We start from the raw sequence: 122,702 nt of genomic DNA, 5'->3' as shown, positions 1-122,702 counted from the left end.
TCGATATAATAAGATAAAATCGATATAGGATTAAACATTTAATTACAGACATCATGAATAATCTACAGAATTCGATATTTCACAAAGAACAACCATGGAACTAAGGAAAACGCGCGTGATGTTCCCCGTTGTAATGGGTAGCAACGTCCGGGTATATGGGTTAGCAACACCCAGGGGCTATGGGTTTTGTAACGACGTGCGTTAACCAATCAAAATTCTAGAAATATACTAAGCCGGGGATAATAGTGTTTGCATTACGCCGGCTTAGCACGAACAATGCTATATCGCGGCGATCAGTTTTTAGAAGATTTTATCCCACAGCATTATTACAAGTCATGAAGACACCAACGAACTTGAAATTATATGCATATCTTTATTAAAATCAAGGATGGAAGAAATCTGATTAATGTTTTTGATTTAGTTCCTTCGTGTTTTCCCTAAGTCAGAACCTATATGGTAGTTATATTGTGTTACATATTAAAACAATTTGCATTATATCATTCAAGAAAAAGAACAAAACTTGATGAAAAAAGTTTTGATTATTCATTTTCTTTACTTATATCATAACCCATTATCTCACCCTTCACTGTGTACAGTATTCTATAACCTGAACACTTTTCTTTCCGATTGCTGAGCACGGCAATTATTACCGTATCACCATGGTGATACGGTCTGATTAGTCAGAGGCTGGACGTCTGGAATGTGGTTAATCTGTTAACGGTATCTCATTGGTTATAAATAACATTAAATGGCTGCATCTCAGCTGCTTCCGGGCTGCTTCTGAGGGAAGTGAAGGATATCTTAACGTCTGATTGGCTATTATTGAGTTGTGTGCATTATATGTCAACGCGTCCGTAAGTGGGGTCGGATAAAAATCATGATAGTAGGTCATCGGTATAAACTATAATGAAGTGTTCAATTGCTATCATAATTTAAGCCAAATTTAGTTCACGAAGCCCTGTCAATTTGAGCAAATAATATCATTCTGTGCTGATGAAATTTATGTTATCTTGAAATTTTGTTGCAATTTTGGTACAGAGGTGTGTAATTATGGATTATTAATGTTCTTTCAAAAACAAAACAACAATACATCTAATCTTCACTTTATAGTGCGTATTGAAACATATCTTGCTATATTTCTTCATAAACTATTATTTTAGATAGTAAATACACAAAACGTGTGCTCTATGATTAAAAATGTTATCCTCATATTTTTTATTGCTTGAACATATTGATAAGAAAATATTCAAATCAGGGAATTTACCGTATTGATACAAAGATGTCCTTTCGTTTCCCCGCGTATTCGCCGCTTCATTGATTTCTGATGTAAACAAAACAGACAATTGCCGATAAACAGCTGATTAGAAGAATAGAAAACAAACAAGGTGAGTAATATGGTTGCGTGTGTGCAAGGAAGCAAACACCAAGTATCCCGGTTTAGTTATGGGCAAGGGTTTCAGTGCACTATAGTTTGTAAAATGACCCCTCTAGCTGGACGTCTACGACTATAGATAGATGAAATTAAAAAAGGCAGCAATGTCCAATGAGCAATTTGAATTAATATGCCTGGAAACCCAAGATACTTGCAACACAGCGAGGTCCAAAATGATGTTCGCATGTGGGGTAGACAGTTTAATGTACTCGTACATGATGATTTATTCTTTGGAGTCGTTGTACACCCCAGGCGGATCCAAAGGGGGGATGGGACCGCCCCTCCCCTTGGTTGATTATATAGCCCCCCCCCCCCCCCCCCCTTTTATGAAAAGTTCTGGATCTGCCACTGTACACAGTGGCGCTCAGCAGTCATTGTTTATTGATATATCAACAGCACTGAGAACTGCATTTGACAAATGTTTGATATAGATAAATCCAATTCTAATTTGTTCACATTACAATGTACAATGTATCAGGTCTTACAATAAGTATATTTCGTTGTGATGATAATTACTATTTGCTTTGATTCACATGCTCGAAATAATCAAGGTTTCCCATTTTCAGATGGTGCTGCTATTTTGCTAACCTTTTCAAATCTGAATCAGCTGATACTATATGTATAATCATCAATATACAATGGTGCTGAGTTTAATCTATCGGCTGTATTTGTATAAGTATTTGTAATATGTGATATTGGCAGATCGAACTGACTATGTATAAAGGCTCTAGTTTATGATTGGATGCGTTAACAATGATGGTAGTTGATAAGGAAATCCAGATCCAGGATGTTAATTCAAAACCGAACAGGTATTTTACGTATATATATTAGAATTCATCCTCCTGAACATAGTACCCATATATAATAACCATACACCTAATCACTTTATGGAATTCTGTCCCAGCTGACCTGAGAATCTGTCCCCCTTCAACCATTGACATTATACTACAATCACTTTTCCATTGTAGTGTCAGATATTTTGTATTATGACGTCAAAATTTTACGTGAACCTTTGTGATGGCCAGTAATTGCAGACAAATAGCAATAAGTTGGATTCAAAGCAATTTTTAATAAATCAACTCTAATGAAATATTCTTATATATATAGATGATCACATGACATCATGAACATAGACGTCGCTTTACTAGTGCTGAAAAATACATTTTTCAAATGCATCTATTGAAAATAAATTATTGCATGCCTTTCATAAGTTCTGCTTTGGACATAACTGAATAACAATGCCGAATATAATGGAAGCATATATTAAGGTAAATTTCTTTATTTTTCACATAGCATCTTACAGCATTGAATGATACGATATGAATCAGCAGATTTACCGTTGTTTTAGAAGTTCAACGAGAAGTTATATATTTTACTTAGTTGGGTGGGTAACATAACATTTATCTTGTCATTATAATATAAAAAAAGAAGATGTGGTATGATTGCCAATGAGACAACTCTCCAAAAAAGACCAAAATGACACAGAAATAAACAACTATAGGTCACCTTATGGCCTTCAACAATGAGCAAAGCCCATACTGCATAGTCAGCTATAAAAGGCCCTGAAATAACAATGTAAAACAATTCAAACGAGAAAACCAACGTCATAATCTATGTTTGCTCATCATTCATCATGAAAACGATCACATTACAAATCATTTTAGGAAAGCATTGTGTAAGCAGATATTTCAGGAAGCAACAAGTCTGTAGGCTGACTGTATATTATCTGAACAAGTTCATTTCTTGTCAACTTCATAATTATTTCAAACATTTTAATAGATGTCATCCAAATTTGGTCTATTTCTTTTAGCTTAATATTCTTGCTTTTTCAAAGTCACGTTCATTTATTTTTCAACTGCGCCCAGAAATATGCGGCTACCTTTAATTTCAGAAAAGGATTTAGGGAAAGGCGATCTGGGTCCCCCTTTTAAAACCTACATTTAATGTTAATGCAGACATATTACTTGTTCCAAACCAAACCTTGTCAAGTTTCGTGCCCCCGGGTACCCCTTCTTTCTATAATTCATCCTACATCTACTTTTGAATTTGTTGCTTGTTTGTTATTTGGTCTATGAATATCTGTCTATATATTGACAAAAAAGTCAATGAAACCACATCTTGATGGTTCCACAAAAATGTTGATAATGTGTACACTTCATTTTTTTTTCTAGCTCCTCTCATATGATAGCAGTACCTTTTTGGTCACTATTCTGTGTTGCGTCTAAATATTAATTGTAACACTTTAAAGTGACTGAACAGGTAAAACAAATACTTCTCAAGAAACAGAAAAATAAGATACTTGGAACAGCACCAGACTATGTATGAATAAAAACTAAGATCGGAATAGCATGGATGATATATTTATACATTTTGTACATCATTGTGAATAAGCAAGGAAAGCTATTAATAATGGTGCATTTTTTTAAAGTTTATTGGGTTTTTTATTCATATTCTGTTCGAATTTTCACACAATCTGTCAAGAGGCAAAACTAACTTTACTGAAACTTTCAAACAATATGAGAAGTGTTTCAATCACCAAAACACTCTTGCGATTCTGCAAAAAAAAATCATGCATGATTTTGTGAATGAAAGGAGAAAGAAGATCCTGACACAGCGCACCTGAGCATGTCAATTGCGAACTGACCCAATAATTTATATATCACGACCAGTCAACTGATACTGACATTATCAGAGAGTACACGTCAAAGGAAAAATGCACAAATTACCGATAAATTGTTGAATATGATATCATAGAATTAAATATGTTTTATTACAAAAAAATGTGTTCTCAATCTTGTCGATAGATATAACAGAATGTCATATCAGTACCAAAGACAACTCTCTATTCAAGTCACAATTTGTAAAAGTAAACCATTATAGGTTGAAGTACGGTCTTCAACATGAAGCCTTTGTTCACACCAAACAGCAAGTTATATAGTCCATATCAATCATGACAATAAACATAAACAAACAAAACAACTATCGCTTACTAATAATCCTGACTATATGTATTACATGAACTTGTTGCCTTCAGAAATGAAAATATAAATATTCCAACTAACAAAAGCATATGCTTGCACATGCAACCAAATATAAAGCACTAAATGATAATACCAATATGAAGCTCTCATCTATAGAACTTACAATAAAAATGTCAAGATTACAAACCGCAACAAAATAATAAAAAATATAAGAAGCCAGCTTACAACATGTTCTAGAAAATTATTTGCATTTAATATTTCATTCCAAATCCATTACCACAAAACATCTTCTTACAGTTATACTACATCTGGAAATTAGTAATAACAACACTTAACCTGTACCTTCAAAACTAATTGCTTCTTCTAAGACAAAAGCCAGATGAGATATTCATCACTTGAAGTGCTCCAGCTAGAAATAGAAAGGGGCAGGGTGCCAGTGAAGGGCAGGGCACTTTTTTATGATAGGAAAATGCACTTCTCATTTCTTTTGTCTACGTTTCTGTGTGTATCACGAGTTCACTTTTTTTTTTACTGTATATGTTGTTAATAAAGATGCAAAAATTGTTGTTTTGATTATTTACTCTATAAAATTTGCATTAGAAAAGTCATTCATACTACATGTTCATAAAACATGGTAATACACATTCATACATCAGATCACTATTAACCAAAAGAAGCGAAATAAACTTACTATTCTTCCCCCCTTGGAAAAAGGCGTCAGAGAGGGGCACAATTGAAGGCACCCAGGGCATGGCTAAGGGCACCCAGGGTATAGCGCCCTTCTAATTTGGGCTAAAGAGACCACTGTCTTCTTTACATATAAGATGTAATATTCTCAAATTCGAACGGCCAACTATAGTAGTCAGAGGCGGATTTAGAGAGTTTTTCAGGGGACCCCCCCCCCCCCCCCCCCCTTTCGTGGGAAAACTTTGGTTGATCATATACATGTAGTGAATCACTGAATCATGACTTGAGCTGGCCCCCTCTAATGAAAATTACTAGATCTGCCACTGGTAGTCCATTTTGTCTAGCAGTAATCCTCAAAGGTAAATAATACGTTTTTCTTATCAACTTGATTATAACCTTGCTAACTATTACATAACTGTCAAGACACAGTATGCATGTTAAAACTACTTGCATTGTCATAAAGAGTAAACAATCATATTCCACAAAACAAACAAAAAAGTGTTTGTATCGTTACTTTAGCTATTACAAACCATATATATATATATTATCATATGTGACTATCAAGCCTCCTTCAATGATAACCCTGATTCACCAATACTACAACTAAAATAAAATACCAGGAGAAAAAAGACACTATATATTCTAATGCTAGGAGTGCAAGATTCCAATAAAAAACCCTATACCCACAAACCACCGATCTCAATACATGTATAAGCAGCTAAAATACGGCAAGCTTTTTAGAAAAGCTATTACTTGTCAGTATAATATTCATGATAGGATATGTGTCCTTGGTGTCTTAATTCCTAGATTTTCCTCCGATTTTTTTCCATTCGATACATTATTATAAAAATGAGAAGATGTGATATGATTTCCACCGAGTCATCTTTCAGCTAACAATATGTGTCACTATAAGGCCTTCAACAATGAGATAACCCATACCTGTATCGCATAGCAAGTTGTAAAAAGTCATGATATAACAAGTAAAAAGCAAGTAAAACCAGAAATTAACGGCAAGATGTATGTACTCGTCCTGAATGTTGGCCAATTCACGTTAAACATCCAACAATCAATCAATCCGATTGATGTACAAAACATTAAACGGAAAACAAATAAGATGCGTAGCCACAAACCCCAACCGCTAAATTACAGGCTCCTTAATAAAGTGTATTTTGAAAGGTTAAAATAAATGTTCCTACTTCTTTCTTTGCAACAAAATACATAGGATGTTTATGCATGGTGTCAACAAACAAATCGTGAATATAAGTCCGTTAAGATCTAGTAAAAAAAACGAAATAGATTTTACATCGATTTAACTTTCAGCACTGTTGTGGAAGATTATTGCCACTTCAGTCATGTTTCATTTACTTTGAATATTTTGCATAGTCTTCTGGACAAAGTATTGTCATTTTAATTTCAACAATTAGAATTACATATACACATGATAGATTATACATATATTTGTGTCAACACTTTATTATTCTAGACTGACACTAGCCAGCTATATTTTCAGCGTAAGTTGGTAGTCAGTAAGTACTGTGCAATATTGATAGACAATCACAAAATTGATCGACACCAAGGGAATATTGAACATCATGTCTACTTCTTTATAACCGTATAATTGGTTTATTATGTACGTACACCATCTTTGACAAAAAAGTGAAATTTGCATATTATACTATCGAACGTGTCATGAATAATTGTCAATGGTTCTACTTTTTTGGATGAATTGTGTCATACTATATATATATCATATTTTTTTTAACGTATCGCGTTTCTTTTAAGAAAATATCGTATTGGAAAAGTTTTCATAATAAAAGCATATCGCTATTCTATAAGAAAAAATGTCGCACTCTTATGAGAAAATATAGCACTTTTATCCTATTAAACGTGATTATGGAGTAGAATGCGATTCATTAAGTTAAATGACCATGCCATTTGCATTTTGTACACCATAGTCAAAATTACAAATAAATAGCTTTTATTTAATGCAAATGCATATTTACTTGTATAAACATAATACAACATATTATGTTCAAATACATAGCAAGTTGTATAAACGTTTGTCATGTCGAATACCTCCATGGTTTAAAAAAGATGAATTTCATTTATTTCCCTATAAATGTCAAGATTCGTCTGATATTTTCCCATAATGCATCTTGTTTACAAAAGAAAATATCGCTACTCTACATAAGAAACTTTTTTTCTCGATTTGCGCTCTCCATAGATCGTAAATGTGTTTGATTAAATCTATGTATTCTAAATGAAACCTAAAATATGTTAAATTGAATGGTCAGTTGACTATCGACTTTTGAATTAGTGCAACGGAAACATGTTTCTTGTTATACATTTTAATAATTGATGTAGTATTGTAATAAATAGGTAGAAAAACGATGTTTGTTATACTGTATTTATAAAAGTACATGTAACATGGTCTGTCTTTGAGTTTTTCTCTCAAACTCTCAGCTACATGTAAACCTCTCCATTTCGGTTGCAATTCCTGTACAGTATAAGTCGTTTCTTGGGCATTTACTGCAAATGTAGAGATAGGCCAGATCGACTGACACCTATTAGAGAGACTGAGGTTAACATTTTTTTAATAAAGAAAAAGAAGTAACAATACAAGATAATATATATACATTTTGATCGTGAAAACAAACTGAAGAACAATAATAAATTTAAATATACATTTTCAATTCATTTCTAAATATTAAAACAGCAAATACGTTTATAATCTTAGTTTTATTTAACTTTCCGAAGTTTTTGATATCATGAACTTACCAATTAAGGAGAAGTTCGCATTTTGGCGAGCTAGCTTCAATTCGGGCATATATAGCAGTACCCGTTGATGCTATGGCAACGTATATTTTTTTTGGGGTGATTATGGTTAAACATCGAATTGTCCGACAGCATGACTAGAAGAACAGATGTTTATATTATGTCGAAAGTTGTGTAATAAATGTTCACCTGCTTGTGGTGTTATTTTGATTCATATATCATTAGAGATTTGTTCTATCCAGAAATAGTTAAAAATGCATGTGTATTGATATTGTAATTATAGAGAAAGTGTTTTAGCAGATAGCTTAAATCAATAGTGACAATACCCAACTATACGTTATAGTATATTGGTCCCCTCTAACCTAGTTTTATATAAATCTGTACCAAATATTTTGTGATGATACATTGTAGTAGAATAAAAAATAAATTTAGAAAAATTCAAAAATACATGGGATTTTTAGTATAAAAATACTTTTATATTGTTCGACATACAATTGTTATCTAAAATAAATATGTAAATGCAGCTTCAGAAATGTGTTTTTTTAGAAAATTTTTTAAAAATATAAAAGAATCGTTAAGCACCGTTAGCCGGACTCTGTCAGTCTATTTCATAAGACGGATGACACATTTAAACTTATTTCAAAAAAGCAGATCTTATTGAGCCAGTACACAAACGTACTTTTACGTAATGTCTGAGTTAGAATGTTATCTTAGCATGTTTTGTCTGTAATAGAAGCTGAATTATATAATTCACATATATATAATGAATTGTTCGTCCAATTAGAAATAAAAACTTGTTTCTAAGTTAATGGCTCCAGGTGTTAGCGGCGTTTTGCATTTGCGCCGGCTAATACAACTCCTTTGAATGGTGTCCAGCTTGGTAAACCCTAAGCAGTACACCCAATGTCGATTAATTTGTTTACCAATCCGACTTTAGTCAACAACATTATAAAAATGAGCAGACATACGACCGCTTTTTTTAACTTCCTAAAGACTGCTTATCAACCAAATCAACTCTTACTAGCACAACACATATTATTCACTGACCTAGAGACAGCAACCCGTTATTTCGTCCAACAAGTATCCTCCAACATTATCTAGAAAAGCTGCCTTTTTCACAACACTCAGTAAGGGTTTCTCAGATACTATCTAAGCGATGGACTAACTTTATTTGGTGTATGGTAGAATTGTACAATGTACAGGGTCCATCTAGTAACCATATTACAGACTTTTAACATAATTCAATCATGATATAAAGTAAAGCAGGAAAGACGTTTTAGTGTGTGGCATTTTTTTTAAATAAAACTTTGTATTCATAATTTAAAGATTTCATTTATTTTTGTGTAATACTAGTGATGCACCGACAACTTAAAGCATTCTTCCTGCGCATAATTTCTAGATAATTTTGGTGTATTTGCCCAGCAATGCTTATAAAGTTGACAATTGTATACGATTTAAAAACGTTTCGTTGTTAACCACTGTTTTGTATACAAGGGATCTTTCATGTAGAAATTAATATTTTTTCGAATTTTTCCAACAATCATTCAAAAGTTATATAGAGCGGGTTTTATTGTAACTCCATTTAGTAAATTATCATTTACAGGTAAATTTCATAAACCTGTAAATTATTTACAATGTGCCTGTAAACAAAGTATCAAAAGTTGAAGAAACGTGAACACACCTGTATTATAATTAATTATTGAACAAACAAACATAAAAAGAAGTAGAGATTTAAATTCGTATATTGTTTAATTTCAATTGATATATAGGTCATTACTGAGGTTTTTGTTTAGGATTTATAGTAAAAAAGATAAAAATATTGAAAGGTCTATTTTACATAGAGCGCCGTTTCATTGGAACTTTGTTGATTTTATTGTAACTGCCAGTAATTTAGACGATCTTTGCTACATGTAACTAAGGTAAGTCCACTTTATTCCGCTTCCAATCATATCAATATGCTAGCTTTAACTGTTAAAAAAAAACACATAATTATACAAAATGAAAAGGAAACAAAATGCAGCTTAGATTTAAATTTCACATAACTCAAAATTGAGGCTTTTAAAAAAATTTTAGAACCTAAATTGCAAATCATATTATTCTCAACTATTTGGTCCGGTTCAATCATATATTTTTTCTTCTTATGACTTACGTGCCATAAATGTTTCACAGGTTCTGGAGATTTAAGCTGTTGACATGGGTTGTAGTTCATCATCGACATCTGGTACGGGACACTCAATCGAAGAAGTTAAAACCCAAGAGAGGGTTTCAAACCAGAAAAATGGAGTAAACTACAACTCTACAGAAGCTGTCAACAGACCGCAAACTGGACAGTCATCACCTGTGAAGACGACGAACAATGACCAAACAACATCACATAAAACAACAACGTACAATGATACAGAAAAACCGTCAGCAAATTCTGATGATTTGAAACTTGACTATGACGAATTCAAAGATATAGATGAATATGCAAGACAGGTATTTATAACCATTTTGTAACGTATGTAACACCTGGTGGGATTTACTTTTGTCCCCAAAAAATAATGTTTTTTTGCTACCTTAGTCGAAGTTGACCTTCGATGGTTAAAACCATTCATCAAAGAAACTTTATCTTATCCAGGCGATTATTCGGTGATTTTTATTTCATTAGCTTTCAATATGCGGATGAATCCAAAGAGGTGCATCAAACGTAGCACAGCGGGAAGTTATAATTAATTTTGATCAATATATAGAAATGTTTCTGTTGTTGAAGCATCTTCTAAAATTTTGCCATACCAAAAGATCTACTACATAAACAAAGAGACATCTCCGGGTCGGGTGGGGTGGGGACGGGGTTGTTGTTTGGTTGCTTTATCCCCTTAGCGACACAGAAACGCTTTTATTCAAATGCTTAGATTTAAAAAAAACTAGCTGCTTTTTAATTGTTAAAAGTTAAGCTGCGTATATCGGTATTTTTGTGTGTTTTTAATTGTCGCTTTGTTCGCGGTAGCTAATTATATAAAGAACGCGAAAATTTTACCCCGCGTAAATTATCCTGCATGTTCCAAGATGTATTTTTCTTTGAACGTTTCATACATTATACTGAGTCTTTTGGGTTTTTTTGACAGATGACAAGAATGTGCAAACTGAATAAAAATCTGTTTTATCAATAATTAATTTGAATTGGATAATCTTAGCCGTTATACATGTCACACCTTTTGACAACAAAGCAATCAATGACAGTCATGTTAAAACATGTTGATTAATTATCGACGATCTACATGATCCATTGATTGGTGTCATAACCTGAACATTTTGTATTTAATGTAAAATCTAAATAGATAAATCACTTTTACACGGACATTTGTGTGTTTTGTTGTTTTTATGGTAATGACAAATCTTGGAATCGTCTTAAACGATCTGTCTGGTGACCAATTATTGATACTCAGAAAAAGACAATAGTTTTGGAAGATCTTAGCGGTCTTGCTAACAAACACGGGTTTTGTAATTTGCATTCTTTTTAGACGGATGCTTTCTCTTGTGCTTTAAATTAAAATTTCAAGTTCTTTACCCCAAATCTTAAGATTACGATATGATATGCTTGTTTTCCGACAGAAAGTTCAGCAGCTCCAAGAACGGACTTTTCCATTGACCACAAATGCAAACACATTTCCACAGTAGACTTTGTCATAACAGTTGTTATTTGGTGTATTAAAATTTTCTTTCAAAATCAATTTACATTATGCAACTTTCACGTTTGTTTACCCTTTCTTTTATCGCACTTGTGCTACATGTATGCTGTACTCGAAGTTACGAGATGTATCGTGGTTAAGGTCACGGCATACGTAAAAAAATATCTGCTAATGATAAAAAGAGAAGACAATATTTTAATAGCAGTACATTTCTCAAGAATTTGATAAGATAAAGGATTTTCTTTTAACACATAGTCCACGTACACGTGTTTAATGGTAAAACGTAGTCATTCACGTATATAAAACAGATTCAGCTTTCTTTTATAAAAAAATAAAATTGAGAATGGAAATGGGGAATGTGTCAAAGAGACAACAACTCAACCAAAGAGCAGATAACAGCCGAAGGCCACCAATGGGTCTTCAATGCAGCGAGAAAATCCCGCACCCGGAGGCGTGCTTCAGCTGACCCCCTTAACAAAAATGTATACTAGTTCAGTGGTAATGAACGTCATACTAAACTCCGAAATATATAAAAGAAACTAAAATTAAAAATCATACAAGACTAACAAAGGCCAGAGGCTCCTGACTTGGGACAGGCGCAAAAATGCAGCGGGGTTATAACTGGAATAGAAGGAGCATATGACTATTAATGCGCCAATGATGTATATTTGAACTGATTAAAATACGTAAGAAAATTAACCCTTCAGACAAACATCATCGCCAAAGTTTCAATCTTTAAAGGGGCATTAGCTGTTAAATCCCCGTTTTTACACACATTCCTATATTTTGTTTACAACATACTAATATGTATACCCAAGTTATAAATGTCCAAAAGAAGCAATCAACTAATATAAAAATAGGAAGATGTGGCATGATTGCCAATGAAACAACTATCCACCCAAGTTGAAATTAAGTTGATGTATAAGCAATTAAAGGCAACCGTACGACCTTCAACAATGAGAAAAACATATACCGTAAAGTCTGATATAAAAGGTCCCGACAAGAAAAATATCAAACAATTCAATTAGGAAAACTAACAGCCTAATTTATTACAAAACAAATATGACAGCGACAAGTACTGAAAAACAGGCTCGTGACTTGGGACGGACACTTAAATGTCAACTTGAATGTGTGCTTAACTCAACAGATCTATACAAAGCATAAAAACTTCTAACAAAAACACAGACCTTACCAAGTCAGGAGCCTGTAATTCAGTGGTTGTCGTTTGTTTATGTGTTACATATTTGTTTTTCGTTCATTTTTGTACATAAATCAGGCCGTTAGTGTTCTCGTTTGAATTGTTTTACATTGTCATTTCGGGGCCTTTTATAGCTGACTATGCGGTATGGGCTTTGCTCATTGTCGAAGGCCGTACGGTGACATATAGTTGTTAATGACTGTGTCATTTGGTCTCTTGTGGAGAGTTGTCTCATTGGCAATCATACCACATCTTCTTTTTTATTCTTACATATGGACTCGTTTTAATGTTAATGTAATTTAGACAAGCACTTTCAATAGTATACATGTAACAATAAACCATTAGATTTTATGGGTGCAGCCATTTTATGAACATAACATGGTATTCAGAATTCAGAATATGGCTAATCCTGATTGGTCGATATGTGCGCCCTTTATTTTTTATTGTTAGTGACTTCGTGCACTCTGCATTATACCAAAGGCAAACTAAATTATTTTCCTAAGCCCTAAGGAACTGAGATGTCTTTTCAACGCTAGGATAAGACACGTGTTTTAAGTGCAAAATTAATAGGCATGGGAGATAAGTACAAATTACGTTAAAAAAAGCCACGCGAACCTATAGTTTTTGGGCCAAAAAATACTGTCCCAATATTTTTTCTTTAATTATAGCAAGGTTTCGTTAAAAAAAAATCAACTTCCTAAAGTCTTTATGTCGAAAAAGGCTGTCATTATATCTTATTGGAAAATTAATTGTTTATTACAATCTACAAACGATTTTTCTAGTTATATTTGATTTTGTGTTGGAGATGAGAAATATATGTAAATTATCGTATTTCTTCTACGAGTCTAGAGTAATGAATGAACACACGCGCTTAAATTCAAAGTTGAGGTTGTATGAATACGGTTTCATATGAGGTTGAATTATTACTCATTAGCATATTAGATTACACCTTACATTTTTGCATATTTAATGCACACATAGCTGCGCTTTTTGTGCAATAAATAAGTAAATTCGTAAATGGCGTGCACCAAATGAAGCATCTGATATACTATATAACATAACACATATTTATTTTTTATTCTATATTTTTGGCATTATTTTTGCCGAACAATAAATAGTTTTTTGTATGATTTTTAGAAAAAAAGATTACTGAACGTTTTCTTTGTTGAAAGCTAATTTAAACTAATTATAATAAATTAATTGTTTAGAATGATCACAATCCAAATGCGTTTTCAATAATTGTATATCATACAACATTATATTAATTTCTTTATTTGAGCGTTTGTAAATTACTTTACTTACAGGCACCAAGTTCTGTCGAAGAGTCAATAGAAACATTAGCACACTATCTTGCCAAACCAGCAAAGAATGATATAGAAGTTGTAAGAGCACTTTATGTTTGGATATGTGAAAACATAAGGTACATGTATTCTTCAAGTTTAATTCCAAGAAAGGCACAAGAAGAGGCAACATAATCTTTGCTACAGTATTGGACCTATCAGAAATTGCATTTGTAATGAACTATAAGTCATTATAATTATACTTTTAATTTCTTTAACTTTCAGTCAAGATTTATTCTTGTAAAGTGAAACTCCGATTTTTCAGCTTTGTGATAAATGTATTTGTAGTGATGAAAAGAATCAAGCATATTAAATGGTTGACAAACTTATAAAGAAACATATAATAAATGTAACTTTAAAAACGCAAAACATAGACTATAAAGTTAATTCCATAGTTTAACGTATTCTCTATGAAAGTGTCGCAAAAGTTCTACAATTTCAATAATGTATATTACGTCTGTTTATTCTTTATTGTTAATCAACAGTGTCTAAACCTCAGATAAACTATATGTTACATATCAATATATCACGAAAATAAATGAATGCACAGGACGCAAACCAAGAGAGAAAAACAAATTATCGAATCACATAACGCCAAACAGAACGAGACCAGCTAACTCCATAAAGCGTTAAAAATCGTTCGGGTCATACTTCCCTTTCTCTACATAAAGAAACGTAGCATGATGTCACCACTGTACGTTTCGGAGTTTGCGAGATTAGGTGTAACGCCAGGGATCCCATAGTTGCTGAATGGATTGTAAAATGTTGTGAAAAAGCCATTGAGATATCTAAAAATAACAGTTAATTATTTCATAAAAAAAACTTGATTATTGTGACTTGTTTTGTATGAAAAAATTAAATACGTAATTATTATATTTCTACTTTACAGTTATGACACCAATGCTTACTTTGGCGGGAACCTGTCATCTCTAGCCACTAAGGGTGGTGATGTTTTAAAGAGTAAAAGCAGTGTTTGTTCAGGATATGCAAACGTGTTTGAATCATTGTGCCAGTAAGTAGCTTTAGTGAGAGGTTGTATATACGAATTGAGCATATACCTTTTTATCAATTTTATAGATAGTATTGCATAGGAAAATACATACCACAACGACTAAAATTGATAATAAATTGTACTGAAATGTTCATGACCTACGAGTATTTGCAGGTTATTGAGATCTACTGTTGATTGTTCATTGCAAACATAAAATCAAAACATGAAACTTCTTTCAAGAGATGTAGTATACAATATTTTTCTGCCAATATATATAATCGACAGAACAATACCAAACAACTTTTCCTTTTTTAGACGATCCATGAATATAAAAATAAAAGCATTATGTTCCGGGTAATTTTAGTTTACCAAGCGACAGTTATTTCTGAGATTACTATATTATATAACTACCCACAGTAGTAAACCATAAATAAATAAGAAGATGTGGCATGAGTGCCAATGAGAAAACTCTTCATCCAAGTCACAATTTGTAAAAGTAAACCATTATAGGTCAAAGTACGGTCTTCAACACGGAACCTTGGCTCACACCGAACACGTGCTATAAAGAGCCCTAAAATGACTAGTGTAAACACTATTCTAACGGTAAAACCAACGGTTTAATCTATATAAAAAAAAACGAGAAACGAGTAACACTTATGAACCACATAAACAAATGACAACTACTGAACATCAGATTCCTGACTTAGGACAGGTGCAAACAAATGCAGCGGGTTTAGACGTTTTAATAGGGACCACCCTTCACCCTTATCTGAAACAATATTATCATGTTATGTTCTTTGTATTTCAGAGCACTAGGCATAACTTGTAAAAATATCAGCGGGTATGCGAAAGGATATAGCCATAAACCTGGCGTAACTATAACATATAACCAGAAAACCAATCATGCATGGAACATAGTTCAGCTGAATGGAGTGTGGCGATTCATAGAAACTACATGGGGTGCAGGTCACATAGACAAAGAAAAGAACTTTGTCAAGAATTTCAGTAACTTTTTCTTTCTAACTCCACCTGAAAGTTTTATTTATGATCATTTTCCGTACTTGAACAACAATATTGAAGAAAGTAAGGAGTGGCAGCTTCTTGAAAATCCAATCTCAATAGAAGAATATACTAGGAGACTTAAACCTTCTAAAAAAGCCAGACAATATGGCGTCAAATTTACATCTCATCCATATGAAACGATCATAATCAACAATTCTCCATGTACAATAATAGTTGAGACAACAGGTAATCCATTCCAGAATTGCTGGTATAATTTAAACGATGACAAAGGTACAGCAATCAATGCCGGGGCTATTATGGTGTGTGAAAATAACAAATCATGTAAGAACACTTTACGCCCTCCGCATAAAGGAAAATATACGCTCGCATTACATGCAACAATAAACGATACAAATATTTCAATAGCCAATTATATAATTGATTGTGTTGCTGTTGAACCAAACTGGAAACCTTTTCCAAACAACACTGGTTACTATGGCCCGAAGCCTGATTTCACTGATAGAGGATTCGAAAGGTCTTGCATCAACCCGTTTTATGAATGTAAAAATGGTAAATTGGATCTACTATTAAAGACAATATCAACTCCTGATGTACTAGTTCAATTACACGATGCCAAAAATGTCGACCACAAAGATTACCTGATTGTAGAGAAAAATGACTCCTCCATCAATATAAAATCAAGGTTATTAAATAAGGGGTACTATAAACTCCAACTGTTTAGCAAAGTCGACCAGACCTACACTTTGGCATATACTGTTCTCATACTAAACATTGCAGAATCGAACGTGAAATCAAAGTTCCCAATTACCTACTCAAGTACCATAAAATATAAGTGTCGGCTATTTCAACCATTAGATAGAAAACTGCCGGCAAATTCTGAAATTTGCTTTGAGTTTACCTCTCCAGCTTTTGAAAGTATTCTAGTTAACAAGAAAAAAATCCTCCGAGATAACGAAGACACATGGAAAGTTACAGTTAAGACAGGCGAATCTGGAGAATTACGATTGTCAGGAAAACCTACGGATGAAAGCTCATACAAGACAATTTATACATTTGTGATAGAACCATAATATTCTTTGTAATATCTTAAGGATTTAATCATGTTTATAGTAGCAATACTTTTAACATTGATTTTAACGAAGACTTCATGCGGACCATATTCTGCTTTATATAAAGAAACAGCTGTGGTTTTCTTCCAATTTATGTATTTTGAAGAGAAAAAACGGATGTATAAATTACCTTTCAACAACTATAAATTGATTTTTTAGTCTAAAACACATGGTCTATTGTTAAGTTGAAATTGATTTTGAACTAGCTAGCATTCAGTAACTGCGAGTGATCTTAGATGAGTACTTTTGTCTGTTTGTTGTTTTTTTTCTATGTGCCTAATGCCTATTTAGTGTCGATCTGATGAGTCCTTTCCCATTGAGTTGTATTGTTTGTTCTTTTGTTTAAATATTACACCAAGGCCCAGGTTACGGTTAGATTAAAAGTCACTAATATATTCCATCTCGCCACATTCTACATATACATGTCCAAAGTCAGGGACGTATAATTTAGTGATTTTCGTTGGTTCCTGTCTGCCATTTTTGTATTTTTATTGGTTTTAGCATAAATCAAGCCGTTGGTTTTTTCTTTTGAATTTATTTACATTTTATTGACATGAGTTATAACATATAAAATTGTCTTTTGATTTTAAACATTTGCATCGTTGATAAGTTAAACTTCGTGATCAAGCTATTAAATATGGCACCGCTAATTGTTAGTAGATCAGTAAAAGTAGAACTACTAATAGTTAGTCAATGTTACATGGTATGCAGTTGTATAAGCACTTGTACACTGCAATTTCCTACAATTTGGCCCTGCCCCTTAGTTTTAGTTAGTTGAAACTGCAGTTTCCATGTTTTAAGTTTGAGATAAAGTCAGTTAAAGGGGGACCACTAATGATAAGTATGTAATTATATTAGCATTAACATTATAATTTTAATGCAGAATGTATTGTCACAGCCATTACTCATGGTTCATTGACTTTGAAACTTTTGCATAACTTACATACCAATGTTTATGATTAAGTTAGGTAATCAAGGTTACTTGACGTAAATCAAATAACAATCAGTCAATCAATATTTGGTATTCAGCTGTATAAGCAATGGCACATTTCATTTTATTGATATTATTCGTCCCCTTAGTCATGATCCGTTGATTTTAGAAAGTTTTGCGTAGAGCTTGCATTTCATATCACGATTTCCTTGATAAAGGGTTGCTGCTCACAAGAAACCTATTAAACCAAGGGTTCCAAGTGGTGAAGGTGAAATCATCCCTTCGAAAAAGTTTCGGACGCCATCACGAGTTGGTTGATCTTATGAAGTATCTGCTTCACAGATGACGACAGATATGTTAAAATTGTCGTAAACACAATCCCGTCCTCTTTTTACCGAATTAAACTTATAACCGAGTTTGTACTTACATGAGCAACACAACGGGTGCGACATGTGAAAGATCTGCTTACCCTTCCGGACCACCTGAGACCATCCTCGGTTTTTGATGGGGTTCCTGTTGCTCAGTCTTTAGTTTTCCATGTTGTGTTTTGTATACTGTTGTTTTTGTCTTTTGGTTATTAATTTTTTTAATGCCATGGGGCTGTCAGTTTATTTTCGACTTATGAGTTTGAATGACCCTTTGGTATCTTTCGCCTCACTTTTACATGTGCAGTTGTATTATTTGGGGGTAAAACTAATATCAAGGAAGGCAATGACCATATTGTCCCTAAAAGTTATAAAGCGTTTTGATTAATATGTGAATGATGCCCTTCATATTGACTGGACGGTCTTCAATAGTCAGCGCTAAAGTGTTGTCAACATATATCACATTTAATTGTAATTTGTTAACCAAATACATTGAATTTATGATTTTTTATTTGAAGAGGAAGAACATACTAAACCATTTGTCCATTACAAAAAGACAGCACCATGACCAAAACGAAAAGATTAACTACATTCAATAAAACACTACACAGAAAAATAAAGATTGAGCAACACAAACCCCACCGAAAACCTGTGATGAACTGACATGATCCTAAAGGGGCCAGCTGTATACTACACGATGATACCCGGCATGGTATCCCTGTTATACGTTGATAGGTGCATTATACAATATATGTCTCTGTTTAACCATAAAACATTACCAACGGTGAAAAAAACGGACGGTACAACTAAATAAAGGCAACAGTAGTATGTTAAGAGAAAACAAATCCGGGTTACAAACTAAAACCGAGGGAAACACATCAACTATAAGAGGAAAACAACGAAACAACAGAAACACTGGACTGCAACAAAAACAAACGCCAACATACATAGAAACGGACTATTTGCTATCAACTGCCATATACCTGACTTGTACAGGACATTTTAAGAAAATGGTTTTATGGCTAGCCAAACCTCCCGCTTATATGGCAATGTTAAAAAGTATCGCTAAAATGACAACACTACGTGACAGGGATACAGTACAAACAAACGCAAGAACACTCAGCACAGATAAATGCATAAATAAATAATATAATAGTACATTACAATATGTAAACCGCAGAATAACAACGGACATCTCCCATTAACGACAGCACAGGACACCACAAACTGCGCGTCACATGAATGGATCAACGCCACAAAAAGTGACGTATTTTTGTGACGTATATATAATCTTGAAATTGATACAATTATATGGAACGAGATCCAAAAATTCACAATTATTTTTCTCAATACTAGTCCAAATAATTATCATGATTTTGACGGTCTTGAAAGGCTATTTTAAATTAATGCTGTGACGACGTCATACTTATTTGGACTAACACAATACTTTATCCATGGAAAATGGAAATTAACTCGACTATACTGACAAATAAGACATATTTGAATTTACCGAAAATACAGAATTCAAACCACAAACGATAAGACATAACACAATATCCAACCGTACTTACAAAAGAACATAACTAAATACATGAATGTTGGATGTATAAATACCAAGACACGTCGTATAGCAATGCGAATTCACGCTCGACAAAACAGTCATATTCGGGCATAGGTCACGTTCGGTACTTAGCAGACAGACGACGTAGATGGTAAACCACAATCTAAGACGTGGTAAAAATGTCGTTAGTTAGTTTAGACAGACACATCGTATAGATCAACCAATTCGTGATGGTGTCCATAAAATTTACGGAGTGTCATTTTTAATCTTTTCTCCTCATAACTCTGTTTGAGCAGTTTCTGCGTAAGGAGCACGCTCCTGTATATGAAGTCCGTATAGTGTGAACATGCACGTGCACAACGTATCAATTGAGATATGTAAACACCATACGACGAAGCAGAGGGTATGTTACTTCTGAGAAATGGAAATTGATAATTGGGAAGTTGAAATCATGCCGTTTGTCATAGATTTTAGTGTGAAGTCGTCCATCTGTGTCAATATTGAGGAAAAGATCAATGTATGAAGCAATCCTTCTAGTATCAGTAGTATCCTTAATTTCAAGTTCACTGGGATATATGAGATGCAAGTACTGACTGAAATATGGGTTATTCAGTGATAGGACATCATCAATATATCTGAAAGTAAAATTAAAGAATTTCCCAAGGTGCTTTTTATTTTTGTCTTTTAAAAGGTTCTGAATGAATTCTACTTCATACGAGTACAAAATCAAATCGGCCAGAAGGGGTGCACAATTAGTACCCATTGGAATACCGACTGTCTGTTGAAATATAAATCCTCCAAACTAAACAAATATATTGTCGATTTAAAAGTCCAGCATTTTTATAATATCATCTTCAGTGTATTTTCTGATAGAATCAGTGTGGTTCTTCACAAAATAAGAATTATTATAACCCAAAACAAGAAATTTATATCTACGATTCCCATTTTTATAGAAAAAGCTCTGTTTAATGAGATGGTGAAGTCGATCTTTCAATTAACCATGGGGAATAGTAGTGTAAAGCGTAGAAAAATCAAAGGTCTTAAAGTTGCTGCAAAATTGCAGAGATTGCGATCTAAGATTAGGCAGTAGATCTTTAGAATATTTGAGAATCCACATCTGATTGACACCACTGGTTGAATATATCTCATCACAATATTTTTGAAGGCCATCTTTTACTGTAGAAAGAATAGTAGTCAGCACTTTAGAAAGATGTTTAGTCGGACATCTTGATGATCCAGCTATGTATCGTTCTTTATAAGGAGTTTTGTGAAGGTTTTGGTATCTAGTATAACGACGGTTGATTTTCCTCGTTTTCTTTGATGTTAACACCAAAAAAAAGAAGGACAGATTTGTGATTTTGTAAAATTTCATCCTTTGTAAATGATGTTAAAGAATATGTAGGATTATCAGTTGTGCTGTTTATTCCTAGCTCTTTTGTGAGACATTGCAAATAATGGTTTTTACATATGAAGACAATATTATTGGAGGCTTTATCTGCTGGAACAACGACATATTTCTCATACAAAGAGGATAAAGCATCCACAACCTCCGGAGTCTTGAATGGGTTAGAAACCCTTGTGCTCATAGTACATTGTAGTTTCTGAATGCGCTTCTGAATGCATGATCGAATAGCTTTGATCCATTCAGACAAAGTGTCCAGTTCTGGTTCGTCTGGTTCGCGCTTTACCCATTTTCTAGCATAGTCCTCAACTGCATCCATCAGTAACCTGAAGTTCTTTTTCCAGTTGATGGGCTGGGGAATGCTTTATTTTGGTCCCTTGGCTAACAACTCTTTCTCTTAGTTGTTCATTAGTTACGATGCCAAGGTCGCCAGTAATAATATGACTAGCTGGACTATAATTGTATTTTGACGATGCACATGAGCAATCCGGAGGTTTGGATTTCATATTTTTGAGGTTAAAGGCCTCTAAAACCCTCGTGTGGTTGAAAATTTTGGATGCAATAGACATGGTGTAAGTATATGAAATTACAGGTGTAGCTTTATTTTTGAAGTAATCAGGTATAGTTTTTTGTACAGATTTCTGGTGGAAAATATTGCTTATATTGATAGCATCTAAACATTTATTGGCGAATTCTACTTTAAAAAAATTACGTTTTTCCTCATCTTTGGAAGTAGTTGATACGGTTTTGAATAGTCCATGGTTAGCGATGTCCATGGTAATTGCAACTTATCTATACAAAACAGAATTAGAATCAATAACGGAAGTATTTAGGGCCTCTTGAAATAGTAAATAAAGTTTAGATAATGGAATGGAGTATAATTTAGTTCTGATATAGTGAATTCCTAAAGGTTTTTGAACAGACGATAACAGACTATCAATTGTCACGGTGTGAACAGCAGGTGGTGTATAATTTCTGTGACCATGACTTCTATTTCGTCGAGCAGAATTGTTAAATAATTGTAATTTATTGACAGTACTACACCTGGGTCTAGACAAAATACCTACACCATCAATTTGATCATTGCATCCATAGGGAATGGCTGTACCAAACTCTCTTATCCAAAAGTCTTCTCTTTGTAGACGATATGGTGTGCTCATTATGGGGTCATTTGTTGAATGATATATTTTCTCTATAATCCGGACTTTCAATGAAACAATAGAATGGTCAGGCTGATTAAAATGTCTATAGAGAAATTTGTTGCTATTAGGATCATTAACATTAGACCGATGGTCATTCATTCTTCAATTGAGTCTTTGTCGAGTTTCCCCGACATAGATCTGCCCACAAAGAGCACATTCAATACCGTACACAATATTGGAAGCAGTACAATTTAAATCCTCATGACTGTGTGAGTTGTAACTTTTGGTGGTCAAGTTACTTTGAAAGTAGGTATCAGATATTAGTATATCACAGGTTTTACAATTTTTACGGTTACATTTGAAAATAAAGCAATATTGCAAGTTGTCATTGAAATCTAAAATATCTGAAAGTTGAACAGTACAGGGCCGAATATAAACAAACTTGTCTGAATTTTTACAGTACAACGAGGAATCAGAAGACTGCACATGTGTCGTTTTCATTACATCCTTTAAGATGATCCTTGGGACACCTGATAAAATCGGTGTTGTTGTTGTTGTTGACAACATCCGATCGACACCTTTTTATCCTGGGCGATGTGTCATCCAGTAAAATAGTATAATATCCAGTATAAAAAACATAACCGAATGTAAAATTTTGAAATGAAAATTGGTTTTTAAAAAATAGGGAAAAGACAAGACTGTTTCTGTCAGAGACAAAACAGAAATTAAACTGAAAAAAAAAACAACACAAAAACCAAACCAAAATAACACGGCACCAAAATATATGGATGAACTCAGATACTTTAGTTGGATATGCAATTCCTGCTCCTCTTGTGAAAATTTGTTGATGAATAGCTTTTGTTTGCGTAACAGTTGAGGGAACAAGGACGGTAATGATATAGTTTAAACATATTTTATTTGCTAAAATACTAGTATGCAAAAGGGATGAGACACAAGTTACTCAAACTTATAAAGTCTTCTCCCTCGGTATTGTTGTTGAGACAAATGGAATATATTCATGCTACTTTCAAAATTGGCACATATATTCCTTAATTCCTTAATGTTCAACGAAATCATGGATGACTTCAACTTAATTATTGGTTCAATAACTTCATTTTTAACAGCAACCCTCTATCAATGAAATATTGATAGAAAATGCAAGCATTGGAATAGCGTTTCAAATGAGAAATGTCTACTCCAGATGCAAACGCTGCTGGAATATTTCTTTGTCACAATTTACGACAAAATTTTCGTTCCCTATTGTTTTTTTTCCTGTTAAGGACGGGAATGTTCCTTTGGTCACATTTTAAATCATTGAGCAGTTGAATAAACTTATCAATGTGGGGAGTTTTGAGCGCCCACAAACATGTTTAAACTCGCCACATTCTCCATGTGCCTGCCCCAACTCAAGAGTGTTATTCCATCGTTGTCGTTGGTTGCTGTTCGTCATAAGTCAGGCGGTTGGTTTTCTCGTCTGCATTGTTTCACAATTTAAAAAGTAGTGACCTTCTACAGTTGACTATTTGGTTTGGATTTTATTCATTGCTGAATGCTGTATGGTGACCTATAGTTGCTTACATCCACATCATTTTTTACTTTGGTTCAAATGGTTTGATAACCTGGTTTCTGATTACATGCCTCTATAACTAACATTTAATTTATTGTCAGAATCAAGATGGAAATCAATTGAAAATTACAATGTACGAATTTTAGTAAATGAGATTAAATTTAAAAAACCAAAACAAAATATATAAATATTTAACCTGTTCCAACTCACAGAAAAAAAAGATTTAAGTAAGCGATACTTTCTTTGTAAACATTGAGTAGTCAAGGATGTCAAACTTAAAAGTCAAATGTATATTTAAATCTGAGGAAATAGATCGGCTTTCATTGGAACTTCGTTGTCTTTAATATTAATATTGTCATTTAGATTGTCATTTGCTATTTCAAGTAAGATGAGTGTATTCTGCATAATAATCTAACCTAACTATTACAATTTAGGCAATAAATTTGTTTGAAAACAGCAATATAGAAAAAAACAAAACATTGCAAAAATAATTGTGAATGTTTACAAATATAACTCGTTGTGTTTCGTCTACCATTGTACCCTTTGTACCATCGATGATTCACAGGCTATAAAACAATTTACTGTTGCCATGGGATGTTGTTCGTCTGCCATATCTGATACGGAACAATTGAGAGAAGATAAAACTCGGCTGCTTGTTTCAAACCAGCAGGTTCGAGTAAACTACGACTCTTCAACAGATATCAATGGATCTCAAAATGCACAGTCATCACCAGTGAAGATAGGGAAGTATGGCGATTTTAAAGATATTGATGAACATGCAAGACAGGTATTAATTTATATCCAATATGTAATGTAGCTAACATCCAGTGACACAAACAGTTTGCATCTACCTCGATCGAAGTTGACCTGCCATAATTGATGCTGTTTTGGTATCTTTTCCCTATTCAACTTCCTGGACCAAAGTTTTTGCCATGGAGATAAAAAGAGGTGTATTAAAAGCGGCGGTGACTTTTCTTTTGCCATTGTCAATATATATTTGTTCAACTGTAAAAGCATCAACGGGAATGTTAGCAAATTTAGTGGTCTACTACTACATATACTTTTGTCGATTGAATAAGGTTCTGTTTGTTTTACGGATGCTTGCACATTGATGTTACAAAAAAACTTCTTTTTTAATAGTTTTATTTAAAAAATACTGGTTATGATTAAAACAAATCTGCGGCGTCAAAGCGAGAAATTTGTTTGTGTATTCTGCTGTTTTTACACATATATAGAGTAGAGATCCAGAATCTAAAGATCTGCCGAATAAATTAAAGATAACTGTTCAGAAAGGTAAGCAAATTGAATAACATCGATTTACCGGTTTCTTTACTGAAAATAATATATTCATGCTACTTTCAAAATTGGCACATATATTGTAATGCCGGCCTTCCCCCCTTTTTATAGTTAACCTTTGTCTTGATAGTTTCTTGAAATTATGGAGAATAAGGGGTAGATGTTAATGAGAGGTTCAATGTTGGAACTAATATAAGAACTACAATTGGTTATTTTGGCTGTTGTTTCAAGGTGTGATTACTAAAACACAGTAGATTTGTGTGTCAAGAAGTTTTGTTTCACGTACGGCCTCCATATTTTCTCTGTATCCTTTCGGCAAAAGCTCGTCATACTCATTTATGACATAATAAACAGAATATCCACGTTAGTTCGCTAGATTGGTGTCGGCTATAAAATATAATTAAAACTGCACGAAAGACTCGTGGAGAGATTGGTGTGTTAAAATAAAGATTGACAATTGTTCCGTGAGATTTAATTCTCATTTGCGCACTTAAAATATTAGCACCAAAAGGAAATATTTGCATTTGTTAGTTACCTGGTTTGAAATTAAACCCAGACTAATCTCTTCTAATGATCTACTAATAAATTTAAAGTTGAAAACCATCTTTATTGATGAAGATTACTCCATGTTTACAAATAGTATCAACATTGCGGGAATTTCCCTTGTATGATCCATGGTTGCCGATTGGTAAACAATATGTAACAAGCTCTGCCATTGGTCAGTCGGAAGTATAAAAGAAAAAGCAACACCAGAACCGACAGATTGTTGGGTTGGAAAAGTTAGAGAGCGGCAAATTCAAATAGAGATGTCTGATAATTATAATCAAGCGTTGAAAGTTAGTAAATACGGTATATAATAATATTTAATTTTGTTTTTATTTAAGGTTGTCGATGCCGGTGCTAAATCAGGTTGCCGGTGACGGTGCTAAGGTTGTCGGTGCCGGTGCTAAATCAGGTTGCCGGTGACGGTGCTAAGGTTGTCGGTGACGGTGCTAAGGTTGTGGGTGACGGTGCTAAATAACTAAGGTTGTCGGTGACGGTGCTAAATAATTAAGGTTGTCGGTGACGGTGGTCGGTGCTAAGGTTGCCGGTGACGGCGCTAAGGTTGTGGGTGACGGGAGTAAAATTGTTGCTTTCTGTATTTAATATTTGTTTTAGATGTTTTATGATGATCAGTCGATGTTGAATACTGTGAAATTGTGATAATATCCTTAAATTGGGATTATTGAAAGAGTCCAAATAAGGGACCACCGGGTTACTTAACTGTTGAATTATATATTATTAGCTGATTATTATCAAAAGTTTGTTTGTATACTGTAAGACCAACCATTACCGGGGACCCGAACAGACCAGTGACAGAGCCTGTAAGACCCATTCTCTCCGTCGTGGATTATTTTCGATATTAATAAAATATGAAACTTTATTTTATTCAGATATTTTATTTAACAACTGAGTATATATATATATATAACCACAAGTATACGATTTCCCTTTCTGTAACGTGTTTTGGTTCGGCGGTAAACAGTTGACGTCGAACCTTACACTTTATAGATCCTTTTACTCTCTTTTTCTTTGTGACCCTGTGTTCTCTGGTGGCCGACTCTAGCACCAGGGAGGCAGCGTTTCAATTTGGTGGCAGCGGTGGGATTTTAAAGTAGAGTCGTGTTGAAAGTTTGAATTGACACAGTTTGGTTGTATTAGGCCTTTATTTTGTAAAGTATGGACGATTCGGATGTTATTTCGTTCAAGCCCCATTTAGACAAAAGGGAGGACGATGAAGAAACGCTACCTGAAAATAATTTTGAAAGTTCTCCTGTTAGAATGCCTAGAAGTGAAGGAGCAACGGAGAGAATGGTTGCAGAGACTAGACTGGAAATGAGAAGGGTAATGGACCAATGTATGTCCGATTTCACCAATGGAATGCAAGAAATGTTTTCAAATTTTGAAACGAGACTTGTCTCCACAATCTCAAGTAGACCTTCTGAAAATAGTAGTAGGGACGTAATAAGTTCACCAAAAATTACTAAAGGAAGGGCAGACATCAGTAATAACAGTAATTTAGTTGATAACGATAGGTCAAATGGCAAATATGAATTGAGTTGTAAAATAAAACCCCAAATGTATGACGGTAATGATGATTTAGAAGAGTATTTAACTCAATTTAATTTGTTAGCAGAATTGCATAATTGGAGCTCAAAAACAAAAGCTTTGTTATTAGCTAGTAGTTTGTCTGGCGGAGCACGGGCAATTCTTAATGAGATCACGGAAGAGGAACGTCACAATTTTGACAGCTTGGTCACATTTCTTAAGAATAGGTTTGGTTCAGTCAATAGAGCTGAAGTATTTAGAGCAGAGTTGCAAACACGAGTACGTTTAAGAAATGAAACTCTGCCTGAATTAGCTCAGGCTATCAAAAACTAACACGTCGGGCTAATCCTGGCACTTCTCCATTGGTTAGGGACACGTTAGCTTTAGATTATTTTATTGATGCAATACCTGAGACGGAAGTACGACTCAGGTTGAGGGAGGTTGGACCAAAATCAATCAATGAGGCCGAGAATATTGCCGTTAGACTTGAGGCCTTACGAGTTGCTGATAGACAGAAAGGTCGTAACGTTCGTACGGTCGATACTGAAACCGTTCAAGATCATAGTCTGAAACGGGAAATTAATGAAATTAAACAAGGCATTAAATCTTTGACAAGCGAAGTAGTTAATATCAAAAATCTAAATGGCCAGCAATTCAGAGGAGAAAATAATCATAGAAGAAATCAAAATAATTTCAATAGAAATTTTAACAATAACAGAGGGGGATTCCGTAGGTCGGAAAACGAGCAAATGTCGGGAACGAGGGTCAATTCCCGGCAGCAGTAAAAAGACCCAACACTATCATTTCAAACGTTACTTGGGGTCAGGAGAACGGTTGTTTTGTTTTGGCTACTATTAATTCATTAAAGGTCCCTACACTAGTTGATTCTGGTGCAAGTGTGTCAATATTAAAGAAAGATATTTTTTATAGTATTCCACCAGAACTACGACCCCAAGTTACGCCCGTTAGAATGAATTTACTGACCGCAACGGGAGATGCTTCAGAATTTTTAGGGAAGGTGAATTTAGAAATAATGTTAGATAATCAGTTGTTCAAGCATGAATTTTTATTGGCGGAAATAAAAGATGCCGCAATTCTCGGAACAGATTTTATGATCAAATATCATGTGGATATCCTTTTTACTAAGGGTTGTCTACGAATTAAGGATGAGTTTATTCCTTGTTTCACAAACAGAGGTGAGGCCTCGTGTTGTAAAATCTCCGTAGCGGAAACTGTTGAAGTTCCGCCGCGGAGTGAAATGATAATTAAAGGCAAAGCATGTGGTCGAGTTAAATACAATTCGGTTGGAATTGTTGAAACTGATGAGAATTTTTTAGGAAAAACTGGACTATTGATAGCCAGGGCTGTTGTACAGCAAAGAAGTAACCTTATACCATTAAGAATTGCTAATTTTAGCGAAACACCTGTACAAATTCATAAAAATACGGTAGCAGGCATTTTTGAACCAGTAGAAATAGAGACGGTTATCTCATGTAATAAACAACAGAATTCGGTGAACTGTGTTAGGGGAACATCTGATAGTGAACTACCTGAACACTTGGTTGAAGTGTTTAATAAGGGTTCCGTAGGTTTAAAAGAAGAAAATAGGGATCAACTGAAAGAATTTTTGTGTTCTTATCAGGATATTTTCTCAAAATCTTCTTCAGACATAGGTTATACTGAATTAATTAAACACAAGATAAATACAGGGGATGCAAAACCTATAAAGCAAAGGCCTTATCGACTGCCCTTGGCGAAGCGCGAAGCTGCACAAAAAGAAATTGAGACAATGTCGGCACGGGGTATCATTGAACCCTCTAATAGTGCTTGGTGTTCACCTGTTGTCATGGTAACCAAAACAGATCAAAGCATTCGCTTTTGTTGTGATTTTCGTAAATTAAATTCTCTTACTTTAAATGATTGCCAACCTATTCCGAGAATAGACGATACGCTCGACGCACTGAGCGGGAACAGCTGGTTTTCCACTTTAGACATGAGGTCTGGTTATTGGCAGTGCGGCCTTGAAGAAAGCGACAGGGAGAAAACTGCCTTTGCAATTCCTGGAAGTGGGTTATGGCAATTCAAAGTATTATGTTTTGGACTAAATGGAGCACCAGCCACTTTCGAACGGTTGGTGGAACGAATATTTTCAGGGCTTACTTGGAAAATTTGCTTAGTTTATCTGGACGATATTATCGTCTTTTCAAAGGACTTTGACGAGCACATAAGGAATTTAAGTGAAGTATGTGACCGTCTAAGGGAATCAAATCTCAAGTTACACCCTGGTAAATGTGTTATAACACAAAAGGAGGTCACTTTCTTAGGTCACCATATTACGCAAGAGGGGATAAGTACTGATGATTCAAAAATCAAAGCAGTACGCGACTGGCCGGTTCCTAAAAATGTGCGGGAAGTAAGATCATTTATTGGGCTCTGTTCGTACTATAGGCGATTTGTAAAAAATTTCGCCACTATAGCTAAACCTTTGCATCAATTAACGGAAAAGGGTAAGAGATTTAGTTGGTCTGACGGTTGTCAAGAGGCCTTTGAAAAACTAAAAGATTTGTTAATAACTGCCCCGGTTCTGGGCTATCCATTAAACAATGGAGAATTTATTCTGGATTGTGACGCTAGCGCTGTTGGTATGGGGGCAGTATTATCACAAATGCAAGACGGTTTTGAACGACCCATCGCTTACCATAGCAAAACTTTTTCTAAATGTGAGAGAAATTATTGTGTTACACGAAAAGAACGTCTGGCCATTGTTCGGGCGGTCCAAAATTTTCATCATTACTTGTATGGTCGTAAATTTACGGTTCGTACTGACCATGGGTCACTTCGCTGGCTAGTAAATTTTAAAAACCCAGAAGGTCAGTTGGCTCGTTGGTTGGAAATACTAGGAAGTTATAATTTTTCAATCGTGCATAGACCAGGACGGGTTCATTCCAATGCTGACGCATTAAGTCGAAGACCCTGTAGGGACGATTGTTCTCACTGCTCACGCAAAGAGACCACAGAACGCATATCGGTTGTCGGGGTAATAGCCCAAGACAATGATTCAGTAACTGTCGGTGAACCAGTGTCAAACAGTCCCTTAGATTTGAAAGAAATTAATTATGAGCAATCATGTAGCAAACTGCCAATCGAGGTTGTACACAAAGAGGCATTTACTGATGAGAGATGCGTGTACGGCGGCAAAATTGATCGCTCAAATGAAAACATACAAGACAAGGCACTGTCGGTTGATAAATTTTCGGGTGCAAAATCAAAGAAAATAAATTCAGATAAAAATATTAGGTTACTACAGAAAACACCTAAGTTATCACCAGTAAATGAGGGTGGAAAGGGTACTACAGTACGTGTTGTAACAAGAAGTATGAAAAGTACAGATGGTCAGTTGAATAACAACGAGATTATAAACACAGAGATTAATAATCCATTAGGTCAGAACTTGGATATACAAAATGAACAAAAACAAGACGCAATTTTAGCACTTGTACGTCAGTGGAAAGACAATACCAACAAACCCGAGTGGTCTGTTGTCTCGAAATTTAGTCCAGAAGTTAAACACTACTGGAACAGACTCGATTCTTTTGTAATTAAAGATGGGGTCCTATATAGAAAGTGGGAGAATGAAAATGGGGAAGAGATTACCTGGCAGATAGTTATCCCAGAAAATTTAAAGAAATTTGTTCTAGCACAATTACATGATAGTCCAACGGGTGGTCATCTGGGGATTAAAAAGACTCTGAGTAAAGTGCGACAACGATACTTTTGGTTTGGACTTCGTAAATATGTAGAAAATTGGTGTCGCAAATGTGACATATGCGCTAGCAGAAAAGCGCCTATACGAAAGCCAAAGGCACCAATAAGCCAGTACAACGTTGGAGCCCCCCTTGAAAGGGTCGCACTTGATATAATGGGCCCTCTTCCAACTTCTGATAAGGGTAATAAGTATTTACTCGTTATTGGAGACTACTTTACAAAGTTTATTCAGGCAATTCCTATTCGGAATCAAGAGGCAGAGACGGTGGCTAGAAGCTTTGTTGACAACTTCATTACAATATTTGGTGTACCCATGCAAGTACATACGGACCAGGGAGCAAATTTTGAATCTCGATTATTTAGAGAACTATGTAGAATTTTAGATATTGATAAAACTCGGACCACAGTAATGCGGCCCCAGTCTGATGGTATGGTGGAGCGTTTCATGAGAACGATAGAAAATATGTTGTCTTCTTTTGTGTCTGTACACCAAAAGAATCAAGAGGCAGAGACGGTGGCTAGAAGCAACGGGTGTTACTCCTTGTCAAATGATGTTTGGACGTGATATTAATCTTCCGGTCGACCTTGTTCTCGGAAGGCCTTTAAATAAATTCGATGATTTAAATCATCAATCGTCGGAGGATTACTTACACGAGTTGGAACAGGCCCTAGCGCTTGTTCATGGGCTAGCCCGTAGAAATATGAATATATCTTGTAATTCGATAAAGAAGGTGTATGATCATAAAATGCATCAAAATCAATACAAGGTGGGTGACCCGGTATGGTACTACCAATATCGGCGCAAAGTTGGGAGAAATCCAAAACTTCAGAGACCTTGGCATGGTCCTTATGTGATTGTTTCCAAGCTTAATGACGTACTGTATAGAATAAAACAAAGTCCAAAAAGTCAGGCCAAAGTTGTCCATCACGACAAATTAAAACTTTATGACGGTGACAATAAGCCTACTTGGTTTCAGTAGACTGTATGACGTAGAATTTGATTATTTTGATAAGGTTGTATTGGTTGGTTGTTGTTAGTTTTTTTTTTATGTGGAATTAAACAGATTGTTGTAAATATGACTTTAATATTGTTAGTATATACCTATTTTTCGAGTGTGATGTTATTTGATGACTAAAGGTTTAATAGTTTAATATAATATGGTGACGAAGGAATGGTTACTATTGGAGCTTCGTGATTAATAAATATGTTCGTTTTCTTTTCGTCTATATTTCTAATCTTCCTTAGATAGGAATAAAAAGTGTTTAGTTTTATATGTTAATGCAAAGGGTAGTTTTGGTAGATATGAAGTTTATATTTTCTCATATTAAGATGAAGAAAATACAGTAGATACTGTAAATAAAATGTATGGCTCTAACAAGAATTTTGCATGCACACGTATAAAAAAATTGCGGTTTTTATCCTACGCAATCAAAGGTTTGAGCGTTGGTTTCAATTCAGACTTGTATATATATGTACGTATATATATGTACGTATATACATTTATACGCTTACATAAACTTAAATGTTGACATCAAATTGTTGAAACAAACAGAAAAGTAACTAAATATTCATATTTATTTCAAGATTGCTTCTTCTATGAATCAGTATAAATCAAACATTGGATTTATTATTGTGCATTTTATGTATTTTCAGAACAAATGGATATGTGCCGTATGTAATGATATGAGCTTTGAAAAACGTTGGCTGGTAGAAAGGCATGTATTAGAGAGGCATAGCGATTATGGTTGGAAATGCTCAGAATGCAAGAAGATCTTCCAGAGGAGAAGTTCTTCCCATGGATGTAAGATCTCGGATAAGGAAATGTTATGTTTTAATAACAAAACCGGGTCTAGAGGAAAAGAAGCAGAAGAAGAGATGGAATTATATAAGGTTGAAGAGTTAATCAAGAAAATAAAACTGGTAGATACAGATGGGAAAGAAATTCCAATATTAAATTATAGAAGGAGAAATAGTATGGAGGGATCAGTCAGAAGCATGAGAACCAACAGATCAGAGAAAACGTACAACCGAGTGGAAACAAAGAAAGACGAGACAGAAGGAAGAAAAAGAGACAGAACTGCTGTTAATGATAAAGAAAATGAGATACAGGGGCCAAGTCAGGCTAAAATACCACTGCTACTTGATACCAAAGAACGAAAATTGGCTAAAATAAGATCGGTATTGCAAGATTTATCCAGTGAAATTGGGGATAATATCACAATCTGTATGGATTCTGAGGATGAGGGTAAACGAAGTAGAGCTGAGAAAAAAATTGTTAATTTGGATCTAGACATTCATGTATCAGATACTGAAAGATCCAGTCTGGATAAGGAGAGAAAAGAAAAGACCTCATCAAGAAGGAGATCCTCTTCGTCATCTTCATCAGGCTCATCCAGTACCTCTTCCTCATCCTCCTCGTCAGATAAGTCGGACAGAAACAAATCCGGGGAAGTTGATAAGAAAGAGGTAGACAACATAGAGATTGGTAGAGAAAGGACAGTGGAACAAATTAGTGTTGTAGAAGAAGCTCCCAAATTAGATAGAACTGTAGTTATGAGTACCTCCGCGGCGCAAGTAGAAACATTTTTGCAAACGTTACAAGACACACAAGAAAATATCATTACTTTAAATATTGGTGGGTTGAGATTTGAAACCAGCAAAACTACACTAAGAGCTGACCCGTCATGTGTTTTTGCTTTAATGCTTCAACCTTTAAGTCCGTTTAGGCCATCCAAGAACGTGTATTTCTTTGATCGAGATCCAGCCCACTTCAAAATCATTTTGAATTACCTTCGCAACAACTGTAATGTAGAGAAACGTTACCTTCCAAGGGAGTCAAACTATTTACATGAACTGATGCTAGAGGCTAAATACTATCAGCTGTCGGGACTTATTGTGGCTGTTGAAGATAGACTTAATGACATGTGTGTGTGAAAGATGAATGGATATTGATGTATTGAAGGAGGACTGTTAATTTATTAATTGTTTATTGTTGATTATTGTGGTGATTTGTGTCTTTGGAAGATACAATAATGAAAAAAAAAAAAAAATCAAAGTACTAAAGTCCTGTTTGTTTAGGATGATATACCGGAAAAATAAGTATTGGTGAAAATTTAGTTGTATGTTCTTCAAAACGAATAAATTGGTTGTGGTCAAATTAAGCCTTACAGACGAATGTATTTGGGGACCAAATCCTTAAAGGTGGGGGCAATGTAATGCCGGCCTTCCCCCCTTTTTATAGTAAACCTTTGTCTTGATAGTTTCTTGAAATTATGGAGAATAAGGGGTAGATGTTAATGAGAGGTTCAATGTTGGAACTAATATAAGAACTACAATTGGTTATTTTGGCTGTTGTTTCAAGGTGTGGTTACTAAAACACAGTAGATTTGTGTGTCAAGAAGTTTTGTTTCACGTACGGCCTCCATATTTTCTCTGTATCCTTTCGGCAAAAGCTCGTCATACTCGTTTATGACATAATAAACAGAATATCCACGTTAGTTCGCTAGATTGGTGTCGGCTATAAAATATAATTAAAACTGCACGAAAGACTCGTGGAGAGATTGGTGTGTTAAAATAAAGATTGACAATTGTTCCGTGAGATTTAATTCTCATTTGCGCACTTAAAATATTAGCACCAAAAGGAAATATTTGCATTTGTTAGTTACCTGGTTTGAAATTAAACCCAGACTAATCTCTTCTAATGATCTACTAATAAATTTAAAGTTGAAAACCATCTTTATTGATGAAGATTACTCCATGTTTACAAATAGTATCAACATTGCGGGAATTTCCCTTGTATGATCCATGGTTGCCGATTGGTAAACAATATGTAACAAGCTCTGCCATTGGTCAGTCGGAAGTATAAAAGAAAAAGCAACACCAGAACCGACAGATTGTTGGGTTGGAAAAGTTAGAGAGCGGCAAATTCAAATAGAGATGTCTGATAATTATAATCAAGCGTTGAAAGTTAGTAAATACGGTATATAATAATATTTAATTTTGTTTTTATTTAAGGTTGTCGATGCCGGTGCTAAATCAGGTTGCCGGTGACGGTGCTAAGGGTGTCGGTGCCGGTGCTAAATCAGGTTGCCGGTGACGGTGCTAAGGTTGTCGGTGACGGTGCTAAGGTTGTGGGTGACGGTGCTAAATAACTAAGGTTGTCGGTGACGGTGCTAAATAATTAAGGTTGTCGGTGACGGTGGTCGGTGCTAAGGTTGCCGGTGACGGTGCTAAGGTTGTGGGTGACGGGAGTAAAATTGTTGCTTTCTGTATTTAATATTTGTTTTAGATGTTTTATGATGATCAGTCGATGTTGAATACTGTGAAATTGTGATAATATCCTTAAATTGGGATTATTGAAAGAGTCCAAATAAGGGACCACCGGGTTACTTAACTGTTGAATTATATATTATTAGCTGATTATTATCAAAAGTTTGTTTGTATACTGTAAGACCAACCATTACCGGGGACCCGAACAGAGCAGTGACAGAGCCTGCAAGACCCATTCTCTCCGTCGTGGATTATTTTCGATATTAATAAAATATGAAACTTTATTTTATTCAGATATTTTATTTAACAACTGAGTATATATATATATAAAACCACAAGTATACGATTTCCCTTTCTGTAACGTGTTTTGGTTCGGCGGTAAACAGTGGACGTCGAACCTTACACTTTATAGATCCTTTTACTCTCTTTTTCATTGTGACCCTGTGTTCTCTGGTGGCCGACTCTAGCACCAGGGAGGCAGCGTTTCAATATTCCTTAATTCCTTAATGTTCAACGAAATCATGGATGACTTCAACTTAATTCTTGCTCCAATAGCTTCATTTTTAACAGCAACCCTCTATCAATGAAATATTGATAGAAAATGCAAGAATTGGAATAGCGTTTCAAATGAGAAATGTCTTTAATGGTTAATGCACAATGATATATTTTAATAATTTTGGAGGGGACGTTCTTTTAAAGGAAAACATGAATAAATGCAGGATATCCAATTACATTTAATGACTTCTTGGTGTGAGTGTTTGTATATGTGAAAAAGCGAAAATTCGAAGCAGCGATTCCGGCGAACATTAATTTGGTGCGGCCTTAGTCTGAATTATTGCATATTTGTGATATCATATAATACCAATTTATCCTTAAAAATCCTAATTAGAAAATTGTAAACAATCTAATTGTGCCCAAATCTGGTAAGAAAACTCAATAGTTGTCTAAACAATACATATTGTATAGATTTTAACAACAATAAGGACCCCACTGGAAATAAGTTCAATAACTTTTGTGGGCCATCCAAGGCTGCAGTGATAATCTAGTCTATATAATTCACTCATGATAATCTAGTCTATCATCAAAATATCATGACAATTTTCATAATTTTATTTTTTAAATTATAATTTTTAGTACACATGTAAATCATTTTAGTGTTTGTGACTATTCATGTCTAGTGCTATATCTATATGTCATTTTTAATATTTTTTTGTCTGTCAAATTCATGCCTTTTATCTTGAATAAATATATAATAGAAATAGCAAAAGCACAATTGGTAAAATATTTTTATATCTCAACAATTAAAAAAAAGACGTTACTTTGTTATACTATTGTAATGGGCGATGGAGCAATACTCAATAAATGAACGTGTACCTTATGTTTTCACAAATCCAAACATAAAGTGCTCTTACAACTTCTATATCATTCTTTGCTGGTTTTGCAAGGTATTTAGCTAATGTTTCTATGGAATATTCGACAGATCTTGGTGCATGTAATACAAATACATTTACTTTTAAAATGAAACAAGAACTTACTTATATAAAAGTATAGCTGTGGAAAATTATGATAATCGCAAACGATCGTAACAAATTTTTACTGAAAATAGCAGACTTTTTTACATTGCAGATCCCTCGGTTTTCATTAAAAAATAGTTTTATTTATCTTACAGTCATACATTTACTTTTAAATACAAAATGAGAAATTTTTCTGAATTATTAAAAGAGTTTGAGACCTTGATTAATCAGAGAAACTTTTAATATTACATTAAACATAAGTACCATAAATACCCCTATTGACTTATGTGGAAGAAATAGAATACTATATGACCTATTTATTCTTTTTTTTTAAATTGTCTCCTTAAATTTTAATTTTTTCAAACTTTCTTTGTAAAAAGAAAATTAAGCCTAAACAAGTTTTTTTTTGGATTTAACAAAAGTAAGAGAGATCTTCACAACCCGCAATTTGCAAAAACTGTTTATCACATGACGTAAAACAATATTTTGGCAATGTAGAAAACAATGTATTTATAATTTGACATTACAAATCTAAAATATTGTTTTCACAGATACAAATATGTATATCGCAATTAAAATCTGTGATAATGAATTCTACAAGTTAATGTATTCGTAATAACGCATTTCAAAAGTCATGATTACTTATTCAAGTTTTATTTTTGGTAGGTCTTTAATTGGCTTTTTCAATGATATAGTTTAATGTCTATCTGATAATCATTACATGTGTCTTTGATTATTTTCAGTAAAGAAACCGGTAAATCGATGTTATTCAATTTGCTTACCTTTCTGAACAGTTATCTTTAATTTATTCGGCAGATCTTTAGATTCTGGATCTCTACTCTATATATGTGTAAAAACAGCAGAATACACAAACAAATTTCTCGCTTTGACGCCGCAGATTTGTTTTAATCATAACCAGTATTTTTTAAATAAAACTATTAGAAAAGAAGTTTTTTTGTAACATCAATGTGCAAGCATCCGTAAAACAAACAGAACCTTATTCAATCGACAAAAGTATATGTAGTAGTAGACCACTAAATTTGCTAACATTCCCGTTGATGCTTTTACAGTTGAACAAATATATATTGACAATGGCAAAAGAAAAGTCACCGCCGCTTTTAATACACCTCTTTTTATCTCCATGGCAAAAACTTTGGTCCAGGAAGTTGAATAGGGAAAAGATACCAAAACAGCATCAATTATGGCAGGTCAACTTCGATCGAGGTAGCTGCAAACTGTTTGTGTCACTGGATGTTAGCTACATTACATATTGGATATAAATTAATACCTGTCTTGCATGTTCATCAATATCTTTAAAATCGCCATACTTCCCTATCTTCACTGGTGATGACTGTGCATTTTGAGATCCATTGATATCTGTTGAAGAGTCGTAGTTTACTCGAACCTGCTGGTTTGAAACAAGCAGCCGAGTTTTATCTTCTCTCAATTGTTCCGTATCAGATATGGCAGACGAACAACATCCCTTGGCAACAGTAAATTGTTTTATAGCCTGTGAATCATCGATGGTACAAAGGGTACAATGGTAGACGAAACACAACGAGTTATATTTGTAAACATTCACAATTATTTTTGCAATGTTTTGTTTTTTTCTATATTGCTGTTTTCAAACAAAATTATTGCCTAAATTGTAATAGTTAGGTTAGATTATTATGCAGAATACACTCATCTTACTTGAAATAGCAAATGACAATCTAAATGACAATATTAATATTAAAGACAACGAAGTTCCAATGAAAGCCGATCTATTTCCTCAGATTTAAATATACATTTGACTTTTAAGTTTGACATCCTTGACAACTCAATGTTTACAAAGAAAGTATCGCTTACTTAAATCTTTTTTTTCTGTGAGTTGGAACAGGTTAAATATTTATATATTTTGTTTTGGTTTTTTAAATTTAATCTCATTTACTAAAATTCGTACATTGTAATTTTCAATTGATTTCCATCTTGATTCTGACAATAAATTATATGTTAGTTATAGAGGCATGTAATCAGAAACCAGGTTATCAAACCATTTGAACCAAAGTAAAAAATGATGTGGATGTAAGCAACTATAGGTCACCATACAGCATTCAGCAATGAATAAAATCCAAACCAAATAGTCAACTGTAGAAGGTCACTACTTTTTAAATTGTGAAACAATGCAGACGAGAAAACCAACCGCCTGACTTATGACGAACAGCAACCAACGACAACGATGGAATAACACTCTTGAGTTGGGGCAGGCACATGGAGAATGTGGCGAGTTTAAACATGTTTGTGGGCGCTCAAAACTCCCCACATTGATAAGTTTATTCAACTGCTCAATGATTTAAAATGTGACCAAAGGAACATTCCCGTCCTTAACAGGAAAAAAAACAATAGGGAACGAAAATTTTGTCGTAAATTGTGACAAAGAAATATTCCAGCAGCGTTTGCATCTGGAGTAGACATTTCTCATTTGAAACGCTATTCCAATGCTTGCATTTTCTATCAATATTTCATTGATAGAGGGTTGCTGTTAAAAATGAAGTTATTGAACCAAGAATTAAGTTGAAGTCATCCATAATTTCGTTGAACATTAAGGAATTAAGGAATATATGTGCCAATTTTGAAAGTAGCATGACTATATTCCATTTGTCTCAACAACAATGCCGAGGGAGAAGACTTTATAAGTTTGATTAACTTGTGTCTCATCCCTTTTGCATACTAGTATTTAAGTAAATAAAATATGTTTAAACTATATCATTACCGTCCTTGTTCCCTCAATTGTTACGCAAACAAAAGCTATTCATCAACAAATTTTCACAAGAGGAGCAGGAATTGCATATCCAACTAAAGTATCTGAGTTCATCCATATATTTTGGTGCCGTGTTATTTTGGTTTGGTTTTTGTGTTTTTTTTTCAGTTTAATTTCTGTTTTGTCTCTGACAGAAACAGTCTTGTCTTTTCCCTATTTTTTAAAAACCAATTTTCATTTCAAAATTTGACATTCGGTTATGTTTTTTATACTGGATATTATACTATTTTACTGGATGACACATCGCCCAGGATAAAAAGGTGTCGATCGGATGTTGTCAAGGACACAACAACACCGATTTTATCAGGTGCACCCAGGATCAGCTTAAAGGATGTAATGAAAACGACACATGTGCAGTCTTCTGATTCCTCGTTGTACAATAAAAATTCAGACAAGTTTGTTTATTTTCGGCCCTGTACTGTTCAACTTTCAGATATTTTAGATTTCAATGACAACTTGCAATATTGCTTTATTTTCAAATGTAACCGTAAAAATTGTACAACCTGTGATATACTAATATCTGATACCTACTTTCAAAGTAACTTGACCACCAAAAGTTACAACTCACACAGTCATGAGGATTTAAATTGTACTGCTTCCAATATTGTGTACGGTATTGAATGTGCTCTGTGTGGACAGATCTATGTCTGGGAAACTCAACAAAGACTCAATTGAAGAATGATGACCATCGGTCTAATGTTAATGATCCTAATAGCAACAAATTACTCTATAGACATTTTAATCAGCCTGACCATTCTATTGTTTCATTGAAAGTCCGGATTATAGAGAAAATATATCATTCAACAAATGACCCTATAATGAGCACACCATATCGTCTACAAAGTGAGACTTTAGGATTAGAGAGTTTGGTACAGCCATTCCCTATGGATGCAATGATAAAATTGATGGTGTAGGTATTTTGTCTAATTCTGAACGACGAAATAGAATTCATGGTCACAGAAATTATACACCACCTGCTGTTCACACCGTGACAATTGATAGTCTGTTATCGTCTGTTCAAAAACCTTTAGGAATTCACTATATCAAAACTAAATTATTCCATTATCTAAACTTTATTTACTATTTCAAGAGGGCCTAAATACTTCCGTTATTGATTCTTATTCTGTTTTGTATAGATAAGTTGCAATTACCATGGACATTGCTAACCATAGACTATTCAAAACCGTATCAACTACTTCCAAAGATGAGGAAAAACGTAATTTTTTTAAAGTAGAATTCGCCAATAAATGTTTAGATGCTATCATTATAAGCAATATTTTCCACCAGAAATCTGTACAAAAAACTATACCTGATTACTTCAAAAATAAAGCTACACCTGTAATTTCATATACTTACACCACGTCTATTGCATCCAAAATTTTCAACCACACGAGGGTTTTAGAGGCCTTTAACCTCAAAAATATGAAATCCAAACCTCCGGATTGCTCATGTGCATCGTCAAAATACAATTATAGTCCAGCTAGTCATATTATTACTGGCGACCTTGGCATCGTAACTAATGAACAACTAAGAGAGAGAGAGTTGTTAGCCAAGGGACCAAAATAAAGCATTCCCCAGCCCATCAACTGGAAAAAAACTTCAGGTTACTGATGGATGCAGTTGAGGACTATGCTAGAAAATGGGTAAAGCGCGAACCAGACGAACCAGAACTGGACACTTTGTCTGAATGGATCAAAGCTATTCGATCATGCATTCAGAAGCGCATTCAGAAACTACGATGTACTATGAGCACAAGGGTTTCTTACCCATTCAAGACCCCGGAGGTTGTGGATGCTTTATCCTCTTTGTATGAGAAATATGTCGTTGTTCCAGCAGATAAAGCCTCCAATAATATTGTCTTCATATGTAAAAACCATTATTTGCAATGTCTCAGAAAAGAGCTAGGAATAAACAGCACAACTGATAATCCTACATATTCTTTAACATCATTTACAAAGGATGAAATTTTACAAAATCACAAATCTGTCCTTCTTTCTTTTGGTGTTAACATCAAAGAAAACGAGGAAAATCTACCGTCGTTATACTAGATACCAAAACTTCCCAAAACTCCTTATAAAGAACGATACATAGCTGGATCATCAAGATGTCCGACTAAACATCTTTCTAAAGTGCTGACTACTATTCTTTCTACAGTAAAAGATGGCCTTCAAAAATATTTTGATGAGATGTATTCAACCAGTGGTGTCAATCAGATGTGGATTCTCAAAAATTCTAAAGATCTACTGCCTAATCTTAGATCGCAATCTCTGCAATTTTGTAGCAACTTTAAGACCTTTGATTTTTCTACGCTTTACACTACTATTCCCCATGCTCAATTGAAAGATCGACTTCACCATCTTGAGATAAGGGATACAACAGATACGGTTAAGTCTGTCTCATATCTTGACTTACATCTAGAAATTGACAATGAGGGTCGGTTGAAAACAATACTTTACGACAAAAGGGATGATTTCAGCTTCCCAATTGTGAACTTTCCATTTCTATGTAGCAACATTCCAGTAGCGCCTGCATACGGAGTATATATCTTCCAGTTGATACGATATTCCAGTGCTTGTATTTCCTATCATGATTTCTTTGATAGAGGGCTGCTGCTCACAAGTAAGCTATTAAACCAAGAGTTCCAAGTGGTGAAGTTGAAATCATCCCTTCGTAAGTTTTACGGACGCCATCACGAGTTGGTTGACCGTTATGGAATATCTGTTTCACAGATGATAACGGATATGTTCCTCATGTCGTTCCTACAATCCCGCCCCCTTTTCCCAAATATGACCCACCGAATTAGACCTATTACCGGGTTTGTACTAACATGAGCAAGTTTTTGGTGGCGTTCGTGTTACTCAGTCTTTAGTTTTCTATGTTGTGTTTTTTGTACTATTGTTTGTCTGTTGGTCTTTTCCTTTTTTTAGCCATGGCGTTGTCAGTTTATTTTCAACTGAGAGTTTGAATGTCCCTCTGGTATATTTCGCCTCTATTCTACTAGTGGCTGGTCGGATATTGAATATCGAATAACGAATAGCTAACTTCGGATACATTAACATTTTTTTCAATTCAATAGACTACTTTCTTATTACTGACTTTTGACTCCGGAGTATATAATCTTTTGTCAGATTACCTACATTGTGATAGGACATGCTGGTACTCTTTCAAGTAAGAGTAACTAAAAGAAGTAAAATCAAGCTTACAGTCAGTGCAATTTGTGAACAAAATTAACTGTTTTCCGGTGATTTTGTCGTGTACAGAAACATGAATAACCATTTTCGTTCCCTAATGTTTATTTTCCTGCATTGGACGGGGATGTTCCTTCTTACTTACGTTGTTTATATTTCCTAAAGCATTCGCTATGCCCTTGTCTGAAGTGACGTTTTAGATTTCAATGAACGAAATCTTTGTATAACTGCTTAATTAGTAAGTCACAAATTATTTAACACTTTCACTTATTTTTTTAGTAAATACAAATATTTGGTAAGAAAGTTAGGCTGTACTTGTAGAATTCTTATTACAAACAGATTATCACATCTTAATTTTTACGGTAATGTTACATAAAGCCCATAAATTTCGATTCGTTCCATTTAACTCATTGATCCTTTGAATAAACTTCATCTTAAAGATTATCAGGTTAATCTGTTGCATTTATTTAACATCTTTATAAGATTTTTAAACACTTTTTTTATACGTACATTGCTTTTACTTTTCATAAATCAAAACATAACTAAATGAGGGGCGAAAGATACCAGAGTGATAACTGTCCAGTTATGAAAACTTACGTTCCTACATCTTATCTTTACTGACATGTGTTCTTATATTTTGGTATTGCACAAGATCATGCTTTTCGCACACTGTTTTTGACGTCTTCAAACTAAATGTATTGGATGGGTACTGATTGATAATTTAGTCTGGACAACATGATGTATTTGTTACTTGTTTTGACTTTAAACTAGCTTTCGGTAACTGCAAGTACTCTTAAACCGGTATGTTTATGTATTGTGTCCTTATATTAGTTAGTTGTGCGTTTAGTACCAACTCGATATGTCAAGCTTTTTTCAAAAGATTTTTAGAGTTTTTTCTTATGTATCGCTTCTGTCCCAGGTAAGGAGAGTTTTGAGCGATCACAAACAAGTTTAAACTCGCCACATCCTCCAAGTACCTGCCTCAACTCAAGAGTGTTATTCAGTCGTTGTCGTTGGTTGTTGTCTGTCATAAGTCAGGCGGTCGGTTTTCTCGTCTGAATTCTTTCACAATTAAATAACTATAACTGACTATTCGGTGTGGAATTTACTCATTACTGAATGTAGTATGGTGACCTATAATTGCTTACATCTATATCATTTTGTACTTTGGTTTCAAAGTGTCTCATTAGGTATAGCGATCAAATCACTTATCCTTATCTTAATATTAAGATAAAAATTGCTGACAAATAAATAAATTTTCTATACGCAAAAAACAGATAAATAGCAGCGCAATTCGTTACAGACTAAAAAAAAAAGCATCACATGGGGGATTGAAATTGTTGAGGACAATGCACCAAAAGCTGCTTATCCTTCCATTGTGCATTTTAAGGAAATACTCGTTTCCGTCAAACGGGCTGTAAATGTATAACAAGTTTGAAAATGCAACACACAGAATAGTTAAGCTAAATAGCTTTGTTCGATAAAACTTGCAATAAAATATCAAGAAGTTATCAATTGCTTTTTTTAGAAAAATACGACGAAAAACTTGTAAGGAAGTGAAGAAAATCGTTAGATAAGGAGTGATTTGTTTCCGTAGTCAGTCCATACTCATGGTAAATACATGTTATATTGAACATCAATTTTAATGCAATCATAATACATTTATTTGGCGAGTTTTTACATACTTATATATATCAAAGATCATCAAATAAGAACACATTGACACTTTTTCGAATGTTTATTTCGTCGAGTAATTTGGTAAGCATGATCGTGATGATTTTTAAACAATTAAGCAACAAATATAACAATATAAAATTAACAAGGCTAAAAGAGAGGTGAAAGATACCAAAGGGACATTCAAACTCATAAGTCGAAAATAAACTGAAATCGCCATGGCTCAAAAACGAAAAAGAACAAAAGGACAAACAATAGTACACAAAACACATTATAGAAAACTGAAGACTGAGCAACACGAACCCCACCAAAACCTGTGCGTTCGCTGAAAGAAATAACAAGTTCTCATTATTTGCTGAGAGGGTCGTGCATCTTCTACGTTTACTTACACTGCGGCCATGTCTTAAGTCTGAAAATGTAAACAAAAAAGTCCCAGACATAAGAGGTTTATAAATTATTCCAAATAATAAGGATGTTCTTGTCCCAGCCAGAAAACCCTGACCGTGTTAGGCGCAACATTTTGGAAGTTTTGGTCCTCGGTGCTCTTCGGCTTTGTATTTGTTTTGGCTTTCAAGCTTTTTTCATCTGAGCGTCACTGGATGGTCTTGTGTGGACGAGACGCACGTCTGGCGTATTGAATTTTAAGCCTAGTACCTTTTGTTAGCTATTATTCGTGTGTTTCTTTGTCCTATATGTTCTCCCATGTATTTGTATTGTGGTCCTGTCATGTGATGTTGTCGTTTTGGTGTTGTGTTTGACGTTGCCATTAAAGTGGGAGGTTTGGCATGCCACAAAACCAGGTTCAACCCACCATTTTTTTCTTAAAATGTCCTGTACCAAGTCAGGAAAATGGCCATTGTTATATTATAGTTCGTTTCTGTGTGTGTTACATTTTAATGTTGTGTTTTTGTTGTGTCGTTGTTCTCCTCTTATATTTGATGCGTTTCACTCAGTTTTAGTTTGTAACCCGAATTTGTTTTTATCTCTATCGATTTATGAGTTTCGAACAGCGGTATACTACTGTTGCCTTTATTTACATGTATATATAAGTTTATAATTAACATATTTGACATCATTTATATTTATATGTGACTTTAAATAGACATCTTATCGCATATTTACTATTTAAAGATTGTGTATTTCCTACTTACCTGTTCTTTTTAATTCAATTCTAACTTTCGCTTCTGGATAATTCAATAAGTAAACATATTTTGGATACAACATATGGTCATTAAACCAGGTATTTCGAACCATTAATTTCATTGATAACTAATTGCGTATGTTTTAAACACTGTTGTTAAGTATAGAAAAGTACATGTAGTTTTTGTTTTATCAGAGAATTCCTGTATATTGATTAATAACTGATATGCATTGAAAAAGCTGCACATATAAGTACTTCTTGTGTATCTTAATAAATAAGGTTCCTATGATTATGGTAAACTTAACAAAACGAACCACCTGCGATCATCCCATGTAATTGGTGGAGTTTGTGTTACTCGGCTTGTAGTTTTTTATGTAGTGTTTTTGGACTTGTCTGTCTATTTGTCTTTTTTGGGTTTTTTTTTGCCATGTGGCGTTGTCAGTTTTTCTTCGATTTATGAGTTTTTAATGCACCCTTGATATCATCCGCCTCTCTATCATTATCAGGAGAGGTTGGTACAAAAAAATATCTTCGAGTCTGCACTGTCAAGTACAAAAAATTTACATACGCTGAAATTCACATCAAAGATTATAAATAATAATACAAGATGTTTATGCATTACATGGCATAGCTATTTTGATGATTCTTGGTGTCAGAATTCAAGAAGATATGATCAATAGTTGATGAAAAAATGCTTCAAAATGTTTTATTTTATTCCATACTTATGTTACAGAAGAGAAAAAAAGCATCACATGGTAGGTTGTTGAGGAAAATCCTTCAAACGTTTTCTATCTTTCCATTTCATTTTAAGGAAATACACGTATCAGATGATTCTGTCTAATGGACTGTAAATGTTTTACAAGTTTGAAAATGCAAAACACAGAATTTTAAAGCTAAAAAGCTTTTGTCAAAAAAGATTGCAATACAATATCAAGAAGTTATCAATTGCTGTTGTTGGGAAAAATACGACGGAAAACTTGTAAGGAAGTGAGAAAATAATCGTTAGATAAGGAGTGAATTGTTTCCGTAGTCAGTCCAACCTCATGATAAATACATGTTATATTGAACATCAATTTAATGCAATCATGATACATTTATTTGGCAAGTTTTTACATATCCATATATATTAAAAATCATCAAATTAGAACACATTGAAACTTTTTCAAACGTTGATTTGGTCCAGTAATTTGGTAAGCATGATTTTTTAACAATTAAGCAATAATAATAACAATATAAAATTATTGATGTATTGTCTTCAGTAATTGTTACAGGTAATACTAGCTGTGTGTGCGCGACAAGAAATAATAGTTTCTCTTAATTTTAAAGAAGGCATCTTCTGTGTATACACATACTGCCATGTCGTTCAGCCTAATTACAATGTTAATAAAAAAAAAAAAGCCCAGTGATAAGAGGTAAACTTTACAATTAGCATATTTTACATGATTTATATTTATATATATATATTATTTAAATACATATCTTATCACATATTTACTATTTAAAGATTATGTATTTCCCACTTACCTGTTATTCAAAACATGTGACTTGTTATTTCAATTGTAACTTTCGTTTCTTGATAATTCATTAACTTATTTTGGATGGAACATACAACATATTTTCATTATTAACAAGGTATTTCGAAGCTTTCATTTCATTTATAATTAGTTACATTTGTTTTGAATACTGTTGTTAGATATAGAAAATTAAATGTTGTTTTTGTTTCCACAAAAAAAATCCTGAAAATTGACACAGAAACTGATATGCAAGTTTAAAGCCGCTAATACAAATGTAAAAATTGCACATATACATGTAAGTACATCTTTATCTAAATTATAAGGTTCATAAGAGCATAATACGCTTACCCTTCCGGAACACCCAAGGTTATCCCCAGTTTTTGGTTGGGTTCGTGTTGCTCGGTTTTTATTTTTCTATGTAATATTTTGTGGAATTATTGTGGAATTGTTTGTCTATTTTTTTTTTTTTTTTTTTTTTTTTGCCATGGGGTTGCCCTTTTTTCTTCTATTTTTGAGTTGTGTAAATTTCATACGCCTCTTTTTATAACATCAGTCAAATTAATAAGAAGTCGGAACAAAGCATTATCAGGAGAGGTGGGTATCATAAATACCTTCGAGCCTGCATTGTCAAGTTAAAAATTTTTACATCCGTGAAAATTCACATCAAAGATTATAAATTATATACAAAAAAGCATGTCATCACAAACAGTAGTTACGTAACTTAATACAAATAATACAAGATAACGACTAGAGATAAAATAAAAAATCAAACGTGTAGTTTAACTACCGGTATGCCTACCAGTATATTTAAAGACAAAATCAGTTATATATGTTCAAAACATCTTACGTACTATTTTATATACATGGCATATATACATTATCCTTCTTTAAAGAAGCACATGGTCATATTGATTTTTAAAGCTTTTTTAATCCGAATTTCAGTTTGACAAAAAGATCAACTTAATGGTTGATACTTTTATAAATTTTCTTAAAAATACACAAAGTTCAAACATTTAATGTTTACTGATTAAAGCGTTTGTTTGAATTACATTGTCCATCTACATGCTCTCTTCAATTTAAACTAATTACAGCAGGATTTGACCATACATATTTAAATTCTCTGTAGATTAAATAGTGTACAAGAAAGTCAATTTGAGGACAAAATGGGTCGTGTTGCATCGAGAAATGAAAATGTCAACACCGAAACAATACCAGCAGTAAAACATTTAGACGATTTAGACAAAGTTAAAGATAACAACAATAGAAAGACGTTTCCAGATCCTAAACCACCAAAACGATGTAAGAAAGATATTCTTCCTGATGTCTCAAAGTTGAAGCATATTGACGACCATGTGATGAAGGTATACCTTTCCTTAGTTAACAAAATTACTTCGTGATCATATTCAACTATTACATTGGAATGTTTTTATTTCATCATTTAAGGTTGCAGAATTGAGGGGTTCGCCCACACCATCAACAATGACTTGACATAAGCTGGCATACCATCAAAGCAGACATATTTCATTTCTAAAGAATCCAGTCAAAAGTCTTTGAAAGTGTAACTCAATCTGATAACTTTGTGTGTTAAACATTGTTTAACTTGCAACAACAATGGAAAAAGTTTTGATTACTGGTATTTTCATTGAAAACATTTGTCATTCATTATTTCTCGATCACTGACGAGGAAGTGTCTATCTAAGAGACATACATTTTTTGTAAGTGTATTTGTTTAGTTACTTAAACATGAACAAATTCAAATTACAAATTACCTTTATCATTTACAAATGAACCCATCACAATTTTAAGTACTGATACATTTAAACATTTTCAATTTGAAAACGAATTCTGCAGAATATCGGACAGACTTTGTCGTAATAAATATTTATGGGAAATTGAAAAGCTTTTAGACTGGAGGGTTTACTACAAAAATATATGCTACAATACACAAATTTAAAGTATCGTATGCATGATGTTCTTTGAATTGGATATATTAAAATCAATCAATACACACACATTATGAATCATGAATCATAGATTTAAATTTAGGTCGTCCACATACAATACATGACAATATGCGTAAGTTTTTATACGTAATATATACTCCCTGTAAGTACTTGGAAACTTTCCAATTTAAGAATGACGATAAAAATTTCCAAGGTCTTGTTTTAGAATATTTTTTTTCACCGTATTTATTTTTTTATTTTGAATTTTAAACAAGTTTGACTCAACATAATAGATACCCGGAATTTCAAACAAATTTGACTCAAAATAAAAGTTCCCAAACTACCAATTACCCTTTTATGATTTACCCCTAAACTTTAATCTTTAATCCTATTAAAAATCATATTTTTATGGATTTTATTTTCTTTGAATTTTCTACTAATATGTTTGTAGCTCTTAGTTTCCGTTCTATTAGGGCCCGGGAGGATAGTTTTTTAAAGTATCCTAAGATATGTCATAAGACCATCTTATGACTAGCATATGATATGCAATAGAATGAAAAGCAGAGCTGTCCTTAGATAGTTATAACTATGATGCTCTTATGATTGATATAAGTGAACATATTTTCTTTTATTATAAATAATGATTAAAAATGATAAAAGTAACTATAAAAATAATAAGTATGAAAATAATAATTATTACCATTCTTATTATTTACGAATATTTTATTTTTTACATTATAATTAATATGTAATTATATATGAAACAAAATCTTGAATTTAAAGTTGATAGTTTGTTTAGATTTATTTTGTATGGATAATAAATTTCTAGAACTTCGTGTTCATGTATTATTATACATGAAGTGATGTTGAATTGAAAATACTTTTAAGAATTGGTACATCGAGTACCCGCTTAACGGAATGCCCCAGCAAATACGTTAATTAACTACTAGATTAGGAAAGAAATAATATATGTATATATACATTTATTATGAGTTATAATCATGAGTTAGAAAAGGAGTCCAAAGTTAACGTTGCATGAGATTGACGAAGTGAAGAATACATCTTTATTATCTAGCAGACAGAGCAACACAACGCTGCATGTGCAATGATAAATGCAGTAAATGACATTAGAACGAGGAGGTCTGGAGATATCGTTACATTAAATATAATCATATTAAGACCATCATAATTCATGTCGCGAAGTGTCTTAAGTTAACGATAAAATTTATGAACATATCTTACGACAATGACATGTCAAATAAGACAGTCATGAGATATTTTCGAAAACCAGGTCCCCAAAATCAGTACAGGCACAGCAAATAACAAACAAAATTATTACGATTCAAATTATCAAGGGACTTCCATTTAATTTATTGGGGGGGGGGGGGGGGATTCAAATTATCAGGGGACTACCATTTAATTTATTGGGGGGGGGGGGGGGCTTTACAGAATTTTTTGGCAGATTGGATGTTCATTTCACTTGTTGACGGCTTGATTTTTTTTATTTCTGATCGGTCCTTGCCACGTGAAAATTTATTTCAATTTTGGCCATAATTGTGTCCTGTATATTGTTGGGCAGAATATTCATTTTCATCCTGTCTAGGGCAAGTTTATTTTTTGCAGTTTTTTTTATTGCTATTCTCACCATGTCAGAGCATTTATTTCCCCTACCCAACCCCCATAATCTCAAATTGTCGTCCCCTATGAACTTTCATGCGAACGGATTTTCGTAGCTCTTATAGTTTTCGAACCGAAAGTGCCACACTAATGGTCAACCGAAAATTCCCTTTTAACATTTAAATAATAGTTGTGGTATAGTTCTACCGGTGTACATAACATACGAAAACAGAAGCACTGAAGGTGTTTCTATTATGTGTTGTGTTCAGGATAGCTCAGAATCAATGGTCCTACGGGGATCTGTAAGGCTAGATGCCCTACGGGGATCCTTAACGCTAGATGTCCTACGGGGATCATTAAAGCTAGATGTCCTATGGTGATCATTAAGGCTAGATGTCCTTCTTCTTTCTTTACTGTGCCGGGCTTCTCATGAGCATTATCGAGGATCCTTAAGACTAGATGTCCTACGGGGATCCTTAAGGCTAGATGACTTTGTCCTAAGATGATTCTCATTGTCTTTCGCAGGAATTTGTAACATTGTAATGTGTCAAACTTATATTTATACATGTTGAATAATATTCAGGTGTACTTCCTTATTATGTTTACCATGTTTTACAGTTCACTACGAAAGAACAAGCAGGTAATAAGAATTTCAATGCAAAGGGGCATTTTACAATTGATTTAAAGCCTGCCTTTGTATGCGGTCGATACGAGAATATATCGATCTGAAAGAGGTACATGTATAGAATGAGTATATACTTTTTTGGATAGTATTCATATTAATTTTTTCATTTATTTTATAAATTAGACTCCAAGATATGCAGAACGATCCATTGAAAAACTAGCAGAGTACTTAATTAAACCAGCAACAAACGATATAGAAAAAGTGAGAGCATTCTATAAATGGGTTACCGAAAATATCAGGTAAATAAATATTAAATATTGAAAATTTTTACGTCAAAGTAAATTGATACGTATTTTATATCTCACTGTTCTGCATACACGAAAATCAGATTCAATGTTTACATGATTCATTGTTTAACTTTAAAAAAAAAAATAGACGATAAAATGGACCAGATTTAAATTTCTTTATTTTTTTGTAGATGGAATTATAGCTTATAAAATAGAAAGGATTAAAAATGTTCACACATAAGACAATAATTGCAAAATCGACACTATTAAAGTGAAAAATGTATTAACACAAACAGTTCATAAAACCTGACAAAACCAAACACTCGACTGACACATTCATTTATTGTATTGATAAATAAAATGTATGCAGTCAAAATTTAAATACTTAATATATATATATAGTACATGTATATATTTTTCTTCAGTTATGATACAGAATCCTATTTTGGAAGGAGGCGAAATGTTTCCAATGATCCTTCATCATTGTTGTCCTGTAAAAGTAGTGTGTGTGATGGTTATGCTTCTATATTCCAGTTACTGTGCGAGTAAGTACAGATGTATATTATATATATATATGATCAAATGAAAACACATTCAAATGTATTTATTTCATATCGGTTAAGAATTAGCTTCTCTTATTGGATAAAAAGGGACCACATGACATTTTTTATTCTTCAGTAATAAATTCCATCGGTCTTTAACAGAACAAAACGGACAAGAAAACAGGTCGTTGACGGACTTTTACATGTTAATGACCGGTTGAGCGTGGTTTCTTTGTTAATGACCGGTCGGGCGTGGTTTCTCTGCTTAGAGAGATGTCCCTTTAATAAAACATTTTCCTGTTTTGAATTTCATATTTAAGTTGTTGAATTGTTTAACATATGTTTTCGTAATTTATAAAATTATAGAAAACTTTATTTAGTATTCATATACTGAAAAGTTGCACTTAAATGAATGGCAGTTCCTTATAGTTACATGTATTACTATTACTGGTCTTCACTCTTTGATATAGAAATCGTACAATAACTCGAGTTTGCTTTGAACATTTTGAATTTATGAGAATTTGTAAAAACATGGTACCTCAATGAAATAAACATAATAGTTATTGAAGAACTGGTCATTATCGTGATACATGGACTGCCCGTAGGACAGTCCTTATATCACGATAATGACCAGTTTTTCAATAACTATTATGTAATTATCATTTCCTGTAATATACAGGAATTTTAAATTAGTCGTCTAACTTATGATAATGTGAAATTGATTTACATTCTTTTTATAAGTTACGGACAATAGAGTTCCATAAATTTCTTTTAGACAATCAGTATCTGTGTAATCCTTTGAACAAGAATTATATGTCATGAAATCATCGAAAAGACAAGTCTATAAATTCGTAACGTTCAGTATGATAGCAGCAATGGTTAATTTCATTTTTAATCTAACAAGGTTGTAACAGAAAGACTTTATGAAAACTATCATGTTTTTCACCTCAGAATTGAAGTAATATAAGGCTCATGTTTCATTGATTGTTTGTTAGCACTGCATTCATAGATATTTTGTGCAATTTTACTGAATCGCTTTTGAGTTCAAAACTTGAAAGGTTCGATGATTGAATGGTGTCTTTATTTATATTTGTTAGTCATGCTGGAATACCGGTAATGAAAATCAATGGCCATTCTAAAGGATACAGCTACAAACCAGGTTTTAAATTTTCTAAAGACACACCTTCTAACCATGCTTGGAATGCTGTCTATGTCTGTGGAGAATGGCGATTTATCGAGACAACATGGGGAGCTGGAACCGTTGGTAATAACAAGCAATTCAAAAAGAATTTCACAGAGTTTTACTTCCTTACAGATCCAGAACATTTCATTGTTGACCATTATCCATGTTTTGATAACGATGAAGTTGAGAGTGCAAAATGGCAGCTTTTGAAGAAACCAATGTCACCAGAAACATTTAATATGAGGATAAAACCTTCACGACACGCTCGAGAATGGGACATAAGATTTAAGTCTCACAAAATGAATGTGTTAGAAATGAACAAAACCATTGATATAAAATTTCATACAAAATCCACAAAGTTGGACGACGTTAACGTTAAGCTATTTGATTCGAAGGGATGCAACAAAGAACAGTACGTCGGAATAAGAAAGCAAAACAAAACATTTTTTGTTACTGTGACACCACCATCGAGTGGGGAGTATACTTTGGATATATATGGTTCAGTCGGTGCTGATTCTAAGACTTTAGAATGTCTGATAACTTACGTGATAAAATGTCAGACTGTAGATAGTGGCATCTGCCCCTTTCCAAAATTTGATAGTTTCTATGGACCCGTCGAAAACTGGAAGGAAAGGGGATTCCAAAATGTCGGGAAAATTCCAACATCGATAACATCTAAAAATGGAGAAGTTTGTGTTCCAATCAAAGTTAAAGATGGTACAAAGGTCATGGCAACATTAAAGAACAGTGATGACGTCAAACTTGTTCAGTATACGCTATTAGAAATGGACAAGCATTTGAAATTGCGAGCTAGATTACCCAAGAAAGGATATTATCGATTAATTGTTTTTAGTCAGTTTAACTCAGAAAGCAGTTATACGCCAGCCGTCAACATCCTCGTTCAAAACTTGAAAGAACCAGATATAACGAGTCCTTTTCCACAAACATACCCAGAGACATTAAAATTCAAATGTAGTCTCGTAGAACCCATTATGCGCGATCTTCCCGCCAACAGTGATGTGCGTTTCCGTTTTAGTTCATCCGTTATGTCAGAAGCAGCTATAGCAAGGGAACATATAGCTAAAAAGACTGCCAATACATGGGATACTACGATTAAAACACCACCTTTTGGTGAAGTTCGTGTAAGTGGTAAAATTAACAATGACGAAACGTCCTGGGTTGTTTATAGCTTCAGAGTGAAATGAATTTATTTAAAACATTATAAGAAGTTACTAACTTGCAGTCAGTTAAAACTGAAAGGTCCAGTTTAGTACTATGCAATGATTGATTTTACATTAGCAACAGTTATATTGTAATTAGATTTTACAAAAAAAAATGTTCTAATTTGTAATAATCATTCATGTACATTTATGAACTTTCACCTGCTTGTTAAATCATTATAAGCATATCAGAATAATATGCATTTTTGAAACAATTACCTGTCTTTCTAATATTTTATTTTCGTTATCATATTTTTTTATCATTTTGTATTATTTCGTGGTTTTTCATAGTTACACATGGAAGGTTCTACCATTGGAGTACAGGGGCAATTTACTACAAATATCACATGTAATTTGCATATATTTTCCACATGAATTGTGTAGGTTTTATTAAATAGAATTGATATTGAGAAATAAATCTATAAATCCCCATTGACCGTGCGAGTTCCTCGTGAGAAGTCAATGTCGATAAACGCCCTCGTAGTAGTAGTTTCTTTAAATCTAACGAAAAGTCTTTTACCGTATACGGATAATTTTAACATATTCCAACTTGCCAGTTGTGCACATGCACTTGTCTCTGAAAAAAAATTCTATCTACCTTAATATAACACAAGGTACTTAACTCGCATTTTTTTTAAATTTTACCTGGTCGCGAAATTCCGTTATATTTCGATTTCTCGGTTGTCAACCCCACTAAAACTTGTTATGCCGTAAATTTAAATTGATTTATCTACACAATGGTGTATAACACGCCTAACTTTGTTGTCAGAATCATTCGTAGCAGGCCTCCCCAAGTATGTCAACCGTAATTATTTCGTCTACCAACACCCGATTGGAAATATAAGATATAATGATTTTCTGTTACGAAAGAGCAATAGAAATAAGTGACTACTTGTAGATTACATTTTTGAATATTCAGGTATATTATAGTAAGCTATAATATACGAAGGACTAGTTGTTACATGTACCCATTTTAGAATCAATTAAGGTTTAAATATATATTCTAACTATTGGCCACATAAAGCTTACCACTACATCAATATTTTATATATTTTAAGTTATATAAACGTACATACATTATACATATGCTTAAATTATCTTCAAATTATCTTAAATTATCTTAAAGATTTAGATGTTTGATCAATATCAACTCTATTCCTCTTTTTCAGTGGGTAGCTTATAGTAATGATAAGACAATTAGATGAACTTTAGACTGTTCAGAACATAGGAAGAAATAAGGCCATGACTTTGCTTGATCCTTGTCAATATATAGATTTTGAATAAGTGCATAATATCTGTGATAATGACAACGGATGAGTTGTTCAACGATCTTTTCTGTTTCATATATATGAGATAGATAGAGAATATCATATGACTTTTTCAATATCACACCTGTATCAAACCGAGACACCAATATAATCCCAAGAGCTCTGCTCGAGGGGTTGAGGGTTGATACAGAGTGTGATATTGAAAAAGCCATATCATATACACTTTATTATATACATGTACCTCAAGTACAACTAAATAAGTCACTTTAACAAGATGTTTTTTTTTCACGTGACATGACGTAAAACATGTATAAGGGGTTGGATAAAGCCCTTGTAACCCTGACTAATATCGATTACGTGACGTCATACAGATTAGGGGTTTGATAAAGCCTTTGCAACCGTGACTGATATCGATATCATAACGATTGGCTGATACAGCACGATTGCCATCGATTGTATTACACATACGATTTACTTGTATTTACTAAGAAGTATATAATAAAAAGAGATAATCGCGATGAATACCAATGTCAAACCCATAAAATTTCAAACAATCATTGTTTCGTTCAAATAAATTATCATACCAGGAAAGAGAGCTAGATCTGGAAAAGGAAACTTCTAAAAATCAGCACAGGAAATTACCTATTAGAAAGAAAAAAACATCGTCGTGTGAATTTTATGACGATGTATTTCCCATTAGGTAATAGTGGTAAAAATTTAAGTTTAAGTTTAAAAGCTCAATATCATAAATATTTGACTGACACATAAACAGTTATATAGGAATCGAATTTACATACATGAAGAATAACTCTTTGTTTCATTGGTAAATAAAAGCATCCCCTTTTTGAAGATAGACCATTTCACTACAAATAATGTAGTTTTAGAAATTTATCCCTATATACCATTGGAGATAGACCATGGAAATTTTAACTTTGTCATATCCCCAATTCTGTACTGCTGCATTTGCTAAGAATTGCTCATAGATTGAGTCAAAACCATGCAAACCATTTACTCATAGTACTATTAAGATAATTTTTATAACAATTATTTAACAGCAAAAATACATGACAAATAGTGAAGATACAACACTATGAAAATATTTGTTTTGGACCTAACTAGATGAATTCGCCATTGTAATCCAATGAGAGTGTGGAGATAGAACAGTGTAGTTCTTACAAAAAACTCGTAGGGTGTAGAAATCTCGTATTATAGTGGTATAAATAGGGAGATAGACCCATGTCTTTCTATGTTGTGATGTTACACTATTGTTTCAGATAAGGGTGAAGGTTTGGTATCATTAAAACGTTTAAACCCGCTGCAATTGTTTGCACCTGTCCTAAGTCAGGAATCTGATGTTCAGTAGTTGTCGTTTGTTGATGTGGTTCATAAGTGTTTCTCGTTTCTCGTTTTTTATATAGATTAGACCGTTGGTTTTCCCGTTTGAATGGTTTTACACTAGTAAATTTTGGGGCCCTTTATAGCTTGTTGTTCGGTGTGAGCCAAGGCTCCGTGTTGAAGACCGTACTTTGACCTATAATGGTTTACTTTTATAAATTTTGACTTGGATGGAGAGTTGTCTCATTGGCACTCATACCACATCTTCTTATATCTACTTGTACTTGGATTAGGTAACGTATTTTTATCAAAAGTTGACATATAACACTATTAGATTCACACGACGACATGCTGTATGAGGAAGGCATCTTGGTAACATTATCCAAACAAAAACTATCCGAACAGTTATCTACATTGTTCATTGATAATTATAGTTTGAATTTTTTCACAAAGGTTTTGAAGGAGAACAGAGATCTGAGAAGGGAAAAATAGTCAAATGTCAGACCACACATATGCAAATGGTGACGTTTAACAAACAGAAACTAGATATTCGTCATCATTTCCACTTAATGTTGTTATTTCGAAACTGTCCTTTATCGCCAACTACATTAAACATTTGTTAGTAGATATAGGAAGTTGTGGTATGAGTGCCAATGAGACAACTCTCCATCCAAGTTACAATTTATGAAAGTAAACCATTATAGGTCAAGGTACGGCCTTCAACACGGAGCATTGGCTCACACAAAACAGCAAGCTATAAAGGGCCCCAGAAAATTGGCTATTTCGGTTCTGAAAAATAAATCTTATTTGAAAGAGAAGTGACGGTGTTAAAATGGGTTTATAAAACTGAATGAGAGAAAAAGATAGCTTTCGCCTACGTTCATCCCACTTGTTTGGTGGGGTCCGTGTCTCTCAATCAAGTGAAGTGTTTTGTGGACTTTTGTTGCTGATTGTTTCGTCCTTTTTTTTCCTTTTGGACATTGTTTTATCTGGATTTAAAAAAACAAAATTTTGAATGCAGCTTTGGTATCTTTTCTCTCTATCTCTCTTTTTGGATTTGCTAGGCAGCTTTTTATGATACTATATTTTATAAAACCACTAACATCTGATGTTGATCCTTTATTAATGATCACGCTTGTTTAATTTTTTTTACTAACCTGCTGATTTAAATATATTCCTTCCGGTATTTTGTTTAATATCGAATTGTTTAAATTTAGAGTTGATAAAGATCGACTCACAGTATTCATAGATATTTGAAAGCTCTTTAATTTAAAATTGGTTACATATGTTAACGGTGAATTAGATGAAATTGTCAACTTAAAGTTCGGTAAATATGAAATGGAAAACACATCATCTTTTATTTGCTTATTCATCACCAATTAGATAGGAACTTGAAAACAAAAGCCTCCCCAAAAGACCGCGAGAGGTCATTATAGACCTTTAGACACGCTCCAATAGCATCTCACATGCATGATCACGATAGCAAAGATTTTAAGACAGTTGAAAATAAATCTGTTGTGAAAATGAAGTAAAATCCAGAAAAGTAATATAAAACTAAGACAAACAGCTCAATTGCCAAAAAAAAAAAGACCAACAAAGTTAACACTTAGTAATACATATAAACGCAAAATGTAGCTTTATATAGTGTTATTTCATTATCACATGGTGCACACAATATCTAACGGCTAGATTGCCGAAAACAATGTTGACAATCATGTCTTTTGCCTGGGCATAGGAAGGAATTGATTTGTAGAAATTGAATTTGATTCATCTATTGGTAGAAACGTCCGGACTTGCAACATAACTTAAACTTAACTCAAAGTGTCTGACATATCTCCCATACATAGAACACACTTGTACGTGTAATATGTTAAGTTATTTTTTAATGAGATCTATTTCTGGTTAATGGCAGACAATCCGAATTGAATCATGTTTCATCGCCGATCACAACTGAACTACACGTCCGGTACTTGCACGTGATTATAGTGATGTGTAGATTATGTCGAAAGTCCGGATCTCTCAATTAAGTTTCAAAGACATCCCTAAATATAAAATTAAGGAGATGTAGTATGATCGACAATGAGACAACTATCCACCACAGTTCGAATGAAGTGTATGTAAGCAATTATAGGCAACCGTACGGCCTTCAATAATGAGAAAAACCCATACCGTATGGTCGGCTATAAAAGGCCTCGACATGTAAAATATGAAACAATTCAATTGAGAAAACTAATGGCCTAATTTATAACAAAACATTTTACAAAAAAAAACCAAACTATGACAGACATGAACCACCGACAACCACTGAACTACAGGCTCCTGACTTGGGACAGGCGCATTAAGAATGTGACGGGGTTAAAAATGTTTGTAAGCGCTCAGTCCTCCCCTAACCTGGGACAGTGGTGTAACAGTACAACATAAGAACAAGCTGTAAAAATCAGTTGAAAAAAGCTTAACTCATCAGATGGATACAAATAGAAATGCATCTAACAAAAACATAGAATGGACGTGGCAGGGTGCTTATACATCCCCACAACAAAAAGACACTAAGGACAGATCTGAGAGTACTCACAGTTACCGACAGCTGTTTGTTACATGTAATTGACATATGTTTGGAACTTTATTTACATCCACTAGTTTATATTTACATATCAAAGTGTAGCCGGACATAATGTTTACTCTTTTTTTTCAGAACTACAGTCACTTAAAAGCAATGCATTGATAGTTCATCAGAACAAATGTAAATTCCTCATTAAAATAAATTAAAAATATTGGCTTATATATCAATACGTTCGCTTAAAATGATGGTAATAGAGTGACGTATTTAATGTATCAAATCAGGCTTAAAATGAATGCTGGTTCACTGATGGTAACTTTATATATTCTACTTTACAGTAAGTTACATGTAATAACCTTTTTTCTTCGTGATTTATTAGTAACAAAGGCTGTTCTTGTAAACATTTTTTAATTTAATTTCAAATATACAGGATTGTATGAAACATGACAGTCATGTTGTGTATATGTCGTTGCTTCTATCAGTTTTCAGACAGAAATAATAAAAACAAAATGATGCAACACACTTTTATATTTTATGACAAAATTAGAATGACGTGATTCTTGATACTTTAAATATCATTACAACAATCTTCCTTTAACCTTAAAATTACCAAAGCGTTTTATCATGCTAGTTTGGTAGTTCTTTGGAATTCACTATTCAGTAATAAAAAAATATAGGACGGTGATAATTACTAATATGACTACCTGACTAAAGAAAAAAGGACCGCAAGTCATTTACAATTGAGCAAGATGTTTTCATAATTTTTCGTCAAAAATATAAAGCGTGTTGGCTTCGGGCATCACTTATAAGATTAAGAAGATGTGGTATAAATGCAAATGAGACAACTCTCCACAAGAGACCAAATGACATAGATGTTAACAACTATAGGTCATCGTACTGCCTACAACAATCAGCCAAACCCATACCGCATAGTCAGCTATAAAAAGCCGCGTAATAACAAATGTAAAACAATTCAAACGAGAAAACTAACGGCAGGCTGATTGATGTACAAAACAATGAACGAAAAACAAATATGTTATACAGCAACGACAACCACTGAATAACAGGCCGCCTGACTTGTTTGTTTACGTTGTATATATATCGTCAAAATGCGACATGTCTTGCAAACCAAAATATGAGAATTACATGTTCAGACTGACTTTAATTTGGCGCCCCAAAAAACAAATGCAAGAATCAACAAATTAAGAAAATAATGATAGATCCCTAATAAATAGTAATACATATAATATATCGCCATCCTGTATAGCTGTAGAAAATAAAGGAAGATTTTTTTTCTGACGAAATACTCATTTCTCTCTTAAGCAAGTCTCGATTATTTTCTTTTTATTTTCACTTTTGCACACATCTATTCTTGCATATTAAGGCAGATATTCGTTTTCATTCTGTTTTGAGCGAGGTAATTTTTTCAGTTACTATACGGCCAGCATATTCTTTTCCAAGACTTATTGCCCCCCTCCCATCAGAACATCAAATGGTATTCCCCTAATCTGAGTTTCAGATCGACCTTTTAAATTAATTTATATCACTCATCAATAAACTTTAAAAACCAATAGCAAAATCAAGATAACGTATCCAAGCCTTATCTAATTCCTTAATGGGATACCATAAATGTGACCATAGTTTGTGTAGATTTATTAATAATTTTTAATGATAAAACTATTTTAGCTTCAGTTTTAATCGAAAAATGTTTATCTTCCGCTAAATACCAACATACTTTCAAAATTTGTTTACAAATAAAGAAGAATTAATTGATATTATTGAAATTTGTATCCAAACAAGATCCTGTTAGTTTTAACATGTTGAAAATGTCCAGAAGAAGTAGCAATATCCTTTCAAGTCATTATGGAAGAACAGTTTAGGACGAGTTAGTTTGTGTTCAAGCATGTATGCGGTATGGGTTTTACTCATTGTTGAAGGCCGTGGGGTGACCTATAGTTGTTAACTTCTATGCCATTTGGTCTCTGGTGGAGAGTTGTCTCATTATACCACATCTTTTTATTTTTATATGTTGTCATCTTAAGAGACAAAGATCTCATTCATGAATTAATATGGATGTCTACCAAACAATTCAACGGTTTATCATTTGTTAGAAATATTTAACTGACAGTGTGTTCCAAATGTGCGCAATGGAGAGAAAAAAAAAACAAAAGAAATTATTTGTTTTAGTCTCCTGTAATTTGTTCTAAAGCTTTTAATTACGTTTGACATAAAAAGACTTTTTGATAAACATATTTTTTTCGGAAATGCTATGTAATTCGCGATAATCTAATAATTCTAGTGGTGGAACAGTGTATGCTGCTAAATTTGAACAATTGCAAGAAGCTGCAAGAATTGTAACTGGTCCCCATAAAGGCACTGACGCCAACATGATTAACACATAGATTGATTGGAAAACACTACTAGAACCCTATTAGAAAAGCATTGAGTTTGTTTTTTTAAAACATTTAAGATGAAAATGCTCCTCGCTACCTTTGCTGTTTAACACCATTATCATGAGAATTTACAGCTGTTTATTACCTGAGAAATGGCGATTATAATATTATCATTACATTGTTTCAGATTATCGATAGCCAATAACTTGTATCTAGATAAACCAATTAAGACAGTTCATGAAAAACTGGCGACCAAAAGGTTTACTAAATACCACATACCACATATAAATTAGCATCAAGCTGCATAGCTGAGCGTATAAAATTAGTTCTACCTCAAATTATAAACAGTGATCAGACCGGTGTCATTCCTGGTAGATTTATAGGGGAAAATACTCGTCTTATTTATGATATTTTATTTCATACAGAACTTAATGATTTACCAGGACTGCTCCTTCTCATAGATTTTGAAAAAGCTTTTGATTCTGTATCATGGAATTTCATTGAAAATGTTTTAGACTTTTTCAATTTTGGCCCCTCTATAAAACACTGGGTAAGAACCTCTTACAAAAATATAAGTTCTGCAGTTTCTCAAAATTGTTTTTTATCTGAATTCTTTGAAATTCAAAGAGGTTGTCGACAAGGGGATCCTTTATCACCTTATATATTTCTTTTATGTGCAGAAATACTTGGAATATTAATTAGAAAAAATAAAGAAATAAAGGGAATTAAAATAGATGATACCGAATATTTGATCTCTCAATATGCTGATGACACTTCAATTATTCTTGACGGTAAACCAGAATCTCTCGATGCATCTCCCCGCCTATTACATAAATATGCTGAAATGTCTGGTCTCCATATGAACTTAGACAAGAGAAAGGTGGTGTGGATAGGGAAGAAAAAATATAGTCAAGACACCATGTGTGTAAAGTGGGGATTGGAATGGGGTTCTAGTAGGTTTAAACTACTTGGAATAAACTTTTCGGTCAATTTGCAAGAAATGGAATCTTTGAACTATTATCCTGAAATAAAAGAAATTGAAAATATAATTAATATTTGGTCTAAACAAACACTTACTCCAGTGGGAAAGATAACAATTATCAAGACACTAATTATTTCAAAATTAAATCATCTGTTTTTAACATTACAAGCACCATGCTATACTACTCTTAAACAACTTATTCATACAATATATTCATTTATTTGGGAAAACAAGCCTGACAAGATTAAAAGAGAAATATTATGTCTGGAATATAAATTTGGGGGCTGAAAATGCTAGATATTGAAGATTATATTAAAGGGTTAAAACTAACGTGGGTCCGACGGTTGCTAAAAAACAATACAAAACTCAAAAAGCTAATAGAAAGCACAGAAAATATTAATATTGAAAAACTAGTATTTCTAGGTCCACCAAACAGATGTAAAAACCCATTTGGAAAGAAGTTTTTCAAGCATGGACAGAAATGCAAAATAAACTTATACCAAAAAATGAAGAAGAATTTTTAACAGACTCACTTTGGAATAATGGAAGTATTAAAATAGGTAACGCATCTGTTTTCTATAAAGACTGGGCTGATAATGGTATTTTGTTGATTAATGATCTGGTAGATAATGAGGGTAAATTAATGTCTTTTGAGCAATGCAAAAATATTTATAAAATTAAATCTAACTTTCTAGTTTATAATGGGATTATATCAGCAATAAAATCATATCAAAATTCTCTTAAACATAATATCTCTATAGACAATCTTTATAAAATTCATGGACCACTTATTCCAAATAACATAAGTACATTTTTTTTTATCAAATAAAGGTTCAAAAGATATGTATAATGTTTTATTAGAAAAAAAAATAGTACAAGGCCTAGCTGTAAAGATAAATGGTCTCTAAGATTAAACAAAAAATTTGATTGGAAAAAAGTGCATAATATGTCTTTCTACACCACAAAAAGCTCTAAACTTCATTGGTTCCAATACAGAATAGTACACAGAATCATAGGCACAAATGAGTTTTTATTCAAAATTAAGATAAAACAAACAGATAAAGGTACTTTCTGTAATGAAGCTATTGAAGATATTGAGTACATATTTTGGACATGCTATAAAATTTCAGATTTATGGATTGAACTTGGTACCGGTAACAAAGGAAATAATGTGATAAAAAACTTAATAATACTCCTTACAAAATTCTATATTTATAGAACAAAACTCTGTGAAAAATAAGGTAAATTTTACAGGACTTCAAAATTACCTCAAAGAATCTCTGGCACTAGAAAAGAATACATCTTTTAAAAGAAACCCTTTTCATATGGCCAATATCTGCTGGGACCCCTGGCTTCCCATATTAGAAGAATAATGTTTTTATTATACAAAAAATAGGTACATTGTGTACCGGAACTACTTTCACTTACATTTCTTTACCTTATCCACATCACCATCCATGTTATGATTTAATACTAGTATATGTTGGTTTATATGTATGCTTGATGTTTTGTCTATGTTTATAACTACATTTATGTTCCTCTAAGTTATTGCCTTTACGAAAATAACTGAAAAAAAAAATCCTTTGCAAGCTGTATTATGAATGCAGTAAGTAAGATATATCTTTTTGTTTTTTGTTTTTTTTGTTTTTGTTTTTTTTTGCTTTTTCCAAAATTCCAAATTTCTGTGATTCTTATTTATTTATTCTTTTATTTTTCTATTCTATTCAAATATACGGATCATTCTATATTGATAATGTATTAGTTGGATATATTATAATTTATAAATGTATATATTACAGATAAAATAAACTAACAAGTACTAACCAAATTGATTATATAACACTAACGGTTAACGAGGCCGGGATAAGGTACCGGTATTTGATGTATCCACTAACAAATGTCAAAACTATCAAATTAAAGTATGATTTACTAAAAAAAAAAAAAAAAAAAAAAAAAAAAAAAAATATAACTTGTATCTATCATTTTTGGCCGGGTTGGACGAAGTCCGAATACTGGCTTATGGTAGCAATGCACATTTAGGAAAATAAAGAATAAAATTGACACTCATAATTTTTAACCACCCTCTTTCCCTTGCTTTCTAGCTTTCTAACTAATAAGGCTTATTGTTTGTGTCATGTATGTGCATATGTATTGAAACAGCAGCTTCTATAGATTTGATTTCGAAAAGTTTAAATGGTGAAACATAATCTCTTATTGGTGACACCATGGCAACAATCTGCATTTATTTGATACAAAATAATACAAAAAGTGGGGGCGAAAAAGTCACAAAAGTCCCAAAAATTTGGTCCAAATTAGAACTTTAATCCATTTGAGTGATATCTTTTCCGAAACCATTGGCATTTATATTATCTTTCATGGGGTCAAATCAAATCATATGCATTTCAATTCATTTTTCCATAAAATTGAATTGTTAAGTTCGAGCATGAAATATAATATTTGTTGGAAAACAGTACATTAATTTCTGGACATATGGCCGGTATGGATGTGAAAATGTAGACTGTCAAATAGAAAATTGCCCTTTAAGCATGCAAAAACAATCTTGATGTTCATCTCAACCCTCTTTGAAGGCTATATTATTCTTCAGCTATTTTAAAAGCAAATTTTATTGCACAACAACTTTCATATTTGACATTCGGGCGGATGGCGGTTGGTTATCGGAGAAAAGTTGGTACCCAATTTGTGCAATCAACTCCTCCTACAGTTTTCAAACAAGATTCCGGAAACTTCACCAGAAGATTGCACATATGTTGAAGTTGAAGGTATTATGGAATTGTTTTCGGATTTTTATTTTTTTTTCTACAGGCTTGGGTACTTAGTCTTTTTTCAGCAATGTTATGAAAGAGGGTACAAGTTCTGTGTAATCAACTTTCCCTAAAGTTTTAAATCCCTTGAGATAAAAAAAAACTTCACAGGAAGATTGCTCATATGTTGAAGATGCACACCTATTATAGAAATGTTTATGATTTTTTTCTCGTTTTTTCATATTTATAAATTTTATGTACACATAAGAAACATTCTGTACAACCTCGCAATTTGAGTATTTGATCCTTTTTGTAATATAAATCAAGCAAGTCTATATCCTTCTCATTTTATTTGTGTGTATATTCATTTATTTTTTTTCTGTTTACTAAATAACATATATGCATTGTCTAATTTATTGTTCTTGTTGCATCTTAGTGTGCCCGAGTTTGTAAATAAAGTTATCGTAATTAGATATTTATTGATGTACCTACCTATATGTAAGGTATAACATTAAGATCATTGTCGAAATATTTACATGAAGTAAAGATTTCTTCGATTTTAAGGACGATGTTGTTTAAGTTAATGACAAAACTGTACTAAAAATGCAAAACAGAACAATACTTTATTGTCTAATTCTCAAATCTATATTAGGAATAGACGGCAGACTGGTTTCTTGTCCTTTATCTGTTTGGCGCTAACATGCCCGTATGTTTCAAGGGAGATAACAGCCTAACTGGCAGTTTAGTCTATATATCCTCTGATTCGTACGTTTCATTCAAATCAAAGATAAACTTTCCGAAAATAAAACCAGAATACAGTAATTTGAATTATAAAGGAACAGTTAAAACTTATAAGCCCAGAAAGCAGTAACTGTTCCGTATATGTATTAACTGTCATTTACTTAACATAGTTATTGGAAACACTTTTTAAAATTTTAGATATCTATTTGAACATGTGACCAAAACGTACTTTCGCATTCTTTTACAGACAAAATCAGCGAAGCACTAACTGGTCCATCTTTTGTGAGTAATTGGAAGTCTCTATCAGTAGACGACCCTACTATAGATATACGTCATAATCTTAGAGTGTATCCATTGAAAGTTGATGTCCAGATTTTGGTTACTAAAGAAGGAGTCGATTATATCTTCACTGGTACTGGAGCAGCTCAGAGGGACAATGACAATGATTTCTATTTTGGTGGTATCATTTATATTTATAACACAGAGATTGTGAGAATAATAGTGCCAAAAGAATCAACATACGCAGGCATTGCTTACACAGGTTAACTATTCAATTTAGAAAACACATATTTTGAAACGAGATTAACTTAGCAGCACAGTACACAATTAGTCATTTTCTGTTCTTCACTGATGAACGATTTTTTTTCACATGTATTTTAATGAGTAAGTCTTTTTTGCATAGTGTTTATTATACATTTTGTGTACTGTCCAACATTAACCGTGCGTGTGGTCCTTTTTGGGCCTTGCTATTAAGTTAGGTTATAAGTAATAAAAATATAGACTAGACGCCAACATACAGTCTTCAACAAAAGACAAAAGATGGTACAGAGTCTATAAAAAAAATGTGAATGAATCATGCTTTCAAGATTGCCATTTACACATGTATACCTTAAGCCCTAAACTAAGAAAAAAGAAAATTCATGTAATGTTTTTCAACATAATATAGTATGTAATAAATCAAAACAATATTGAATATATAAATATGGAGTGATTGAATATAACACATAAAGTCAACATGACAATTACAAAACATTTTTGTTACCCCATGGTTATGACTACTCGTAGTGTAATCCAAAGCAGGTAGGATTTTAACCTTAGAAGTGGCAGATTTTAATCCTATTTTTTCAGTTTATGCAAATATAATTTTTTAGCTATTTTGTTTCTATGCTCATTTAAAATAAACTGAAACGCTTCATTATTATACGTAACATGCCTGGATGATTGACTGCACAGGCGTTCTATTTCATTCATATATCAATAGCTTTCATCAAGAGTGTCATCTTAAACAACTGGGTTTATTAATAAGCAAGAGTTGGACTGTAAGTTTAAAATACATTTTGCTAACATTCTCGAAAAACCTTGGGTTTCCTGGTTTTAATGAGTTCTGTCTTTTTAAATATTCACTAAAACAAACTATAGTCGTTTTCAGCATTATGTCTGCTAATATCATGCATAATTATGTCCACTGTAAAAGATTAATATGATACGATTTTTCTAAACCTACCTTTTATTGTAATGTTGATAGAAAAAATGTGAAACACTGACAAATGATAATATTTAAACTTGATGGAATTTCTGGAATTTTCAACAGCAAGTGGTATAGGCGTGATATACCCATTGTTCAGTAAACATTGTTCTGTCTTCCAATGGTCTGGTCTCTCATACATTTTGACAGCCGACTTCAATGTTTTGTGTGGCAAAGTCAAACCAACAGCTGTAGCGTGCAGCAACCTTAGTAAGCTTCTTATAATAGCAAACACATGAACTTGTTTTACTTCCATGTTCAACATAATGGTTATCCTGTAGTCATCTGAACTGTGAAGTTATGATGAGTGATTTTGATTTATGACATGATCTAGATAGGAAAATGAGTAGGTTTGTGCGCATTTAAAACCGTTTAAACCACCACATTTATACCTGCCTCTAGTCAGGTTTCGTGGACCATATGTTGTTCGATGCTGATTGTTTTGTCGGAAGATTCCAGTCTTGATGCAATAAAATTGAGAATGTAAATGGGGAATATGTCAAAGAGACAACAACCCGACCAAAGAGCAGACAACAGCCGAAGGTGGTCCTCAGCTGGCCCCTACATAAAATTGTGTACTAGTTAAGTGAAAATGGACGTCACACTAAACTCCAAAACATATAAATGAACTAAAGTTAATAAACATACAAGACTAACAAAGGCCAGAGGCTCCTGACTTGGGACAGGCGCAAATATGCGGCGGGGTTAAACATGTTTTGTGAGATCTCAACCCTCCCCCTATACCTCTAGCCAATGTAGAAATAAAGAAACACATAGCACTACGCACAGTAAAACTCAGTTCAAAAGAAGTCCGAGTCCAATGTCAGAAAAGGTAACAAAAGAAACTAAGCAAAATGACAATGATACATAAATTAACAAAGGACTACTAGCAGTTACTGACATGCCAGCTCAAGACCTCAATTAAACTGATTGAAAGATTATGTCTTCATCATATGAATATCAGGCACAATCCCTCCTATTAGGGGTTTAGTATTATACCATCATAAAATATATGAGAAGAACATAACCCGTATCATGCCAACAACTGGTTTTAGAATAAATGTGTTTATTTCCGATGCAAAGACCCTATGAGTGAATCAATATTAATACCAAAATATGCAATCCTTAATGACCTGACAACAGTATCGTAACTATATCCTTTCCGAATAAGTCTGTTTAAAGGTTTGGTTAGCTTTTGAGGTGAATGCCGACATTTTTGTGCTTTGTAAGGAATATTACCATAAAATATTGGATGTGAAATACCTGAACGTATAAGATGTCTGCATGTTGATTTATATTTACGAATGATGTCCTTGTATCGATGATAAAATTTAGAAAATGTTTTGACTAGTTTGTGATATCGAAAAAACTGGTGTAATAATTTTCAGTAATACAGAGATTTCTTTCGTTGAAATCAAATACGTTGTTACATACACGAGCGAGTCGAACAAGTTGGGATATATAAACACCATAAGATGGTGACAAGGGAACGTCACCATCTAAAAATGGATAATTAACAATAGGAAATGAAAAATCATCTCCTTTATCATAAATTATGGTATTAAGCTTCCCGTTAAAGATATAGATATCAAGATCCAGAAAAGGGCAGTGTTCATTGTTAGTATTAGCTTTATTTAAAGTCAGTTCGGCAGGATAAATCTCTTTAGTGTACATACTGAAGTCGTCATTATTGAGAGCCAATATATCATCTAAATATCTAAAAGTGTTATTAAATTTTTGAATCAGATGTTGTTTTGATGGGTCTTTGCTGATTTTAGTTATAAATTGTAACTCATAACAATACAGAAACAGGTCCGCAATAAGTGGTGCACAGTTAGTCCCCGTGGGAATTCCGATAACCTGACGATATACGGAATCTCCATAGCGAACAAAAATGTGATCTAGTAAAAATTCAAGGGCAGTTATAGTATCAAAGCAGGTCCAATTGACATAGGTGATTCCCATTATCCTTTATATGTTTTCTGATTTATTTGTTTTGAATGTTAATGTATTTGTTTTGAATGTTAATGTATTTGTTTTGAATGTTAATGTATTTGTTTTGAATGTTACTGTATTTGTTTTTTCAAAGGTCTGGTTTAGGTATCTATCTGTTTAAATACTACAAAATATCAATTGATATCTCTACCAGTAGTTAAAAAGATAGGCTGGTTTGCGAAATTTCACACGAAATTAAAGTTGCAGAGGCGTTTTAAAATCGCAAATAAAAAAGAAAACCCACAAATGTAATGCAAATAAAAGGAACAATAAAACATTGGCAGATCTATTCTAGGTTCTTCCTTATATTATAACGGGGATGCCAACATGTGGTTCACCTCGGGAAAAGTTCGAGTTCGGTTGTGGACAGCAAAGGATTTACCACAGCCTGACTTTTCAGCAAGGACGAAAATGAACGGTATACTGTTTCTTTTTGTTTAAGATCAATAACGGCAACACATTGCATCATTAAAATCTTCGTATGTGTCTTCAAATAATTCAAATACTGAACAAAACATCATATAGATTGGTGTGCCTTAATCAATATTCGGACTTTATCGCAATACAGATTAATTATTGATGGTTCTAAATTATTAAAAACCAAATTTGAACCAATAAATGCAACATCCAGGGTTAGAATAATAGCCATTCAGAATTCACGGGCTCTGTAACCAATATCACTGTAAAAAGAAATTTAGATGTGCTATCCCGTCTGTAATCAGGTTTTTACAGGTACAGCCAAATATTTGAACCAAAGTTTTAAATCAATGAAAAAAAATAGTGAAGTTTCATAGTAATTTGTGAACGAAATACCTGACTGCATAATTAAACAGTTATACATGATTACGCTCATTGAAATCTAAAAAAAAAACAGTGGTAAACTCGTGTGTTCAAAAGGGCAAGAACTTCTTGTCGTGTTGCTCATGCAATTATATCTGTAATGATAAGTCTCATTCGCAAACATAAATCTCAATGAACAGAAGGGAGTTTGTGGTTATGACAAGTGGAACATATCTGTGGTTATCTGTTACACAGATATTCCATAACGTCTACCAAATCATGATGGAGTCCATAAATATTATGTTAGGATGATTTGAAATGGAAATACTATTTTATAACTTTAGTTCGTCCCAAGAAAGTTACTTTCAACAGGAATGCATAAACCCACTTAACCATTCGTAACCCTTGGTGCAATAGCCTCCTTGTTACAAAAATATGTAGCAGTAACTTTGAATCAAGGAAGGGATGATAGGAAGTACAAAACTTGTAATATCGTTTTAACTTTGACATATATACTTCATTTGCAGGCCCTACTGGAATGTTGCTAAACAATACAAATGTTCACAACGGGCAGATTCAATTCATCTGTTTTAACGTAAAAATGTGTTTTTTATTGAGCATCGTTGTCAATTTCTAGATGTATTTGATTATCATTGAATCAGACACATTCAGCATAGATCACTTTTGGAGTGACAATAAACTCATCAAAGATACTAGGTTTATTATTTTGTACACCAGACGCGCGTTTCATCTACAAAACAATCATCAGTAACACACGAATCATAAAACCATTCCGAAATGTTTTGTCAAGTACAATTAAGGTAATCTAGTCCTTGGGCGGAAAATCTGTAGTTTTTCAAACAATTTAAAATTTTGTAAAGTGTTAATTTATACATATGTCAACACAGAAGTGGTGACTACTGGGCTCGTGATACCCTTCACCAGGAGTGGCATCGACACAGTGGTTTAAAATAAACTTCTAAAAGGTACCACGCTAATAAGTTTGTACATCAGACTCGTGTTTCGAAAGGACATCATTTATATAGCGGAAAGTAAAGTTAAAGGAAAATACCAGCTTCTTTTATTTTGTTTGAGAAGATTCTATATAAGCTTGATCATTGGAAAACAAAACAAGTCGGCCAGCAGAAGGTCGAGGTTGTTTCCGATTAGAGCGTCGGTTGTCTGTGAAAAAGAACGCCCTTTAAACGTAATAAATATGTTGTCAATATAATAAATCCAGCATCTTAAGCTTAACGATGCAAATTCATTTTAGTGAAATTTTTGTTCGAACCCGAATGTTTTGTTTTGTTACAAAGTATGGCTTGTCACTTCGTGGAACAAACTAGTTATGTCTGCGCTGATCTTCCCGTTTGATGTAAGACGTTAGGATAACTCTTTCAATCAGCCATCATGTTTAGATCAAGGAATGCTAGACTTATAAGTGTTCAAGAGAGGCGAAAGATACAAGAAGGGACATTCAAACTCATAAGTCGAAAATAAACTGACAACGCCATGGCTAAAGAAGAAAAAAACCAGCAGACAAACAACAGAATACAAAACACAACATATAAAACTTAAAAGTGGGCAACCGAACCCCACCAAAACCTGGGGGTAAATGTTGAGAACTCAGCTGTTTTTTATATTGTTGAATATTGTAGTTTCTCTATTTTATTCATCCCCTTTCTGGAGTATTACGTCGGAAGTTTCTCGATCTCTCTGAAATCTGATTTTGATTGCTAATACACAAAATGTTAATAATTTAGAAATAGATTTTGTGGAGCAATTTACAGACCCAGCAATATAACGCTATTTAAAAGTATATTCAGTATAGAAAAGGATGATCAAGTTATTATCTTCGAAGGCAATTCCGAAGGAGCATACAACCAATCTATGATACTAAAGGATTTCCTCTCTAGTATGTGTTATGGCAGTATATGTTGGGTTTTCAAGTGATATTGACAATACCTAATTCCATTATCAAGCAGTTATTATAATTTTTTTTACAAAAAAAAACAAAAAAAAACGATATTTTCCTCGACTGAATTCATAAGTATTTTAAAGTTGTTTTATTTTTCCGTTTCTTTTTTCAAAATTACTGAGGTTGTTCTATATCTAGTCATTGATTGCCTTAGCCGTTTTTGGTACACATTTTTTGGAATTTTTGTTTTTCTAATGCTCTTCAACCGTATTTGATTTGACCTTCCAACTATTGTATTTCGTGCGCAACTGATAAGTCTTACTATTGTAGACGAAACGCACGTCTGGCGTACCGAATTACAAGCCTGATATCATCGATGAGTGTTTTTACCTTAGCCGTATTTGGCACAACTTTTCAGAATTTTTGATTGATTATGCTTTTCAACTTTATATTCGATTTAGCATTCAAATATTTTTAATACGAGCGCCTTTCATGAGTCTTATATAGACGAAACGCGCGTCTGGTGTACAATATTGTAAGGCTGCTTTGGTGAGATTTTACAAACACTTGGTCGATGACACTGCTGTTCGAAGTTTCTTCCCCGAAGATATCACCTGTTCAGTAGTCATCACTTTTATTTGTGCTTACATGAAATATTATTGATATTGTAATTTTCTGTAAATTTACTTTTATAAGATATTGAAATATACCATAAACTAATGTATTTTGACCTCAGCTATAGATTTCCTTACCCGACATTGCACAAAATTTTCGGTTTATCATGCTCTTCAACTTCGTGTTTGATTTGACATTCCAACTGCGCCACTGATAAGTCTTATGTAGTACACAATTATAAGCCTGGTATCTTTGATGAGTTTTTACAACTACTAGATCGATGCCACTGCTGGTTAACGTTTCCTCCCGAAAGGTTTTATCAGCCCAGAAGTCAGCACGTTTTAGATGACATGAATAATTTCATGGCTAACATTTTACTTATCATGAGCAAACAATGATCTGCAATTATAGAGCAGGAACTGTTTACTCTTCCTGTTTTCAATAGTTTGTTGTTCTGTGTAGTCATCTTTATACTGTTGTTTAATTTCTAATCAAGAGAGCAACCGTTTATTGTAGCGAACCAATTACCGACTTTCCGGGAATTAACACATGGTTTAGGACAATATCCAAATATGGTGACAGTGCGCATTGAGCTTGATGATAGTTTTATGTCTGATGGTCAAGGTAAGATAGACAAGAAATACGGCCATATAGTATATAACATTTTCACTTACCTTTTCTTCTGAGAAGAAAACAAAAACTTCACAAATACACAAGTGCATGTATATTTTACAAATAAGAAGCTATTTAAAAAATTTATAATTATGGCGTTATTCAATTTTGAAGTCATTTCTGAAGTATTCATATTTGTACAAGAACGTTACAATGCGATTATTAAAATTCGTTTGAATGACTTAGTTATCGAATACACAATGTATTTGTTTTCAGTGATTGAATGCTACTTTCTAGTATTGGAGATCATAAATATTTTGACAAATTAAGTTAACAGTTCAATGGTTTTGTTAATATTTCAAAGAAAACAATCAAAAACAAGTGAGTGGACTTTTCTATTAGTATGTCCAAGAGTTTTAGACTCATTATTCTTGACATGAAATATATATTTTCGTGTTATCTATAAGTTATCTATATTTGACCAATAATCAGAATTAATGCGCAAGCTTAAGTTGAATAATTCAAAGTTCAAGATGACATTTTTATATCTATCAGATTGAACTTGAAACCTATAACCCACAATTAAAGCAAGCCATAAAGAGACCTCCAATAAACAATTTCGAGTTCGTTGCATTTCTGTCAAAAACTTTTGTTTTAGTGAACACCATTCGTGCGTTTAGGAGCATCGTCACTTCCTTCCTATGTTGAGCGACTGGTGAAAAAATATAATGCTATATTGGACGAATAATTTGACAAATTAAATTCGTATAATTGATAATCAGCACTGGTGTCATTATAGAATTGTGATTAAGTACTTACGGAACAAATGTTATTTCTAGTTTATCCTGCATAATGATGATCACAAAGACGCTTGCTGAACTTTAAAAGTTCAGGGATACAGGCGATCCCCTCTATCTGGTTAATGACGTCATAAAGGTGCACAAAATTGACGAACTTTTCCGGTGTAGGACATAGCTCGAACGTGGTCTATTGGAGTTCAACTTGATGAATTTGAAGAACTTCTTGAAACGTTTTACAGTGGCTTCTTTCATCAGTTGTTGGTTGTTTTCAAAACAAAAATTCCGTTCAAAATGCATCACATGTATTAGGTTTAGGTGTTTTCCCTACTGGATGATCTGCGTCCCCCCCCCCCCCCCCCCAATTATTGATCGATATTTTTTAAAACTCATTTCCTGAACGACGTTTTGTTGACTTTTGTTTGCGTACTTATTGTTTTGTGTGCTCTCGATTTTGTTTCATTGACTACATTATTTTAGATTAGTTTAAGGATGTTTACTTCTCTTGTATTTGACTTTTTGTCACATATTCGGAATCACGGGTTTAATCATTGTAGTGCCATTAACAATTTTGCCTGTTAACCCATTTTTTTCTTTTTTAAATTTTATTACATATAGGTTAAAAGGTGACATTTGAAAATCTTATAAATCCTTGTTTTTTTTCTAATTGTTTTTGAAAGAAAATAGGTGCCAATATTAAATGTATGAAAAATCTAAAGACAATCATTACTGCTAAATTTTCAAAGGTTTCTATTTCGAAAACAAGGGCACAGACCCTTCATTTTTTTCTTCAATTTTAGTTCCGTTATTTATTAACTTTTGATTTTTTACAGTCTTATAAAAAGCTTATCATTTTGAAGCAGAGTAGCGAACATCCTTAATGTCATCCGATAACTTAAAAAAAAAATGTACATATATTATAACAATACATGAAATAAGACTTCATGTCATGATATTGAATCCTGTGATAGCAAGTATCCGACATGTTGGATGTTAATAAGCTTTTACAAATGTTGATTTGCATGTTACCTTTATACCATACAAAAACGAAATATAATGCTTCGAAAGTTTTACGAACACCATTACGAGTTGGATGACCGTTATGTAATATCAGTGCCACATATGACCATGGACATGTTTCAATTGTCGTAACCGCAATCCTGTACGCTTTTAATCAAGTGTGACATTATCGAATGAGGCTTATTTATGCTTGCATGCGTAACATGTCGGGTGCAACTTGTTGAGCAGTACTAAGTACCATTTTGGAGAACATATCGTGTTGCTCAATATTTAGTTTCTATGTAGTGGTTTGTGGACTTGTTATCTTTTCGTCGTTTTTCGTTTATTACAATGGCGTTGTCAGTTTTTTGAATGTCCATTTGAATTTACTTACATCACAGTATTTATGGTAACGACTGGTCTTTTTTGCATACCGTAATTTGTAAATAATGCATAAATTGTTGATTTTATGAACTAATTACGATTGTATTGGACACTTCTTCTAGGTCACTGATGTGCCAATGAAAATGTTGTTTCAATAAATATATCTTAATACAGAAGATGCAATGAGAAAAGTAACATTAGACGCTTCAACAATTGTTTGATATGATTTTTGATATAATTAATTGTACCAATTTTACTGCACCCACCAGATGCGCATTTGGACAATAATTGCCTCTTTAGTGATGCGCGACCAAAAGAACTAAAAAATAAAACTGATACAAAATCTGAAATGCTGATCAAACCAGTAAAGCCATTTCATAAGCAAATCCGAATCAAAGCTTTGCAGGGAGAGATACTTTGTTTAATTTAAAATGATGTCCAACCTTTATTCCCTATATTTTATTGTGTATAGTAATGTGCATTTTCATCGTAGGTACAACTTTCACTGGTAAACCGGATGACAACAGCTGTTATTCTGGACTATTATATGGATATAACGAGACCATGTTTCGTTTGTGGGTACCTTATCATATTTCAACAAACAACGCATGTGTTGGTGAGACTTTAATTGTTGCAAATACGTTATTCTGTTATAATTTGAACACTTGGTTTTATATCCAGCAGCCAATTGTACTCTTTTTTCTTTCTTTTTACAGAATCTCCAAGTAATCCCATAACATATTATTTATAAAAAAATGTCAAAAGTAACATTAGATTGTACTTTAACATGTTTAAGGTACACTGTTGTTTTTATGCCTGTACATACGATAAATTGATAAGTGTTGTAATTATGTTAAATGTCACTATCTTATATTGTTGCCGATTAAAAACAGTGACTTTGCAATCGGTACGCCAAATTTATTTACCATAACTTATAATCATATACGTCTGGTAAAAAAAACGAATGAGAATTCACTTACATTTAAAAAAAAACTTTGTTTTGTTGAAGTAGATATCGTTGAGGTATTATTTTACTTTCATACAGAACACTCCAACTAATAGAGAAGAATATATTAAAAAACAAACAACTATATATTTTATGGATCATAAATTATATTATGCTAATGCATATAAAACATAGATTACACGAAAAGACACTAATATACTATGTGTACTCCGAAACAGCGGTGACGTTGCTTCGCTAAACTATCACTTTGAGCCAACGTAGTTAGAAAGGATGACGTTAGCACTGTTTCGGAGTTTTTCAATATGGATGACTACGTTTTGTCGTCTTAAACACAGCATCTTAACGACAATTATTTCAGTCTCCTACTGGTTTTACTTTTCAAAGAAATTGAAAGATAAGTCAACGCACAGAATTATTTATATGATTATCTGTGAAAATGAAGCTAGCTTAACACTGATAAAAAGAGTTGTCAAAATGTAGCTTTACTTGCTGAATATTCACATATTAGGCGCAATAGTATTCGTTATTTTTCAAATTTAGTGCACAGTGTTGAAAAATACCAAACCTTTCATTGCATCTATACTTCAGAAGTGTTACACTTTCATATTGAATACAATTAGTTTTGTTTTGAAACAGGAACAGTGTGTTGTGCTCATGATGGTTGGTCGACCAGTAAGATTGAATACAGTGGAATAGTACATGTATTGGCATGGATATTTGACGAGGAGAATTATAACTGCGATATCTATTATCAAAATATCAGTATTTATTATGCAACTAATCCTGTACTTTTACCAACAATACTAAACCTAGACGACTTTTTTGTTACAGTTGAAGTAAGAATAAAGACATCATATAGTCCGGAAAGATAGCAATTCAAATATGAATCTTTTGATCTTTGGATATAACACATGCAAATGAGTCATTAAAATACAACAAAAGAATTAGTCTTTTATCTACAATTATTTTAAATATTGTTTTTAAAATTTATTTCCAGAATTTCCAAGACAAGACATTGATATTTTATGTGCGTTATCCTCATATTTACTAGATCTAAATTAATTTGAAACCCGCTTCTGTCGTCCGGTCTCGGGGTTTCATAAGATACCTTTAGGATCCTATATTTTTGTAGCATATACATTATTTACCGTCAGTTAAAAATGACGTCTTGCAATTGTCAAATGAAGATCGTCAAATAAAATGTCGACCATACAGTGTGTGCTATAGACTGATTACTGTACAGATTTCGATACCAAAAGACAGACGGAATTATGCATCACTATTTCATGCAGTTTTGTTTATTAAAGTATTTTTATTCATTTGTTTAGGTAGAAATGTTGTCCGGCGATAATAGCGGATATCGATTTCAAACAGCAGGATCAGCGATGACCAATAGTAATAACGATTTTGGTGGACTAGTATATGCTTATACAAATAGCAGTGTACAAACATGGGTGCCAAATGAAAAGGGTCATGTACAATTTGTAGGATACGACTGGGGAGGCGGTGTATGCTCAAGTCGGGAGAATGTTGGTCATTTAGCAGTTAAATTATTTACTTTCCGAGATAATAGTAAGTAAAATCGGTTTTGTTGTAAAATATTAGGACCTGAGAAGTCTTATCTAAACTGTGACGAGACACGTTTTTCTAGTGCAGAATTGATATGTTACTGTGATAAACACACATTGTGTCAAAAAATGCCACGGGAACCTATATGTTTGGGATTTAAAAATACTGTCCTAATAGTTTTTTCTTTAATTCTAGCAAGGTTTCGTCCTAAAAATCAACTTTCTAAAGTCTCTATCTCGAAGAAAATTAAAGCTACTATTGTCGCCTACTAGAACATCAATTGTATTTTGCATTCATTATAATGTATGCTTAATGTTCAACGAAACATAATATCAATAAGACATAGATTACTCACTTGTCTGTCTACGTTGTGCTAGCGTTTATTGTTTACAAAAAGTCCTACGCAACCTTTACAATAGAAAAAAAAACCCTCGTACTGAGTCACTAAAGTCGAGCGCACCCTTGTTAAGGGACTATCCGATTTGAATTTTCCTTGGTATTTTTGTTTCTTTTACGTTTTTGTTAATGTGTGCTTGAATATGTCCATATTATTATTTGTTTTAACAAATATCTTCATTTGGAAAGTTGTTTTAGGGAAATAATCTATATGTTTGACATTGAAACAAAAAAGGGTACCTTAATCTGTGCGTTTTAGATAGGGAGTTACTGCATGCAGTAAACATTTCGTTATATACAGGCATACAGAAGTTGTCATAAACTTTGACATACAAAATTCCCCGGAATTTTATTCAAATGTTAACTTCCCAAAACTTGTTTTTTTGTATTTATTTTTTATTATCTTGTGTCTCGTTAGAAATTAGTTTTTTATTGGTCAATTATCAGTTAGGACGTCATACTAGTATATTCGTTCTTTTCTCTAAACATGTAACAGTGACGTCACGAAAGTTGCAACCATGCCTGAAAAACACAACTTTTTGATAATTTGAAAGGAAAGAAAAAGTGTCTGAAAAGCCTTAGAGAAACAGATATCATCACGGACTTGAATGCGAAACGATTGTTTTCCACACTCGATAGTTAAATTTTAAATATTCAACATGCGCGGAAATCCACGTATTATAAATGTTAAGATGTTGAGTAAAAAAGTATCGTATAACATTCGATGCAGTAGTTTGACGTAACAATAAACTTAAAGAAAAAGTTATAAAAAATTACAGTTGTCTTCTGACTTTTCAAAATAAGATAATTTGGCTTGAAAACAATTTCGATTGTTTATTTTACCTAAACATAACGAACATGAGGAATAGAAAAAATGTGTAAAAATAGAACATACTCATACCTCACAAAACATGTTTAACCCCGCCGCAATATTGAGCCTGTCACAAGTCAGGAGCCTCTGGCCTTTGTTAGTCTTGCATGCATTTTTAAAAATTTAGTTCATTAATATGTTTTAGAGTTTAGTGTGACGTCCATTTTCACTGAACTAGTACACATTTTTGTTTAGGGGCCAGCTGAAGCCCGCCTACGTGTGCGGGATTTTCTAGCTCTGTTGAAGACCCATTGGTGTCCTTCGGCTCTGTTCTGCTCTTTGGTCGGCTTGTTGTCTCTTTGACACATTCCCCATTTCCATTCTCAATGTTACTTATCATCTGATCAAAAATTGGAATTGCGCCTCTTTTAGTTATACGTAATAACTTCACCATCAAATTTGTATGATGAACTCTTTTCAACTTCAAATGGAAATAACATTTTATTTGGTTGATCTGAAACAATCTTCTTAATAAACCTTCACCAGGAGCGCTCAAGCCTAAAAGGTGGAAGCAAAGGATTAATAACTACTACAAAACAAAAGGAGCTATATTACTAAATGATATCTAAACGAACAGCCACATTCATCAAAGTTCAACATTGTCTGAGGTAGTTGGATCCTAAGTTTTTTCAAAATCTCGTAATTTATCGATAGGAGAGTTTAAGAAAATTATGAAATAAGTCATGTAACTATCGAAGTACTGACTACGGAGTTGATGATACATTCAAAAACTAGTAGTCCATAAATAATGCTAGAAAATAAAAATGTGAAAAAAGTAAAAAATTGCAATTCAATTCAATTACCGCTATACCTCCGTGTACCTGTTTGTGAAGTTCGTTACATAATAAATTTTAATATATGTTATCCATTAGGTCTTATGTATTTGACAAATAACAATTATAGCAAATACTACAAATATATTTCATATTTTTATTTTTAGAAACGTGTGGAATACCAGCATCGTATCCGTTTAGTACAATTACGTACAATAACGTGCTGAATAATAGCATAGCAAGATATACATGCACGTACGGATACACACTGACTTCCGGAGATCTTGTTCATCAATGTATATTTCCAAATTGGATTGGAGACCCTCCTAGTTGTCAACGTAAGTGAATCAAATCAGAACAAACATTATAGTATTCTGTTTAAACTTCCATTGTTTTTCAATAAATTGAAATAAAGTGAGACAATTGAATTTTAAAATAAACACAGTTGTGTTAAAAGAGAAAATTCATATGAGTTATGTTCGAAGTAAACATTTTTCAGAGTATTCTTACACTGTCAGTAATAGCTTTTGTGCTCCAAATTTTGACATTACAGCTAGAATCATAAGTAATATTTTTACTGTACCGTATTCGGTCTTCTTATATGCGCAGAATTGGACTTCCAATCAAGACAAAAGTAATAATTAATAAATTACATTGTTTCTGTATCTTAGAACCAATAGAAAAACAACGGGTATGGGGTATCCATCCATGACGCGAAATCAGTACATGTACCGAAAAAAAACACACAAAAAGCAAAGGAATAGCGCTTTAAATTCTGTTTTGTATCTCAAAGTCACAGTTATGCCTTGAACACGGAGCAAAAGAAACTCTCGCCTCAATGCAAGCTTAAGACGGCCCTAAGCACGGGTTTGATCGGAACTATTTTCAAAATATTTTAGTTATCACAAATCTGCTTTATATGTTATGATTTTCCATGTTATATGTATGTGTTCCCATTGAAATGTCATTCATACCTTTCGGCTGCTGTAACATTGTTAAGACGTTAACAGAAATATCACAGGAATTGTATAATGCATTGTGAACACCATTATACTTACGACAGGGGTCTTGTTAAGTCACCTGAACATTCAAATAATAGCATTTACATGTAAAGTCCCCTTGTTTTGAATTTTATGGAATTTATAAATGACATCAAAGCCAACTTTTAATGTAAATAATTACAAGTTGAAAATAAGCCATTAGGTTATCTGATATTATATAACATTTGTTTTTACTACTGTTTTCCTACCTGTGGAATTCCGTCATCATATCCATTCTCTACAAAAACGTACAGTTACATTACGAATAATAGGTTTGCAATATATTCCTGTATATAAGGATATGAAATGATATCTGGAGATCCGGTACACCAATATCTTTCACTCCACTGGATCGGAACGTCACCTGATTGCCAAGGTGAGTAATGAAGATCAACATGACTAGCTAATGGAATGAGTCACAATACTCACCAGGAATATCATTTTTATCTTAAATGACGGCTTATCTGTTTTTATTTTTTTTCGTTGAGAGCATATTACCAAGATCAAGAACAAATGTGCTCTGATTTTGAATGATTGGAGAAAAAAAGTATTTATAAAATACCAAAATCCAAATTAAATTCTGAAAAAAGGGGAAATTCCATTAAAAATGACAACATCAAACGTTATCAACCGACAACGAGAGATTTAAACAACTGTCTTATTACTCATTTGTTACAAGCATTACAAGGAGAAAATAGAAGAAATATTTCATGAACATTTGCAATACATCTAATTTATATAGTTATCTGTCCTGAATCGTTGTCATTTGATCTGCATATGGAACACATGCTATCCATTGCTAAATTGACAAAAAGAATAACCGGGGTATAGCTAGAGATATGATCAAATGGAACTTCTTCAGAGGTAATCACATTCTGAAGAGGGACTTCCATCCGACTGTGTGGGATTGGATAACACACAGCCACGTCCGGGCGGAGTGGGGACGTGAACAGAGAGGCACGAAAAGGGAGAGTGTACCATGCTCTCATGTTGAAGAATCATTGCAGCAACTCTTTGAGGGGTCCGTCGATGGTCTGTTGCAAGACGAACTTTCAGCCAATGTATTCAACGTACCCTCATTTTTTTCAGTGGCAGTCGAAATTTTTCCCGCTCTTCGTCAGTCGACCCCTTTGAATAACCTACATTGTATCTATTGAATCTATTTGTTAGCTGATCTCATCTTGAAAATGCATGCAGTATATCCAAATTGACTCTGAGCAGTCAACAACCAGGTAATCAATCAACGTTAAGAAAGACTGAAATGAAGCACGAACGTCATGACAACTGAGAAATACAACAAAACATCTTTTTGGTCACCTGAGTCAATATAAGAATATCTTTCAAGAAGGTGGTATAGTGATACTTCGTCAATTTATCATTTAATATCGGTAACCTGGATATGAATTATCGTTGTGTTACTGAAATCCTTTCATACATGCGATTTAATGTTCATGATACATGTATCATATTATGATGTATATACTCTATATCACTGAAGAGTCTTTAATGGATATGCTTTCCAATGCTTTTATTGTATTCATTTAATCAAAAATTAGACGAGCCAATAATTTAAGGATTAACACATGAACACATTTCATAATTCGAATACATGTGAAAAAATGTATGCATGGTATGTAATCCAATAAATATATTTTGTACACCTGATAAATTTCAATTATAACATATCCTACCAAATATATTTATAATTGGTTTGTTTTTCAGAAACGTGTGGAATACCAGCATCGTATCCCTTTACTACTTATACGTACAATGACGTAACAAATAATAGCATAGCACTATATACATGCACGCCCGGATACACACTGACGGCTGGAGATCTTGTTCATCAATGCATATCTCTACAATGGATGGGAGACCCTCCTAGTTGTCAAGGTTTGTTAGTCAAATCAATCATAGAAAAATATATAAGTGTTCCATTCAAACTTTCATTGCTTTCCAATGTGATTATTGTTTTCATAAATTAAAAACTAAACGAGCCAATAATTTAAATATTAACACATGAATACATTTCAAATGAAATAAAAAAAAAAATGTATGCAGTCCAATAGATATGTTTTGTTCACCTGATAAATTTCAATTATAGCATATCCTACCAAATATATTTTATAATTGTATTTCTACAGAAACGTGTGGAATACCAGCATCGTATCCCTTTACTATACTTACATACAATGACGTAACAAATAATAGCATAGCAGTATATACATGCACGCACGGATACACACTGACGTCTGGAGATCTTGTTCATCGATGCATATCTCCACAATGGATTGGAGACCCTCCTAATTGTCAAGGTTATTGAGTCAAATCAATCACAGAAAACATAATAGTGTTCCATTCAAACCTTCATTGCTTTCCAATGCTATCATTGGTTTTAAATAAATTAAAAACTAGACGAGCCAATTATTTAAATATTAACACATGAACACATTCCAAATGATTTGAAAAAAATTATCCAGTTCAATAAATATGTTTTGTTCACCTGATAAATTACAAGTATAGCATATCCTACCAAATATATTTATAATTGGTTTTTTTCAGAAACGTGTGGAATACCAGCATCGTATCCCTTTACTACTTATACGTACTATGACGTCACAAATAATAGCATAGCACTATATACATGCACACCCGGATACACACTGACGGCTGGAGATCTTGTTCATCGATGCATATCTCCACAATGGATCGGAGATCCTCCTAGTTGTCAAGGTTAGTTAGTCAAATCAATCACAGCAAACATAATTTTAGTGTTCCGACCAAACATTCATTGCTCCGCATTTTTTATATTATATTCAATAAGTAAAAAAAAGGAGAGACAATAATTGAAAAATGTATCAATGAACACATTTACAAGTGTTGTTAAAGGAGAAATGAACATAAGTTATTTCAGTAATTATTTTTTAAAATATTCTTACACAGAGCAGTCTATTTTTATGAACGGTATTATGTCATGGACAAACAGCAATAGTGTAACATTGTTTTCATATTATAATACTATAGTAATTCTGTAAAATATGTTTTAATTTTGCTATGTTTATAGCAGACATAACCATTTCCATAAACTCGTTTCCGGATCATTAATTCACTCGTAATTTCAAATATGAGTCAGGTTATTCCCAATGACAGGAAGTTGAACTGCTTCGCTGCAGTGAATCAAACACTTTACACATTCTTGTTAAAAAGTTGGGAACGTAGGTTAATTAACGTAACATTTTTTTTTCTATTTACTTTTCACTGCAGCGAACCTGTATTATATAAGTTTTCTCCCCAACACGGGAATAATTCGTATTCAATTGTAGTTTTTTAATCCGATTCGGGGTTTCGGAAGTGAGTTTCTAGTGTGTGTTTTATATAAGTTTAAATCTTATTGACGACTTCCTGAAATCCTTTCTTATTTATATTTGTTCTTCATTTCCGGCTGCTTTAACGGTATCAAGACAGTAGTTGATTATCCACAATCACTAACACAATAACAGAATGTATTTACGAACTCCACAAGTTCTTTATACACCCAACTAATCGCGAGTATAATATGTGTACAGTCCTTGAATTGTGTTATGAAATTATGAAATTTATATACAAAATCAATTTGAAAGACATCCTGAATTATAGATGAGCATAAGTTGAAAATTAGCCATTTTAAAATCTGATATATTATAGTATTTTAATCTTGTATTTCAATAGAAACCTGTGGAATTCCAACATCGTATCCATTCTCCACAAACACGTACAGTCACCTTACAAATAATAGCTTCGTTATATATGCCTGTATACAAGGATATGAAATGATATCTGGAGATCCGGTACACCAATGTCGTTCACCCCAATGGATTGGAACACCTCCTAAATGCCACGGTAAGTAGCTTGGACCAAAATGACTATATCGAATGGAATGAAACACAATTGTCTTCCATTATCATTCGTGTCTGAAAGAACGGAACGGCATATGTGTTTTAATGCAAATAATTAAGTGCCCATGAACAGGAACCAAGATACTCTGATTTAGGGTGAGAAGAGAAATAAAAGATATATCCCGTCGACATTTGCAATTAACCTTCGCTTTTAGGGTTTAAATATCATGCATCTTTTGTATTTAATCTGCAAATGAAGCACCTGCTTTGTACAGCTAAGACCCCAGGGAATGACTATTGTATGGATATATACTGGACTTTGCCTTCAAGAGGAAAACGTGTGGAATGTATAAATACACAACCACTTGATGTTTCGAATAGGGATAGTATCACGCCCTCTCCGCGTTTAAGGACCCTTGCAGTCACTCACTGAGGGCCCCGTCAATAGTCTGTTAGAAAGCAAAATTTCAGAACCTACATGTACTTGACGTACTCCTATTTTTCAGTGACAGTGGAAATTCTCTCTATTTTTTTTTGCGGTTAATCTTCCATTGTAACTATAGCATTTATTGGGTATTTCATTCTATCCTGAAAATGCATGCAATATTTCCCACTGTACATTAAGCAGCAAAAAGCTAGCAATCAATCAATGTTAAGTAAATTAAGGCGACAGTAAATAACCAATAGTCAAATCTCGAAAATTGATTAGGAAGAAACATATGAAGGTAACAAACAGAAACTGAGGGATTTGCATGAACTCCAAAAGCAGTGAAACCGGATGTGTCCACAGGTTAATCACCCAACATATGGGTAAGATTAGAATGAAGTAAGACTTGAGTGTAGCACAAAAGGCTTCGAAATATAAAGAAAAAACATCTAAATGTCATCAGAGTCAATATAAGCAATTAATCATACATTGGTCCTCGAGTTTTACATCAGCTCAATATTTCAGGTTGAAAATTTGGGAAACTATTTACAAATTGCAATTCCAACTATGCTTTTTGTGTCCGTTTCGGTTTACTTTGTTGACAACGTTTATAGTAACAACACCCAAAGTTTGATTGGATTATAGAAATATTGTCACCATTGCACATATTTTGTCCGGCAGTAAATTTGTGTTGAAGTTGAGCGTCCGTTTGTCTGTGCGAGATGTATATATACGTAACCACGTCCGATCAGTTATTATGCGTAGAAGGAGTGTAACAAGGCAACATTTCTGCAGCTTTCAAAGTTTGCAACATAGTTTTAACCATATCTTCCATCGCATTTTCATTTTTTTTACTTATGAGTTTAATTATTTCTTTGATAGCTTTCACCTCTCTTTTCAAGTGACAACTCAATTACCTGCCCTTCATCACAGTCTACCTACCTTGCAGAAATACATATTGTATCGTTAAATTAGTTGTATTCCTAAATGTGTAAGAAATGTTTTGTCAGTGTACTGAAAGTCAAGGAAGCTGGAATACAAGCAATCAATTATACATAGTTCCAGTGTTTTCATTTTATACATATTTACTAGAGCGATACGTCCGTAAACAGTTTCGGTTTGACATGAATTATTGTGCACATAAATTGAAATATATTGTGATTTTAAAATCAATCTTATCTATTATAAGATAATTTGTTCAATGTTTTATTTCTATAGAAACTTGTGGAATACCAACATCGTATCCTTTCTCTACAAAGTCATATGGTCATGTGACAAATAATAGCTTTGTATTATATAAATGTTTACACGGTTATGAAATGACGTCTGGAGATCCCATTCACACATGCGTTTCTACTTTTTGGATAGGAACTGCTCCTATTTGCAAAGGTGAGTTAGTCAATACATCATAAACATAACTATCCTTTAGATATGAACTAATAATACCATACTCTTAGAGTACTTTGAACTGGAATATAAACGGATAATATTATATTGGCGAGAGAAAAAAGATCATTGAAAGTGAATCAAAAGTACATATAACACTAAGGGAAACTAAAGATTGAGCAACACGAACCCAGTCAAAAATGAACAGATCCTTGAAGTTCAAACAGCTTCAACTACACAAGTGAAACCCAAGCTGCTGCTTATTACAAGTAGGAAAGAAATGTTGATGGCGAGTAATAAAATAAAGAACAGCAGAAAAAACATTCGACTACAATACATATCAATAAAAAAAACTAATAGATTTGCATATTTTATGCGCATTATTATATGTATATCGTATCGAAATATTAAATGTCGCTTTAATATAGACTTTTGAAGTGCAGAATATTTACAGAAAGTTGCGGAACCCAGCCTTCGTTTTACAATACAACATATTCGTACGATGACACTATAAATGGAAGTATAGCGGTGTACAAATGTAAAAGTGGTTATTTCATCCATTCGGGGGACACTTTGCATGAATGTAAACCACCAGAGTGGACTGGTTATCCTCTTAAGTGCAGCAGTGAGTATTACAATGTTTTGTTTTAATAGCCTGTCGTGTTACACATCCATACAAACTTATATTGAACAACACTGTTGAACACAAACTAATCAAGAAGTCAGGTGTCTGTTAGGGTAAACGGTTCCTGTCCATGTAGAACTACCCGTCGTGATGATCATGGGAAATTTAAATTTGTTGATGAGTCTCATTTGGTGAGATCAAAAACTAGGAAAGGATATTGTCTTATGACTGTGGCCTTTTATCTATTTCTTGCATGAATAAATATTTCTCGTATTACACTGTACGGAGTGTGACACGAAAAAGTGATACGAAAATCTGCATTAATTTGATTGGCTTATCCAGCATTATAAGACGATATAACGGCAATTCCATTGGCTATTCGTTAGGTCATTGATGACTTTCATGGCAACGGACATATGTTATTTCTTCAATAATATACAAAACAATCACACTTTTCACCCGACAATCTTCTTTTTGTTAAATTTTATTACATTTTGAAGCGTACAAAAATTCTTAAAATGTCTGATGTTAAAGTTTGACACCGGAAAAGGACATATGACGTCATACATGCATGTGCTGAGACTTGATCATCGATTCGCGGAATATTTAATTTAACACAATGAGAGTGTTGACCATAAGAGAAATAGGTTTAACGACTTGTGAGAATTGGATATCGCTTGATATCAACTCTCGTTATTTAATTTAAATAGTTATAATAAACTCACCGAAGGCTCGTTTATAATTATATTGAAATTAAATAACTCGATTTGATATAAAGCGATATCCCATTCTCACTCGTTATGAAACCTACAAATGACATTATGATGAGGAACACAAACATGATAAATCATTTCACAGATATCCCATATCTGTTATCTAAATTTTGAGATACAACTTTCTATCAGGAAGATTATAATTTAAAATTCTTACCCTGTAATATCGTATGACCTTGGTCATATTAATAAAGGGAGATTTGGGATAAATGACAGCAGCCCAACGGTGTCTCTACAATATGTCAAGTTCTAAATCGTCCCGAGATTATAAATGGAGTGAATAATTTAATAGAAACAACGAAAGATATGATAAAATCGTATTCCATATAAAGTATTACGAATATGTTGCAACATAACAGTAGACATTTTTCACAGTAAGAAAATAATTGTTCTGTTTCTGAAGCCAAAATGTATAAATAGTTTTTTCAAATATAAGTGTTTGTGTGCTTCTCTTCTTGCTATTTCTTTAATATTATCACATTGAACGTTAAATTGATGTAATCTTTAGAGCAGTTTATAGAGTTTCCCGTTCTATTGTTATTTATATGATTTGAAATATGATGGAGATGAAGATGGGATCTTTGAAAATTTGTAAAATATAGCAGAGGCCACCATGGAATGCGATTTATAAATTTGGCTGACTTAGATTATATTAATAGAACTTATGTAAAAATAGTAAGACAAAACCTTATCCTTCACATTTAAACCTTGACAACTGACCTATACTTATTATGATTTAGATGAATTGACAGTTGATGATATATCGAAATTAAAAGAAGACATCAAAAAGGAGCTCTTAGTAGACAGGAAAAGTACCACTGCATACATCAATAGTAAAACATCGGCAGCAGACCCGCGACCTTCCAGTAGAACGATTGGTACCGTAGGTATTTCTGACATTATGCCTGTCCATAATACTGTTATTAGATATGATATTTCTGACATTATGCCTGTCCATAATACTGTTATTAGATATGATATTTCTGACATTATGCCTGTCCATAATACTGTTATTAGATATGATATTTCTGACATTATGCCTGTCCATAATACTGTTATTAGATATGATTCAGTGTGACAAATACCGACAGATGTTCCATTCTTGCTTCGAATGATCTGGGTTAAATTGTGTCAAAAATGACTAAACATTGATAACTCAATTTAGTAAATAAACTTTTTGTTTTTACCGGGTTTGTACTTACTTGAGAAACATGACGGATGCCACGTATGGGGCAAAACTGCTTACCCGTCCGAAGCATCCGCTATCACCCCGCCTTTTTAGGTGGCTCGCGTGTTCTGCAGTCTTTAGTTTTCTAGGGTTGTGTTTTGTATATTGTTGTTTGTCTTTTTGTCGTTTTTTGCCATGGTATTGTAAGTTCTAGTTCGACGTTTAAGTTTGATTACCCTTTGTTGTATTTTGCCTCCCTTTTAATTTAAATAATTAAGTCATCTGTTTTCTCTATGTTTTATTTCATTAACTACCTGATAAAAACGTTCATGTGAGGTACATGTATTTATAAATAGACAACACACAAACAAAACGTATAAAAATAAAGACCATCAAATATGTGTTCTTATTTCTTCTATTTATAGAATGTTCTCTCAAGTCGGAATGTTTAATAGATTAAAATGCCACCGAATAAGATTGAATTTCCCCAAGGTGTAGAATTAAGTGTTTAGTAATATGAACTTGTTAAAAAAACGTAGCTATTCTTGTATAAAACCTTTTCATGTAACGAGTTCTGAGGCTGTGGAGTAATAAAACATTGCAAATACAACACACTATTAAATTACACACACTGAAATTTATATACGCGTTCAATCCATTACACTCAGATTTCCTCTACAAGAAATCACAGAAACGATATAACATTCTGCAGGTGATTCTTATATAGTTATATACAATTATGTTATGCAAATATCTAATAAAAAATATATCAAAGCAACAGCTCAAATAGAGGTACAGCGATTTATAACAGTGTTTTTGTTTATAAAATTAAAAATCTTAATAGAGCTGAGGTAGAATTAAACAGCAAATGTTCTTGGTCAAAAGCATTGCATATAAATATATCACATACAAAAAGATATATCCTTTGCGAAAAATAAAATAAAGGTAAATAACAAACAGCAAAACAAAAATACAAAATACAAAATAAAATAAAACATTACGCAATACTAATCCTATGACAATCTGAGGTTACATTGAGGTGCTCCAAAGATAAATCTCTTCCTACCTCATTACAGACACTTGTCGTGTTAAGTATACTGATTGCAAATGAGAATACAAGGATTAATCGCATTCGGTAATGTAATGCCATATTCCTCATAAAGAGAACTGGACAGTGGTTCCGACAAGTTAAACATATTGTTGGTCCTTTTTCGTTTTTTGCCATAGCATTGTCGGTTTTCTTAGATTAAATATTTCTTTCGTATCTTTCACCTCTCTTACGGTCAACTTTGGCGTAGATACGCGTCAAACAAATCATGATTGCGTCTGAAAAACGTTTATAAAATAGCTTCAGCTTTACCAATAGAAACCCTTGATGCAATATATGAAAACAACATGGCACGAAATATAACTTCGTTACTATATTTGGTATCAAATTACAACAGCTACTAGCTGTGCTATGAAAAAAACAACATAGTATACATGTACGTATATAAAGAACAAGGGAAAATGAGTTCCCCAAAATTTACTTTTACATGAGGAAAATTGTTAATTTATTTAATAAAAGATTATTAAACAAGCAAACAGAGTTAATATTAATCCCAAAAAAACGAGATAATATTTTTTGCAGCAATTGATATGTGATCGTATTATATAATTTAAATAAGGCTTAATGGTCTTGTCTGCTCCATATTGCAAAAGTAGTCCCTGCAAATCGGTATTCCCAGAAGTTAGGAAAAGTGGGGAAATGTTATTTTCATCTTGTAAATTTACATTAGCACCGTTATTTAAGAGTACTTTTAAGGCTTCACTGTGCCCATTAGTCGTTGCAATTGATAATGGAGATCTTCCTTGGTTGTCGCAGATATTTGGATTAGCTCCATATTTAAATAGAGTACTTATTAATTTTACATGCCCTTTTCTTGACGCAATGTATAATGGTGTCCTGTTGTTTTTATCAACGAAATCTACGTGTGCATTGTTTTCCAGGAGTTCGGTTACAACAGCAAGGTGGTTTTGATAACACGCTGCAAATAATGGAGACCTTGACGTGTTATTTGATAAGTTTACATTTGCATCTGTCTGAAGAAGATACTTTACTATTTCTTTATGTCCATTCTTTGACGCAATAAACAGGGGTGATTCACCATCATGGTTGCATGAATTGATATTTCCTCCTTCTTGTACAAGAACGCGTAAGACCTCTAAATGACCTCTATCCGAAGCGCGATGTACGGCAGATGTCCCATCATTTTTGCACAAATTAACTGTAGCTCCACGTTTTAACAATTGTACAATTGCCTCAGTGTGTCCAACAGTTGCTGCAAGTATTAACGGTGGTGTTCCAGAGTGATTTCCTTTATTAATGTCTGCATTTTTATTTATGAAAAGATCCATCGCATCCCAGTGACATGAATAGGCAGCTGCTAGAATAGGGAGAAGATATGCACTGTCTGGCATATTGACATCCGCACCTAACTTTAACAATTCTTCAATACTTGCTAAATCCCCACGTAAACAGGCAGCCGATAACGGAGTTTTGCATCTGTGGGGATTCTTTTTCTTTTCTGACCAACTGGCCGTTATTGGTAACAAAGCTCCATTTATACAATTAGAGCTTACATGTTGTTGTATCAATCTCAACATATCAAAATTTCCACTGAAGCATGCGAGTATTAAAAGTCTAGTTTGTTCTGTTTCACTTGTACCAAATATTATGTCTGTAGATTCATTATTGGACAAAACCAAGTCAATAATAAACTTCAAAAGCAATGTGTGCCTATAATATATAACCCAACTGAGAACTCGAATTTGGTATATTACTGAGTTGTCAGTTTTAACTATTTTGTCCAGAAGTATATCTTGACTTCTACTTACAAAGGAATCTCTAAACCTGTCTTTATTCATAACTTTTTCGATGACGCTCTCCCCTTGATTAACGATATGTGTCGATATACTGCCAGTTTGAATGGACAAAAAGAGGTCTTTGATTTCTTCATATGCCTTTTTCCCTAACATCTTCAGAAAAAAAATCAGAAATGGTTCATAAGTCAATGATTTGTTCATGAAAACATCAAAAAGTTCCATAGTCGTGATATCTCTGTAAATCCTGTTTCCCAAGGACGAATAATGTTGCTCTCGTACTTTAACATACAAACATTGACTTAATTCCTCGGGTATTACCCGCACCTTATGAGCAATGTAGTTACTGTCTAGGTACTCTATTATCAAATTAGGATATTGATTTCCGAAATGGGAAGCGGTAACTTCGAATATGCTATCATGGATGAATCGGAACACACCATCACATCATGTCACATACGTCTCCAACATATGATCTAAAGCATCTAACAAATCCAACTCGGGCGTCCCATCGTTAAGCCGACATTTATTATAAACTAATTGCTTGACCTTAATTTCTGGAAAATCGTCCTCCGATAATTTCCCTTTGTTGATCATGCATAAGACTAGTGCTGCATAATGGGTTTTGCTTCTACACTTCAATTCATCTAACTTTTCATATAAACATTCATGTGGTTCATTGAAAAATCGCAATCCAATATCTTGGTACTTTTTCTCATTTGCAAAAAGGCGACATAAAAGAGGAAACATAATGTTTGCTGATTCAAACGACCAGGACGTATACTTATTTGGGTTTATACCTACTTCAGAACAGTGCTTCTTCAGGATGCATCGTTTTTCATCTTCGCTTACACAAAACTGCGTACTTTCTAAGTCAACAACATGTTTTAGGAAAAATACCGTTGTCGATTGAAAGGCGCATAGCATTTCAGTTGCCTTAAATACTGATTTACGACACGTCATAATCAGTTTCGAACCATTCTCTAAAACTGACAACAGCAGCTCTTGTCTTCGTTCTAATTTATTCACCTTGTCAGGATTAACTCCAAAGACGCCTAATATATCATCATATAAAAATATTTGCTTTTTGTTTGCATTTCCGTATTTAATAATTTCACTTGGAGAATATACTGGTACTAGCTGGTACCCTTTTTGCATATAAATCAATGCAACATGATGAGAGGTAGCCGTTTTTCCTGATCCTGGACTTCCAATTATCATTACGCAATTATGTTTGTTAATGGCTGACATTACTTCCTCAGAAGCCTTAGTTACTGCAAAGGTTTTTTCATAAGGAATCCATTGTTCAATTACCTTGAGATGAGATGCTGTAATATGAAAATGAATACTGATATATGACGTTACATGTTGAAAATTAACACCTTAAAACCTTAAACATAATTTTAAACAAAAGAATAAACAAATAAACACGAAGATAATCCGCTTAGAGGTAAACACTCGGGTTGTGTCTCTTTGATACATTCCCCACTTCCATTGTCTATACTATAATATAAAAATGCTGGCAGATTTCACATAGAAGGTTTATCCCCAAATATTATAGTTTATATTCGACGGAACTCTTGTTTACCTATGTTTAAATCTCATAAATATAATAAAAAGATAAAGATCAAGGTAAAACACTTGAACAACAAGAAATGATTGTAACAGGATGCTGTTACGAAGTCTCCCATACGAAGCTCCCATAATTCGTTATTCCTATGGTCGCCTGACATTGGGCAAAGTCCAGTACAAATTGATTTAGTCCAGTAAAGTGATATGCATTAGTGACGCCTAGAGACTGACCCTGCATGTCATTCAAATCTATGTGAAATGATGAATAGGAATATATATGGTTTAGGGGCGGGGATCTCGACCATTTTAAAAGATATTAGAACATTTGGGGTTGGGAGAACCCCTGGGGACTGACCCTATATATTATTCAAATCTTTGGAACATGATGAACAGGAATATATATGGTTTAGGGGTGTGGATCTCGACCATTATCAAGATATTTGAACATATTCAAATGACTGGGGGTGGGGATGACCCCTTGCGTCTTACCATGTTTATTATTTAAATTATCTTGGCATGACAAACAAACATATATATGGTTTAGGGGTAAAGATCCTGACCACTTACAAGATATTAGAACTTTTTAAAATGGCAGGGGGTCGGGACGACACCTGAGGACTTACCTTGTTTATCATTTAAATCATCTTGGCATGACCAACCAGAATATATATGGTTTAGGGGTGGGGATCTTGACCACTTACAAGATATTAGAACTTTCTCAAATGGCAAGGGGTCGGGACGACTCCTGGGGACTAGCCGTGTTTATCATTCAAAGCATCTCGACATGACAAACCAGAATATATATGGCTTAGGGGTGGGGATCATGACCACTTACAAGATATTAGAACTTTTTCAAATGGAAGGGGACGAGGATGACCCCTGGGGACTAACCCTGTATTTCATTTGATGTGCTTTATCATGACAAACCAAAATATATATGGTTTTGGGGTGGGGATCGTGACCACTTCCAAGATATTAAAACTTTCTCTAATAGCATGGGGTGGGGGGTAACCCCCGGGGAATAAGCTTTTATTTCATTTAATGTGCTTTATCATTTAGAACATTTTCAATTATAAAGATTGTGTCTATCACTAACTGTTTTCAAGTAATAATCATTTTAAAATAAAAAAAAAATAAAATCCCATAGGGTTCTATAGTAAACCACTCCTTCCTTTATGCCCCTCAAAGTACCTCTTTATAAACCCCGTTGCACAAACAAAACCCTGATTGCACCACTAGACCTGTTAGTATAACATATCGTGAAACCCTAAGTTAATCTGACCAGTGGTTTTGGAGAACGGGTGCGGACAAGTTTGGCGGAAGAAGAAGAAGAAGAAGAAGAAGAAGAAGAAGAAGAAGAAGAAGAAGAAGAAGAAGAAGAAGAAGAAATAATAAGAACTGAGCAAAAACAAAAAGTCTTCCCAAACTTCGTTTTGGAGACTTAAAAATATGAAAAAGAACAAACCGAGGCTTTTACTGCTTCAAAAAGTTTCGAATTATCATAATCCTAATGTCAAGCAATATATGATAACTAATATGCTGGCTCATTGGTTTATATTTTCTCTATATTTTTGTTTGGTTTCGAATGAAGCACAATTGAAAATGCATTTTTTAAAACTATATAAGTTGTTATATGTAAGAGAACTCAAAAATCACTTTTTTATTAAGATGTTTTCAATGTTGTCTTTTGTCTGAAGAATTGTCTTTTTAAAGACTTTGTTTTCTACATTAAAAAAGGGCTTCGGTATGATTGACTTTCCACCAAAAATGACGAAGATATTGATTTCTTGGTGTTTTGTTTTTGTCCTTGTATTTTTTGCTTTTGCTATTTTGTTTTGTATTGTTTTTGTGTGCTTTGTGTAATATATAAAAAAAATGTTTGTGCTGTTTTCTTTCGTATTTTATGTATACGACATTACACTCAAACGACGAATTCGTAATCAACTTGACGAAAGAACACGTTCAGAACAATACATATTCTTATTCAACTGATTCCTGAAACAATATCAGGTATCTCAATAGATAAAATGTTTGGCACAAAAAAACATGTAGTACGGCCGAATTCTCAACGCAAATAGTATTTTATCTTTTACGGGTAAAATTGAATAAAAGTTTGATGTGTATTCAATTATTGGTGAACACTTACAGATAAAAATCGACTAAATCAGTTTCAGTGTGCAATACCAAAACTTTGAAAACCAAATAAAAAACATCAAATATTTGAGTGCATATATCATGTTTATAGCAATACTCTCAAGATTGAAATAGATTGCAAATTGTCTTAAGTTTGTTGTTTATACAATTAAAAAGGAATTTATAAAACCCAATTTTAAAACAAATCTCTTTAGTGGATTACTGCCGTGCTGTATGTTAAAACAATTTACGTTTGTTTTTCAAGTTTTAGGCAACCTACAAATAAAGTTAGACAGAAAAACAATTACAAATATTCGTAATTCAAATAACGAATTCAAAGTACGGTATGATTGTCAGGGAACAAATGAATCCATAAACACAACAGGACCAAGACATGAACAATTTCCTGTCATCACAAGGCCTTAAAACCCAAACTAAATAGTAAGCTACATGTATACAAGGGATGATAATATGTGAAACAATCCAGAACAGAAATCCAACAACTTGATTCATATTATAGTTTTCAACGCAAAATAGTTATTGTGTACAGCATCCGACAACAAGCTTCTGATGGACGGTTCGATTCCGAGAGGACCATCAGCTCAGTAGTCAATGTGTGGGTATTAACATGATTTACATTTCGTGAATTCTTCGTTCTTAAATTTAGCAATAGTTGACCTTAAACAGATTTTAATATCTATATATTAAGGTCTCTCTTGTCATAAATCTGTGCACATGTTCAGTTAGTAATACATACTTGATTTTCTTGGATTGAGCGTTCAAGATGAACGTAAATCGAGAACAACACTTCAGACGCACCAACTTTATAATTTGTTGATTTTATTTTTCATTTTTTTGGTACTTGGTTGATATTGCTACTGATGGACAATGAATCCCTAAGAGTATCATTAGCTCCAAAGTTAGTGACTCGGTAGTGTACATGATTTATATAAAAATAAAATTAAAGTTCTAGGTTGATCAAAAAAAAAATGTTTAGTGCTTCGGACGATACAATATGTATAACTAACAATACAACTATTATATTTCAATTTACTTGTGTACGTTATTTTATTGGACGCCATTTTGTCCCATGTTAGAATTGTCTTTCTGACATTGTTTTACATTCCCTCTTTGTTAAGTATTTAATAATATTGTATTTATATTGTGTGATAGATAAAATGTATTCGTTCAGTGTAATATGTTTAATTGTTTTTGTTAATATGTCTTTTTGATCGAGTTAAGTCATTTCAATTGATATTTTATAGTGTATCTTTCTATATTGTAATGTTAAACTACTGATTTAGGTTAGAGTGAAGGTTGGCGCCTGTTAAAACGTTTAAACCCGCTGCATGTGTTTCCACCTGTCCTAAGCCATAAGCCTGTTGTTCAGTGGTTGTCGTTTGTTGATAAGATTCATATGTGTTTCTTGTTTCTCGTTTTTATATAGATTGGACCGTTGGTTTTCCTGTTTTACACTTGTCATTTTTGGGCCCTTTATAGCTTGCTGTTCGGTGTGAGCCAAGGCTCCGTGTTGAAGGTCGTACTTTGACCTATAATGGTTTACTTTTTACACATTGTGACTTGAATGGAGAGTTGTCTCATTGGCACACATATTACATTTTCTTATTTCTACATATAACATATTATTCCTTCTGATCAAAACCTCCCTTCTCATTTTTTTGTAGTTGAATTTTATTGATATTTGAGATAATATTTATTGATTCTTTGTGTTTTAAAGTCACCCGTTTATACATTTTCTAATACTCACATCTAACATTTTCGGGAATGCATTCTTTACCATCCTCCTCAATGTCTTTAAGTTTTCTCTGGAGGCTTTTTATAACTGCATTATCTATATGTACATTACCAGCAATTAAAATTGAAAAATATATATATATATATGACAACAGGGGAGTGAAGAGCATTTACTCAAATGAAATACATTTGTAGCAATTTAAATTGAAGTTAGATAAAATTATTTGGTTTGAACAGGATGACACGTAAACTATACTGCTAACAACAAAAATGTGTAATCACTGATGATTGTCAAATACGGGTTGCTACGAGTTATTTACGGAAAACGTAATCCGTGGGCAACAAAAACAACATTGCCTCTGCTTTCACGGATCCTGTGAGTTGTGACGAGATATTTACGGATACCAGCTAGTAATTTATTGATCCTTGCGATTGACTTCGAGTTGGCAATCAGTGAGGAGTCGTAATAGTAATTTGTGTATTTGAAGAGGGCACAAGACTGAAAATTGTCTAAAAGACTGAATATGACTTGATAACTTGTTCTTCAGTCTTTTAAGAGCTGTTCAGATGAAAATGGCCGTTTCAGTTCAAAATTGGATTATGGTGTATGAATCGAATAGTTTTGTTTTAACCTTGTTATCGATACAATTTGAAATGACGCGTAAGTTTAGCTGTTGCAAGGTTTTCCATTGTTTAATTACCTTTCATATTTTGTAGTACTTTATGCATTTCATTTATCACTTCAGTGGACAGTTCAACTTCAAAAGACAGTTCCTGGGATGAACAACATATTCTTGCTATAATCTAGAGAAGAAGGTAGACATACATCAACTGCATTGTGTAGATCAAAAGCAACTCAATCACAAAAATTATAATGATAATGGGAATAAAAAAAAATTTTTGAATAAAAATCATACCGTACATGTACATGTATCTTTGTCTCAAGTTACTTTAAAAATATCAAATGGTAATAGTGTGCAAATCAAAGCTTTCACTAATATGGCAACAAACATAACTGTATTACAGGTTTGCCATTATCATTCATACCATGGCCTCAAAAGGATAACATTGTACTTACATAAGCAACCGACTTTAAAATCCCATCATATTGTTCATCACTAATCTCTTGAACGTCAATAATATCATTACAGTAATACTGGAGTCTCTCCAATTCACCGTCTACGATGTTCTTATTCATATCCAGTTGGATATTTTGTGATTTGATGTCTATAATCACTTTATACATTACTATTGCAATATCAATAGAAATGGTTCTGAATATTGGGCTATCCATAATTGCTGAAATGTAAACACAGGAACTTCTAAATAACAAATTATAATTGGATATTGTTGACTTAACAATATTAATGAGTCATCATATAACATGTAACACAAAATAACTATATTATAAAAAGCACAATAGCAAAAATACCGAACTGCAAGGAAAATTCACAATGGAAAGTCCATTATCAAATGGCAAAATCAAAAGCACAAACACATCAAACAATTGGAAAACAACTGACGTATTCCTGAATTGGTACAGGCATTTCCTTATGTAGAAAATATCTACGCTGTGTTGTGCTAAAATGTTTTTTTTTTTTTTTTTTTTTAAATATTATAAAAGTAGTGAATACATTTAACAGAAATATTAACTTTTGTCAAAAATAAACCATTGTGTAAGCGTACCTAATTTTTTGTAAAATACACTGTTGCATGCAAGTACAGAAATGGTAGGCAAGATGTAACTTTCGCGTCGTGAACAAGCATATCACCAAAGATACCTTTAAACTCATACGATCATCTCTATGTATTTTTATAACAGTTATGGAAATTATCTAACCTGCAGAATGCTTTTCCTCTTCGGAAACCGCTGTTGTTTCCAACACTTCAGCAAGTTGCTTGTTGACCTCATCCAGTCGCAAAGCGCATAGAAAATGTTTATATGCTGTCTGATTTCTAATTTTTCCGATTAGTTCTCTGACTTGGTCAGATCGATTTGCTGTGGACATAATGTCGCTTGAATCGTCTATGGACAATACTTCAGTTGATATCAAGCTGTCAATCACACTTTCCAGAGAAGTAGTTTGTTGGACTAACATGAAATAATTCTTTTCCAGCCTAATCGTGCATTCATTTATTTCTTCAAAAGAACAGTTAAGATTTGAAATAGTATTTAAAAGGTCTTTAATAATTCCTGTTTCGGTTATATTCAATGAAGGATCAATAACATAAATAAGGAACTGCAGGGGCACTCCGAAAAAAAGTGACAGATAAAATTTTAAAAAATGTACTAAAACACAAATTTGATCCACTGGATTCACCCCTGATACTTCAAAGTTGAAAGAATTAAGGCCGTAAATAGTAATAATGTTGCAAACAGTTGCATATGGGTAACGTTTCGAGTTCAAGTCGAGGCAATGCAATGCCTTATGTAATAAAGTCGTTTTACATCTTTCTTTGATCATATGAAGACAAAATGCTGACGGCTCTAAAATAAAAAAAAATTCTTCACCTGTGAAATGATTTATATATACATAAAAGCGTTTAAGATATCAATCCAACGACAAAAAGCCAGAAACACCTAGGTGACAACATACAGTCTTCAACAACAAAAAAAGAGGACAGAAATTTGATTCAGGCAATTTGAACATAGCCGTGGTAATTTGTGTCAAGGTATTCCATAACGGTCAACAAATTCATGATGGTGTCCGTAAAATTTTATTAGATGTGGCTTCATCTTCACATCAAGGAACCCTAGGTTTAATAGCTTCCATGTAAGCGGTTACCATCAATTACAGCCATCATGATAGATGGTCAATTTCTTAATGTTATTCAAGATATGAGGTATACTAAACTGTGTCTGTGGTATCATTCCTGTCAAGTTAAATGGGAAAATTGCGTTAAATATAGTCCCCATAACAACTTTAAATTATCAACTTTCAAAAATTTCTACCATGTAATGGACCAACAACACGGGATGGCGAATTTAAATGTGTATTCCAATGTAACCAACCTGATCGCTTTAGGTTTTTTGCTGCCGCATCTACTTTTGTATTTATTATTTTCTCAGTCAGGCAGCTGTTTTGAAGACCAGAGTTACGCAACGCATCAATTAATGTATCTCTGACGTTGTAAGGTCGATTCATTAGAAGATCAATTATCATTTTATTTCTTGCAGACTGATTTGGGCATCTTTTGACCTTCTCTCGCTCTTCTAATGATATAACACCTTTCGATATTAGACAATCCAGAACTGAGCCATCAAGTGTTGTGTTGTTAACAAGTTCATGATAGTAAGGGTGAATCATATGTTGTAATTGAACTGAAATATATAGTAATTATTTGTAAAGATGAGAATAACAAGTCAATGTGATAAAAAAGGGCACATGCATGATAGAACTTCATGTTTTATAAATTGCATTTGTTTTAAAACCTATAGGTATAATTAAACATAAATAATTATGCATCTTTTGCTTTCTTTGTGCGAACCTGATGCAGTTAAATCCAGAAAAGCTCTTCAGACTCATGAAAGTTATAAAGCATTGTTTCCATAATTAACTGCGATATTTTTTTACATAATGAATTATCATCGGCTTACAAGTGAAATAAACATGTCTAATGACATCTGAGGGGACAATTTCAGAAGACAATGAAGGTACCAAGGAATATTGAGTAAATATACATCATCGAATAATGTAGAATTTGTTTTAGTAATAAGTTGTTATATCGGTGGATTGATTTCTTAATCAACGTTTGATACAGACTTCAGAGCACTTTAGACACCTGTGTGAGGAAAATCATAAATTAGAGACTATGTGTCGTCGATGACCTTAAGTGAACAATATACAAAAAGTGTATACCTGACAATTAATGTGAAATACTTAAATGTATAATCTGTCCACAGCTATGGTGTTACAAGGCATGAATATTCATATAACAAGTTCTACTTATTAATAAGTGGATAGAACGGAAGTGCTTGATGAACAGGAATAAAATAGATACATCATGTATTACCAGTATGAAGTAAATTCCCGCGATACACACATGCGAAATAATTGAAGGACAGTTGTCTGACAAGTGTGGTATTATTGGAACTGACAAAAATGCCATATGCCATCTTTTTTTCAGATCATGGTTTAAATTGAGGATATCGCTGGTACGTCCTATAAATGCTTGAAGTAAAACATTGCGATATTGTGAAAATACAACTAATGTAAATTATATTGGATCAAATTCTTAATATCATGTTCATGATATAGATTGTAACATTTTTGAATATTCTTATATTCTCATTTATGAATGTGTTGTGTACGTACGAAGAAGTCTAAATTTATTTAGGTTATTGAAATATTACAAGTATATCAATATGACGCAGGTTTCACCTGAAATTCTAGGGAAGAAAGTCTGCAGTGTTAAGTGATCAATCTTGACGTATGTAACAGAGGCAGAGGCAAAGAGTATATTACGCAATATAGGCCAAAGGTTACTTTTCGGTTGTTTTCGCCCATGCTTCTGTTATTTTTGACATTAAGTGTGCAACACGATTTAAATGAACTGCACAATTTACCAAAATTTATTTATACTTGTATTCGTAAACAGATAAAATTTATATTGTCTTTCACATTTAATTTGAATAAACTGTTCCGTTTGTCCCGTTCTTAATATTCGTCTTTTAGTAGCGTAGCTGCCATTTTGAATCTTATAAAAAACAGATAAAAAACTAGAGTGACGAAAACATTTTGTTTGATAGTATGTTCAGTTATCGGTATTTATTTCAGTAGGGTTTATATATCAAAAGTGCTTACCTGAAATTCGCTTACATACTATTTCTAGTCTGAACGTTGTGTATTTTAAGTAATAGAACTGATTGTCAACAAATTTACAAGTACATTTCACAATGAAACAGAGTTTCATAAGGTCGGCCTTAATAAATAAGAAGATGTATTACCTTCAATTTGACACACTTGTCTAAATTCGTCTGTTGATAGTCGTTCTTTCAGTATTTCCTTGTTTTCTTTAATTGCATGTTCTAAGCCTCCGGGATATGTCCTATCAATATGTTTAATGATCAACTCAGGAGACATTCTGAACAAAATATATGCTAACTTTATATGGTTTGGTGTCTCTTTATTTGTCCTGTCCATTCTGCAAGTAAAACATGTCATATTACAATTCAAGGTAACACTTAACATAATATGTTTGTGTTTTATTTAAAAATAAAGAGAGTTTCACGAGCGGATAATATAAATTCACTGCCAGGCTTTCTAGATGCTTTAAATTATGAGTTTACATATGAACGATAAGTACTCTTTTGTGTTAGTCTTTGTGGTTTTTGACAAAGTTAAGCACACGGACACTGTTTCGTTTAAGACTTTGGGGTTAATGATACCATACTGGGCTCAAGTCTACCAGTAATTGACGTTGTCGAACGATCTGTACTACTTCTTAAGAAATTCCTATCAGCATAGTAACAAGTAACAACGGTAAGGTACTATTAACAAATGTAGTAAAGTGTAAAGTACACTAACGGAACGAGGCATATAAAAGCAATTGAGGTTTAAACACGTTGTTCTTTTTATTTCGTTGTAATCTGTAATCGTTTAATTTAAATTAAAATTTGAGGTTGAGTATAGGTCATTATCTGAATATATTACTTGCATTACTGTTAAAGTATAACCAAGGAATTGCCTTTGACTGTTACAGATACAAATTTAAGCTACTACTTTGGCAATTACAAAGTCAAAACATATTTGGTTTTCAAAAATCATGCATATAAACTGCCAGCCTTGCATCCGACATGAGTCATATTAACTTTTGATCAGAGAGAAAACATTAGTCGATGTCAGAATGAGAAAAAGAAGCAGACACAAATCTTTACAAGTTTTACCTTTCTAAAAAGGTGTGGACTGCTTCGCTCTATTCAAATTTAAGGTAATATGTGTGCATGTGCTTGTTGGTTTAGTATTGGAAATGTGGTATTTTTAGATATCGATCGATATAAAATGGATGTCTTAGACTTGGAATATCAATTTTTGTATATATATCAAGATGAACTTTTCTGAAATTTTAAACTGACGGCTGTTCAGTGTTGTGCGTTATACACCAATGCTTTTAACATTTTGTTCACTTTACTTGTTGAAAATTAAAACATTTACAAATAGATACGACTCTGGAGGTGTGCCTAGATTGGCATAAGTTATAAAATACAGATAATGCATTTTTGTAAACATTGTATAGGAACATTGTTTAGCAAAACAAATCTTGCATATTGCAGATTAACAAAGCAAATAAACACGTATTAATAATTGATATTTCAATATTGAATTTCAGTGTGCAAAATATGCATAATAAAACGAACATGAATTAATGACAGTTGATCGGAACTGAAATACACATAGTTAGTTTTCCGGCATTTGATGTCTTATCCTGAGACGAGAAAAGTCTGTAATTCTTTATCTCATTTAAGCCAATAGCTGTTGCTGTATCTCAGCCGCATCATGAAGCAACCAATCAGAATCTATATGTGATAAGTAATTATTTCAAGATGGCCTGTATTTCGACTGAAACTAAAAGCTCCGCACCGTGATGCGAAGCAAATAGTTCTGTTCATTAAACATAGACCCGCCTGAAAGTGTTTAAGTAGTAAACGATCATATCCATCAAGTAAAAATTGTCCAAAGGTTAAGAACGTTTATTTGAATTAAACAAAAATGTTCGCTCAAGTAATGAAAGTATTGAACTTACATAAAATGTATAGCATTAGGGATGATGGTGTCGGTTGAGCGCTCGCTAACATGTTTAACCCCGCCACATTTAGTATGCGCTTGTCCCAAGTCAACAGCCTGCAAGTCAATGGTTGTGGGCACTGTCTATCATATTTGGTTTTTCCTTAGTATTTTATACATACATTTTTCGTTTGAATTGTTTTACATTTTGTCATTTCAGCGCCTTGTATAGCTTACTATACTAGTATGGGTCTTGCTCATTGTTGAAGGCAGATATTTGCCTACATCTACGTCATTGGTTATCATACATAATCTTCTTATTTTTATATACATCACAGGTATTAGTTCTCCCAAAAGGTATTTCATAACAAGTCGTATACAGTGCTTAATTTTCCTTTAATTTATTTCCAAAGTATAACCATCAGACTTTTTATGCATCTATACGAAGACAAAGAAAAGTAAATGATGTTACAGCTTTGTACAAGGTTAATCTTAAATACTATCTTACCTTTTGTCATCAGCTGGTAATGTTATTCTTAAATTGATACAGACACTATTGGCTATATGAAAGTAAACCGAATATATGTATTCTTAATAACTCGATACTTTTTTCAAATCACATACATATAGTAACAGTTTAAGATGAATCGGAAACACTAAACACGATTTCAACGGAAACTATATGATTGCAAATTTGAACTGATAAAACAGCAGAGGATGTTGTTACTATTAGTAAAACTGAATAATTAATATATTTTTATATCAATGTTTATAGTTTTCAAATTATTAGATTTTTTGGACAACAGGAAGGTTATATAATTAAATTTTTCATTCTCCCTTGTGTAAATAATCTTTCCTATGATCATTTGAAAATAAATATCCTGCACCAAATTAAATTGTCGATCACAGTTTAGCAAGAACAAAAAAGAATTATATGTCCATGCAGAATTGTCCTTGAAAATATCAATATTAGAGTGCAGTATTGTAGGACGTCTGTGACCACTTTTTACCTTTTATTTCTCCCCAATAAAACAGATCATAAATCCAGGCTAATTGTGATTATTGATGATGTTTAAAGCGGTAGCAGACCATAAGTTTTCGTTGATGAGCTCATTAAATGATCTATCTGCTCCCTCAATTGTCTAGTTTTCTTATATTAAAGAATATTTTGAACGGTGTTATAAGATGAGGATATTTTTTCTCCAAAATTAAGTTTCCAGGAGGGCACATACACATAACCAAAAAATAATTTCCTGGTCAGGCGGGATGAAATTTATACAAGCGGCCAAGGCTCCCCGCTGAAAAAAACTGTTTCCCCTGGTCAGCCAGGATGAAATTTTCACAGGCGGCCGAGGCTCCTCCATGAAAAAAAAATTGATTCCCCTGGTCAGGTGGGATAAAATTTTCACAAGCGGCCGAGGCTCCTCAATGAAAAAAAAATTTCCCTGATAAAGCGGGATGAAATTTTCACAGGCTCCCCGATGAAATTTTTTCCCCTGTTAGGCTTTCATGATGAAAACGAATGTTGAATGTTGAAATCGAATGTTAAAAAACGAATGTTAAATGTTGAAAACGAATGTTGAATGTTGAAAACGAATGTTGAATGTTGAAATCGAATGTTGATTGTTGAAAACGAATGTTGAATGTTGAAAACAAATGTTGAATGTTGAAAATGAATGTTGAATGTTGAAAACAAATGTCGAATGTTGAAATCGAATGTTGAAAAACAAATGTTGAATGTTAAAAACGAATGTTGTATGTTGAAAAAAAAAATAAATGTTGAATGTTGAATGTTGAACCAACTTGGCATCCGTGTGGAATACGATTGTTTTCAACTCGAGACCATTAAATTTTCAATTTTAAAGTGCGAGGCTTATACAGCGTTTAGAATTCTTCCAATTTAATTTTAAGAGTGGTTCGGTGGTGTAATCTGTAAACTATTTCCTTATGTAATGTTACAGAACGACGTTACTCGCATAGCAGCATTTCGTGCAACGCTTGCATTGGGTTGAATTAAACTCTTTATACTTTAAAATTATAATATCATGTTTGAACATTTTGTAAGCTATTTTGATTATTCATTAATATTTTTATCATTCTCCCATCGAATCGTCAAATATACAGTTACAGTAATTGTCAAAGATGAAATCATCTCAAAGACGGCATTTTTTTAAAAGTTGCATTAGATGTATTGGAATAACGAACGTTGATCACATGCATTAGTATAGAAATAACTCTCGGCTTGCGGATTAAGAACCCTTCTACTTTTAAGTCCGACGGTATCAGGGCTGAAAAGTCACTTGCCTTTTTGACTGCGGGCAGAATTACTTCACTACCAAAACACCCTTGTAGCAACTATTTTCGAATGGTCATTAAAATTGGTTAAAGTTGCCGTATTAACAAAACGCTCCATAATTTATTCGAACAGTGGCAGCCACATTTTTTTCTGTGTCCCATCATCCCGAACCTATTTTTCTAAAATCTATTCATGTTTATTACACCTAATATGTATCATGTCTATCGGCTGGGTATAAAGCTTTACCTGTTACTAAGATGTTAATTCCGTTCGATCAATCGACCAATTTTGGTATATTATGAGTAATGTAATGCATCTGATAATATGTATACAGACTGACAATGAAAGGCAAATCGCCATATTCAAAAATATTTTCATTTGTAATAAACGAATCTGGATTTTTTTTCTTATTCAGTTACATGTGTACCATTTTCTGTTGTACATGTTGAGATATTTAAGTAAACTCTAGTTTTTTATCAGATGACAAATGAGATTGTGGCTAACCATCGAGTTAGAGTTAGAGTTAAAGTTTGAGATAAAATTTGAGTTAAAGTTCGAGTTATACTTCGAGTTCGAATCTTAGTTCGAGTTAGAGTTCGAGTTAAAGTACGCGTTACACTTCGAGTTAAACTTCGAGTTTTACTTCGAGTTAAACTTCGAGTAAGAGTAAAAATTAGGGTAAGAGTAAAAATTTCTAGATTCAATAAAATTTTGAAAATAAAAGATTGCAGTTTCTGCTCGTCCACCCGTTTTTTCTTTGAATATACATTCTTTCATCCCATGTATTTTTCAGTATGATATATATTTTTTTGCCAGTGAGGATAAATGATAAGTAAACTACTAGAAGTAGCTATATAGCTTGCAAATATTGATTGATTGTGTTTGTTGTATGCCACTTTCAGCACTCTGTGCTATATTATGGTGTCCACTTTTTATTGGTGAAGGAATCGCGGTATCCAGAGAAAATCAACTACATTTGGATTTGAAAACTGGTTATCCTTATTATTTAAGATTGGAATCTGACAATTTTCCGATTTAATTCAGTGTTGACAGGCAAAAATGCCGAACGCAAAGGAAATTTCAAAACGGAAAGTCAAAAAATAAAAACACATCAAACGAATGGGAAACAACTGTCATATTCCTGACTTGGTACAGGCGTTTTATTAAAATGTAAAAATGACGGATTAAACCTGGTGTAATAGCTAGCTAAACTTCTCACGTGTATGACGGTCGCATGTAATTCCATTATATTGACAACAATGTGTGAGCAAAACAAACAGACGTAACAGGTAAAAATGTCAATCATCACGATACAGCAGTCAACATTGTTTTATAATCTTGATCACTATAAAAACAAACAACTATGTCAACAAAGAAAAATCAAATAGCATAAAGACTCTATAAACAATGCATATAAGCAAAAATGAAAGACAAGAATACAAAAAAATGACCATAGCACAAGAACACAATGGCGGGATGTATAAATACCGAGCCACGCCAAAAGGATATTACCAAAAATGGACTAAACAATAAAGGTTAAAAATATAATGATGAATTGTACTTTAATTTTTCAATGCTCTGCAACCAATAGGTTCTTCCTTTGTGAAGTCATCAGGCATGGTCACCTTTTTTCGTGACGTCAATGTTAACTAATTAAAAACTGAGATCAAATAAACCATACGTTGAATATAAGTAAATAGTCAACTGTTAGAGAAAAGTTTTAATCAGCTTAGGTAAGAAAAAACATGTGTCTTCCCTTTATTCCACACTCAAAACATATTGATCTCATTACATATTTAGTTGACATAAATCAGCCTAGTCGAAAATGCCTCTCTACTTTAAAAATTAGTATAAACCTATCATCTCTTAAACATAACCCAAACCAATTGCGACTAAAATTTTCAATTATAAACATTCAATTTGTTGTAGGATCTCAAGTTCAAACTTCCTGACTGCACCTGTGCATGCCACGTAAATACTGGTGACCTGAACATTGTCAATAGGACTTCATTGCGATCGGTATTATCCAAAGGCTCGAAATCGTACCTCTATCAATTTGAAACACAACTTTGAAATACTGATGGATTTAGTCGATGATTATGCCAGGCAATTGACTAAACGCGAACAGAATGACATAGATACTCTTTAAAAATAGGTTTTGGCAAAAAGGTCGTTAGTACAAATTAGAATTAAAAAACTAAATACATATGCTACATCGGTCTTTAAAGACCCATATGTTTCTAAGCACCTGTGCTACTGCCATGACAAACATGTTGTTGTCCTTGCTGATAAAGCCCCAACCACCATCGTTTTTGTGTGTAAATTACATTACATTAACTGTTTGATATAGGAATAAGGTATCAACAATTAACTTAAAAACTCGAAACATACCAAAGATAAACCATGAGCAATTATATGTCTGCTCCTTTGGCATTTCAACCAAGGATAAAAATTGGATCTTCCTTCATTTTATTGTAATCCTAAATGACATAAGTGTCCTTACAGACAACGTTACATTGCTTGGTCTCCCAAGCGCTCCACCTAATCTCTTCTTTAAACTATTGACATCAAGTTTCTCAACCATCAAAGCAAGGTTCAGGGATATTGTGAAACTACTTGAGGGTTACTGCTCACGTGGAAGCTATTAAACCAAGAGTTCCAAGTAGTGAAGTTGAAATCATCCCTTCGTTTTACGGACGCCATCACGAGTTGGTTGACCGTTATGGAATATCTGTTTCGCAGATGACGACAGATATGTTCAATCCCGTTTTCTTTTTCTCGAATGTGACCTATTGCACTAGACTGATCACCGGGTTTGTACGTACATGAGCAACACGACGGATGCCACACAGTTCTTTAACTCATATTGTCGTTTATGTAGTTTGGTCAAGAATCGACTAAGATGATTCGATATTGACTGCTTCACCTAGTATTTGTTTCACTTTCTGATCTCTCTCGTAATTTTGGGTTTCTTATGCAATGTGTTCTTCTTCAAGACACTTTCTCGATTATTTAATTTGTGTTTATTGGCTTCTCATACAATATTATGTTGGCTAAGTACTTTCCCGTTTGTAAGGCACCTTTGAACAAGATCTTCATAAAGTATTTCTCCGTCGTTTGTCGATAGCGGTACATCTTTTTACTCCGACTCTAATGCTGATTTCTTTTTCATGCTCTGTAATACGTGAATTTCGTGTAAAGATTTTCATACTATGACTCCTGATAGAGTTCCCTATGTATACAAAAGTTTCTTTGTCACACTGTATTGGCGATCGCAATAATTCCGCCTTCGACCTTTCACTCTTTGTAACCTCTGTATTGAGGTTTCACAACCTGAAATAGATTTTGGTACAATTCTGTGTTGGAAAATATCAAGTATTTGTTCTGTATTAATTTAACAAACACAAAACAATAAAGTAAAGACTGTTTCAGTTTGACGACTGACCTACCGGATCTTAAACTTTTAATCCACTACTTTGTCTCTCCTCTTCAATGATTAATAATTACATTACATGTATGTTTCATTATAATACGTTATTTTGATTGGCTAACAGCAATCTCGCGTCATTCTGAAATTAATATTTATTTCAAAATGAAATGTAACATTCATGATGACACGAGCTTTCACAATAAAGTGCACAGGTCAATAAAGAAAAACTTGATAGAAATCGTGTTTTCATAATCCTAGCAAAACATATGTAATTATAAGTATTGAATGCTTCTTTTAGTAATTTTATAGGGTTGTATAAGCGTTGACCGTTCATTACTTCCGCGCTTCATACAAAATGTACTTCGGTCAACGCTTTTACACCCCAATAAATTTACAAAAAGAAGCATTCAATTCTTAAATGTATCTCTCCCCTTCAATTATTTATGTACTTGTTTTCTGTATAAAATTTCCATAATTATCTTGTTACAGGCTTATAATTACTCTTGTGTTGCTTTATATCCGCGCAGCAAAAGGCGCGCTTGACACAATTAATTATCAACCACATTTACTGTAGGTATAAGTAAGTATTTATAAAAATTATCGTTTATTTTTTATTTATTTTTTTGCAGCTTTATGCCAGGAACAGACCTCTATCTTTTAAATCATCTGGATGAAACCTCGCTGTGATGTTATTGCGTTGTGATGTCATATATTTCACATTTAGTTGTATAGGTTAAACGGGCAGAATGTTAGAACAAAGCTTTTTTCATGAAAACAAGTTCCAAACTCACCGAACTTGTACTAACCATGAGAAATAAGCCGGTGGCCACTAGCTATAGGAGAACAGGATCTGCTTATCTTTCCAGAACACAAGAGATCAAGCCTACTTTTCGTCAGGTTCGTGTTACTCCGTTTTTAGTTTTCTTTGCAGTGTTTTGTTTGTCTTTTCGTTGTCGTTCTTTTTTTCCATGGCATTGTCAATTTTACTCTGGTGTTTTGAATGCCCCCTTGTTTTGGTGTCTTCCGCTATTTTCATCCTCAATTGAAATTAAACTTCAGAAAAGACCGCCACCTAAAAGAATAAGGTTCAACAGCGAAAATAAGGCAACTCTGAAGCGTAAAAGACCAAATGATGATAGACACGTGTTACCTTGTAGAATCATGACTGCTGTTTCTTTAGAGGCTAGTTTAGGGTTCAGGTAGATACAGGTGATTACCGTCTCTGAGGAGACGGTCTTAAGAGTTGAACGATGCACAGTGTGCGGGCTGAATGCTTCTTACTATCTGATTGGAAGATAATAACTGACTCTATAATAGTAAAGTTCGTTGATTGGTTGGGACAATCATAACCTAGTAAATGTCTGTTAATCTTGTAGAGTGTCGGATTTGAACTCGTTATTTTAGCAATTAGATTTGTCCTGGTTACCAATCATGCATATCGGTACACATATAACACTTACCTATAAATAGCCGAAACTCCCAAAATTTTGTAAACCCACGTGATCATTTTACATTCAATCCAGTCGCTCACTGCCAAGTTACGTACATTTTATACATGAAAACAACACCGCGCATGCTTTTTGCTTAGGTTATAGATATTTATTCTTAGTAAGATAATCAAAAGGCAGCAAAAACATTGAAAACGGAAATATCAAAATTTTTCAATTAATATTAGTCTACAATGGAATATTTATCTCAGGGGGCGGTGGCACTTCGACCTCTTTATGGTAGGGGTGACTAGCTGAGATATCCAATACCCCACCCTTTTCAATATCCTTATATTTTGAATAACAAAAGAACATACCCTAGCTATCATATTTTTTACAATAATTATACCTACAAATAGCTATCATTGTTACGCTATTTCATGGGGAGATAAATAATTGAAATTGCATCTGTAAAAAAATATCGATATCTGATTAGTTTCAGATTCACGATCATCAACCTTGCTATATATTTCACCTAATTTTCTCGACCAGCGGCTCATCCCTTACACTCATTATAATAAGTGCCCCCCACCACCACCACCACCTAACCACATACCCCAAGATCTTTAGGGTATCTTGGTTTGGGCTGGGTTGGATGTTGTCTTGCTCTTCTTATGAAGATAGCAGACGTTGAAGAACAGAAGACAAGAAAAATAAAAACTATTAAGGGGAATATAAGAATAATAATATGTCTCGCTTGCGATTGTTGCTGTCAGTGTAAAAGTGTAACGTTCACTTAAAAAGTGAGTTCATCTATCAGTATACAGATTTTTTTTTAAATTCAAACTTTTTCTTTAGAAGCTTTGTTCTGGTCTTGAAGGTTTGAAAAAGTAATTCATTTGTAACAAACTTTTACTTCAGGTTGTATCTATTTGTAAACTTAGACTGTATCTATTTTTAAACTGTAAAATAAACTAAGTCAATTTATCAGTTAAGTACGGAAAATGAAAATGAACATTTTCAAAATTTTGCTCTGAATACTGTATTTTGGTCATAACTAAGCTTCTGTTCAAATTTCTTACAATTCCAAGGAGGGTTTACAAAGTTATTGATGAGAAAAACTTTAACCTCAGGCTGTACTTTACTTGTCAATTGTAAAAAAAAAAAGCTAAGTTTGTAAAATTTTGCCTTGGATACTGTATCTTGTGTTCACATATCCTAAAATTCTATGAAGGTTTGACAAAGTTATTAATGTCTATAAAAAACTTTAACTACGGACTGAACCTAAATGTTGACGCCGCGGATGCCGACGCCGACGACGGTGTGTCTCGCTGCTGCGAAATAAATTTGACAGGTTTGACATAAATTAATTCAGATATTACTGACAGGATCAGGAATAAACTTATATGGTTCGGAGTTTAGTATGACGTCCATTTTCGCTGAACTAGTATACATTATTTTTAAGGGGCAAGCTGAAGTCCGCCTCTGGTTGCGGGATTTTCTCGCTGTGTTGAAGACCCATTGGTGGCCTTCAGGCTGTTTTATGCTTTTTGGTCGGGTTGTTGTCTCTCTGACATATTCCCCGTTTCCGTTCTCAATTTTATTCTAATATTTTTTTTAGGCTAATATTAACTATGTATACTGTACATGCTATAAGAGAGAAAGGGCAATAAAAGAAAATTATAAATTTAAAAGACGAAAATTCTGTTGGCATTTTAAAAGATTATTCTTAATTGTATGTCTTCTACATGAATTGTAAAACAAGTACAAACATACATATGCTATGATCATAATAAAAAAAAGACATTTATATGTCAACATTCGAACAGACTCCCACAAAAAGTTATGTCAATCCAGTATGCCAAGCTTTGGAGGGCATATACGATAAGGGCCTTATTCGTCACCCAACATTAAATGGTATAGTAAATTAATATGAAGACATGTACAAGTAATTCAATAACAAACGATACAGTATCAAACTGTATGCTAAATAAAGTTTTTGGTAAAATTTGTTGATTCTATTATGTTGAAGGCCTCCTAGTGAATCTAAAGTAGCATTGCAGAAATTATCCCCTTCTGTATAACCAATGACATGATAATAATATAATACTATGTTTTGAATTTCAGGCGCTTTCAGTGTGTCTTGTAAAACAAATTACCCTTTTGAGTATTTTTGTTTTTGTTTAAAGTATATTCAAGAAGTCTTATAAAACCAAATAATCTCAAAAAAGAAACATTTAATTGTAAGGATACTCTTTATTCAAATATAGAAAAATAGGTAATTGCATTCCACATTGCAGTCCAACTACAATGAATAGACAAGATATTCAACGACAACAAAAAATGGCTATACATATGTAAAGCTTCACATTTTAAGGATCATTTTTAAAAGATGTGAGATACCGTTTGAAATAAGTTATTTGTGTTTATATATGTTTAAATTTCACTACTTTTCACTCCCTGCACTTTTCGATGTTTATTATGAATCAAAAACATTCAGGTGGAAGCGGCCATACTTTTCAAAGACAAAGAAATAAGCAAACGAGCAACATATTTGTTTGGAACAAAAAAAAATCGAGAAAAAGGTACAAACGTAGATGATTAAGACATTACCCTTCCGTTTCTAGTGTTAAAGTACATTACCCCCAAAAAGATATTGGTAAATCTGAAAAATTGTATAAGCCTTTTATAAGTTTTGTAATCCACTACATATACATTGCTATTCTGAATGAATTAAACTACAAAGCGAAAACATTTTCCACTTTCATCAGCTAAAGACGGCTAGCATTTTAGAAAAGCTATTACTTGTTCATTGCTTCAAGTCAAACTAAAGTTAACTTTGTAGATTCGGATCCAGTGATAGTAGCCATTGCAGTTTAGATTAGTTCGAAATCCCATGTCGAGGACAGACGCTCCACTATAAGATGGCAACGCAGTTATTTACTTTTGAGCAGTTGAAAAGTTCACAGTGATCATATAATAGTCATCCAAGACAAAATGTTCCCGTTTGTTCAGCGAATTAATGGTACACTTACACATTCAGGGAGTCAAAATTTGCAAACTTCCAATCAAAATAGGAGGTGCTTGATGCCAAATACAGACTCGTCTTTGGCCATCGGGAAAATTTCCCTAGTTAATCATGTCTCGGAAAACATCCCTGGTATAGTAGATGTTATTGGGGATCATATTTAAAAAATATATGTCTTTGTGGCAGGTATTATTAAAACCAGCTAGGGAATTGACATTTGTTTTATTCTTGCCTGGTTGGTGATTTTGTTTTATAAAATAATAGCTCTTACAGTGATAGCAAATACACAGATTATATTTCCTTTCATGGCCTCTGTTTTCTTTTGTTGTTTACATGGAAATTCCCTTCGACAAGGGGTCGTCAATGTCCCAAGTGTATTTCAATTATATGCAAAGCATAAAGCATAAAGATAGTCATATCGTCGTGATTTGGTCTTGTTATAGAGGTTAATTTAAATAAAACTTGGTCTCACTATTGGCCATACTAACGTATACGTAACAGCTAAAAAATAGAGATTTTAGCCACGATGGAGTGCACTTGCAAAAGGTATGTAATACTGTTTCCTTCAATAACATTAAAGGCATCTTAGGCTTAGAGTTTTTTGCAAGATCTGACTGTCATGTATTTACAAAATAATTAGCGTTATCATTTGGCGAGATTGACAAAATGGCAGCAGGTCATAGCCCTATTATTCACATAGTGCTTAATGTTTCCATATCGGTCTTTTATATCACATGGAGTTTGTCTTTTTTATAAATGACTTTTATTTATTTATGAGAACGTCCAGTTTAGTACTGGTACCAATTTTGAATTATATAATACTCAATGAATAACCATGGAAGTTGTATTAAGGTTATGAATATGACCTGGTATAAGTGTGGAGTCGTGCTACCTGCTCACTCTGATTTTGTAAGAGGATCTTTTGTTACTAGAAGATTTCCTACATGCCAATATTATAATTGATAGCAGTTTGAATCATCTTGTCATTACTTTGCCAATTTTCTTCCATACATTATTTCTTGAACTAATTAAATCTTTGATGACTAATAATGTTTAACAGTTTTCCGATATATCAGGTTTTACAAAAGTTGACTTTGCTGAGATGTTATTACGTCTCATTTACAATATTGTAAACCTTGTCAAAACGTGAAGCTTGTTATGACCTTATCAACATACATCGATGTACGCTTTTTTGAAAAAAATGGTTTGCTGCTGTGTTTTAAAATGTGTTTCATGATTGGCAGCGACCGAAAGGACTGAAACATAGTCAACTATGTTCGTATCTGATCCCTAACCGAACAAAAAATATTCAAACCTTTACCCATAATAATCATATAATAACAAAACACCATATTATTATAGGATAAGCTAACATTTCTAATTTTATTAAAAGAAAAAGAAAAAAAAACCCATCACATATGACACCTGCACTAGCTGCTGCAATGTTAAAATATATACAAAACCGAAACAGTCAGTACACAAATTATTGAAAACAAAATATACATTCTCAATATAAACAAATATGAGCTAGCTGTACTGAAAACTCAGCTCCGAATGTTTATAAAGTGTAAAGAAATCTATTCCTGCTATTAAATTCGTGCTATTTAATTTTAGGACCACTTTTTATTCAACTTTTACAGTAAAAGTACCTGGTACGAGTTCAATTCGTTTGAATAAATTACCTCTTATGAGCAAATTAAAACGACTGTTTAGAGTTGTCACACTTTCTAACCAAAAATACCAAACCGTTATAGTTGTTCAATATGCTCGGATATAGATTTTCCTTCATTGATTAAAACATTCAGTAGATGTTAAATTTTCGAATAAACTCAGAGTAAAATTCGGACATAAGCCATCATTTAAATACAAAACCTCATTCATTGGATTTTTATAGGACTGATTCAACATAGCTTTCGAACATTAATTTTGATACATAAAAAGCGGGCACATAAAAGAATAAATGGCGGTACAGTAAAACAGTAGTATACTCCTCTCCAAGGAAACCCGAGGTAAGTTTGTTGCTGATTACTTATGACAAAATAAAAAGATTTTGTTTATAATAAAGAATTACCTAACCCTATTAAATAAAAACACCAGCGCCAATATCTTTCCAGTAATAAATGTGTTTTTTTGTTTTGTTTTTTTTTTTATTTAAGATTACGTCTTTGAAATTGTCCGTTTATAAATTTTTAAATCATAATCGGGGAAACTTGACCTTTAGTTAGATGAATTTGGCAATTGTATAGGCCCTTTTTATGGTCATATAGCTTTTTAACTGTTTAGGTTCTTATACATCCTTGGCGTTCAGGTATTCGGCTATGAGCGTTTCAGATAAAGGTAAGTCCATAAAAGCGCTTCGGACGCATCAAATTTTTAAAACTATTTTCTAAATTACAATTTTACAAAAACTAGCTTATCAAACAATTTATTGATTCGTCAAAACTACATTACGCAATGTATTACAATTTCATTCAATTATTAATAAGTGCGTATCTCCAAATTTCCAGCGTCTTGCTTATTCTGGTTGCCGTGATTAGTTGCATTCCGATTGGTTCTATTAATTGTTTAGAGGGCAGTTTCTTTTAAAATTGCCGAATTGCCTGCACATGTAGCATATATCAAAATGGCACGGTTCAGAATAGAAAACCCCTGATGAAAGGGATGTTAATGAGTAGAACGGAGACAATACGTACTAGTCTGATTAGGTGCATTGTCGGATCTATCATACATGTACGTAGGTGCTCTGACATAAGGTGCAAGGCGGCTACGAATTTTCTTCATGATAGACTTGTAGGCTATTGATTCTGCTTGCCTGATTTTCTATAAAATTCATCACCCGAATTGTCTATAATTTCATTTTAGTCGTATTCTCTAACTATTGAGCAAAATATCTGGACTTGTATTTGTAACAGAAAAAAGTATTAACCAATTATTTTTTTATATCACGTGATCTTAAAATTGATCTGTGACTTTACATTTCATATATATATATATATATATATATATATATATATATATATACAATGTTAGGCCTTCAAATATGTGTTTGGAAATTTTTGTACTTCTCTCAGCGGGATTCGAGCCCTTGTTTCTGTAACATCGTGGCAACACCGCCTGCACCGTGTCCAGCGCCTTAGACGCCTTATAAAAATAAAGCTTTTGCTGGTCGATTAATGCCAATCCTCGTTGTTTTTATCTAGGATTGTACATGATGTATAGTGGCAATTAAATTTTGTAACTTACGAATCAGCTATTTTGTGTGTCGTAAAGGATGATAATGTTACTTACCATGCCGCAACATCAAATTTTTAATTTTATTTTACACGTCTAAACATGTGACAAGTTAATGACAGACATTCTCCATCGGAAAGCACGTGGTTACACAGAGCTTACACCATAATTAGTGCCACTTTTCCGTGGAAAGATCTTTTGATTTTGTTCTGATTATTTTTTTTCTTTTCTTCCGCCTAATTTATTTTCTTTCGCTGTTTGGTTGTTTCGCAAGATATCGCTTAGATATTTGGTATATGATATCGAACAGTTTATACGCTTTTGAAACTGACCCTGTTTAACCGAATACTTTTCTTTGTAAGAGTTATCTCCCCAAACACTGTTTTTCTTGTTATTTCTATTACTTCGCAACCGTAAAAGAAATCGACAAATTTATTTTTCCAAATTGCTCGTTATATCCTCAGGATGTTCCATTTAATTTTGACCGAAGCGGTATAGAGATTCCATATGAGAGTTATTTCCCCTTTTGTATTTGATATAAGTGAAATGTAATTGTAACTGGCAAAACATAAGTGATAGAGACCTAGGGTCTTTTGATTTGAGGTCCTTGGTCCACTAAAAAGAAAATTAGGTCAAGGTCAAAGGTCAAGGTCATGTTATAAATTTTGATTTTGGCTTATTATTGCTTCTCTTCACTAACCGTATAGTGTATAGAAACCATATATTTTGGGAATCAGCGTCCAGTAAGGTATCATCTGACACTGGACTTACCATCTTAAACCGGATTTTAATATTGTGTGTATATCAAAATATATCGTTTCGGGTGGAAAGACTTTCAATTGTTCTCTGAACAATTGGTTTTTAATCTATATATATAATTCGTCTCAAATTTAGCCCAACAATGTTAGATCTTCAAATCTGCGTTAGCAAATTGTTGTTCTGCACCGTGTCCAGTGCCCTAGACCACTCGACCACCAAGGTTATAAAACAATATAACTTTTGCTGGTCGAGTAATGCCCTTCCTCGTCGGTATATATGATATACAAGAAAGTAACATGCACATGTGCTGGTATGAAAGACACGTTGAATAGTTTTTTTAGAATGACTAGGTGATTAACGAAAACGCCTATGTCACGTTTTTTATCTTGATTTTGGTTTGATTTATAAGTTAAAAAAATATCATTATTAAAAAACTATCAGTGGACTTGTGATATTAAAAAAAACATCTAAAAAACAAGGGGTATAATTGTATACAACTACCGAGCGTTTCGTCGACATAAGACTTAAAAGATACATCTTATATTTTATACCAGGCGAAATATCGATGTACTAAAAGAGACGTGAGGTATATGGAAAGCCAACGGGGTCAAAATTCTTAGTGCGTAAATTGTCAATGTGTAAGTTGTAAATGTGTAAATTGTCAATTTGTAACTTGTAACTGTGTAATTGTAAAATTCTTAATTCGTAAATTGTTAATTTGTAACTTGTATCTTTGTAATTTCAAATTCTTAATTCGTAAATTGTTAAATTGTAAAAGAGGGACGAAAGATACCAGAGGGACAGTCAAACTCATAGATCGAAAACAAACTGACAACGCCATGGCCAAAAACAAAAAGACAAATAGACAAATAATAGTACAGATGACACAACATAGAAAACTAAAGACTAAGCAACACGAACCCCACCAAAAACTGGGGGTGATCTCAGGTGCTCAAGAAGGGTAAGCAGATCCTGCTCCACATGTGGCACCCGTCGTGTTGCTTATGTTATTACAAATCCGGTAAATAGTCTAATTCGGTAGGTCACATTCATGAAAAGGGCAAGGTATAGTAGTTACGACATAAGGAACATATCCGATATCATCTGTGAAACGGTTATTCCATAACGGTCAACCAACTCGTGATGGCGTCCGTAAAATTTACGAAGGGATGATTTCAACTTCACCATTTGGAACTATTGGTTCAATAGCTTCCTTTTGAGCAGCAATCCTCTATCAAGGAAATCATGATAGGAAATACAAGCCCGGGAATATCGTATCAATTGGGAGATATATACTCCGTATGCAGGCGCTGCTGGAATGTTGCTACATAGAAATGGAAAGTTCACAATTGGGAAGCTGAAATCATCTCTTTTGTCGTAAAGTTTTGTTTTCAACCGACCCTCATTGTCAATTTCTAGATGTAAGTCAAGATATGAGGCAGACTTAACTGTATCTGTAGTATCCTTTATCTCTAGTTCGATGGGATAGATTCGTTCTACATAGTCACCAAATTTTGTATTATTTAGTGAGAGAACATCATCTATATAGCGGAACGTAAAGTTAAAGGATATTGCTAACTTCTTATCTTTCTTCCTAAGAAGTTCCTGTATGAAGTCAGCCTCATAAGAATAAAGAAACAAGTCGGCAAGAAGAGGGACACAATTGGTTTCCATTGGAATTCCGACAGTCTGTTGAAAAACACGTCCTCCAAACGTAACACATATGTTGTCAATCAAGAAATCAAGCATCTTGATAATGTCAGTTTCAGAGAATTTTTTGTTTGAATCAGAGTGACTCTCGGCTTTACAAAGTAGGATTTATCCCTCCCTAAGACAAGATAATTGTATCTACGTTCGCCATTCTTTTTAATGAAACAAAGTAATACCAACTCTTTCAATTTGTCTTTTAGTTTGTAACTTGTATCTTTGTAATTTCAAAATTCTTAATTCGTAAATTGTCAATTTGTAACTTGTATCTTCATCATTTCAAAATTCTTAATTCGTAAATTGTCAATTTGTAACATGTATCTGTATATGATTTCAAAATTCTTTATTGGTAAATTGTCAATTTGTACATTGATGTTTTGTAACTTGTAACATGTCGATTCGTTAAATGTCAATGTGTGAAATGTCGATGTGTGAAATGACATCGTTGTATTATGCTAACGATCATTATGACGACAGATGGCGCTTGGTTTCTCCTTCGGTGTATAAGCCTCCTGTAAGTAGGAGCACCGCCATACACCATATGGAATATATACCTAAGTAATGTAAATCAATTATGTACAGCACATACATATGAAAGAAAACAAACAGATAAATATATAATTGTTTGTTTTATATGGCATGTATACCAGGGACTCGGTTTTATATAGAGGTGACCTCGAATAAACATGTTTGTTTACTGTACTGGTCACCAAACCTGGGATGGGATGTGTCACTTCCTGTATTAAGATATATAGATGTATCGCTGGAATGGGCTTCCATATCAACTTCGCAAATATATTACTGTCACTTGGCAGGAAATTTCTACTTTATATTTGACCGGGTCAAAATTAGACTAAATACATGAAATATAAGACGGTGCTGGAATATTCATACTAATATTGTTCTGGGCCGCAAATTTTGGGCTAAATGTATATTGGGAGAAATGGGTTGACACCCATTATTCCTTTAAATAATATCATAATCTCAATATAAAATGATTTTCTTTATACAAGAAGCAAATGGAAGAACAATCTTTATTCATTTGGCTCCTGAGTAACGAAGATAAAAAATGTTTTACATGTTCGACAACCTGCGAGATTTATAACAGGAGACAACAAATCCAGAGAAGTTGTTTGCGTCTCAAACACGCTCACTAAACTGAAATTACGAGACATATAGACAATACGCTCAAGCCAGAAGCTAATATTTCTGTCGAGGTGGTCGAGGGGCTGGTTTCTCAGTGCTATAGAACCAGACAATTTAAAAAAAAAAGCAAACGTTCAAAAAGAACAATGAATTGCTGCCAAGGGTTTTAACAATTATCGGTCAAGAAATGTTGTGAAAAAACATGCAATCTAATTAAATCCTTGAATTGCTCTTGTTCTGATATGTCGCGCATCAA

At 33.3% G+C, this 122,702-nt stretch overlaps 4 protein-coding genes across 6 annotated transcripts; 3 read left to right on the top strand and 1 right to left on the bottom strand.

Annotated features, from left to right (window-relative positions):
• The first annotated feature begins 10,050 nt into the window (after positions 1-10,050).
• LOC127725989 (uncharacterized) lies at positions 10,051-14,219 on the top strand. The gene is made up of 2 exons (XM_052233288.1): positions 10,051-10,353; positions 14,049-14,219. The coding sequence occupies exons 1-2, from the start codon at positions 10,069-10,071 to the stop codon at positions 14,217-14,219; spliced, it is 456 nt and encodes a 151-aa protein (XP_052089248.1). The 5' UTR covers positions 10,051-10,068.
• Positions 14,220-45,942: 31,723 nt separating this feature from the next.
• On the top strand, positions 45,943-55,108 carry LOC127725543 (kyphoscoliosis peptidase-like). 3 transcript variants are annotated; one of them, XM_052232598.1, is made up of 5 exons: positions 45,943-46,010; positions 48,552-48,786; positions 51,794-51,909; positions 52,323-52,442; positions 53,537-55,108. In XM_052232598.1, the coding sequence occupies exons 2-5, from the start codon at positions 48,589-48,591 to the stop codon at positions 54,825-54,827; spliced, it is 1,725 nt and encodes a 574-aa protein (XP_052088558.1). In that variant the 5' UTR covers positions 45,943-46,010; positions 48,552-48,588; the 3' UTR covers positions 54,828-55,108. The 3 variants fall into 3 exon arrangements, with proteins under 3 accessions (XP_052088558.1, XP_052088556.1, XP_052088559.1); XM_052232596.1 differs by lacking the exon at positions 45,943-46,010 and adding an exon at positions 47,419-47,543; XM_052232599.1 differs by lacking the exons at positions 45,943-46,010; positions 48,552-48,786 and adding an exon at positions 49,480-49,501.
• Positions 55,109-70,404: 15,296 nt separating this feature from the next.
• LOC127725541 (CUB and sushi domain-containing protein 2-like) lies at positions 70,405-90,867 on the top strand. The gene is made up of 11 exons (XM_052232594.1): positions 70,405-70,818; positions 74,230-74,337; positions 78,109-78,308; positions 78,801-79,044; positions 81,249-81,419; positions 83,844-84,014; positions 84,266-84,436; positions 85,830-86,000; positions 87,642-87,812; positions 88,264-88,434; positions 89,948-90,867. Exons 1-11 carry the CDS (start codon positions 70,728-70,730, stop codon positions 90,283-90,285), a joined length of 2,007 nt encoding a protein of 668 aa, XP_052088554.1. The 5' UTR covers positions 70,405-70,727; the 3' UTR covers positions 90,286-90,867.
• Positions 90,868-90,992: 125 nt separating this feature from the next.
• On the bottom strand, positions 90,993-106,042 carry LOC127725549 (uncharacterized). Its single transcript, XM_052232608.1, has 8 exons — positions 105,931-106,042; positions 103,646-103,842; positions 101,711-102,019; positions 100,538-100,837; positions 99,776-99,996; positions 99,399-99,501; positions 98,711-98,794; positions 90,993-94,565 (listed from the first exon to the last, which is right to left on the bottom strand). Exons 2-8 carry the CDS (start codon positions 103,839-103,841, stop codon positions 93,685-93,687), a joined length of 2,094 nt encoding a protein of 697 aa, XP_052088568.1. The 5' UTR covers position 103,842; positions 105,931-106,042; the 3' UTR covers positions 90,993-93,684.
• Positions 106,043-122,702: the final 16,660 nt, after the last annotated feature.

Source organism: Mytilus californianus, unplaced genomic scaffold (genome assembly GCF_021869535.1).
Source record: "Mytilus californianus isolate M0D057914Y unplaced genomic scaffold, xbMytCali1.0.p SCAF_15, whole genome shotgun sequence".
Taxonomy (NCBI): Eukaryota; Metazoa; Mollusca; class Bivalvia; order Mytilida; family Mytilidae; genus Mytilus; species Mytilus californianus.
This window is presented reverse-complemented; position numbering and strand designations above follow the sequence as displayed.

Coding starts and splice junctions, on each gene's coding strand:
- LOC127725989 (XM_052233288.1), top strand. CDS start 10,069: ATGGGTTGTAGTTCATCATCGACATCTGGTACGGGACACTCAATCGAA. Junction 10,354..14,048: donor TAGATGAATATGCAAGACAG/GTATTTATAACC, acceptor CTTTACTTACAG/GCACCAAGTTCTGTCGAAGA.
- LOC127725543 (XM_052232598.1), top strand. CDS start 48,589: ATGGGTCGTGTTGCATCGAGAAATGAAAATGTCAACACCGAAACAATA. Junction 48,787..51,793: donor TTGACGACCATGTGATGAAG/GTATACCTTTCC, acceptor TTTATAAATTAG/ACTCCAAGATATGCAGAACG. Junction 51,910..52,322: donor TGGGTTACCGAAAATATCAG/GTAAATAAATAT, acceptor ATTTTTCTTCAG/TTATGATACAGAATCCTATT.
- LOC127725541 (XM_052232594.1), top strand. CDS start 70,728: ATGTGGTTCACCTCGGGAAAAGTTCGAGTTCGGTTGTGGACAGCAAAG. Junction 74,338..78,108: donor TTTTATGTCTGATGGTCAAG/GTAAGATAGACA, acceptor GTTTTGAAACAG/GAACAGTGTGTTGTGCTCAT. Junction 78,309..78,800: donor ACTTTTTTGTTACAGTTGAA/GTAAGAATAAAG, acceptor TCATTTGTTTAG/GTAGAAATGTTGTCCGGCGA.
- LOC127725549 (XM_052232608.1), bottom strand. CDS start 103,841: ATGGACAGGACAAATAAAGAGACACCAAACCATATAAAGTTAGCATAT. Junction 99,997..100,537: donor AGAGGAAAAGCATTCTGCAG/GTTAGATAATTT, acceptor TTTACATTTCAG/CAATTATGGATAGCCCAATA. Junction 94,566..98,710: donor CATTCCCGAAAATGTTAGAT/GTGAGTATTAGA, acceptor TTCATATTACAG/CATCTCATCTCAAGGTAATT.